The sequence below is a fragment of the Stenella coeruleoalba genome, assembly GCF_951394435.1.
Source record: "Stenella coeruleoalba genome assembly, chromosome: 9".
Taxonomy (NCBI): Eukaryota; Metazoa; Chordata; class Mammalia; order Artiodactyla; family Delphinidae; genus Stenella; species Stenella coeruleoalba.
The window spans coordinates 77,806,128-77,950,306 of NC_137155.1; the positions used below are offsets into that span (position 1 = coordinate 77,806,128).

At 37.9% G+C, this 144,179-nt stretch overlaps 1 protein-coding gene across 1 annotated transcript; it reads right to left on the reverse strand.

The window, feature by feature from the left end:
* Nucleotides 1-33,084: 33,084 nt before the first annotated feature.
* On the reverse strand, nt 33,085-109,190 carry SLC13A1 (solute carrier family 13 member 1; the record flags this gene model as incomplete). The annotated part of the gene is made up of 15 exons (XM_079932479.1): nt 33,085-33,512; nt 35,241-35,378; nt 36,877-37,038; nt 42,250-42,359; nt 44,433-44,539; nt 47,674-47,775; nt 48,187-48,285; nt 52,521-52,640; nt 63,371-63,522; nt 83,988-84,036; nt 84,115-84,172; nt 84,782-84,969; nt 87,331-87,467; nt 89,311-89,439; nt 109,092-109,190. The coding sequence occupies 15 exons, from the start codon at nt 109,188-109,190 to the stop codon at nt 33,375-33,377; spliced, it is 1,788 nt and encodes a 595-aa protein (XP_079788605.1). The 3' UTR covers nt 33,085-33,374.
* Between the last annotated feature and the right edge of the window lie 34,989 nt (nt 109,191-144,179).

A 144,179-nucleotide genomic window follows, 5' to 3' on the forward strand; every position in this document is an offset into this window, starting at 1 on the left:
CAGCTCCTAAGCCTTTCCCCAGCCCTGTTCTCTTCCCATTCCCAAAGGTCTCATGCACTTATCTGTGTGGACAGCAGGGCCTTAGCCTGTACGTCCAAGATCTTTCCACAAATCCTTCAAGACAGCTTCCACTTGGCCAGCCTCATGCTTATTGGTGGTATGATCTGCCTTTGAGGGAAGCAGACTGTGCAGGCCCCATAAGTAGGCTCAGAATTGTTGGGCAGAAAATTCTGGGATCCAAAATATCTACCACTAGATAGGCTTAAACTTGGAACATGGGCTCTGGGTGGGCAGATCCTTTGCCTGGCCACCTCCTCTCACCATAGAAAGGGATATGGCTGGATGGGAACCAGAAAAGACCCTTTGAAACATGGATCCTAAGCTAGAGGCAATTCTTCTTGGAGTCCGTGGGTGGTATTGCACCAGTGTATATGGAAATATTTTTATATGACAGAGTTTCAAACCAGGGGGGAAAGACAGGAACATTCAATATTGGATTGAATTAATTGGTTATCCATATAGAAAAAAATAAAATTATATCTTTTACTTAGAGCAGCACAAGATAAATTCAAGCTACATTGAATACCAAGATACTAAAAGCAAAGCTATGATCTCAGGGAGAGTATCACGTCAGACCATAGGGGAAAGCCAGACAGGTAAAACACAAAAACTATCAGCACAGGCTCATAATTGATATCCTGTTGAGAAATTTGAAGGAATATTGTTATTCTGTAAACATTCACTGGAGTGCAGTTTAGAACCTCAATTCAAAGTCTAAATTTGTTTTAATGAACAATATAATTGTGGTGACCACACCACTGAAGCAGGATTAATTCTTTCCTCACCCCTTTCCCTCCCAAATCTGGTTCACATGTCTGGCTGATAATCCACACAAGCACCAATGGGGTATGAAAAGTTGTATTACTCACACAGTGAAGCTTTCTGGGGAGAGTCAGACAGGCACCCAAGTAGATAAAAAAGTCTGTGGAGCCCCAGTCTAATCATGAGAAAAACATTAGACAAATCTCAGTAGAGTTACATTCTACCAAATACTTGACCAGTACTCCTCAAAACTGTCACAATCATTAAAACAAAGAAAATCTGAGAAACTGTCAACTAGAGGAGGCTAAGGAGAGATGACAACTTAATGTAATGTGTCCTCCCTATGGGATCCTGCAACACAAAAGGGACATTAAATAAAAACTAAGGAAATCTGACTAAAGAATGAACTTCAGTAAATAATGTATCAATATTCATTCATTAATTGTAACAAATGTATCATACTAATGAAGGTGTTAATAACAGAAGAATATATATATATATATATATATATATATATATATATATATATATATATATATATATATATAAAAAACGTGCAAACCATATGGGAACTCTATACTATTTTTGCGTTTTCTGAAATCTAAAACTATTCTAAAAATAAAGCTTACTTAAAACCTGTATTAAAGCTTTATTTTATTTATTTTTATGTTGGGGATAGGAGTTAATTAATTTATTTATTTTTGCTGTGTTGGGTCTTCATTTCTGTGCGAGGGCTTTCTCTAGTTATGGCAGGCGGCGGCCACTCTTCATCGTGGTGCACGGGCCTCACTATCGCGGCCTCTCTTGTTGCGGAGCACAGGCTCAGTAGTTGTGGCTCACAGGCCCAGTTGCTCTGCGGCATGTGGGATCCTCCCAGACCAGGGCTCGAACCCGTGTCCCCTGCATTAGCAGGCAAATTCTCAACCACTGCGCCACCAGGGAAGCCCCTAAAGCTTTATTTTAAACAACTAGGACCAAAGGATCAATGAAAGAGAATACAGTCCCCACACAGGGATTATTCTCATAATGGAATTTGGCATGTGAAAAAGGTAGTTTTACCAATCATTGGGGGAAATGTTAGACCTTTTAAGTAATATTCCTGGGGCAACAGGTTTACACATACTGAAATGTTAAAAATAGATTCCTAGTCTCAGTATTTACAATTACATTTCAAATGGATTAGAAACAAATGCGAAAAGCAAAACAAATATTTTAAAGGAAGTTGTAGGGAATAACTTTGTAATAGGGGAGTAGGAAAGGCTGTTCTTAAATTAGATACATGTGGAATAAAACAAAAGAAAAAGATTAATTTGATAAAAATTAACTGGAATTTAAAGCTAATTTAAATGAGGGGTTAAATCTAAAAACTTCAATATGATAAAAAACAAAATAAGCAAAGGGTAATGACAGTCATTCACCAGGACAAGATATATGCAACTCAAACAAATGTCAAAGAATTACAAGCAAGAATATACATATAGAAAGAAATTCTACAGATTAACAAGTAGAAGTCAAACAACTCAATAGAAAAATAAATCAGAAAAAGATATGACCAGGCAATTCATAGAAGAAGAAATTAAAAATATTCATTCTTATTAGTAATTATGGAATGCAGACTTAAATAATGAAATACTAATTATCCACCCATCAGATTGGCTAGGCTTATTGGAAAATTGCAATTATTAACTGTTGCAAAGAATGAGAGGGAAATTACCAATAATTTTGGTGGGAGTTGAAATTGATGTAACTACTTTCAAGGGTCACTTGGCAATATGCGGTGAAGATGAAGACAAGCACATAGCACTAAATGTCTACAGAACAGAAATTCTCACACAAGTGCGCAAGGCTTTTCATTGCAATATCATTTATAATAAGGAAACACGGCAAATGTTCTCAGTGTAGATCAGTGGAGGAGACACAAACACTTCATGGTATATTCTTACAAAGAAATTTTCTGCATTCATTGAAATGAATGAAATGTGTGTATTATTGTGTTATATTTTGAATACATATTAAGGGAAATACAGAAATTGAAGAAACATATGAACATGAACAAATGATAAGCCAGTTTCAAATCATGGTTATCTAGGCATTAAAACAGATTCCTAAAATTTTTAAGTGGCAAGTTTTTATTAATTTCATTTGAATAACAATAGAAAATGTAGAAAGAAGGTTTACTAAATAATTCTTGAGAACTTATAACAATTTTCCTTTTGCTAAATAAGATTAGGGAATTTTTCCTTTTTAATTTTTTTTAAACTTTATTTTATTTTTTTTTAAGTCTTTATTGAATTTGTTGCAATATTGCTTCTGTTTTTTGTTTTTGGTCTTTTGGCTGTGAGGCATGTAGGATCTTAGCTCCCCGACCAGGGATCGAACCCGCACCCCCTGTACTGGAAGGCAAAGTCTTAACTACTGGACCTCCAGGGAAGTCCCTACTTTTTTATTGACACCTGCAAAATACATAGTTTGGCAAAAGCTGAGAAAATGACAGAATTTTGAATTAAACTTTTATTCAATATCTACCTCATACTATGTTTATATTCCTTAAATTTATGAACATTATGTCTTTAGAAAAACTATCTTTGTCAACAACATTTTACTTGAAAAAAGGGACTGTTTTAATTTCTGTAATCTCTGTCCTCTGCACAGTTTCTAGAGCAAGGGAATCACTCCAAAATTGCTGAAGGAAAGAATGAGTAGTGCATCTTAGTTGCTATAATACAAATGCCTAACAGCTAGCTGTTATGCCCTGGTGGCTATAATGCAATGTTCTTAGTCATAAATTATTTAATATTTTTGTCAATATGAGCAGTTAAAAAATATTCTACTTGCTTTTAAATATAAAATTTCAACCATATTTTGTTATAATAGCTACCGTGTTTTCTGTAATTATTTATCTTCTGTAAATTAGGTTTATATTATCTATAATTGCAATTAAATATATACATAATTAATAATAATATATATCAGTGGTTCTTAACTGGGGGTAATTTTGCCCACCAAGGGGCATTTGACAAAGTCCAGAGATATTTTTGGTTTCCACAAATGGAGGGCATTTACCACTGGGGCCTAGAAGAAGGTAGAGGCCAGAAATGCTGCTAAACATTCCACAATGCAAAGGATAGTTCTTCACAAAAAAAACCTTAGCTGGACTAAAATGTCAATAGCGCTGTTTTTGAGAACCCTGATTTATATTGAAGGGAGAAGGAAATCTATTCAAAGATGAATTATTAAACTAATTCTTCAAAGTGAGCAAATGTGTAACAGAGAGCAGGATCTCCTAGAATAAGAAATTCTAATGCTTGTTAAGGCTGCATGTTTTGTTCGTTTGTTTTACTTCTTCTCTTCAGTAATGGTTAGTGGAGGGACCCCTGTCCTCTTCACTAAGTTTTACAGGACTGAAAGTGGGGCGGATCCTGACTGAGGGCAAACACTTACCTCTCTAGTGATTAGAAAAAAGGAGTTTTTGCCCAGAATAGAAACGATGAAGGGCAAGCCTCCCTGGATCCCTTGGTTTTATAACCTGTAGATACATCATGCAATTAAAAAAAGGAAAGGCAAGTACATAGTTACCAGCCTTAAGAAACAATCCTCTAGTGGAGATCTCAGCTTTTGGGAAAACAAAGTAAAGCCAGATTCCGTCTCCACAGAACGTATGAGGACTATACATGTACTTTGCCCTCATCTGTTTGAACATGAACAAAAACCATTAAATAAGCATGCAACGGCAGTGAATATAGCTTTAGTAAACAGCACCAAATGAATGGAGAAGGTAAATAATAAAAAAACAATTGTGAAGATCATTCATAATCTTCTGTAGTCAATGACGAGACTTTAAGTGTACTAAAGGCCAGATAATAAATTGTTTCACTGACTTTGCATATTTTTCCATAGCCTATGCAAATAATAACTGAAATTATATTAATCTAATATGTTGAGGTAATCTTAACTTAATCTTAACTGTAAGGGCAAGAGGAAAATGATGAAAACTTGTTTATCACTAACCCTGCTGACATTGAATCTGAACTAAATTAATTTTTCCACCTTTAACAAATTGGGAAGACAAACATCAGATATATCTCACTGTAGGAAGAAAATGAAAAGTGTTACTATGATTACTGTGAAATAAAATATACACATCCCAAATACGAGATTAAGTACGTGTACATCCCCTAGAGCCATACCTGCTTCACGATTATCACTCAATAAGCGTGAGCTACTGTTTTTATTAATGCTAAATCCCAGTACGGCTTTGAATCTAATAAGTATCTTGTGACTAACCAAATAAAGGAAACATAAGTGCAGTGTTCTCAGTCCAGAAGTGCTCATGTTGCTGATTCTAAACAGGGGAAAATATCTGAGGGAAAACCTATCTACTTATAAGAAGAATATATTTTTCTGAGATACCAGCACCAGTAAGAGAAATGCACAATGGTCATTCTTTGTGTCCAGCAAATGTTCTTTAAGCAACCCCTTTCCAGAGTCAGAGAAAGAATAGGCAATCTGAATGTGAACAGAAATCTGAGTAAGAAAAATCAATAATACATGCCATCTGCCAGCAAGAACAGATGGAATGACAGTTTTTAGCCATGTTGAGATGAGTGAAGGGAGGCATATACTGATTATGGTGAATTGGTGGAACATTGTATGGAATTCCACAGAAAGAGTAGCTCAGCTGAAAAGTGATTGTTCTGATGATAACATCAATAACATAAAACCAGCATGGGACCTATAAGAATAAAACTGTAGAATCTTATTAAAGTGCATAAAACGAGATCTGAACAAATGTAGTACAAAAGAAAATGCATATTGAATATAATCACAAATCAGATGGTAGCAATAAATGCCGAGAGCATAAAGGTGTTTCTGGCAAGTAACATATTGAACATATACAACATATACAACAACATAATATATAATTCATGTTGTATTAAAATTTATTAGAAAAGTTTTTAAAATTTTGAAACAAGTGGTGTTATTTTGAACTACCTTTTTGCTATTAGCTACTAATTTTATTGCCTTGTGGTCAGAAAACATTGTCTAAAATTGATTTGTTGTAATTTATTGAGACTTGTTTTGTGAACTAGTTCATGATCAATCAGTTTGTAAAAACAATAAAGACAGATGGGGCAGAGGGAGAAATACAGTAGACAAAATAACGAGGATCATGTTAAAAACTTTACTCCAATAATTTTGAAAACTAAAGTGAAAGTCACTCATAACAAAATTTTTAAAACTTTGTACTGATTTATAACATTAAAGCAGAATCAACATTTAAAATCTACTTACTGGAAGTATAGTTGGATAGAGGGGTGGACAGACAGACAGATGTGTGGTAAAGCAAGCAGAGTAGAATGTTAATGATAGAATCTAGGTGGTAGGAGCAGGGATGTTCACTCAAATTATTTCAACTTTGCTGTTTATTTGAGAATTTTCATAATAAAATGTTGGGGGGGGGAATTCTAAGTATTTATGTAGTCAGTTTTTCTCAAGTCTTGGAAGAAGGACCATCCATACCTAAGATAAATGATTCCAGAGAATAGAAAAAGTGGAAAAGATACTCAACTCACATAATCAGGCTACTATAACCTTAGTAGTAAGATTGGACAAATACAAAAAAAAGAAAAAAATTATAAACTAATTTTATGTATGAGCATTGCTGCAAAACATAAGAGAATAGCTTTATGACATTGTGGGCAGGGACATGTTTCTTAAGTAAGTTGCATAGAGTATATCCATAGGGGCAAAAAAGGCAAAAAGCACAAATGCTAAAGGAAAAAACACATTTTACTATATTAAAATTAACAGTCGATTCAAAGATAATACGTCATGAAAAGATTAAAAATAAAACAATCTGCCAACCAGAAGAACGATTATTATCTAAAGAATTACTATAAATAAATACTAAAAAGAAATAGCAGAAAATTAGGGAAAATATATTTACAGACGAATGTGAAATTCCAAGGGCTAATAAATATATGAAAAGATGCTCAGCCTCACAACACATTAGGGAAATGTTAAAGTAATATCAAGATAAAATTTCTATGGGAATAGCAAGCCCTGAAATATCTAACAATAAATGTTGACAAGGATGTGGACAAATGGAAACTTTTATACATTGTTGTCAGGAGTATTAAATGACTGCAGCCACTACTGAAAGCAGCTAGGCGATATCTAGTAAAATTGGGCGTGTCCATATTCTAGAACTGAGCAATATCACTTACAATGATCTCCTCTAGAAAAACTTATCCATGTGCACAACAAGCCATGTACAAGGTTATTACTAGGCAAAAATATATTGTCCATCATTAGGAGAATTGATAATGTTGTCCTTTAAAATAAAACCTAATGCTTTAGATAAATTAAAATGAATAAACAAGATCTACATATATGAATACAGTTACTAAGAAAAATATATTGTAAAAATATACCCAAAGACTAATAATTTTATAAAACTTTTTTAAATTTATGCTTTCATTTTATTTTTTTATACAGCAGGTTCTTATTAGTCATCAGTTTTATACACGTCAGTGTATACATGTCAATCCCAATCGCCCAATTCATCACACCCCCACCCCCACCCCTGCTTCCCCCCTTGGTGTCCATACGTTTGTTCTCTACATCTGTGTCTCAATTTCTACCCTGCAAACAGGTTCGTCTGTACCATTTTTCTAGGTTCCACATATATGCGTTAATATACAATATTTGTTTTTCTCTTTCTGACTTACTTCACTCTGTATGAGTCTCTAGATCCATCCACGTCTCAATAAATGAACCAATTTCGTTCCTTTTTATGGCTGAGTAATATTCTATTCTATATATGTACCACGTCTTCCTTATCCATTCGTCTGTTGATGGGCATTTAGGTTGCTTCCATGTCCTGGCTATTGTAAATAGTGCTGCAGTGAACATTGGGGTGCATGTGTCTTTTTGAATTATGGTTTTCTCAGGGTATATACCCAGCAGTGGGATTGCTGCATCATTTGGTAATTCTATTTTTAGTTTCTTAAGAAACCTCCATACTGTTCTCCATAGTGGCTGTATCAATTTACATTCCCACCAGCAGTGCAAGAAGGTTCCCTTTTCTCCACACCCTCTCCAGCATTTGTTGTTTGTAGATTTTCTGATGATGCCCATTCTAAATGATGTGAGGGGATACCTCATTGTAGTTTTGTTTTGCATTTCTCTAATAATTAGTGATGTTGAGCAGCTTTTCATGCGCTTTTTGGCCATCTGTATGTCGTCTTTGGAGAAATGTCTATTTAGATCGTCTGCCCATTTTTGAATTGGATTGTTTGTTTTTTTAATATTGAGCTGCATGAGCTGGTTATATATTTTGGAGATTAATCCTTTGTCCGTTGATTCGTTTGCAAATATTTTCTCCCATTCTGAAGGTTTTCTTTTCGTCTTGTTTATGGTTTCCTTTGCTGTACAAAAGCATTGAAGTTTCATTAGGTCCTATTTATTTATTTTTGTTTTTATTTCCATTACTCTAGGTGGTGGATCAAAAAAGATCTTGCTGTGATTTATGTCAAAGAGTGTTCTTCCTATGTTTTCCTCTAAGAGTTTTATAGTGTCCAGTCTTACATTTAGGTCTCTAATCCATTTTGAGTTTATTTTTGTGTGTGGTGTTACGGAGTGTTCTAATTTCATTCTTTTACATGTAGCTGTCCAGTTTTCCCAGCACCACTTATTGAAGAGACTGTCTTTTCTCCATTGTATATCCTTGCCTCCTTTGTCATAGATTAGTTGACCATAGGTGCATGGGTTTATCTCTGGTCTTTCTATCTTGTTCCATTGATCTATGTTTCTGTTTTTGTGCCAGTACCATATTGTACCGTATTGTCTTGATTACTGTAGCTTTGTAGTATAGTCTGAAGTCAGAGAGTCTGATTCCTCCGTTTTTTTCCTTCAAGACTGCTTTGGCTATTCAGGTTCTTTGGCTATTCGGGTTCTTTTGTGTCTCCATACAAATTTTAAGATTTTTTGTTCTACTTCCATAAAAAATGCCATTGGTAATTTGATAAGGATTGCATTAAATTTGTAGATTGCTTTGGGTAGTATAGTCATTTTCACAATATTGATTCTTCCAATCCAAGAACATGGTATATCTCTCCATTTGTTGGTATCATCTTTAATTTCTTTCATCATTGTCTTATAGTTTTCTGCATACAGGTCTTTTGTCTCCCTAGGCAGGTTTATTCCTAGTTATTTTATTCTTTTTGTTGTTGTGGTAAATGGGAGTGTTTCCTTAATTTCTCTTTCAGATTTTTCATCATTAGTGTATAGGAATGCAAGAGATTTCTGTGCATTAATTTTGTATCCTGCAACTTTACCAGATTCATTGATTAGCTCTAGTAGTGTTCTGGTAGCATCTTTAGGATTCTCTATGTATAGCATCATGTCATCTGCAAACAGTGACAGTTTTACGTCCTCTTTTCCAGTTTGGATTCCTTTTATTTCTTTTTCTTCTCTGATTTCCGTGGCTAGGCCTTCCAAAACTATGTTGAATAATAGTGGTGAGAGTGGACAACCTTGTCTTGTTCCTGATCTTAGAGAAAATGCTTTCAGTTTTTCACCATTGAGAATGACGTTTGCTGTGGGTTTGTCATATATGGCCTTTATTATGTTGAGGTAGGTTCCCTCTACGCCCAGTTCCTGGAGAGTTTTTATCATAAATGGGTGTTGAATTTTTTCAAAAGCGTTTTCTGCATCTATTGAGATGATCATATGGTTTTTATTCTTCGATTTGTTAATATGGTGTATCACATTGATTGATTTGAGTATATTGAAGAATCCTTGCATCCCTGGGATAAATCCCACTTGATCATGGTGTATGATCCTTTTAATGTATTGTTGGATTCTGTTTGCTGGTATTTTGTTGAGGATTTTTGCATCTATGTTCATCAGTGATATTGGTCTGTAATTTTCTTTTTTTGTAGTATCTTTGTCTGGTTTTGGTATCAGGGTGATGGTGGCCTCATAGAATGAGTTTGGGAGTGTTCCTTCCTCTGCAATTTTTTGGAAGAGTTTGAGAAGGATAGGTGTTAGCTCTTCTTTAAATGTTTTATGGAATTCACCTGTGAAGCCATCTGGTCCTGGACTTCTGTTTGTTGTAAGATTTTTAATCACAGTTTCAGTTTCATTTCTTGTGATTCGTCTGTTCATATTTTCTATTTCTTCCTGGTTCAGTCTTGGGAGGTTATACCTTTTTAAGAATTTGTCCATTTCTTCCAGGTTGTCCATTTTATTGACGTAGAGTTGCTGGTAGTATAGTCTCTTAGGATGCTTTGTATTTCTGCGGTGTCTGCTGTAACTTCTCCTTTTTCATTTCTAATTCTATTGATTTGAGTCCTCTCCCTCATTTTCTTGATGAGTCTGGCTAATGGTTTATCAATTTTATCTTCTCAAAGAACCAGCTTTTTGTTTTATTGATCTTTGCTATTGTTTTCTTTGTTTCTATTTCATTTATTTCTGCTCTGGTCTTCATGATTTCTTTCCTTCTGCTAACTTTGGGTTTTGTTTGTTCTTCTTTCTCTAGTTCCTTTAGGTGTAAGGTTAGATTGTTTATTTGAGATTTTTCTTGTTTCTTGAGGTAGGCTTGTATTGCTATAAACTTCCCTCTTAGAACTGCTTTTGCTGCATCCCATTGGTTTTGGATCATCATGTTTTCATCGTAATTTGTCTCTAGGTATTTTTTGATTTCCTCTTTCATTTTTCCTGTGATCTCTTGGTTATTTAGTAACGTATTGTTTAGCCTCCATGTGTTTGTGTTTTTACGTTTTTTTCCTTGTAATTGATTTCTAATCTCATAGCATTGTGGTCAGAAAGGTTGATGATATGATTTCAGTTTTCTTAAATTTACTGAGGCTTGATTTGTGACCCAAGATGTGATCTGTCCTGGAGACTGTTCTGTGCACACTTGAGAAGAAAGTGTAATCTTCTGTTTTTGGATGGAATGTCCTATAAATATCAATTAAACCTATCTGGTCTATTGTCATTTAAAGCTTCTGTTTCCTTATTTATTTTCATTTTGGATGACCTGTCCATTGGTGTAAGTGAGGTGTTAAAGTCCCCTACTATTATTGTGTTACTGTCAATTTCCTCTTGTATAGGTGTTAGCAGTTGCCTTAAGTATTGAGGTGCTCCTATGTTGGGTGCATATATATTTTATATCTTCTTGGATTGATCCCTTGATCATTATGTAGTGTCCTTCCCTGTCTCTTCTAACATTCTTTATTTTAAAGTCTGTTTTATCTGATATGAGTATTGCTACTCCAGCTTTCTTTTGATTTCCATTTGCACAGAATATCTTTTTCCATCCCCTCACTTTCAGTCTGTATGTGTCCCTAGGTCTGAAGTGGGTCTTTTGTAGACAGCATATATATGGGTCTTGTTTTTGTATCCATTCAGCAAGCCTGTGTCTTTTGGTTGGAATATTTAATTCATTCACGTTTACAGTAATTATTGATATGTATGTTCCAATGACCATTTTCTTAATTGTTTTCGGTTTGTTTTTGTAGGTCCTTTTCTTCTCTTGTGTTTCCCACTTAGAGAAGTTCCTTTAGCATTTGTTGTAGAGCTGGTTTCGTGGTGCTGAATTCTCTTAGCTTTTGCTTGTTTGTAAAGCTTTTGATTTCTCCATCGAATCTGAATGAGATCCTTGCCTGGTAGAGTAATCTTGGTTGTAGCTTCTTCCCTTTCATCACTTTAAGTATATCATGCCACTCCCTTCTGGCTTGTAGAGTTTCTGCTGAGAAATCAGCTGTTAACCTTATGGGAGCTCCCTTGTATGTTATTTGTCGTTTTTCCCTTGGCTTCTTTCCATAATTTTCTTTGTCTTTAATTTTTGCAAATTTGGTACTATGTGTCTTGGCGTGTTTCTCCTTGTGTTTATCCTGTGTGGGACTCTCTGCACTTCCTGGACTTGGGTGGCTATTTCCTTTCCCATGTTAGGAAAGTTTTCGACTATAATCTCTTCAGATATTTTCTCTGGTCCTTTCTCTCTCTTTTCTCCTTCTGGGACTCCTATAATGCGAATGTTGTTGTGTTTAATATTGTCCCAGAAATCTCTTAGGCTGTCTTCATTTCCTTTCATTCTGTTTTCTTTATTCTGTTCTGCAGCTGTGAATTCCACCATTCTGTCTTCCAGGTCACTTATCCGTTTTTCTGCCTCAGTTATTCTGCTATTGATTCCTTCTAGTGTAGTTTTCATTTTAGTTATTGTATTGTTTATCTTTGTTTGTTTTTTTAATTATTGTAGGTCTTTGTTAAACATTTCTTGCATCTTCTCGATCTTTGTGTCCATTCTTTTTCTGAGGTCCTGGATCATCTTCACTATCATTATTCTGAATTCTTCTTCTGGAAGGTTGCCTATATCCACTTCATTTAGTTGTTTTTCTGGGGTTTTATCTTGTTCCTTCATCTGGTACATAGCCTCTTCATCTTTTGTATCTTTCTGTCAATGTGGTTTTTGTTCCACAGGGTGCAGGATTGTAGTTCTTCTTGCTTCTGCTGTCTTCCCTCTGATGGATGAGGCTATCTAAGAGGATTGTGCAAGTTTCCTGATGGGAGAGACTGGTGGTGGGTGGAGCTGACTGTTGCTTTGGTGGGCAGAGCTCAGGAAAACTTTAATCCGCTTGACTGCTGATGGGTGGGGCTGGGTTCCCTCCCTGTTGGTTGTTTGGCCTGAGGCAACCCAACACTGGAGCCCACCCAGACTCCCTGGTGGGGCCAGTGGCAGACTCCGGGAGTGCCCACACAAAGGAGCACCCCCAGAACCTCTGCTGCCAGTGTCCTTGTCCTCACGGTGAGCCACAGCCACCCCCTGCCTCTGCAGGAGACCCTCCAACACTAGTAGGTAGGTCTGGTGCAGTCTCCCCTGGGGTCACTGCTCCTTCCCCTGTGTCCTGATGTGCACGCTACTTTGTGTGTGCCCTCCAAGAGTGGAGTCTCTGTTTCCCCCAGTCCTGTTGAAGTCCTGCAGTCAAATCCTGCTAGCCTTCAATTCTGATTCTCTAGGAATTCCTCCTCCCGTTGCCGGACCAGGTTTGGAAGCCTGATGTGGGGCTCAGAACCTTCACTCCGGTGGGTGGACTTCTGTGGTGTAAGTGTTCTCCAGTCTGTGAGTCACCCACCCAGCAGTTATGGGATTTGATTTTACTGTGATTGTGCTCCTCCTACTGTCTCATTGTGGCTTCTCCTTTGTCTTTGGATTTGGGGTATCTTTTTTGGTGAGTTCAAGTGTCTTCCTGTTGATGACTGTCCAGCAGCTAGTTGTGATTCTGGTGTTCTCTCAAGAGGGAGTCTAAAACTTTTAAAACACTCTAAACACAGTATTATAAATTGCTTTTACGTACATACAAATGTAGAAAAAGTATGAAATCATGCATAGATGGGATGATACATACCAAATTGAGGGTTGTGATTACTTCTGGGGGCAGTAATGAGTTGGGAGGGTTTAGTTGTTTATTTCTTTTGGGAATATATATGGAACAGATACTTAAAACTATTAATTTAAAATTATTTCTTAATTTATTAAGTTTTAAAATTTGCACAATGGGTCCATGGGATGGTGAATACACTGGTGTTGTTAATATTATGTTCTGTACCTTTCTTTATGTTTGGAGTGTTTCGTAATTAAAAATTAAAAATAGATAAAAAGGATTGATATACATGGAATATATTCCTAAGACTATGATGTTCATTCTCTAGATAAAACATTCAGAGTTAAACCTGTCAGGTATCAGACACCTGAAACAGAATTGTGGCATTTCTCCCCCACTCTACCCTTACCACATGTCAACTCACCTCCCTTACCCCTCTCCTCCACCCCAGCTCATAACAAGACCTGCTTTCATAAATGATGTTTTGTCATTATTCTATGGGCTTTTATTATAGGACATTCTAAGAAACAGTTCAGGAGCTTAATTATTATAATAATATCATTAACGATGGGATCTTCTATATCACCAAGGTAGAAAGGCATATGACAATATGGAGAGTATCATAAATGTAGTGTAATATATTTAGCTTAGACTGATTTTCCCACATTTATTTTCTCTATGCTCTTTCTTCCTCTGTTTTCTTTTAAAATTTTTCTCTTTTATTTTAATAGCTATAATCCAATTGAAATCCTTCTTGGGAGGAAGTCCAGAGAAAAGTTTAGGAATAAACAGATTAATAGAAATTATCAAGAGGATTCAAAAAAGTATTTGAATCCCTAATCCTTCTCTTGAGTAAAAGCAGTTATTCATATAGACAGAAATTCATGAACAATACTAAAATTGTAAGGACTCTTTATTTAAAAGAGCTTCCTAAAAACTAAATATATGCATTATATCTTATAATCCTAATAGTTAAGTACTATTATTATGATCTTTTACAGTCAGGAAAACTTAAAGAGTTAAATAACTGGGCCAAAATAATGCAACTAGAAAATGGTAATATTCAAGCTCTGGTATTTCTTACTCCAAAACCAGGCTCTTAACTGGTTTTTCTTTATTACATTACCTTATTGAAAAAAAAGATTTAAATTGAGGTGACATTGGTTTATAACATTATATCATGACCTAAGTTTCATGTGTACAACGTTGTATTTTGACTTCTGTATACACTACGGTGTGCTCACCACCAAAAATTTAGTTTCCATCCATCACCATACAGTTGACTTCCTTTACTCCTTTTGCTCCTGCCTCTTCCCCTCTGGTAATCACTACTCTGTTCTCTGTACATTTGTGTTTTTTTGGCTTGGTTTTTGTTTTTCAATTCATTTTGTGTTGTTCGGTTTTTATATTCCAAATATGAGCAAGATCATACAGTATATTTGGTTTTCTCCATCTGACTTATTTCACTTCACATGATACCCTCAGTTTCCATCCATGTTGTCACAGATGGCAAGATTTCATTCTCTTTTAATGGCTGAGTAGAATTTCATCATACGTATGTAGATATGTGTATACATTCATTTGTCGATGGGTATTTATGTTGCTTCCATATTGTGATTATTGTAAATAATGCTGCAAAGAACATAGTGGTGCATGTATCTTTTTGAATTAGTTTAACTCTTATTCTTTACTTTTCTAATCTTAAATTAGACAAGTGTACTCTGGCATTTAACCTAAATACAAAGGCATTTTAATAATATTTTGATAAGATTGTACAAAAATCTTCCAACTGCACTCTTAATTAAGTCTCTCTTCACCTTACTTCCCCACCCTCAGCCTTCCACAACTCTACTCATACAATCAAAACATCAGCCTGGTATATCTTCCTTAAAATCAACTGATTAATGAATGAGCTTTTCATATCAGATCTTTATGATCTCATATTTATCCAAAAAGTGAAAATGTGGACTAAATGGTCTTTTCCAGAAGAGCATGGTTGATTTTAATATTTTTTCCTAAGAGGGATAGGAATATATATTACAGAGATGCAATTTCATGAAGAAATTCTAGAACCTCTCACAAGGTCTTGCTTTGGAATTAAGCTTTGTATTGATACAATGGGCTGAATCAGCCCACAGCTAATTCTAACCTCTGAATAAGGGGAAATAGATGGTTTTCCAACTCTTCCAAGAATTCTTGTACTTTTGTAGGAATTCAGAACAATACTTGAGAGACAGAGGGCACTATTAAATCATCATTTTTTTTTTTTTTTTTTTTTGCATTACACGGGCCTCTCACTGTTTTGGCCTCTCCCATCGCGGAGCACAGGCTCTGGACACGCAGGCTCAGTGGCCATGGCTCACGGGCCCAGCCACTCCGCGGCATGTGGGATCTTCCCGGACCGGGGCACGAACCCGTGTCCCCTGCATCGGCAGGTGGACTCTCAACCACTGCGCCACCAGGGAAGCCCCATTTGTTATATTTTTTAAAGAGAATTTTTTAAAGGGATTAGAAAATATCAACAATAAATTTTTGGAAAATCTCCTAATTCACAAGCTGACATTTCTTCATGGAGTTAGAAGATATACTGGAGATGATTGCTTTGATAATTCTGATATTGTTGCTTTGCCTCTGAGGGGGCACTTAATCAGACTCTAATAAAAGTGAACAATCTGAAAATTCCTTGAGAACATGCAATTATGGTGTGATGCATCTTTCAATTCACTCACTAACATTCTGAGTGCTTTAAAAAGGTACTCCAGGGCTTCCCTGGTGGCGCAGTGGTTGAGAGTCCGCCTGCCGACGCAGGGGACACAGGTTCGTGCCCCAGTCTGGGAGGATCCCACATGCTGTGGAGCGGCTGGGCCCGTGAGCCATGGCCGCTGAGCCTGTGTGTCCAGAGCCTGTGCTCCGCAATGGGAGAGGCCACAATGGTGAGAGGCTGGTGTACTGCAAAAAAAAAAAAAAAGGTACTCCATCAGCCATTCAGATAGTAGAAATGAAAAGCAGATGGATTGTGAAGGATAAAGATTGAAAGAGAAAAATGAGGCTCAACATCACTCCTGCATGTGCAGAGTATTGCTTCCATCTCTTCAGTTTACCAAAGCTCAGGTGTAGCTGGAAAGTGATATCTGTACCTCAGAGCCAATCTGTAAACAGCATCTGCCATCCCAACCTCCATCTCCACATTTGTTTTTACCATAATTTACTGTTTGTAGAGAGAGGATTTAGAACAGTGTAAGAAATAAATCTTTACAGCTGCTCCACAAAACGCTTAACACTTCACTAGTGCAAAACATCACCAATACTAAAGAGACTCTGAAGGCATGCCTGGGCAACTTGTGTCACTAGAGACACTTTAAGAATCCTACTGGAACTGAGATCTTAAAAGGACCCAACTCACTGAAAAGCAAAGATGGAAGGCTATAATTTGTAATTAGCAATTAATAAATAAGGTTGAACGTCCAGGAAAATTTCTGCAAACCTTCAAGCTTTCTACAGTCTTCTTTATGTTTTCTCCATTGATGTAGACAAAGTACAAGGGTACACAAAATATTTGCAGCCTGAGTTGAAGATATTTTAAAGACATTAGACATTAAAGACATTAGACATCCTATTGCCTCAGGAATAACTGGAAGTAACATTTTAAGTACTCTCAATAGGTATGAGTTTTTCCTGTCTTGACACTCAAAAATGTATATTTTTATTACTTTTTAAAAAGCATTCTCACCACACACAGACACACAGACACACACACATGTGTGCACATGCACAGGAGAAGTTAACTATGTGAGGTGATAAATGTGTTAATTATCTTGACCTTGGTAATCATTCCACAAAGTATATAAAAATCAAATCATCACATTGTATACTTTAAAAATGTATTTTTTAAGTTAAGCTTTTTTACTTTGACATAATTACAGATTCACATGCTTAATACAAAGAAGTCTCCTGTACTTTTTGCCCAGTTTTCCCCATCTTGTAAAACTGTAGAAAACATCACAACCAAGATATTGACATTGATACAGTCACGATACAGAACAGTTCCATCCCCATGAAGATTGCTCTTGTTGCCCTGTTATAACCACACCAACTTCCATGCTGTCCTTTTTCACTCATCATAATTCTCTGGAGGTTCATTTTAGTTTGTAATGTATCAAAAGTTTGTTTTTTTAATGCTGAGTAATATTCTGTGGTATGAATATATCACAGTTTCCTTAATGATTCACACTTTGAAGGACATGTGGGTTGTTTCCAATTTTTGACTTTACTAATGAGCTGCTATAAACTTTCGTATGTAGGTTTTTATATGAATAGCATTTTACATTTTCATTTCTCGGGATAAACGCCCAGGATTGCAGTTGGTGGGTCAGATGGTAGTTTCCTGTCCAGTTTTTTTGGTCAAGAAATTGCCAGTCTGTTTTCCAGACTAGTTTGTACCACTTATATTCCCACCAGCACTGTCTGAGTGATTGTTTCTTCACACCCTCACCAGCGTTTGGTGTTGTCATTCTTCTTTATTTGGGCCTTTCTGACAGTTGTGTAGTAATATCTCATTGTGGTTTTAATTTGTATTTACCTAATGGATAGTAAGGTTGAGCATCTTTTCATGTATTTATTTAACATCTGTATATGCTCCTCTGTGAAGTATTTCTTCATATCTTTTCCCCATTTTCTAATTGGATTGTTTATTTATTGTTTTAAGAGTTCTTTATGTATTATCAATATTAGTCTCTGTGGTTCGCAGAAATGTTCTCTCATTCTGTTGTTTGTATTTTCATTCACTTAATGGGGTCTTTTGCTGAGAAAAAGTTAAAAATTTTGATGTCCAATTTATTCGTTTTTGCTTTTGTGGACTATGCTTTTCATGTCAAGTCTGTTAACTCTTTGCCAAGGCTTAGATTCTGAAGATTTTCTTCTATATTTTTTTCTAAAAGTTTTATATTATGTTTTACATTAAAGTATTTATTTAAGTCCATGATCTATATTGAGTTAATTTTTGTATAAGGTATGAAACTTAAAGGTCAAAGTTTTGTTTTGTTTTGTTTTCTTGTTTTTATCTGTGGATGTCCACTTCTCTTGCATCATTCATTAAAAATCCAATTTTCCTCCATGAATTGCTTTTTTACCTTAGTCAAAGTTCAGTTAGGTATATTTATGTGGTACTACTTCTGGTTTCTCTATCCTGTGTCAATTATATGTGTCTGTTCCTTTGCCAATACCATACAGTCTTGATTACTGTATCTATGTTATAAGTCTCAAAGTTGGGTACACTAGTCTGGCTCTGTCTTGTCACTGAAAAAAAAAAATTTAAAGCCTACTTTAAACGTCTTTGAATGCTCTTATTATATCCACAGAACCACCTAAGTAGTGATTCAATATCCATAATATTTGGCGAATAGATTCAGAGGAGGTTGCACAAGATGCAATAGCACATTATAGCAACTAGTACTTCAGTGTTTAGTTATCATGTCTGCTTTCCATATAAGTTTTTCCAGGACAAATACCAAGGATTACTAGTTTAAAATACTCTTTCTTGAAAACTTGCTTTACATTTTGTAGAGTACTTGACTACTATCAGATTTTAAAAGGTAAGCTACTAGAAATGCTCAAAAGCGCTTTAGGAAATTGTACAGAGTTTTGTTTCTTTGCTTATTACATTATTTAGTCAAGTGAATATATGAAGATAAAGAAAACAGATGTAGGAGATGGAATGTAAATAGTGGCCAGTGAGACTTCCTTCCGCATGGGAAGACTGAGGTTCTTTATGACCTCACAGTTCTGGCTTTCAAAAAAAATAGGGAAGTAAATATAAGTGACACTAGCCTTCAGAAATATATTAACTATAAAGCTGGCTTTAACTCAAAGTATAAATTATCTAGCACATTAAATCTCACATATAGTCTCAACTACAGTTGCAATAATAGAGAATGTCAACTTCCAGTTCTGAGGATGGATTCTGGCCCTTTTCAAATTCTAAGGAGGACCTATGAGTAGGTTCTATATGGAGGAAGATCAGGGCATCCCAAAGTAACCTACCAGATTCCCTGAGGACAGGACTGTTCACACCCAGTAGACCCCCAACTCTGACTGGAAAACAGTCAGTAGACCTCCAATTCTTATCAGAAGTAATTACTTTCCCAGCTGAGATGGAGATTAAAAGTTTACAGAGAGGAAAGTCAAGGACTGTAGTAAAAATGACTTCCCAGATCCTGAGGAATAACCTGCCATTATTTATTATTCATTTAACATTTGTTAGATGAACCACAAAAAGCCCTGTGACTGTGAAAATAAAATATTCCTGTCAGACTGTAGCTTCTGTCAGAGACCTGCCTCCTCAGGTTGAACTGACTTTGAGGTTGAATTATTTTCTAAACAATTTTTGCAAGATTTAAACCTCTACATCCCCTAATTCTTTTTAGATAAAACAAGAAAGTTTGTTATATCTGTCCCAACATACTCTCAAATATGGCCATGAAATCTTGAGTTCTGAATTAAAATAATAATTTAAAATTATATATTTCATTCATCTGTCAATGGACATTTAGGTTGCTTGTATGTATTGACTATTGTAAATAGTGCTGTAATGAAAATTGGGATGTGTGTATCTTTTCAAATTATGGTTTTCTCTGAATGTATAAAGATGTGGTATATTTATACAATGGAATATTACTCAGCCATAAAAAAGAATGAAATAATGCCATTTGCAGCAGCATGGATGGACCTAGAGACAATCATACTAAGTGAAGTAAGCCAGGCAGAGAAAGACAAATATATGATATTGCTTATATGTGGAATCTAAAAAAAATGATACAAATGAACTTATATACAAAACAGAAATAGACTCAGAGACATAGAAAACAAACTTATGGTTACCAGAGGAGAGAGGTGGAGGAAGGATAAATTAGGAGTTTGGGATTAACATATACGCACTACTATATATAAAATAGATAAACAGCAAGGACCTACTGTATTGTAAGCACCCCCTTGGCCTTAGAACTAAGTTTTACTTTAAACTCTTACGTCTTTACACAAGACAAAATAATAATAGTTTAGTCATTAAGCAAAGTCAAGGACCTTTAGTTACTCCTCAAGGGCTATAGATAATATTCTGAGCCATATCCTGTGAGCTGTTTTGCAGATAACAAAGCTCCTACCAGGTGGAGGAATATGACCAAATTGTAACCATGACAGAAGCAACTCCATTTCATAGAATTCCGAGAACTGGCCTCAAAATGATGCTGATTAGACCACCACATTACTGATTTAGAGATGACTCTTAGAGCTGACTCTGCTGCTCTGCCCCCTCCCTCTGCCAATACACCCCTGAAAATCCCCTTGCCCCCTGAGTGTCAATTGGGAGTTGGTTCTTGGACATGAGTCTACCTTATCCCCTGGTTGCTGGCTTCCACAACAATGCAACCTTTCCTTTCCTACCAATACTCGTCTCTCGAGTATTGGCTTTTGAGCAGCGAGCAACTGGACCTGGGTTTGGTAATAGTGTTGCACAGGGAACTATACTCAATATTTTGTAATAACCTATAAGGGAAAAGAATCTGAAAAAAAAATATATATATATATAACTGAACCACTTTGCTGTACACCTGAAACTAACACCTTGTACAACTATACTTCAAATAAAATAAATATCAAATAATTTAGGATATGAATATGATGTAGCTATCATAGTGTTGAAGTTGAAGAAAAGACAGTTTCTTACACATTTTTTTGTATGTTCTGGACTCACTTCATCTTATAGAAATATTATATTTTAAGCTAAAAATGAAGATCTGACCACTGTCCTCAGCTTCACATTTGGATTATTTAAGTGAGTTTAGTCAGTTCTTCTTGACTCTCTCATAAGTGCTGAGTAAATCTCAAGGTCAACAAATTCAAAATTGCATTCACAAAAGAACCTTTTCTACTTCCCAATACCACCAGAAAGGCTCCTCATCCACTCTTTACTCTCTTATTTAAGATCTGCACTACACACTCAGTGATTAAAATTGGAGACTTCAGAACCATCCAGTTAACTCAGCTTGTCCTGATTCCAAGTTTACTAGGGGGAGAAGAAGATTATGATTAAATTTGACTCTTCTACTCTTGGCAAGATGAGACCTCCACTCTTGGCAAGATGCAGCATTAGGAAAAGGATTTACTCTTCTGTCTGAAACAATTTAAAAAAAAGGAAAAATCTTATGAAATAACAGTTTTCAGACATTGGATATCAGGCAAAACAGGACAGTGGTCTCTGAAAGGGAGGAAATAGTTGAGTTCTATGATTGCTCCAACTCATAGCATGGGGAGAGTTTCCAGGCAGCATCTCAGAAAAGGGGGAATCCAGGCAGAGTCTGGTGATAACCTAAGTTGAACAGATGGAGTTGGGAGTCTGGGGAAGACAGGTGGCTAGAGTTTGCAGGGCAGAGTACCAGAAAGGAGAGACATGCACAGATAGAAAGAGCTTCAGAAATTCTGTCCCTTATTCTCCTGAATACTGATCAACACATATCTGTCAGAAAACTACCTCAGGGTAAGGAAATAATCACTCAAAATTATTAGCTGAGATGATCACAAGGGCTCACACAGGGTTGAGACTAATGCACGTTCCAATCAGAGTGGAAAACCTCAAAATTAATGGAACATCAAGTACAATACTCAGAAAAATATTGCCTCAGCAGTGAGGCAAATGCAGTCCTAGATTAAAGGTTGTTTTAGTCTTACCCAATAAATCTTAAGAGCAAACTGTTTCAAATAACTGTGTCCCAGAATAACACTCAATAATATTATAGAAATAAAAATATAGATAGTATTAAACAAAGTAAAATGAGCAATACCTGGCCCTCAATTGAAAAAAATTACCAGGCAGAAAAAGAACAAAAATACGGCTCTTAAAAGAGAGGAGAATCAAACAATAGGAATGGAGGCAGAAATGAAAGAGATGTAGACAAGAACAGCAAAAGTTATGAAACCTATATTACATATGTTCAAGAAGGTAGAGGAAAAAATGAGTATGCTGAGTAGCAACAGGAAAAATATATAAGACCCAAATCAAATTTCTAGAGTAGAAAATTACAATGTTTGAGATGAAAAAAATATGCTAGATAGAATTAACAGAAGTTAATTCTGTTAATTAACAGAATTAAGTTAATATAGATACTGCAAAAGAGGGAATTAGTGAACTTAAACATGTAGCAATAGAAACTATCCAAAATGAAACACAGACAAAGAAATGGATAAAAATCCCCAGAGGTTCAGTGTACTCTGGGACAATTTCAAGTAACCAAATATGTGCGTAATTGTAGTCCCTGAAGAAAAGGAGGTGAGAGAGAGTATTTTAAGGAATAATGGATGAAGGTTTTCCAAATTTGCTTAAAAAATCTAAAAATACATGGAAACTTAATGAATGTCAAACACATAGACGCATAAAGAAAATGACTTCAAGTTACCTGACAATTAAATTGCATAAGATCATGTAAAGGAAATCTTAAAAGTGGCCAGAGGGGAAAAGATACACATTACATGCAGAACCACAAAGTTAAGGATAAAAGCACATTTTTTCAACAAAAAGAATATAAGCCAGAAGTCTTTCAACATCTTTAAATTCCTGAGTAAAATAACACTGTCAATCTAGAATTGTATTCCCAGTGGAAATATCTTTCAAAAATGAAGGCAAAATAGAGATTTTTTCAGACTTACAAAGCTAAAAGAATAAAAGTTATAACAGGTATTAAATTAATTGAAATAACAAGCCTATATGAAAGGAAAGAAGAATATGGGAAGATATAAGACACTTTTTGATCTTTTATATTTTTTAATCTTTTAAAAGATTATCTACTGTTTAAATAAAAAACAATAGCAATGCATTTTGAGGTTTATGACACATGTAGAAATAAAACACATGACGAAAGAACACAAAGATGTGAAGGGAGCTATAGGTATGAACTCTTGTGAGTCTTATAATACACATGAAGTCATATAATATTACTTAAAGTAACTGTGATAAGTTAAAATGTATACTATAAATTCTTAGACAACCACAAAAAATTATGGTAAATAAGTCAACAAACGAAATAAAATTAAATCACAAAAATGGTCAATTAATCCAAAAGAAGGTAGTACAAGAGGAAAACAAAAACAAGAACAGGGCTTCCCTGGTGGCGCAGTGGTTGAGAGTTCGCCTGCCGATGCAGGGGACATGGGTTCGTGCCCCGGTCTGGGAAGATCCCACATGCCGCGGAGTGGCTGGGCCTGTGAGCCATGGCTGCTGAGCCTGCACGTCCAGAGCCTGTGCTCCTCAACGGGAGAGGCCACAACAGTGAGAGGCCCGCGTACCGCAAAAAAAAAAAAAGAGAGAACAAATAAAACAAATAGAAAGATGGTAGAATTAAGTGCAGTCATACCAAAACCACATTAAATATAAATGGCTTAAACACATAAATCAAAAGACAGAATCTGTCATATTTGACTAAAACCTAAGAAAACAAAATTCATTTATATTGGACTTCCCTGGTGGTGCAGTGCTTAAGAATCCACGTGCCAGTGCAGGGGACACATGTTCAAGCCCTGGTCTGGGAAGATCCCACAGGCCGCGGAGCAACTAAGCCCATGAGCCACAACTACTGAGCCTGTGCTCTAGAGCCCACGAGCCACAACTACTGAACCCATGTGCCACAACTACTGAAGCCTGCGCGCCTAGAGCCCATGCTCCGCAACAAGAGAAGCCACTGCAATGAGAAACCCGCACACTGTTAACGAAGAGTAGCCCCCACTCGCTGCAACTGGAGAAAGCCCGCGCACAGCAATGAAGACCTAACGTAGCCAAAAATAAATAAATAAATAAAATTTTTAAAAAATCAATTATATTTTACCTACAAGAAACCCACTTTAAATATAATATAAAGATACAAGTAGTTTAAAAATAAAAGGATGGAAAAAGATATACACCATTATAAAATTTTAAAAAGTTGTAATAGTTACATTAATATCAGTGTATTTCAGAATGAAGGATATCAACATTGATGAAAAGAGCACTGTATTGTGATACAGGCATATACTCATAATGAATATATAGCAACCTTAAATGTTTACAAACTAATCAAATACCAGAGCTTCAAAAAACATAAAGCAAAACCAGATAAAAATGCAAGGAGAATTGACAAATCCACAACTACAGGCAAAGATTTCAACATTCCTCTCTCAGTAGTTGATAGAACAAGTAGAAAGCCAAAAAGGATATAGAATAATTGAAAATTCTATCAACCAACTTGATTGAGTGACACTCTAGAACACACCACGCAACAACAGCAGAATATATATTCTTTTCAAGGGCACATGTAATATATACCAAGATATTCTTTCATAAACAAATCTCAATAAATTTAAAAGGAATCAAATTCTACAGACTCTCCCAGATAATTGAAGAGACTGCTAACTTATTCTCTGAGGCCAGCATTACTCTAGTACCAAAACCTGACAACAAACAAACAAAAGACCTATAAGAAGGCTAAAGACCAGTGTCCCTCCTGATCACTGATGTGAAAATTTTAAATAAAATTTTAGTAAATAAAATTTAACAATATATAAAAAGTATAATATATCATGCTCAAAGTTAGTTTAATTCAATGTAATTTAGCAAGTTAACAGACTAAAAAAGAAAACCATAAGATCATCTTGAAAGACACAGCAAAAACATTTAACAAATTCCAACATCTATTGCTGATAAAAACTATCAGCAAACTAGCAATAGAAGAGTTTCCTCAATCTGAAAATTCTACAGCTAACAAACACTGATAACTAATGGTAAGAAAAAAGAGGGTTTACTGCTAACAGAAGGAAAAAGATAAGGATATCTTAAAGCAGAATAAGAAATAAAAGTATCCAGATTGAAAAGCAAGAAATGTAAGTGACTTTATTCACATAAGACATTATTGTTTATGTTAGAAAATCCTATGAAGTCCACAAAAAAGCAGCTAGAACTAATAAGTAAGCTTAGCAAGGGTACAGAATTTAAAAAATCAGTGTATTACTAAATCCTAGCAACTATCAATCAGAAATTGAAGCTGAAAAATAGAGACTTCCCTGGCAGTCCAGTGGTTAAGACTTCGCCTTCCAATGCAGGGGATGCGGGTTCGATCCCTGGTCGGGAGCTAAGAACCCGCATGCCTCGTGGCCAAAAAACCAAAAACATAACACAAAGCAATATTGTAATAAATTCAATAAAGACTTGAAAAATGGTCCACATCAAAAAAATCTTAAAAAAAAGAATCTGAAGCTAAAAAATACAATTTACAATAGCATCAAAAAATGAAATACAAAAAAACACAATAGCATAAAAAATATGAAATACTTATAAATCTGTTTAAAGATGAGGACTGTATACTGAAAACTATATAGCATTGCTCAGAGAAAGGAAGGAATACGTAAGTAGAGAGATACAGTGTTTATGAGTCAAGAGAATCAAAATTTTTAAGGTGTCAACTCTTCCCAAGTTGATTTATTGTTTATGACTAGAGTTTATTGAGTCCCTGTCGTAATCTCAAATGTTTTCACTTTTGGTATGCACTTTAAATTGTCTAAGGTGATAAAATCCATAAACTCCCTCAAGAAGTGTGAAGGAAGGAAGGATCCTGGAAGCTAGTCTGGAAATCCAACATCTAAAAAATATAATATTGTTTGAAGAAGGGGAGTCTTCACACTAGAAACGGATTTTGTGGCAGTCAGGTTTAGATGGATCAAACATGCTGTCTTTAGAACATCTCTTCTGCCCTAAGCTTTTCCACCAAAACTCTCTCCCACTCTTTCAGAATCACTTGGAGTTTGAAAACCATTGCATAATATAGAAGGCATGTCATTTTCAAGCTTTGTTTGAATATTTATTCCAAGGCCATAGAATATGAAGTAAATGGAGAAAGCTATCTGTCATTTCTTTATGTAGGAGCGCTATAAGAGGCCACTATTCTTAGAGGCTCTAACAAACACAGTCTCTGACTCTTCTGAAGAGTCCAAGCATATCTGCATCTCTTAAAAAAAGATACTGTGTCAAGAAAAAAAGTTGCACTAAATAAAAAAAGATAAGAATTAAGCATTAGAATAAATAAGGAAAATAATGGAAATGTCAGCCTTAACATGGATGCAAGAGCACACCACTCTTCTTTGAATGGAGAGGCTCTCTGACTTTTCTGGCATTTTGGTGATCTTCAGTACATACTTTTTACAGAATAATAACCACAAAGGCATAGAGTCTGATTCAGTGGCCCAGCCATAGACTTGCCACTGAAGAGAGGTCAAAGGGTAGGCTCAGCTCAGCAGGTGTGCAGAACTACATTTGTCCAGATTCATCCACAACCCTGCAAACAATGCTCCAGGGAGCCCTGACAATATGGGGTGGGAGGGGATTGAACTATCTAAAAATCCCTGAAGTGAAAACTAATAATGAGAGTAGTTTAATGGAGTTAGAGGCTCATTTGATACCAACATTCCACAGTATTCCAATAAGGTATTGAACTTGTTTTTTAGTATTGTATACAGTGTCTAAATTGTCCTATATTTTCTTTGTGTGCTGAATTCTGTAAAGTGAAAATGCATTTTTAAAAATGCACACTTTGTTCACTGTTTTACCTTCAGCGTGCTCTCTCAACCAAAGGGTAATTGGGTAAAAGTTAAATGATTCTTTGGGAATGTTTGTTTAGGTGTTATTACTAAGGGAAACCTTTTAAACTTAATAAAATTAGCTTACCTAAGGTTTCAATGAGATTCTGGCTAAGAGTCTTCTGAAGAAGGAGTTTGACCAAGCTTGGTGACTGTGTGTGAGCAATTACTTCTGGTGATGTGCTAAGGAATGATAAGAAAATAACAGTAATAAGAATAACCTAATATTGAGCTTTTATTATGGCCAGTCACTGCCCTAAGCGTTTTATGTGTATTAATTCATTTAATTCTCATAACCCTATGAAGATATTCTTGTGTCATCAGTGGTCCATTTTCAGATAAGAAACTGTAGCATGTAGAGGTCAAATTACATATCTGAGGAAGGTATGGTGAGTTGTGGAGCAAGCATTCAGTCCTGGAAGTCAGCCTCCAGATTCTATTCTCATAAGCAGTGCTCTAGACACAATGGTTTTGGTCTTCATTTGAGCTAGGCTGATTCGCTCTGTTCTGTGGCTCTAGGTTACATCAGTTATTTTTGCCATGAATTTATTAATATACTGACTCTTCTAGGTGAAGGATGTGAGCTTCAGGCTCCGTCTCTCTTGCACTTAACACGAAGCTCTGCAGTAGAGTTGGTTAATGGCAAGGAGTGTCTAATACAGGTGGGCCTGAGATACACTTTCCTCCCAGAGGATCCCAGAGAGGTGCAGAGGGCATCCCAGTTTCCCTACACCCTTGAAGTGGTGGGTCAGTGGGGCTTGTGGCTCCGTTCAAGAGATGTTGATTTTAGGCATGACATGAGAGGTACATGAGCCAGGGAGTATGAATAGATCTTGGAATCAGAAGTAAAAGATAAAACCGATAGGAATCATACATTTCAGAGGATTGTTCATCTCAGTGGAAGCCAACACGGACAATTGCTGATCACAAAGACCGGATGCATCTCACTCATCCAGTGCAAGTTTCATATGTAAGGTTCACAGAACTTAGATAAAAACCTCAAGAAGAAAGGAACAAGAGAGGGGATGTAAAAAACAAAAACCTAAGTTGACTAAGTTAAACTCTGAACTCAGAAAAAGCACTGAAATGACTAAATTGACTTCGATTTAAAGTGTGCCGCTGTTGTGAAAAGTGGAAGCTTGAGAGCTAAATTAGAATACTTTTCTTTGAACTTATTTTATGCTTTTTCAGTATTAATTCTAGTTTTTTTTTAACCCATATGTTTACCAATTTGGTTACTCACCATTTCTTGTCATGTCACACAACTTTTGTCTTGAATTGTTTTTCTCTTTCCTTTGTTACATATGTTAGACGTACCTTTATGAGCTTTGGTTATTGGTAAACTCTCTTAGTTTTTATTGGTTTGAAAACGCCTTAGTTTTCTTTCATTCTTGAAACATAGACTTTCTAGATGTACAATTTTAGGTTGATAGCTCTTTGTTTTAGCACTTGGAGATTCTTCACTGTTTCCAGTTGTTCTTGAGAAGGTAGCCTTAGTCTAATTATAGTTCCTTATATGTAATCTTTCTTCTCTCTCTCTCTTTATTACCTTTTCTTTCTTTTGAGTGTTCTACTATTTCACTCTCATGTAGGTGAGGGCAAATTTCCCTTTTAAAAATCCTGCTTTGGATTCATTATGCTTCCTGAAAATCTTGATTGGTTGTTTTCACTAATACTGGAAAATTGTTACCCATTGTACCTTCAATGATTGTGTCTCCCTCATTCATTTTACTATATACTCTTGGAATTCTGATTAAATATATGCTACATTTCTCATTCTAGCTTGCATTTTTCTTAACTTCTCCTTCAGAGTTCTATCTCTGTGTTGTATTCTAAATAATTTTTTAAATGTGTTTTCAAGTTCACACACTTTCTTCCAGTTTGTATAGTGCTATTTAAACTATTCATTAAGTTTTTAATTTAAATCATTATACTTTTTCTACTTAAAATTTCTATTTGACACCTTTTCATATCTTTTTTTAAACACCTTTATAAGAGTATAATTGCTTTACAATGATGTGTTAGTTTCTGCTTTATAACAAAGTGAATCAGCTATATATATATACATATATCCCCATATCTCCTCCTTCTTGCGTCTCCCTCCCACCCTCCCTATCCTTTTCATATCTTTCTGGTCACTTTTCAGGGTCTCTAGTTCCTCATTGTATTTGTTTTCTATTGTTGCCATAACAAACTACCACAATACTTATTATTATCTCAAAGCTCTGTAGATTAGCAGATTTGTCCAATACAAGTCTCACTGGACTAAAATCAAGGTGTCTGCAGGGTTGCATTCCTTACTGGAGGCTCTTGAGGACAATCTATTTCTAGGCTTATGTTGTTGGCTGAATTCAGTTCCATGCAGCTGTAGGACTGAGGCCTCTGTTTCCTTGCTGGGTTTCAACCAGGGTCATTCTCAGTTTCTAAAGGCTGCCTGCATTCTCTGGCTTGTGACCCTTTTCATCATCAAACCCAGCAACACTGGGGGGTCCAGTTCTCATGTTTCAAATCTCTCTGACTTCCCATTCTGTCTGATCTCACCCACCTGACTCTTCTGCCTTTCTCTTCTGCTTTTAAGAGCTCATATAATCACATAGGTTTATGAGTCTTCACTTTATATTCTTTATTTAATAATTAGAATATCTGTTGTCTTTGCACTTTGGATTTTATTTCTTCTGTTTATGTTGTCTCTTGCACAAAATGCTTTATGTCTTGGCAGAATTTATGGGTTTTGATTATAATCTTAGAAATTCTTTGAGCCCCAACTTGAGGAAAGTGTTCCTTTTTTTTGGCCAGGTAGTTGGGGATGTTATCAGCCTAGGACTGTTTTAAAATTACGTTTCAGATTGAGGTACCTACACACATTGCTATTGAGACTTTAGGCCCCTAACCTGGATGGTTATGAATTTTCAAAGGAGATTTTACCCCTCCACCAAGTGCATAGGCCAAAACATGAAAATTCCCTTGATGTTTCCCTCCACAAGGTGGGTTTTTTGTGTGTTTTTTTTCTCATTTTCACTGAGAGTATAGCCCTTGGAGATCCTAACTCTATGTAATTTTCCATTCAACCCCTAACTTGCTTGGGTCCTAGCTTGGTCTCCCATCCCTCGTACCCTGTGTACTTATTAAAAGAAAATTTCAATATCTCTAGGGACTAGCAGTTTCTATCTTCAGTCCTTGCTTAAGTCTCTGGACATTTGCTGGTCCTTCTATATATTTCTCTTCTTAAGGACTTCTATTTTTCTTTTTGCCTACATGGTAATGTATGTTATACAATATTTATTATTATTTGGCCTTAAGAAGATCTCCCCCACGTCTAGCCTCCAATGTCTATACCACCATACTGTCATTAAGAAAAGCCCTTTTATTTCTCTTTTCAAACCCCACATCTTTTTGTTCCTAAACAAATGAAGGTCCTCATGTTTGGAAAACCTTTTAATTTTTACTTTATTACTTTATTTATGTGCTGTTTTTACTATTTACTCCTGGACTAATCTGATCTTACTCTGCACTGGGGACATTTCCCAGTGCATTCCCAAAACTTACCTAGTAAATTGTTATTTTGACTAAAATACTTTGTTTGGGAATAACATGGCTGATGCTGCTCTGGGGTAATAATTTAAACTATTTTTATTTTTATATTACATTACAGTAATAAAACTGAATGTTTGGGTTTACTCTTTCATTGCTAGTACAATCCTCTCCCTCCTGAAAATAAAAGTATTTAATTGGGAAAAATCCACACACAAGTAAAGATAATAAGCATTCAATAACTAAACCAAGAAAACTGGAACAAAAGTGTCATCACAAAGATTCTTATCAAATATTTAGCCATGGCAAAGATATAATAAAGTATCTAATAATAAACTTTGACATATAATAATATGTAGTACACATGTCCAGACACGTGTCATGATATTGTTTTATCAAATTTTGCTAATAAATTTAGTTAGTAATACTGGCTAAAAGTGTACCTTCCTACCTCCCAAGCTGAAAAAGAACAAAGTCTTGGAGACCAGGTAGGGTGAAAACAGTGCACACATTTGAAAGGAAGGAAAGCTGAATTCTAGAGGTGCTGACATATACAGTGGCAATTGTGGTGAGTGAAGGATACACATATGCTGCGGAGCCCTCTAAGCACTTGCAAGGAACAGACAGTAAATAGGCACTTAGTGAAATTGCTCCTATTATCTGGACAAGATCCAACCGTAAGCAAGATACAGGGATTTAAAGTGACAAAGACTTCTAGTTAACTTCTAAGTAAGGCTCAATATAAGAACAAAAACACTGTCTACCCTAGAGTGGGAAGACAAAGATTTGTCTGATCATCTGTTTAGGCTGTCTTTTGGAAACTTTCAAAGACAGTATGCACCTCTCAAACTAAAAGAACTTGAGAACTTTGATGTAAATGGGACAAATATGAAATGGATGAGTTAAGTCATTTTTGATATATCAACTAAACATAAAGATGTTACAAGAGAACCATACGGCTCACTTAAACAAATTTTAACAAAGCATCATTTTCCTGCATTTTTCCAGCTGGCAGCTGTTGGAAGTAATTCTGTTAAAATGATTCAAGCTGAAATGTTTATATTATTTTCTTGAGAGCAAAACTTACTATAATTTGAAAAGTCATTTCATTTTTTCATAATGAAAATATATTCATCATATAATATAATTCAGCACTGATAAATTGAATGACTAGAAAAAAGCAGAAATGTAATAAATACTATGGATCATAAATAAATGTGTAACATATGATAGGGAAGGGAACAAGTGAACAGGGTGAACATAGATGATTTACACAAAGCCGCAATATTATATTGTCAGGCTTAAATAGACACATTTTTTTCTTGAAAAAGTGGTTAATTTTGCATTGAGTAATTAATAAACAGACAAATAATAAACATGGGCTATTATATATAATTTTTTAAAGAAATGTATGACTTTAAAAAACCCTCTTTACCATATTTAGTTTTCAAGAATAACTTTATAAATAATGTCATTTGCACAAAAAAACCAGGTCTGATGAGCTCTATGAAAATTAAAGCTATTAAAGGTGTTTTTTAACCTTGTCTTCCATTTTATTTTTAGCATGAGAATTGCTCTAACTTCTCCATATTTTCCTAACTGTACACATTTTTTGTCTTTTTCAGTTTTTTGCCTTTAGTCTAATTTTGGAATGCCAGTAGACCTTACAGTTTAACATCCTGAATGCTAGGAGACTATTTTCTTCCTACTCTTGTTCGAATGTTCAGTTCTTTTTTCTTTTTGGTTTGCACATAAATAATTTATTTTTTTCTTTTGCAAATATATCAACAGTTTCAATTTTTTATTCTTTATTTTCCCTCTGGTATTCCATTTCAATGTTGATGCAATGGAGTTACATGACTTTTTTCTGTATCTGCATACACAGTGATAATTCATTTAAATTTCGGAATTTCTTGTTTTTATGTATGACATTATGTAGTTCTGAAATAAAATAAACATTTAAGCAAAACTGTTATAAAAATCCACAAATGTGTTAATAATTTTATACTGTTTAGCTTTCTTTCCTAACTATACCGTGCTAATAGTGCGTCATAGCAAGCCTTATCCATAGCTCTACAAAGTACATTTCTCAGTGCACCGAGATCATAAAAGTATGAATTATCAATACTTTAACCATAGGGTCAAATAGAAATTAATCCTTATCTATTTTCTGTTGTTTAGTGGATTCAGCTATAATTTTGCAACTACTACTTTCAATTTTTTTTTTTTTTTTTTTTTGCGGTCCGCGGGCCTCTCACTGTTGTGGCCTCTCCCGTTGTGGAGCACAGGCTCCAGACGCGCAGGCTCAGCGGCCATGGCTCACGGGCCCAGTCACTCTGTGGCATGTGGGATCTTCCCGGACCGGGGCATGAACTCGTGTCCCCTGCATCGGCAGGCGGACTCTCAACCACTGCACCACCAGGGAAGCCCTTAACTTTCAATTTTTATACTATGTGGATATTTCAAGAGTAATCTGATTGGAATATTTTTTAAATGAGGGAATGTATATTTTACTTAGATTAAACTTTTCTTTTGCACTACCAGATGACCACAGCTTTGATTTTTCAGAAAATTCCCTTGGACACTACAGAAATGATTTATACAAGTAGCTAATAAACTTGTATATTTTATTTTCTATTTCTACCTTCATGGAAAGTTTCTGAAATAACAAATTGACATTTGAAATGTTACACTGAACCCAAAGTGTAAGATGAAGCAAATGACCTAATCTCTTGAAGGTCAAGTTATAAATTATTCTTATGATGAAGTAGGATGCATATGGTCCATAAGCAAAATCTCAACTGAGGGCTTCTTCATGAAGGCACATAGATGGTCTTGGTTGCATCTCAAAGCAGGTTTGGGGTGTTTTACAGCAGCTACACCAGGACTAATTTAAGTGTCATCAGTTTTCTAGAGCCAAATTTTGTAGTGAATTCTTAGTGGTTCCCAAAACCCACCACAGGATAGTCAGAGCATTCATGCTTGTCATGGCATGGTCTCATTACTAACTGCAGGAGCCCAGGAAGGGTAAGTGTGGAGGTCAAACATGGGTACAATCCAGGTAAACATGCCAAGCATCACGACAGCAACACCCACAATATTAACGCCAAGTCCAGCTTTAACCTTGAATACGAAAGAACATGAATGTCAGTCTCAAAAACAAACAAACAAACAAAAAAACCCCAAAACAACCTATGGGAGAATTGGAATACTGTTGAAGAAGGCATATGTCAGATTTACATGCATCCTAAATGATTAATATCAATGATTGGTTTCATAAGACAAGGAGTCCTTCCACTCATGTCAAAAAAGAATCTGTTCCCAACTAAATGCCATTTAGGTTGAGAGTCTCAGAGAGGTTCCTCTTAGGAATATACTGAAGTCATTCTGATTAGAGAAAAATCCCTTTAAAAATCTGCCGTTTCATGTCAAATCAGGATTTGAGTTTTGCGGTTTTGTATTTCAGTGAAAATAAGGTTCAGGTCACTATATGAAAACTGAATCCTTCATATTCACTCCATATTATTTTTAGTTTAGCCTTCAGTATTCTCTTATTGAGATTTAATACCTCTTCCATTCATCTTTCTTAGAGTTCCCATTTTTCTAGGTCTGACGTCATTATTCTGGTGGCACTAAACAATCTCAAATTGTTTTCTAGCTATTAAGACAGAGGTTGGCAAACTACTGCCCATAAACTGTTTTTGTAAAGAAAGTTTCGCGGGACCACAATTCTGCCCATTTGTTTACATGTTGTTGTTGGCTGCTTTCATGATTCAGTAGTTGTGACAGAGACCATATAACCCACAGAGTCTCAAATATTTACTCTCTGGCTCTCTACAGAGAAAGCTTGCTTATCTCTGCATTCTCTGTATTAAAACATGGAGCCCCAAGGCAAAATAAACGTTATAGAGGCCTCCTGTTCTGTCCATGCAAGCCTCTCGTTTATTTTAGAATCCTGGTTTTTTTTAACATTCATATACCTAGCACAGTTTATATTGTATATTATGCTCATTTTCTTTACCCAAAGGAGATTATACGACTTCTGCATAGAGGCATTTCCAGAATTTTTACGTTACAGGGGTTTAGGGACAGCAATCTGTCTGGAAGAAAAGAACCTGGGGCTTAACTTGGAACTGCATTTGCACAGCAAACTCACTGAATTGCCTTTAGTTATAGTCTTGCTTGGTTTGTTCCGAAAGCTGGTGATCAAGATTGAGAGAAGAGCAGGATATTCTCAAGCTAGTCCTTCTCTACCACAACTTTTGTAATTGGCAAAATGTGCACGTTTTGTCACTTAAAGTTTCTATTATTACTTGCTTGTGCTAATTTCATTTCATTTCACTTCATTTCATTTCGTTTTATTTCAGGTGCCACTATTAGAATCAGAAAAAGAAAGATGACTTTTCATCAGTCAAGCACTGAGCCCAACATCTTATTCAGAGCAAATGTCAGTTCTGTAAATATTCATGATAGTAAACCACAGTGCTTGATTGCTGAATTTCATTAACCCTTTTGCTTAGGTCAAGTTGGGTCCTGATCTTGACATGTAAGTTTAAGCCATATTGTTTGCTCTCTTCCTCTGCCAGCGTATTACTGATGCATTCAATATCTCTGTATTTGTGACTGTAAATATTAATGGCATGTTTGCTTCTGGTTATCACTCTTAAAAACAATTCTATGGCCAGTATCACTCTTAAAAACAATTCTATGGCCAGTCATGAACTCACCTTCAGAAGTAGTACTCAGGCTATGCATTTCCTAGCAGTTGACTAGCGTATAAAAGGATAGACAACCCAAGATATCACAAAATAATGTCTGTTGGTCTTGATAGCATTCTTTCAGCTCACTCACCATGTCAGTAACTTTTAGATGGCCATACGAAAAAACAATAGCATTGGGTGGATTTGCTACTGGTAGGAGGAATGCAAATGAATTACACAGAGTAGAAGGTAACAAAATATAAAGAGGGTTGACTTGAATGGCTTCAGCCTGTTGGAAAAGATAAAAAGGAGTCTAAGTAAAATTTTGAGATAGGCATCAAAATGAGCAAAATTATTATAATAAACTTTCCCAGAAGCAGATTGATATATAAAGACATAAAAGTATATATACATAAATGCAGTTATAACTGGAAGAATAATTTTTAGAAAACGTATCTTCCTCTTATCATTGTTTATATGGTGATTGGCGTCCATTTAAGCATTATAGCTCAGTTCATTTAGAAAATAAAGTATCATTTATTCCAGAAACAAAATTAAAACAGCAGCTGTTTATAACTGATCTAGCGCTAAGTGCTGTGCTAAGTGTGTATATATATATATATATATGTTATATATATAATATATATAAGATATATGTAAAATTTAACATATATATAATGTATAACATAATAACATTGTATATTTATATATATATAATTTAAATTTCACTACGACCTTAAAAGATCATAACTGTAGTCCCAAATAGCAGATGAAGAAACTGAGGTCCATAAACGTTAAAGTAACTGATCCAAACACATAGCTGGCAAGCAGTAGAGCTTACAGAGTTCTCAGGTCCCTCTGGCTCCAAAGCTTCTCATCATTCCATTAACTTTACTACCTCTGTGACATATGTAATTTAATATTTTCTTAGGAATCATCACAGAAGAGTTACTACTATTCTTAATTTATCACATGATTTTTTAACTGCTCCATGTTGAGAAATAAAAACCAGAAAAAACCCAAAATTGTATTTTACCAACATAACCTGCCTACATTTCTTTTCTAATTTGAAGCAGCTCAAGAATGCCAACATCTGCCCCTTGAGCTGGTAGCAGAACACTTCCAGAAGGGCAATTCTTCTTCATCCAAAGTGCTTTCCTTTCACCAAACTCATCTGTCCCAATAAGAAAAACATTTTACTTGAAGCTGTTTCTTGTAATTGCCAGCTAGTGATGGAGAGGAAGAGAGACAGTCTTCCCTGTCTCTCCTTGCAAATCTGCTTCTTATCTTTTTAAATTCTTCCCTGGGCCGTAGAGAACTGCATCTAAGACATTTAAGCTTGAAGCCTGAAGTGTAAACATAGCTTTTTATTCCCTTGCAAATCACTTATATGAAGCACTTCTCAAAAATTCAAGACATCTTCTGGAGGGAGAAGTATCAGTGTTAGAGATCTAAATACTAAAGTTGCCAGGAAGCACTGAATCCCAAAGTCTTCTAGAGCTGGAAAGGATCTGGGCTGACCCTCCTGTTTATCTGCAAATGAAGAATATGGGTAGAAAGAAGGTAGAGGGTTCACTTAAGATCATGCTGCTTGAACATGGAAGAAAAGAGTTCTCCTGAGTTGAGGTCTCCTAAGAAAGTATGAATGCAAATAAGGACGACTCTGTAAGTTACCTACAGGGGGACCATTCAGGACCCAAATGATTCCACACTGCAATATGAGAACACACAAAGTAGAACACTATTCTTTCAATGAATAGTGTAAATAGGATAAATGAGATACTCACCAATGGAGACAGTATTGGAAGAAGGAGGGTAATGGTAGCTGGATTGCTGGCTACCTCTGTTAAAGATGTGACGAGCAAAGAAGATATCAGAATTATTAGCCAGACTGGTAATGAACCTAGAGGAGATAATTTATTTCCTATCCATTTAGATAGTCCTGACTCCTAAAAAAACAAATTTGCGATATTTAGCATTCATTAATAAGTCATTTAATCAGACATTTAAATATATTAAAAAGCATTATTTGATCTAAGAACTCAGTTTCTAAAGTATAATTTTAATCTTTCATGTTTTTCTGTGGTTTGTTAGATCTAGGTCGGTTTGGCATGGAAAAGTTCGCAATTATTCTCATTTTAATATACCAAACTTTAGGAAGTTTGAATTGTCTTCCCACATCTTTTCAATTAAATTTTAATTATATCTAATTAATATATGTGGGTATAACAAGCCATGTAGTACTATAGGGCTTTAAGAAAAGAGCAGCCTTTCTGGTCTACCTCTGTCCACATCTGTGTTCCCCAGAGGCAACAACTTTCATCCATATTAGCTATTTATAACCATGTTTATGTGTTGATAGCTATTTTACAAAATTCTACTTTTTCATATTTCTAAATTTTCAAATGTAGACATTATTTACTGATTTCCTAATACGTGCATAAGAATTCAGCTTTCTAACACCTTCCACCATACATAGAATTCAGCTTTCTAACACCTTCCACCATACATATATTTCCTGTCCCCACCCTCCATTCCCTTACACTCACTCATATGTCAACATTTTTGGTTAAATCAATATTTAAAGTTTGCCATTATGATTATATGGATATCGTTCACAACTGAGCCACTTAGTGTACTGTGATTGCTTTCACTTTTTTGTTTTACTTTTTGTTTGTTTGTTTTTCCAGGAAATAATTTCCCTATGCTTTTTTTTTTTTTTTTCTGTACGTGGGCCTCTCACTGTTGTGGCCTCTCCCGTTGCGGAGCACAGGCTCCGGATGCGCAGGCTCAGCGGCCATGGCTCACGGGCCCAGCCGCTCCGCGGCGTGTGGGATCTTCCCGGACCGGGGCACGAACCTGTGTCCCCTGCATTGGCAGGTGGACTCTCAACCACTGCGCCACCAGGGAAGCCCTCCCTACTCTTTTGTTTGCTTAGTTTTCTAAGTATCTATCACTAATTCTCCAGTACACTCTCCAGTAAAAATGGAAAACGCCTCACAAGTAGATAAAAATTTCAGGTAATTGTCCTTTTTCATTTTCCCTAATGGAGGTATCAATTTTGTAGTGTTCCCTTTTTCTGCTCCATTGGGACTAGTTGCTCTTTAGATCTACTTTACTGTTATAAAGAGACTTCTCTTCACTAGCATACTGTGGATTCCCTTCATCTCTCTCTGATGTGGGAATCCTTTCTTGCTAACTTCTTTGTGTTGGTGGGCCACAGGACCACATCTTCTGTAGCTTCCTGTTAATTGGTGCATGGGAAGTAAATTTTTTTAGTCTTTGCATGTCTGAAAACCTCTTTCTTTTCTTTTCACATTGCTTTGATATTTAGCTTTTGTAGAATTCTAGACTTGAAAAAATTACCACTCCAAATAATTATTGCTCCACTTCCTGTGGCTTCCAGTTGGGTTCTTTAGAAGCCGGATAATATTCTGATCTTGGATTCATTGTACATAATACAGAAAAATCTGCCACAGTCAAATTAATAGTCAAATGGAAGGGAAAATCCTCCATTTGTGAGATTTCAGTGAGCTGCTGCATGTGTGAATCTGTATGCTCATGACAAAGTAGGATGGACATCAGAAATGCTCTAATTACAAGCAGTATACCCTCAGATCAGAAGTTGACAAAAACATCGCCAGATGTGATAGCCAGATATTATGTATATTATTTGCAGTTCTGACTTACTTTTTTGTTTGTTTTGGGTTTTTATTTTTTATTATTTTATTTTTATTTATTTATTTTTTTGGCCATACCGCGAGGCATTTGGGATCTTAGTTCCCTGACCAGGGATGGAACCTGTGCCCCCTGCAGTGGAAGCGCAGAGTCCCAACCACTGGACCACCAGGGAATTCCCTGGGTTTTGTTTTTTAGATGGAAAAAGACTATTTACCATTTAAATCACATTGGCACAAATTCATCTTTAAATATATTTTAAGAATGGATTTTATCTACACCTGATTAGATACAGCTGGAAAAGATTACACCACATATTGTCCCTTGTCTCTGGAAGCCACTGGGATCATATCAAAATCCTACATGAGGTGGTTTGGTACTGGGTTCTCAGTAGCTCTCTCTGTCCAGAATCTCTTAAGTCCTCGGTTCCATGAAATTTCTTGTCATATTTTTTGGAAGTGGCCTTCTATTTCTATTTTCTTTCTTCTTTTTTTCCCCTTCTCTTTCTGATGCTATTATTGATCAGCTGTTGGATTGATACTCTAATTTTCTTATTGTTTTTTAATAATATTATTTTCTCTTCATCTTTTTGTTCTATTTTCTGGGATAAGTTCAAACTTCAATTTCTAACCCTGCTACTGAATTTAAAAATTCCTGTTGTTCTATTTCTTATTTTCAGTGGCTCTTTCTTATTTTCTATCTAGTTCATTAAAAAAAATTTACATTCTCGTGGGGGGGTGGTGGTGGTAGGATGAATTGGGAGATTGGGATTGACATATATACACCAATATGCATAGAATAGATAACTAATAAGAACCCTCTGTATAAAAAAATTAAATTATATTAAATTAAAAAAAAAAGTTTCCAGTGCATCCCCTGTGGAAATAAAATAGGCTATGTTCACAGAATTTTTCCAAAAAAAAAAAAAATTACATTCTGTTTTACTTTCATGACTTTAATGTTTCTGATATCTCTTTGAAGCATCAATGAAAAATTTTGGAAGTTTTCTTTTACTTTACACATTTTCCTTGTCTTTTTGGTATTCTTTCTCTTTTTGCTTATTTTTTGTTACTGGTTGTTGTATCAGAGGCTTTCCCCACTGTCTGGTAATCCTGGACTACCTATTTATGTTTTAAAGGGAGGCGATAAAATCACAATTGGAAGCTCTTTGTGTCTAAGTGAAGATTGTTGAGAGGAAGACATTACTATAGGTGACTGAACTGTAAGCCAGTGTCTCAATGATTCGATTTTTTACAGAGTAAATCTAAATTTTCTACCAGGGAGGAGAGAGGGCAGTTGTCTCTCTGTTCAGGGCTGGAGGGAGTGTCTGGAGGCTCACACCTCCTTACAGACTTTTTAAACAATCTTCCATTTTTAGTGCTGGTTTTTTCTCTAGCTTTCAGTTAATCTGCTGCTTCCAATTCCTAAACTTTTCCAGAATCTTGTGGATGCATGTTTGTTTCTTTTTGGCTTTTTTTTTGCAGGCTGTAGATTGAATCTTTTTCTACTTCTTTACAAAGTCATTGACCCCTCATATATCTTCTTCCATCTTCTAAATTTTATCAGTATCTCTTGTATGTTATTGTTCCTGCCATTTATTCTTTGTCTTTAGAGATTGATACTTTTTTGTTGTGCTATTTCCATTTTAGTGGAGACCTGAGTCAAAGTGTTAAGTCCTCCGTATTTAACTTAATAGAAAAATTTTGAGGAATGTGTGAAAATGGGAGAGGAGGAGTTGTTCACTGATAAGATTTTGAAGGTGACTGTCAGTTCGTGAGAGTTCAATCATGTTGAACCAAAATCAAGGAGCATTTAAGAGAGAGGAAATAGCAATGAGGTGAAAGCTTTAGGAGCTGCAATCTCACAGTTCCCGACTAGAAAGGTTATCTAGTTCTAGGCATTTGCCAAACTAATTACAGTTTGGAACAAAATTTTTAAAAAGTAACTGTCTCCAAATCTTTGTAAAACCAGTTTCTAGTGGAATAGTTGTCCACAGCTATAGAAATAGGGTGATTTGGGGTATCCCACAGAAACCTGATTCTTTGTACTAGGATTTTCACAGCAGAGTCCCTCCATGGTTTCCCTCATTCTTCCAGTGAGAGAGCCTAGTGCATCAGACTAAGTCCACACCTTTTCATTTCCTTCAATTTTGCTATTCTAGGGTCTGGCCAGTGCTTTTAAAACCACTTTGAGTGACAGATATTCTAGGAAGGAGAGATGAACAAATTCACGTCAATGCTAGAATTGCTGATTCTGATTTCCTCACAATTCAAATTAGCAGACATAGGAATAGAAGTTATTTATTCTGAGAAACCTGATCTCATTACTACTGAGCTAGTAGAAAAGTGTATTTGTCTTCTATTTCTGTCATTTATATTTGAACAGTCTATGAGGCAAGCCAAATCTAGACCTAAAACGACATTGTAAGGGGCACTCAGAACTGAGACAATTTCTAAGACTTTCACCTATTACTAAATTGCTGAAAACTCAGTATCCAAATATCATACAGAAGAATTGACAATAAAGTCAGAAGTAAAAACCAGTCTTCCCTTAGACTGTCAAGAATAGAACAGAACAGATAGTTATTTGTCTTGAAAAGTATAAAAATACAACTTTTCAGAAACTGAAGGACTTGACATGATCTCTCTCTCACCATCATTTTTACTTTGATGACTGAATAAGGAAATGGAATGTCCATGAGTTTTGAGTGTTTCACAGAAGGCTACTAAGTCCCGAATAATTAGTTAAAGAGGAGAGGATTTTCATGGAATTTCTGGAGAAGATACTTTTCTTCTAGCAACCCTATAATAACCAGGGCAATTTCAAGGGACAAAGGCTTCCCCAGACTTCTACTTTATATCAACTGCATAGATGACAGGCCAAAGAAATAGCCAACTTTATTTCTCATGACGGTTTTGTTTCTTCCTACAATTAGACATAATACAATATTAAACATGGCTATGTGAAATTCTTTCTGGACTTCATTCAATAAGCATGTTTTAAGTACCTTTAATATATTTAATATGATATGTAATAAATAATGTAATAAAGTACTGTTGTTTCTCATGCTTCTTTGGCAACATTAGGACCATGATATACTGCAGAGACATCTGAGAGCAACTTAAATTCATCATCAAATAAGGTGAAGGTATAAACAAAAAAAAATATGTACATATAATTTTTATATAACATATTTTTCTTATTAAGCTGGTCTTCTAATATTATTTCATGGATTAAGAATTCTAATTTTCTTTTTTTCTTTTGATATGCTGGGACATCATAAACAATGATGTTTTATGCTTATAAAGATTCTTGAACTCTGAACTTACCTCATCTGTGTGGTACAGTTACTGCATGGCTACTGAAATCTGCATCATTACAATGAAAGGATGAAGTTGAGCATTCCAAAAGCTTGACTGTCTTTGCGTTCTTCTTTCGAACAGTCTAGTTAATTGCTAACTATCTTAGACACAGAGTATTACCTCACAGCCATCTGCCAAGGCAAACCCTCCACCAACAAGAATGGCTATATCCCAGGGCATGAATGACTGGAATTCTTTCCAAGTAATCAGTGGAGAGTAATCAAAAGCAACTGAAAAACAAAAGTCCTACAGTTACACATTGCTTAAAATATGACAATATGACATTGCTTATTATCCTAAGTAGCCATCTCACAAGAAGTTTTTAATATTCTTGTATTGTTCTTAGATAGGAAACTTGATCTGGACTTTGAGTAATTTCCACCTGGCCTAGGCAGAACATTATATTATAAAAAAAGAAAAAAATCCATAACTTGTAAAAATCCTTTCTATTTTATTATAGAATAAATTTAGATAAATAACACTGTCATATATAATACTGTTCATTCATTCATTTATTCATTCATTCCACTAACATCTTTGCCTACTATGAGTCACAAGTGCATTGGGCTATACTGTCCTTTGCTATGTGAAATGTCTGTAATACGCCATTGGTTCAACAGCATCAGTAGAACATTATAATTATTATTCACTTATATCTATTTGAATATTTTATTGTTTTTTCAAATCATGAGGAGGGTCATGATAGATTCACCAGAATTTCTGTTTAAAATAATTTGAAGTTCAGATTTTAAAATTTATGTATTATTCATGAGACCCTTAAAATGCTCATAAAGCAATAATCATAAGGATTTCTCTTGATATTTGGGTCCTGATAGCTCCATTGATTTGCTTAGAAATAACATAATCCATGAACACATTATGCCCATTTAACATTTGTGTATAACAGGCAAGCTTCTACATGGTGAGGTTTTAAGGTTACTAATAAGTCCCCTTCCTGTCTCCTTATCCCAAACCTAAACCAAACCTACCCTCACTGTTGATGGAAATTTTGCTATTTCCTGCTCGAATTAAAGCCATATATCCTGTCAAAATGCAATCATCTCTGAATGTACCTCTCATCTAAAACTGAATATTTTATGTCTTATTTGGCATTTTAAAACCTAGTGTGAATGAGTTTATCAGGGAGAAGAGGAGCTGCAGAATGAGAAGGGAGAGGATGGTGGGTAGGGCAAGGCTCTTTCTGAGAAGGGGACTCAGATGTGGGAGCCAGAGGAGTTAAGCCAAGCATAGCACTTGCCACTGCAAGGCCTTAGGGCTTTGACTGCAATGGTCAGAGTCCTCAGGGTCTCACAGGAATCATTGCTCTATATTACAACACCTCCTTATAACACATTTGAGATATTCTAGTCTCAAGTGAAGAACAAAAGGCATGTATTTCTACACTATACTGTTTACATATATCATGTCCTGGAAATGTGACCCATTAGTCATTTATCTATTCTGACTCAAGGAGGCAGGTGGGCCAACCCAACTGCATGACTCCCAGTTCCGTCCCAGCAGATAAATAAAAAATAAATAAATAGATAGATAAATAGATAAAGGATGAATGAAAAACCTACAACTCTGCTAGGCCATTTCCAAACAATTTTAAACCATTTTCCCATATTGACAACATGAATCTGACTACCCAAAATACTCTGTGCTAGTATAAAGCACAGGCATGGATGGATCCTATGTTTAAGAAGTGTGTGTGTGTTGGGGACAGGATGGGTATACGCACATAAACACACACACTTTCTTGTCTGTGTGTTATAAAGGCAATGAACGCTCCCACTGAATGTGGTTTCTTTCAACTGTGACACTAGGTTATGGCTAAGTGTGGGGTTGATTTGCATTTTCTCCAAGGCTACTTATGAGGCTGTAAATACTCTTCCCGTTGAAACTCGTCACCTTTTTAGATCCTCAGTATTAATTACCAAGGGCTCATCTTGAAGTATGACTTCCAAGCTCCTTTTCCTACGTTTGCCAATAGTAAGATTAATTCCGATTATGACCAGGGAAGTGGGTACATGGCAGACCAAATAGTATCACCCATAGCAGAATCCTACATAACCATGGTGCATAAGGAAATCTACGTCTACCTTCTGCAAAGTAAGATAATCCTGCGTATAAGGAGAGGATGTGTGCTGTCTGAATAGGGGTTGCAGTGTATAAACAGGAGATGTAAGCCAGGGGTTGTGTCCATGTCCATTCCTTCTGTTCTACGTGTTAACTGAAACCAAGGGAATTTTGTATTTTTGCTCTTCTGTCAAATTCATTCAGAATTATAAATAATACTCAACCAGTTTCTCCTGTAGGTATAGTTTTGGTCAATCTCTTAGCTGGGATAAGAAAGAACAGGAGTCCTACAAGTAAGGCAACAGTTGAATCTGTAGCAAAACCAGGGTACCTGAAAAAAAGACATGTGTGTGCATTAAAAAATGCCATCAAGAATTTGTATGAACTAAGCACCAACTGATTATGCTGATAGCATACAAGTAGAAGTGGTGGTATTGGTAATTTATTCTGGCTAATCTGCTCTAAAGTCTGTAATTCCCAACTAAATATGTAACTTAGTGGGACTGAAAAATCTCAGATTATATCCCCATTGTTTTCATATATATCTCCTTATTTTCAAAACCATGTATACATATGTTGATATACTAGGCCAAGAGTTCACTTCTAGGTAAAGCTGACAGATCTGGTAAATAACTTCTTTGAATTATTTCTTTAATTTTATTGGCAAAGCATTGAGGTTGAAACAATAGGCCAAATCCTGTATAACTGATTTATAAAAGGCTACTATTGAATTGTGGCACGGCATGGATGTTTTGAGCGTCCTTTAAAACTCTCTGTAAATTGTGAAAAGGAATTGATCTGTTTTTCTAAGATATAACGTCTGCTTCTGTGTTTATAGGCCTTGCCATATCATACAAATGAAATCACCCATTTAATGCTTTGCACCCTGTGAAACTCAATCAAGGATATTAATTATTAGAATGGCTTTGAGGTACTCATAAATGATCACTGAACAAATTAAGAGTTATTCAGAAACAGATGGGGTCTTAGAATCACCAGGCCATTCCAGCAAGTAGAACAGGTTCCCAGAAGCCCCAACAGTTAAGAAGTACCTGGAGACCAGATATGAGTGAAACAGGCATAAATAATTAGAAGTCAGTTTAGAAGTTAGCGTATTAACTAGTGAATCTTCGTAGTCTGAAAAGAAGTATGTACACCCTAAAAATTATTTTGCTACCTTGTAACTCAGCAATGCATACATAGTATAGAGGCTCTTTATTCCTGTAATTTATTTGAACAATTTACGTAATCAAGGAAATGCATTATTTTATTCAATCTGACAATTTTATAAAGAAGTCTGTTTTCCCCAAATATAGATTTTCTTTATTTCATTGTGGAGTAAAAAGCTGCCTTGGTGTAATTTATTCAACAAACTTAACCTATATTTATTATTTTACTGTTCCTTATTTCTCTTATTTCAGTTATAATTTTGGTTGAATTTTTGCCAAATTAGGTCAGGCATCATGTAATCTGATTTTGCTTTATATGAAAAGACATATTGAATTCCTTCCAGGTTCAAACAGATGGAATGAAAACATGAGGTGGTAGCTATAAATCTAGATTTATCATTCTAGCTTTGGAAACTCTAAATCCCTAAAACCTCTACATTACAAATGTATTCTACAGAATATATACTTTAAATAAAATCAAGCCATAAATACAGAAATAACTGCTTTTTAAAAGACTTTTAAAACTACTATCATTTTATTTATTATTAGTTTATTTTATTTTGGTTTATTATGAACTAATGTTGTCTCAGTATTACAAAATATTAAGCTTATGCAAATTTTATTTGCCTTGGCAATTTATACATCTAATTGCCAATTAGATGTATATCTTCAAATCCCTTCCTCTTTCAAAGCTTTGTTTCTTTTCTTATTGTTTTCTCTCAGAATTCTAGATATCATGAGCACCTCCCCAAAGCAAGTACGCCTTGTTTTCCTGCTACAAAAAAAAAATCTCCTGAATTACATTTTCCTCCCATAAGGAGTAGAAATTAGAAGCTGATTATATTGAATTTCCTCTTGGGATTTCTGCCTGGTTTTTATTACCCATTGCCTGATTTCATTTGGTTTTTACATACTGGTGTTTAGAGAAGACCCTCCCTCTCTAGAATGATAGGAGTGGGATTTTTAAAAGGAGGAAGAATTATTTTTTCTGTTGGTCTAGGTCCTATTCCAAAACTATGAAGTTCGAATCAAACTATTAAATAATAGTTTGCTTTGAATAGCTTGCTTTGAATGATTGGATACTGCCTTTTGTTTTGACTTCTTGAGATGAAACGTTTTTGTCCTAATGGAAATAAAAAGTTTATAAAGCTGCAGCTGATCCTTTGAAACATGTACCACACTGCATTGCTGCACTTGTGTGCTCACTAGGAATTGGGACGCCGACTTGGCAGCTTTAAAAAAATGTTGGCAATGCCTACATAAGCAGAAGGCTCCTATGCAAGAATTTCTTCATTCCATGTGGGCAGAATAGATCTGACTCAAATGTTTTTGGTTTCTACCCCACTACATGGATTTTTGCTGGGGGATGTGAGACAGGAAGTTCAAATCAGAGATCTGCTGAATTTAGGATCCAGAGGACTTCAGTGAAAGCCAGATTTGGGAATGCGAATCTCAAAACCAAAGTATTTATATTGACATGTAGGATGGTCCTTAATTTAGAAAATTATGCTACAATCTTCCCCCTCACTTCACATGACTCAGCAATGTCTGCTGGGATATTAGACACTGAGAGATAAAATTAACTCTGACCCAGCTTCTAACATTAGTTTGTAAACTCAGTCTTATTGCTTACTCAGGATTTCCTTATTTATAAAATAGGGGCAGGATGGATTTATAGCGACTAATACAAAAATGGACATCAATAGAGGAAAAGACAAAATATGAACCAAATAAATAACCCTCCATAGAAATAAAAAAAAAATAAGCCAGCAAAAATCACAGAATATGAATTCATATCAGGTTACTAAGAAGCATTGAGTGGCATTGAGTTCACATAATAAACAATTATACTGCACTTCCTGTGGGAAGAAGCGCAGCACTATTCTAATTAGCGCCATTTTACAGATGGAGAAACTGAGAGGTAAGTGACTTGCCCAAAAAGTAAGTGGAAGAGCCAGGAATGGAACCCAAGCAGTGTGGCTCCAAGGTCTATACTCCTGACCATTTTAAAACATGGCTTTCCTGCAATCATATTTCTAATTTTGTAAAGATGAAAATAGCCTTGTCTGAAGGAGACTTATCTTTAGTTACAGGGTAGTTTGGTTACCTTGTTTGCTGCCTTACCCTAGATTTCATTCCTTATCTTTTTTTTTTCCTGAAAAGATAAGAATTAAATCTTTTCGATGGAAAAGAAGAAAAAAAATCTTATACAGTTTTTCAGAGTTATAGGAACCACTTAGGAGAAAAGCTGAGTATAAAACAGGAAGTGTTGACAAACATAACATGTAATGCTTACTCTGAAAAAAGCACGGACCAACCAGACACAAACCCAGGATCTCGGGTGAACCATAGCAGGGCCATTACAATGAAGAGGACTAAGGTCACAATTTCTTGATACCTGTGGGAAAATTCCAATCCTTTCATTTATTTTTCTCAGTCAGGACATTTGTAGAAACTCCCTGAACTATTGTCAGAAGTAGTCTTAGCAGAACACTAAGCACTGTCAAAACTTGATGTATCAAGTATTTAAGAGAATCTGCAGTTTGAAAGGCGCTTTAGTCCTCTGTGGGCCTTTCAGTTTCTTGTCCTTCCACCTGGTAAGTTTTAGTTAGACAAGGTATGTATTTTATCATGTTGAGTTATATTCACAAAGGTTAGAACATTCAGGGCCCTTATCAGGTGTAATAAATACACTAAGACAATTGTGCACATATTTGCCTTTAAACAGATACTTGCAGTATAAGCAGCATCTCTGTGTTTGCTTGCTTGTGTGTGTGTGTGTGTGTGTGTGTGTGTGTGTGTAACTTACTTTATTGGTCCAAGTTTTTGGTATTCTTGTTTAATAACCTCAGCACAAGCTTTTTGTTTGGCTGTTGCGGTTTTGCCACACTGTGCCATCTCCTTAAAGCTGAAAAGAATAATTAAGCCTGTTAAGCAAAGAATTCTCCCTTTATAGAAGATACTTGTGTCAAAGCGTCAGAAAATACAAATCTCCCTGCTAATAATAAAAAGCTGTGCTTTTTGCCTATACCCCTATCTCCTTCTTTGAATTTCTTCTCCCCTTTTTTCTGTTTTTCCCTGGTTTGCTTAATTTTCATTCCATATCTCCCATGACATCATCCACTGATCTCTTCCAAGTCCTTTTGCACCACTGGAATTTTGCCATGTACCACTCATCTCTAATTTAATACTTCATTATATACCTGATTGTTATATATTTTAATATATTTCTTAAGTATCTTTATTGTTAATTTTCGCACATGTATAAGTTTTATCTCACTAGTGAGGAAACAGATTATTAGAGGGCAGGGGCAGTATCATGGATTTTTTTTTTGGCCCAGTTATCTCTAAACACTGACATACACGGTAAATACTTGATTCATTCACTCAGTACCTCTGTCAAATTTATGAGATAGTTGGTTGCTAGATCCATCAATTTTCACAAAATATGCTAAACTCCAGTTATACACTAGGGCATAGAAGTCACATACACTGAAGATGAACAGAGTTCAAACTAGGTCTGTTCTCAGAACTAAAACCGATTCTATTAGTTGTTTGTTTTTTTTGAGTTTGTTTACTCCTTATATCCTAATAGCATCAACCAGATAATTTTCCAATTTACTTCTAATAGTAACTGTCAGTCTCTATTTCTTTTAGCTGCTTGTTTTAGTGACCCCTTTCTCCTGTGACTAATTTACCTATCCTGAAGTCCAGGGTCTTCCAAACCTTGAACATTTTTTTGTGAAGTGCTGCTCTAAACCTTGATTTAAAAAAAAAAAAAAAAATCCCTCCAGAGGAAGAAACAAATGGGAAAATGGCCAGATTCTTATGGATTATCTCTTGGAATGTCTATGAGAAGCTCAGATAGATTATATGTTGGTATAGAAAGGACTTCTGGGTATATATCTAAAGACATTGACATGTAGATCTTGAAGAGATATCTGCATTCAAATATATCCATTGCAGCATTATTCACAACAGCCAAAATATGGAAACAACTCAAATGTCCATGGATGGACAAACGGATAAAGAAAAAGTGGTGGTATATACATACAATGGAATATTATTTACTTATAAAAAGGAATAAAGCACTGATACATGCTACAATATGGATGGACCTGGAAGACATGATGCTGAATGAAATAAGTCAGACACAGAAAAACAAATACTGCATGAGCTCACTTATATGTGGAATCTAAAACAGTTAAACACATAGAAGTAGAGAGTAAAATGGTGATTGCCAGGGGCTAGGGTAAGGGGAAAATGGGGAGGTGTTGGCCAAAGTTTCAGTTATGCAAAATAAGTAAGTTCTGGAGATCTCTGTACAAAATAAAGCCTATGAAGAACAATACTGTATTATATACTTAAAAATTTGCTAAGAGGGTAGATCTTATACGAAGGGCGTTTACTACAAAAGGAAAAATGAAAAAAAACCCAAAAAGCAAAGGAGGTGGGAGGAAACTTTTGGAAGTGATGGATGAGTTTATGTCATTGATATTGATGATGGTTTCATGGGTGTATGTTTATCTCCAAACACAGTAAGTTTTGTGTACATTTAATAGCTACAGCTCTTTGTATGTCAGTCATACCTCAATAAAGCAGTTTTTTAAAAAAAGAAATCAGGGACATTTTCTTCTGTAAAATTGCTGGGGTAAACATTGATATTTTGGGGAGGGCAGCTATCACACAAAGACACATTTCATTTATTTATTTTTCTGTAACTCTGCTACTCAGATTTGTTTGGACTATTACTCCCTGTGAAGGATCAGAGTTTCCTCAATTCGTAAGTCATCCATCCTACATATTCATAATGACCCTCATGCACACACAACCCCCAGGGAACATGATTGGTTGTTGTGTTTAAGATCAATGAGGTAATACTTAATTTTTATAGCCTCAATTCAATTATGACTAGTGCCAGTCTTGAAGTTTTTCCCTTTGTCACAATATAAATCCTACCATTAAAAAAGAAACTGATCCATGGACTGCCTTGAGAACCATCTGTAGAATTAAAAAGTAGAGTTAAAGGAAAAGATGAGTCTCCTTAGAAACTGTTTTCTACCGAGTAGACTGCACATGTATTTTGTCACTTTGCTTGGGGATAATCAATAGTTAAGTCAAAAGCCATACTGGCTTTGCTACAAATGAAGGTTAATGCCTTCACCAAGGAGCTGATGAAGCATATGACAATGCATCAACCTCTCCTTTTAAATAACTTCCGTGGCACTGATAGATGAGCTTCACTTCCCGAGTGGGTTGGGGTCATTTATGATGGGTGAGTTAACTGTGTTAACAGCCAACACGCTAATCAGAATGTATGGTGGCCTGCCAGGGGAGGGGCTAATAATTTCTGTTTGTCAATCTAAAACCTCTGGAGGTGAACACCCTGGCAGACTGAAAAGGACACTGAAGAATTAGCTGGAGCATGAAACTGTGCCATGTCTAACCAACAGTGGACCACAAGGGGACAGTTTCAACATGCTACTGATCATGATTTATGGACTTGGCCTAATATATGCACTTCACAGGATGTTTTTCCTCATAGAGAAACACATTTCAGTACATCTGCCCTTTATCTTCTTGATTTCTCCTTTTTAAGCGGTTGGCGACTTCAGAATAATGACAAGGGTTGCATACTTATTTTATAAAGTCATTATATGCAGCAAAAAAAAGAACAAAACAGCTGTGGGTCTGAGACTGGATGCTTTCTCTGTTGGTTTGGGATTCCTATCCCCTGCATTCTGCTTTGCTACCTGTACGATTGAATCGACCCGCAAAGGCTTGGATTTCCAGGAAAGGGCATTTAGTATGCAGCTAGCCTCTCCCCACTAATGCCCACCTGCTGAAGGCGGTGACATTCCACTCATTTGCTTCAGCAGGAGGACAACCTCACACTGCTCCCACAATCTGGACAAATAGATTTTTCAGAAACTCATCAGTACCATCTCCCCACTACTAACAAAATTGTGGCAGTTCTGGAGAAAAACCAGGAAGAGGAATGGAGAGAGAAGAATATCAGTCCTTACATGACTAAGCTTGGAAAATCTGGGCACAGGCATGGGGGGGAATACGACCTGATTGCAGTATTTTGCTGTTCAAAGGAAGTACAAAAAGCTGACTTCAGTCTCCCCTGCTTGGTGGATAACACGTTTTTTCATTCATAGGTCCTTGAAATTATTTAAATAAAACCCTATGAAAATGAAGTTGAATTTTTTGGGGTTTTTTTTTAGGGAAAAGAATACTCAAGGTTTGATATACAGCCCTTTCCCCTTTCTTTTGGAGTATTGTTATATATGGTGAATCTATGATGCAGCATTTTAGATTTTGCTGTGGAGCCCTGTATAATTTTAAGTGTTGGCTGTCATTTAAGTCATGTAACTCATTGGTACTTATGAACCACCAACTTCAGTCCCAGCCAAAGAAACACTTGCAAATTCTCCTTGAATGTATTTATTTGACATTTTCCAGCTCTTGATTGATCCGTGTTTCCTACCTTGACTTCTCTGTATTCAACTGGGGCCCATCCGTGTTAGAATTACAGCATTGAAAGTGATCTTGCTGATCTTCCGGTTAAATTCTATGGTATTTAGTTGAAGATACTGAGACTGAGAATGGATCAGGACTTGCAAAGATTACTCATCTGGCTTGTGGGCAGCCACAACTTTGTCCCTGGCCTCCCAATTCCCAATCCAATATTCTTTCGTTTTTCAAGGGCAAATCAATGTTGGTACTAGGATGAAGCAGGAAGCCCTGCATATTACAGTTTAAAGTAACTCGATAACCTGAGGAAATCCCCACATTAAACCAAGAGGAGGGACAAAACTTCTTAAAGTAACACTTTAAGAGTGTTACTTTAATGAGCTTCGTATGCCCTTCTGGTCTATTAATGTCTTAATGGGTTGGGATCAAAGGAGACCAAGATGGAATTTCTGTCTACAAACTCTCTTCCACAGTCAACACTGGTTAGGTGATATTCTAGAGGGTCCTTAATGTATGTATGTGTTCATACGTGTCAGTTTTGTGGATAAGAGAAATGCAGAAATGCAGCACTCGTGAAATAGGTGTAAAAGCCCTGAATGAGGGGCTGAGAACATGGAACCCAGACACCTTTATTTATCTGATTAACGTGGAATATGTACTCACTTGAATCCTAAGAAAAGCCACTGAAGCCAAATCCATGACAAGAGGAGAATAATAATAGCAGCCGGGAAGGACATCAGAAACCATGATCCAAAGTTGATGCAGTGACAATCAGGGTAGCGCCTGTGTGAAAATATGGAAACGTGTTCACAGAAGGAGTACAAGAGGAATCCTTTCTGATGGTCAGTGGGAAGCAGCACTTCCCGTCTTTCCTGTGCCACCAGCCAAGAAGGAAGATGTGGGAGGTATTCACCATTAAATACAGAAGTTAGTTTTACTCCTCACCTCTTGAGTCTGTAACTGCATAATTATTGCTGCTTCCCACAAAAACAAGAGTGGGCATGTTATAACTTTTGCTCCCTTTATTCAATCTATAAGGAAGTGTTTGTGAAGGAACCTACCACGGTACCTGCTACTCATGGAAATGCACAAGAAATAGGTATGCATGGGTGTGTGCGTTTTGTTGTTCATACTCAAATCATCAGTATATGAGTGAGGAAAGACAAATAAGCAGACTTGGGAACAGATGAGAATTAACTTAACAAAACTGAATGTGTCCATTACCATTTCGTCTTGGGAGCTGACATCCCAGACTCGGAAGGGACTCAGACCCCACCCGCGTTGTCTCTCAAAGCTGTTTCCCTCTCTGTTTCTTCTGCCCCAGAGCAACTGCAACCATCTTACCAGACATATTCTAGCCCTTTCTTCCTAGAATTAGACAGTGCTTTGGGGCTCAGTCAAACAGAATAAATCAGATAAAAATAATTAAAAGTCCTGTGGAAAACATCAACTTTTCCCTTTCTCTTTCCTAGTTATTTTCAGCTTTTTAGCTCACATAATAAGAAGAAGACAATAGCAACAAAAAAAGTTCAGGTACAAGCACAGTTTCTTTGGTAACCTCACATTCATTGTTTCAAAATGTCTAAATTTCATATAGTTACCTATTTTATGACTGTGTGGGGAAAAAAAGAAAATTTGAGAAACAGTTGTCTTTAAATTTTCTTCATGAAGCAGTAACAGAGTCAGAAATTGGAAAAGTACAGAATATAATACAGAAGTAATAAAAACACTGTTAACATTTTTTTAAATTATTTTTGAAATCACAAAATATAGAGAACTTTATAGAAATGACAGATTTTCAATATATATTTTTTCTATTTAAATCGTACCACTTAAAATTTAAGTGTATTTTGCCACTTAAAAAAGATCATGTAAATAAATGAGAAGATTCATGCTACATGCCTCAACATAAGCCAAATTTATTTATTTTAGAGCACTCCTTCTATTTTAGAATGGTTCCTAACAAATGCAAAGGCTGTTTTTAAAAAAACAAAATTAAGCTTTCAAACCTGCAGATTTCTAATGTTGTCTGCAATTTCTTTGAGCTGATCTCCCTGGGTCCTAGAGTTATTGGCAACTTGAGGATGATTCCATCTACTTTGAAGAGATCCTAGGATTAGCTTATATATTTATGCCATTAGAAAGTGACAAATGATAAGTAAAAATTGCTATAGAATACAGAGAATTGATGAATGGAAAAAAATGCTTTACCATGTCCATGAGGTTTTACTGAGAATTGCCTGCTTAAAAATAAATGTTGTTTTCAGTTGGAAAATAAAATAAGTGGGAAAAGGCTTAAGCTTTTCTCCCATCTGTTAGACTTGGATTACAGGTCAGTGGTCTATGTTATTTTGTTCAGCCTGAAGACATTGAGAAATGCTGCTTGGATTAGGTTCAAAACAATGCCCCAAACCCAATTTCATTTTTCACCATCTGTAGCTCATACCTAGAAATCAGGCTGCATTGTTCTCCCCACCCACTGCAGAGAGTCCTGTGAGATTTGACCTAAGAGGAGCTTTTCAAAATTTTTGTCTGGAGGGATAGGTCATTTAGAAAAAGGAAAGCTTAAAAAAGCTGAACTCGGGGTGGGGGGGGGGGTTGTTTTGTTTGTTTTGTCTTTGTTTTTTAACTCAGTAGTAAGAAAGTAAACACCATGCAGGTGTAAATATTTTGAATGAAAGTGGAATGAGTGGCATACTCGGGGTTAGTTTCACTGTGGTAGTTCTTTTCCTACTTCCTCATATCCTGTAAGTGAAGGGACTGCAAGTATCTGCCTAAAGCAGATACAGATTTCTTCTATCATAAGTCTCCTAGTTTTGGGGATGTCGTAGCGAATTAGATGGACATAGTCCAGGCTCTCACAGTTTATATTAAATGAAGAACACAGGCAATAAACAAACAGGTAAGCATATAATGAATCAGAAAATAAAACAGAATAATATGATAAAAAGATATTAGGTGGAGGGAGAAATTTTACATAGTGTGACCAACAAAAGAGATAGTTGAGATGAGATCTAAATGGCAAGAAGGAGCCAGTCATGTAGATAACTGGGAAATAGCATTCCAGACAGAGGAAGTAGCAAGTACAAAGGCCCTGGGGTAGGAATGAGTTTGGAAGACCAGTGTGGCTGTGGGTAGTGAGCTAAGTTTACAGTCACATGAAATAAAGTCCAAGGAGTAGCCAATAGGGGTCAGATCATATATAACCTTGTAGGCCATCAGAAGGAATTTGGATTTTAATACTAATGCAATTAGGAGTAATTGGAACATAGTAAGTAAGCTAGTGACATGATCTAATTTAAAATCTATGTAAATTTATGAATTTCATAAAACATGTTAGCTAGGTGGATTGTCAAGATTGACCGTAACAAGAGTGGAAGTCAAGTGTGGTAGGCAGAGTTCCAAGATGAACCCCAAGAATCCTGCCCCTGGTATATATGCTTAGTATATTCCTTTCTCCTTCTGTGTGGACAGAACTTGTAAACAGGGCAAGATTTTATTCCTGGGATTAGGTTCTTTTATGGCTAAAGTGAAAGGATTTTGCAGAGGTTCCCACAAATGGACTCCGAGTTAATCAAAAGGGAGATTATCTTGGGTGGGCCTGACTTACTCAAGGGAGCCCTTAAAAACGAGATTTTCCTGCTGGCCTAAAGAAGTGAGCTTCCATGTTGCCGAAGGAAGGGGCCACACGGCAAGAATCTAGGGGTAGCCTCTAGTTGCTGAGAGTGACCTTACGCCAATAGTCAGCTATAAAATGGGCACCTCAGTAATTCAAACACAGCGAATTGAATTCTCTCAACAGCCTGAATGAAGACCCTGAGCTTCTGTGGAGATTGCAGGCCCAGCTGACACCTTGATTTCAGCTCAGCAAAGGACCTGGCTAAGCTGTGCCTAGATGCCTGACCCACAGAAATTACGAGGTAATAAATTCATGCTGTTTTTCTTTTCTTATTTATTTATTTAAAAATTTTTATTTTTCAGCTTTTAAAAACATTTTAAAAACAGTGGAGTTGAGTAGATTTTAGCTTAATTTACATGAGTAGCAGTAAAGATGAAGAGAAGGCAATAAATTTTACAAATGTTTGGCATAAAATGTACGAAATTGGGAAAAGGTGCTATTCATTGAAATGAAGTCTGAGGGAAGAACAGGTTGGCAGAAGGAATGATGGATTAGGAAGCTGCTGTGGGCATGTTAATGTGAGATGTCCCTTAGTTTCCCAAGTGGCCATGGTGGATAGGCAGTTAGACAAATGAGTCTGGAATTGAGAGGGCAGGTTAGAGATGTAAAATTGGTGGTTACCCACATACAGGTGGATTTATAAACCATGGAAATGCGTGTGATAATTTCGGAAGTAAATGGAGGTGAGCGGAAGAGGAAATGCACCTGGGGCTCCCTATGTCTTAGAGGAATGAGCTAAGCGCATTTAATTCTAACAAAAATCCTGTGGGCAAAGCATTGTATTTTCATTTTACACCGAAAACACTGAGTCTCAGAAGGTTAAGTGGATCGCTCAAGGTCACAGAATGCAGTCAAGCTGGATATTTACACTCAGGACGAATGTTGAAAACACAACCTCTCTTCATTAAAGCCTAGTGTCCTCAACACCAGCTCCCAGGTGAAAAGAGAAAATTCCATATATATTGCAAAACATCCATAAGCTAGAATACAAACTTGATGTTTTAAGGACATTTTCGAACACCATATAGGAGTGATGGCGCCATAGGAGAGACATGCTTTGACCTAAAGCATGTATGTGCGTCAGTGTTGATATTTAGGAAGATGGTGTTGTCGATGCAGTTCTTATGCCCACGTACAAGATCACAAATCATACTAACGAAATACACAGTACTGGTCTTAAAAGAATGGGTGCGGTTGTGGACGTTTACAGCCTTGAAACAGATTTTGGCCATTAAGAGTGCAATCAGCTGGTATCCACGCTGATTATAGTCCTTTTGATTAATGACTGTTTTGATGATTTCTGAGTCAAAGTCACTTTTCAGTTTTGTATTTATGTACTTCCAGAGGTTTCTTTTGAAATATTAATTACTCGTTACTCATGAGCCAGGCTTAGATTTCTAATAGCAATGGCAAAAGTAGAAGCGGCAGCAACAGAAAATGGTTAGGGTTATTGACAATTTCCTACCTGCCAGGCCCTCTGCTAAGGGCCACGGATGCACTATGCCATTTCATCCTCATAATAATGTTATAAGTTCTAGTTTTGCCTCCATTTTACAGATGGAGAAACTGATGTTTGCAGCTAATACATGGCAAGACTGAAATCTGAACCAATGTCTAAGTCCAAACTCTGCAGTATCCAAATTTCTTCTCTATTATTTGCCAGAGAAATTCTTTCTTAGAAACACACATTGCTCTTTTCTGCAGGGGGGAATCATAGTAAGTTTTGAAAGTGGCTGTTGCTAGGTAACTGGTTAGCCTTCTTCCTCTGTGATTAATCAAGAACGGGGGTTCGGGAAGCGGGCTTTGAATTTAGTGTGCCTATAAACACATTTCTTTTACCATTTCTACGTTTGTGAAGCTATAATAGTTATTATTTAACGTAGAATTAGTGACTGTGCTAATCATTGATAATTCAGCTTCCTTCCAAGCTGTTTTGTATACCCACATCTTTCACTGCTGACACCTACAAGCTGAATAATATACTTTGATAATCAGCAAACTACAAAATTTTACTTGTGATATCTTCCATTCTTAATCTGATAGATTTGCCTTTTATGTTATTAATAGCTGTTGCATTTGTTAAGTGATATTGATGCATCAAAACTACTCTGTTATGAAAGCAGTAATTGTCCCTAATCATATTTCCCTTAATAACTTTATTTTAATATCAAAAGATTATTCAGTTACTTAGATGATTCCCAGGAACAGTCAGCACTTCATTTATGTCTTGGTACAGTTCAATGCAACCAACGTTTATTGATCACCTACCTGTGCCCCTTGTGGGCTAAAAGATGAAGAAGACAATAATTCATGAAGCCTTTAGAAGTTTGCAATCAGGGGTGGTAGTTGTGCATAAGACAACTTTTGTGGATAAGACAAATTTATAGAAATGTGAGTATAGTTTATGATAAGAGGAGATGGGAATGGAAGTTCTGGAGTAACCGAACAGAGTTTCAAATGATACAGCATCCACACAAGGAGAGAAAGAAATTGGCAGAATTGGCAGGTCTTTCAAGAACCAGAGTAGAAAGAAATGGGTTACTTACAGGGTGAGATTTATTAACAATAGTGTTAGGAAAGGAGGAGATTGGGTGATGACTAGAAGAGTCTATCAGTGGAGCAGAAGGGTCAGGTAGAGAGCATTGAGCAAGCAGGATTTCCCTAATGAGAAGACGAAACAAAGAATATTTCCAGAATGCCCTATTCCAAGGATTAGTCATAACTAATGGTGAATTAATCACAAGGCAGTCAGAATTCAGGTGTCACAGGTACTAGATTCAAAGATTAAGAACACAAGAAATTTCCTGCCTTCTGGCTGAGTTAGAGAATTGGCTTAGTCTTCTCAGTGTTGTTCTGAAAATCACTTTCTAAGCTATACATCAGCTTATGACAATGAGGGAGTGGTTCAGTCAAACTAGCCACATTCCCAGCTTTGCAACTCTTTCAAATAATACTTGTTATGTGTGCAGGTTTATATTTTATAAAAAGAAAATGCAACGCATGAATGCAAATACTCATGTAGTCTTTACTTGTCACTGTCAGCAAACTTGCTTTTTCAAGACTTTTGCCAACATGGCCCCCTCACAGATGGTCAGAGAGGCAATGAGGCTGCAGAGTGAAAAGGGCAATGGGACTCCGGCCAAGTGCCTCCACTGACTAGTGATCATGATTTAAACTCTTGGAGCCTCGGTTTCCTCATCCGTGAAATGAGGGCATGCATACACGTGATTTGAGAGATCTCTGTCTTCACTTGTCCCTTTTCATTATCACTCAGCAGGACACATCCTTCTTTCCCAAGACTGACATTTCTACTCTTGTTTCTATTCCATTCCACTTCCACCTGACTCTTAGCCAATCAATATATTCTCTCTCTCGCTCTTTTTTTCCCCAAACTTCACATAGCTCTGTTTTTACTGTCTCCTTCCCCTGAGTGTAAAACCAGACTGGCACTACCCTTGTTCTAAAGGAACACTCTACCTCTGGTTATACCATGCTTGCTCTTTTTTCCTTTTCTTTGTCAAACTTGAAACAATCATTTAAACTAGCTGCCTTGCCCTCCCACGATGTGCTCACTCCTTAACTCTCTTCAGTCCGAATTCTGCCCCATACCCCACTGTTCCACTGCACCTGCCCTCTTGGAGGACACTGATGAGAACCAAAAGCCTCTTCTCAGCCATCATCCTACTTGGCCCTTACACAACATTGCATGCTCCTGACTCATCCTCCCTTTGGAAAATGGTCTCCTCTGTCTTTCAAAATCCCACATGGGGCTTCCCTGGTGGCACAGTGGTTGAGAGTCCGCCTGCCGATGCAGGGGACGTGGGTTCGTGCCCCGGTCCGGGAAGATCCCACATGCCGCGGAGCGGCTGGGCCTGTGAGCCATGGCTGCTGAGCCTGCGTGTCCGGAGCCTGTGCTCCGCAACGGGAGAGGCCACAACAGTGAGAGGCCCTCGGACCGCAAAAAAAAAAAAAATCCCATGTGCTCCCGGTTCTCCACCTACCTTGATTAACTTTTCTCATCTTCTTTCTTGTTAATATTTCCTATGAATCTATCCAGGTCTCAATTCTTTTAACTTTTTTTCTCCCTATATGACCATTTCTAGAGTCAAGATTTTAATATCTATGTTGATATATATATATAGAGTCCCAAATTTACAACTAATTTCAACAATGTATTTGCAAATGCCTGCTGAAAATCCCCTTGTGGATAGATTCTGAGCAGGCCACTTCAATATACTCAAAATAAAATTTATTTATTTCTCTAATGAACCTGCCATGACTTCTCTAGAAGTTCATGTCATCACTATCTATACAGCCATATTGTCAAAATTTCCCAGAGTTGCCTTAACCCCTCCTGACCCTTACATCCTCACACTCACTACCTTCTGACTGTACAGTGCCCTAAGACTAAATCCCCCCATCACTTCACAGCTAATCTAGTTCTGCCTCTCATCATTTGTCAGTACATTGGTAATAAACTCCTAACTGGTCTCCCGTCCCCAGACTCTTATAACGCCAGTGTGCACACTGCTATTCTCAACTGTGCAAAGACATGCACAGACTATCCACTGCCTCCCTGCAAAACTGATGACACGATTTTTGTGCTTTGATTTTATGGATTATTTGCATTCATTTTCTCCATAAACATGGTGTTTACCTCTTTTAAGATTGGGCCAGGTTACACAGACAGATTTTCTCTACTGATCAAGGGGTGCTGCACACAGCTAGAGTCCTCTTTAAGGATGCATGTTCAACTGTTACTAGGACGGTAATATTTTAGGGAGACAGACTTTGGGGTTTGACTGATCTTGGTTTGGCCTTCAAACTGCTAAGCTGAATGCCAACTTTCTCAACTCTACTAATAATAGCCAACATTAATGGAGCACATGCTTTGTGTTAGGCACTGTTCTAAGTGCCATTTATTTTATGTAAAACTCAAAACAACTCTCTGAGAGAGAGAGAGATCTTATTATTATCTTCATTTATTTTCTGGCAAAATAACAGGCTTAAAGACATTAAGTAATTTGTCCAAGAGCTGGTATTTGAACACAGACATTTTAATCTCAGAGCTATACCTTTAATTACCACTGTATACCACTTCCACAGCAAGGATATATAGGATTCGTGTGCACTATAATATATGTAATTCATCTGGCAAGGGCTCAATACATGTCACTTTACCTTCTTCCTTATATGTCAAAGAACAAATGTTATTATGTTTTAAATGTTTTCATGGTTTCCATATATGTATGTTTTGTCTAGACAATGAGATGGAATCTTCTTTCTGGTAATTTTTATTTTTTGCCTTTTCCGAAAGAATTCAAAACCATGCCTTGCACATTGTCAGTCCTCAACAAATGTTTGTTGATTGACTGAGTGAATAAGTGAAGATCTGTTTTTTATTTGCACAGAATAAAATTTAGGTTTCTCAGAATTCACTGTTCTTATTTCCTTTGTGTAAAAAAGAGAACAAAAGACATCACATGTATAATATATAAATATATTTTATGTATAAGTAAATAGATAGATAGACAGATAGATAGATAAGGCTTTTAAATGTGTTATACAGTCTCTTCCTCCCATAGTTTATTTGTAAGATAGCACCTTTTTCTAAATGTCAAAGGCAGGAAATCATTGACTCTCATGCTTATGTACCCTTTGGAAGTTGGCAAGACCCAAAATGAATTTGTACAAAATGATCGTTGGTATTGCTCAAAAAGATGGCAAGCAGTGTCAAGAGAAAAGGTGAGATTATTGTAGTGGATTTGGAAATAAAGGGCGATTTCTCTCTGGCTCCAAACATCTGAACATAGAAAATAAATCTTTTTTATTTTCTGCAGTTTTAAGTTTCTGAAACTTTTTCCAGTGAAACTGAAGGCATTTCATTCCATTGTTGCTTTGGGTTGCTGTTGTATTTTTTAGGGTCGATATTTAAGAAAACATTTATTAAACAGCTAGTTTGTTTAATAGTATCAATTATATTTTGTTACATAAGGTTGTTTTCCCCCTTCTATTTTAATATTTTCTATCAAGAAGGGATACTTTGAGTTTTTTTCCAGTTTTCATATAACTCTTAATGTTAAAGAAAACTTGAAGAAAAAAACCCACTAATTTTAAAGTACATTTTAAGTATTTTCTAAATTTAAAGAACATTTTGGCCAAATTCCCATGATTAGAAGAACTAGAAGATTAGACAATTGGGGAAAATAGTTACTAAAACATTTTGCCCAAAGTGCTACAGTGCTCTCAATCTGTCATTGCAAATGGATGAATGCATTCAGAGTCAAAGGAACAGTTAAATAAAAGAAAGAAAATTTTGTCGATACATTGGGCAAGAACACAAAGACCAAGGGCAAACTCAATGTGGTCATTTTGACAATACCAAGTAATTTCATGGGAATGGTGGAAACCAGCAGTTCTCTAACACCAACAAAGATAAAAAATAAAAAATTGGTCTAAATTTTAGAAAAAGAGATTTGCAGAGAGGACTGAAATGTGGAATCTCTTTCTTTGGGGGATTCGTGGGAAAGGACAGAAGTCTAGCTTTCAGAAAGGGATCAAGTACATTTCCTATCTTGAACTAGGAGATAAATGGGATAAATCCTCTCTGCACTAGGAATTTTAGAAGTCTCCCACTTATAAACCAAATGTCTTTCTAAGGTTCCTTTCTAAGTAGGCCGTTGGAGTACACATGATGGTTGTGTACTAATAGAAACAATAAGCGCACATGGAGGTCTGTGTTACAAATTCCCTAAACTGTTCTGTTAGTGTTCTCTTTTGTACATAAGTTCTCATTCTTTCCACAACGGAGGGTGACATTTTTTGAATCTTGGATTTCTTGGAACATCTTGCAAATAATTTCAGAAAGTTCACAGAGTTTCTGAATCTGTTTCCTAGAGTGTGGTTTTCCTAAATTTTCTGTGAAAAGGACCTAAATCCTGTTCCAGGCCATCCTCAGCACTGCCCACCTTCCAGGCACTCTGACAATTATCTGTCCTATTAGTCCTTGAAAATATACCTTGGGTGCAGGATCAGATTGAGCTCTCACAAAAAAGCATGGACTTTCAGACTATTGCTTCAATAGTCCTTACATGGTACCAAGTATTTTTACGTAGTCTACTTCATTTAATTCTCACAATAATCATATGAACTGTGACTATTTTAGGTATGAAAAAATTAAGTCTTGGAAGAGTTATTTACTTTTTATTGTTCAAATTCACAAAGTAAGTGACTGAAAGATGTGGAATTTTTAACTCAAGTGCTCTGACTGTATCCAGGATTCCCCATTTTCTGCACTGGAGTAACATCACAGCATTAACTTATATTCAGATTCATACATCTGTCCTTAGAATACTTTGTTACTGCTATTTTTGGTAATTGCACAATCCTTCAAATCTTTTTCAACCTCAACACCAAATTTTCTGTAATGAGCAATTCTGTTTCCTGCTCATCATTTAAGTTCAGTTGCAAAACCCTACATAAATTGTCCCATGTGAACAATCCCCTTTCTTTGTAGGTAACTACCATTTGCAATATTATTTATAATGAAAAGTGTCTTCTGTGTTTGGTGAGCATGGTCATCCAGGAGTTATTTCTTTCAAGGTGACCTTGCAATCTGCAAACACCTGTTAATTCACTATGCCCTACATATTTAACTCCATGGGAACGAGTAGAAGGGCATGTTTCTAGAAATATAGAAGTCCTGATGGGGAACAAAGGAGACTTAACTCAATATAGCATCTCTGTCTTTGGATTCTCTGAAACAAGTAAGAATAATTCTTATAATTTGTGTGTTGTCCATTTATTAAATCACCAGTCCAACAATTTTACTTACATATTGAAATGCTCAGCGAAGATCAAGTTGGTGGAGGTACCAGTGATCGTTGTCAATCCACCAATGGTAGAAGAGTAAGCAACGCACAGGCACATAAGTTTACACATCATGTGGTCCTTCTTTGTTCGATATTTGTTTCCTGTGCCTGAATTCTGTTCAACAATAAAACGTACATGAGAACAGCTCTGTTTGTGGTCATAACAAGCAGTAATAGCATTTGTTATGGGCTGAATGTTTGTGTCCACCCCACCGCAAAATTCATATGTTGAAAGCCCTAACCCCCAATCAGATGGTATTTGGAGGTGGAGACTCTGGGAGGTAATAGGGTTAGATGAGGTCATGATGGTCGGGGCCTTGCATGATGGGATTAGTGCTATTGTAAGAGAAGGCACCAGAGAGCTTGATCTTTCTCTCTCTGCCATGTGAGATCACAGAGAGAAAGCAGCCATCTGCAACCTAAGGAGAGAGCTCTCATCAGACACTAATCCTGCTGGTACCTTGATCTTGGATTTTCAGGTTCTAGAACTGGGAGAAATAAGTTCCTGCTTTTTAAGTCACCCGGTCTATGGTATTTTGTTATGGCAGCCCAATAACGCAACATTTATCTTTCCATCAGTAGAAATGTTAACAATAAAAATACATAACCACTGAAATACTTTACACAGTTTCATTCATTCATCCTTCTTTCTTATTCCTGAGCCAACTCTTAACTTCTTTCTTCCCTTCTCACCAAACACTCCCAAATCTTCCCAGGGTTTTCCCTCTGAACTGGTGGTACATGGTCAGTGAATTCCTAAACCTCTTGTTGGAGTGTTTCTTTATTTGGCACTTTCACTGATCCTCCCCAGAGGATACCACTACTTGTGAAATTGAACGTTTTCACCCTCTGTACTTCACTGTTGAGAGAGAGAGTCCGTGTCCTCCTTGTTCCCAACCCTCTTCTAGAACATTAATCCTCTACTGACATGAAAACTAATCGATTTCTCTTTAAGGCTCATATAATTTGGCTCTTTCTCTGCCTATTCTTTTGAACAGGATGTTCTGATCTCCCAGTCACCCACTGCCATCACTTAAGATGACATGCCCATCTGGCACACAACATTCCTCATCCTGCAAATCCTGTCAGCATCTGGATAACTATACCGTCTTCATGAGTAACGCCTTAAATATCCCGGCTTTACACATTTCTTAAATCTCATTTCCAGAGACCTTCGACTCTGCTCTTCCTGTCACCCTCTCCTCTAGTTCCTGGACAATAGCACATCCTCAGATGGCTCCATCTGAAAAAAATCACTATTTCTAATGTTTCTGTTTAAGAATAGAGCTCCCTAAGGTGCAATACAAAAGCAACTTCATTCCTTCTCTCACCTGTGATCCATGTAACACACTCTGAGGTTGGTCTGATTCTTGCTATCCCTGGGGTGAAATCTGGAGTAGAATCTATAACATTTTTGGTCACTTCATTTAATAGAGTCTTTCAGTCATGTTTAGTTTTAATAAAAAAAAAGCAACCTCATTTCAGTAGCTGAAATAAAGAGTCCTCTACCAGCAAAAGTCCAAACTTTAGTAAAGTTAAACTTTTGCTTGTCCCCTAGATCAGGCTTGCTGAAAAGCCCATAGTTGGAAGTAGGTTTGTGGGTTTGTATTGTTCTCTCTCTTCTAGCTCCAGTTTCTCCCACCATTTGCTAGTTCAAGTTTCTAAATCCTCCATATTTGGAGTGGCAAGGGGTGGACAGTATCGGGAGAAGAGCAGTAAGGATTAGGAGAGGTCTTAGTTGACTGGTTTAAATAAGATACGATGTTAGTACTCTTTATGGGTTTTTTTTTTAACATCTTTATTGGAGTATAATTGCTTTACAATGGTGTGTTAGTTTCTGCTTTATAACAAAGTGAATCAGTTATACATATACATATGTTCCCATATCTCTTCCCGCTTGCGTCTCCCTCCCTCCCACCCTCCCTATCCCACCCCTCTAGGTGTTCACAAAGCACCGAGCTGATCTCCCTGTGCTATGTGGCTGCTTCCCACTAGCTATCTATTTTACATTTGGTAGTGTATATATGTCCATTTGCATAGCAAAGGAAGCCATAAACAAGACGAAAAGACAGTGCTCAGAATGGGAGAAAATATTTGCAAATGAAGCAACTGACAAAGGATTAACCTCCAAAATATACAAGCAGCTCATGCAGCTCAATACCAAAAAAAAAAACCCAATCCAAAAATGGGCAGAAGACCTAAATAGACATTTCTCCAAAGAAGACATACAGATTTCTCTTTATGTTTGATGGATGTTCCAGATGGCCTCATCTGGTGGGTGGTATTATGGATTTTATGCGTCATGGTGCTTTTAGAGATTCCTGTCACCCAAATAAGAACATCAGGTTGCTGCTCCTTCTGTGGAGTAATGCACCTCTTCCACTATGACACCCTGTGGTTTCTGCATGTGATGGTCACCCGATCTCTTGATGCAGAGGTCGCCTTGCCCTGTCAAGAAGCTGTCTTGGGGAAAGTTGCTTTTAAAATGACCCCAAATACCACTCCTGTCATACATCTGGCTCATGGGAAACAGGCACCTCTGCTCCGTTCGCAGTGAAAGAGCAGCTGACTCTCCATTAGATAAGGAGACTCAGCAGTGACTTTCACTTTTAAATGTTTCAAGAGTATGTCAAATACCAGTCCACTGATCTCTAGGAAACAGAGTTTCAAGTTTTCCAAGTGGTGATTCCTCAATATCTATTGCACTGTCTCGAGGTAAATGGAAGGCTCCCCTGCCAAAAATTGATCATACAAGTTGGAGTTTAGGAAAATATTCTGAATTTCTCCAAAGGTAGACTGTCTCTCAACCTTCTCATTTTCAACACTAAATTTAAGAGTCTAAAACTGTTTTTTGGTCACTTGCTTTGCAAATCCTGTGTAAGTAAAACACAGGAATACTTATGGGATGTGCTTGATATGATAGTTCTTCAGGGATAGGAAGAGCCTTGTTTTACCACTCCATTAACCAAGAATTCTGCAGTTTACCACAGCTTCTTTTCCAACTTAGCTGTTGAATTACTTCTGTCCCTGTTGTCCTTTGACTCTATTGACAAGTCTTGGTCACTAAAGCATCTAGTTATTATTCCCAATAGTTTGGTCCTCTCCTTTCTTCACTTCCTTTCTTATCCAGTTTAGATTTCTTGGTAAACCAATTCAGTAACTTTCTTTTTTAAGGCATTTTTTTTTTAACATCTTTATTGGGGTATAATTGCTTGACAATGGTGTGTTAGTTTCTGCTTTATAACAAGGTGAATCAGTTATACATATACATATATCCCCATATCTCCTCCCTCTTGCGTCTCCCTCCCTCCCACCCTCCCTATCCCACCCCTCTAGGTGGTCAAAAGCATTTATTTTTATATTTTTATTTTTATTTTTTTGCGGTACGCGGGCCTCTCACTGTTGTGGCCTCTCCCATTGCGGAGCACAGGCTCCGGAAGCGCAGGCTCAGCGGGCATGGCTCACGGGCTCAGCCGCTCCGCGGCATGTGGGATCTTTCCGGACCGGCGCACGAACCCATGTCCCCTGCATTGGAAGGCGGACTCTCAACCACTGCGCCACCAGGGAAGCCCCAAATGCATTTATTTTTAAAACCACTTGATTGAGGTATGATTGATATGTAAAATGTTGTACGTATTTAATATATACAACTTGATGAGTTTGAGAATAATTATATACCCATGAAGCCATCACCACCATCAGTAACCTTCTCAGCAAAACCCTAAACTCTCTTGTCTCTCTTTAGAATGATAGTTCTTTAGCAAAATCTTAACTTTGGATTAACCCAACAATTTACTTTCTCTGCGTCACGTCTGCCCCTGAGCAGCCAAGTTCTGTTGATGAAAATTACAGAGTAGGGCTTCCCTGGTGGCGCAGTGGTTAAGAATCCACCTGCCAATGCAGCGGACACGGGTTCGAGCCCTGGTCCGGGAAGATCCCACAGGCCGCAGAGCAACTAAGCCTGTGCACCACAACTACTGAGTCTGCGCTCTAGATCCCATGCTCTGCAACAAGAGAAGCCACCGCATGAGGAGCCCGCGCACCACAACAAAGAGTAGCCCCCGCTCGCCGAAACTAGAGAAAGCCCATGTACAGCAACGAAGACCCAATGCAGCCAAAAATAAATAAATAAATTTATAAAAAAAAAAAAGAAAAAATTACACACAGTAGAGGAGATTAGGCTCCCAACATTCATGGTCACAACTTTCAGCTGCTTTGTTACTGCTGTACCTCTACCCTGCTGTGTTTCTCTCACCAAATGATTCTACCTGTCTCCACAAGAAAACTTGAAACCTTCCCACTTCTCTTTTCACCTCCCTCCTCTCACTCTTCACGGGTAGCTCTGCCTCCTATTCCACACAGAAAATAGAAGCTGGTAGAAGTCTCCCTGTCAAAGGTAGAAACATACTTGCATCTGCCCTTCCTTCCATATTCTACATACAAAGAGAGTAAATCTCTCTCCTCCAACTAGTTTCTGAACCCCAATCTCTCAGGCCTCCTCAGAAACCTTATACAATAGACTTCACTAGAATTTTCCCACCAAAGTTTAATCATTTTCAAGTCATCTTTCCAAAAGAAAAACAGAAGGCCTTCTTAACCCCCCTCTCAATGAAACTACTGCCCACAGCACATCCATTTTCACAGCCAAACTACTCAAAAGAGTTGTCTGCATTCACTGACTCCATTGCTTTAACCTCTCCAATCTGGCTTCTGTTTCTTCAATCCACCAATACGTACTTGCTATGATTATTGATAACCTTCATATTACTAAACCCAATAGATATTGTTCAGTGTCAGGTTTGTAGACCTCTCAGCAGCACCTAAGATAGTTGATCACGCCTTCCTGCTGCAGAACTCTTCTTTGGGCTCTGTGATATCTCAGTCCTCTGGGTTTTCTTCTACATTTCTACCTTTCCTCTGTCACCCTTGCCAGTTCATTTTCCTTGATCCTTCCTTAAAACTGGAATTTCTTGAAACTCTGTCATAAGTACTTGTCTCTTCTCATAGTAATATTTCTCCTTAGGAAATCTCATATGCTTTCATTGTTTTAATGAAAGATAAAACCAGACCACCAAACTTGTTTTCAGCCAGACTTCTCCTTTTAGACCTATCAATCCAATTGTCTGTTCGACATAATTTGAATGTCTTAAATAAAACTCCAGTCCCCAAATGTTCAAGACCGAACTCATTATTTCCTTCCTCAAGCCCTGTTCTTCTTCAGGATCATCTATATAAGCTAATAGCATTACCATCACCACGATTACAAACACTTAGAGTGTGCCTAGTATGCAAAAGCACTGCTTCAGGTTAAAATCAAATAAATGATTTAATTCACATTTTTCTTACAACACAATGAGGGCAGTACTGCTAGTATCCCACTTTACACATGAAGACATGAAGCCCAGAGAGGTTAAATGGCTTCCCAAGGTTATAGAGCCTGGAAATGGTAGACTTGAATTTTGAGACCGTGGAGGGCTCATACCCTCAGCCACTACACAGTATTTCTCATCCTCCTTGAAATCATTCTTTTCCTCATCCCACCAAATCCTGTCAATTGTATCTCCTTAAATACATCTGGAGTCTGTTGGGTTTTTTCCATCTCCACTATCACGTTTGGTCTAAGTCATTGTTATCTCTGATTTGAGTTACTGTAATCACCTCTTTATAGGTCTCCAATTCTTGCCTATTTCAGACCTGTCTTGCACACTGAGCCTTTAAAAAAAAAAGAACTGGATGTATTTAAGAAATATGCAGACAGAAGAATTGCCCCGTTTCATACAGATAAGCATGCTGTGTGTGACACTGGCACTGAAAGAGCCTTTTGAGAAATCATGATAGGAAAAAATGTCTGCTCACTAAAAGCCATCATGGATGTGGGAACGGCATTTAGCATGGCAGGGTCAGGACATTGGATTGTAATTTGCCTTTTACTTTCTAATTAACTTAAAGGTTAGCCCCCAAAGGTATCTACCCTTCACCCCAAATAAATTAATTTACAAATGTCTCCCTTTGCCTTATATTTCCTACATGGGAATGATTTGTATTTTCTACATAATAAAACTTTCCATTGAAAATTTGAAAAATAAAGGATATGTAAATAAAAGAGTAAAATAAGTTTAAAAGTTCTTATCAGTGATACAAAATGACAAATGAAACTTAGGGCTTAACTATTAGCTATTTTACTAAAGGAGAGACTTCAAACACAAATCAGAAAATGATATATAATTTGGATATTATTAAATTGATAATAAGAAATGGAAACTTAAAGATGTAATATGCATGTAATTTCTCATCACATTAAAACTTTCAAAAATACAAAGAAAAACTTGGATTTCATAAAAAATTGGACTTCATATATGTATATATGCAGTCATATATATAAAATGATAAAACTGCACTGACAGGTATAAAATTAAAAAATCAAAATAGAAAAATATTGACATATTTGCATGCTTTAGACCTTATGGACTTCTCATACTTTTTTCCTATATAAAGACTTTAAAACATACATGAATGCTACAGCACAAAAGGCGATGTTTCTGCAAATATCGTGGACAATTTAGAAAAGCATTACAAATTCAAGTTAAATTCAAGTCCTGCAGTAAATGGTAATGGTAATATATCATAAAACACATCAAGAGTTAAGCGGAGGTCTTTGGGAGGTGGCATGGGGCGCACCACTTGCGTTATCTAGCCAGTAAACATGAATCCCATGCAGTCAGCTCTACTGTTATTTTTACTTAGGGCCTGTGATTGCTGGACTGAACTACTGTGAAGAGATGATACTGCAGTAAGGGGTAAAAGTTGAGGACCAGAGGGATAGTAGTAGAGGGCAATGGGCAGGAAAATACAGCTCTTAAGGAAGTCTGAGATGAGCCACTAATTAAGCCAATGATTGGTACAGAAACTATAAAAGGGAGTGGGGGGTGTCCTTAGCAAATTAATCTTCTGCTCAAGGCAGTAGTTTCAACTTGAGACCAAGTGTTTGACCCTAATCTAAGAGGGTGTTGGAATAAGTCACTCAGGGTAGAAAGTAAGATTCAGACCCTGAGAGCACATATTTGCAGATTATCAGACTAATCACTACATTTTTCCATGAGTGGAGGAGGAATTGGGGGGGGGGGCGGTATTTTCTCCTATGAGTTCGGGAGAGAAAAAAAAATCCAAAGTGAAGAAGGGAGAAGCAAAGTGTCTAGAGGGGTGAGGCTGGAGACAGGGATGAAGTGGCCAGAGAAAACCTCTTGTGCTGGTGACCAAAGGACATTGCCATGGCTATACTGTGAATGGGAAAGTACTTGTTTTATGTTTCATGATGAGAGACTTCTGTGAAATTAAATGTATAGAACGATGTAATTTTTAAAAAAATAAAAAATATATCTACATATGTGCCTAGAAATAAGACTGAAATGAAATGTGTCAAGATATGAGAGTACCTGCTACCTTCTTGATACTTTTTGTATCTTCCACAATCATAAAAAAGTTTTTTTAATATATAAAAGAATCATAGACTATTAGAACAGATAGTATTTAGAGATAATCTGGTACACAGACCTAAATTTTCAGAAGAGCAAAAATAAATCTCAGTGTGACATAATGGTCACAGCAGAATTGAAGCAGATTTCTGTGTATCTAAGTTCCCTCTCAGTAATTTCCCTTGTGTCATCTTGCCTTCCAGAACACTTTTTATTTATGTGAGTTTTTTAGCCTACATCTAAAACTTTACATTTAATTACATTTCATATTGCTTAGTGTGTTTTTATTCAATCCCAGTTGTCATCGTACATTCGTATTTCCCACAAATATATGACATCTAAGACCTTGTGAGTATGTCTCACAACTTCTTTCAAGTGACTGAGAACATTTTGTCCAGGACATGACCAAATTCAGAATCCTAAGATAACTGGGTGGTGCTCAAGGGTCATTTCTGAACAGAAATCCTGCAGGTCCAGATATAACTCACTATTGCCACCTGGTGGTAGTGATTGCAGACTCCAGTGATTAGCACCGACCCCGGGTGCTAATAATGCACACAAGAATCACCATGAACTAAACCAGTGGTCTCCAAGGCAGTGTACAAAAGAATTCATTTGGGTGAGTGTGGTATAAAAACATTAGGGGTTCTATTTATATTTCTATATTTATTCAAGGCAAATTGCACAAAATATTAGTTCCTGCTAACCATTTTCTGCTTGCCAAAGACAGCCAGTTTAAAATCTTCCAGCTCTTTTTGGACATTTATTTGCACTTACTTTAGGAGTATTCATATGATACCATCTCTTGATTTCTCAGTTGAAGGCATTACAGTTAAAACTCCACTATGTTAGATGATGAGAATCTAGCTATCTTTCACAGCATCCTCCACTAAACACACTTATACTTTTCATGTCTCCATCGTTCTCCCATTATGGCTATATCATAAGTTTGCTTAGAGCAGAGTTCAGTGTTCAGAATGTTGTCTAGATATCTGTTAACAGCTGAGCAATGGGATTTATATTACTTTTCCTGTTTTGTGTCCCCCGCTTACTTGCTTAGCTTTCTAAGTGGATACCACTAAATCAGCCCCAAGTGTTCCCTGGTTGTTTAAATCTTCCCTTCAAACAATCAAGTGACAGGACACCTAATCTACATCAAATATTCTACCAATTCCATTGTCTTAGAGACATCTCTTCCAGGGCTTTTCTGCTTGTCCTACGACTAGTCATTTTCTTCCTTGAAGCCATTTCCCCCTTATTGCCTGGGAGTTCCCAGTGTTTGGTATAAAGAAGTCTTCTGCCATTCTTTTCATCTTAAGGAATCTGTTTTTCCCCCTTTCTGGAAACTTTTAGGGTCTGTCTTCATTCACCATGTTCTGAACTCTCAGTGCCCTTCCCTGTGTGCATCTGTTTCGTCAATTTTGCTGGCACGCAGCGGGACTTTATGTCATAAAAATTATATTCTTCTTTTATGGAAGTTTTCTTGAGTTTTGATGTAATCTCAGTTTTCTCTATTCTTTTTCTGAAACTCCTATTATTTTCTTATCTTGTTTCTTGTATACTAAAATTTCCACTTATGTTTTATATCTTTACATTATATTGATATTTTGTATTTTATGTATTTTCTATTTTATTTATATATTTATTTTTTGCTTCTCGTGCCTCTTTTATAGAATGTCATTCATATTTCATGAATGCAATTTCTTTGTTCACCTCTCTGAATATATTAATGATAGTTTCTTGTCTTGTGTTTTCAACTTCTTGCACAGTCTCTGTTTCCTGCAAGTTTTTGTCTCCTTTTTGTTTGTTTGGGTCTCTGTCTTTCATGCCTGAGGCTGTCTTCAGATCTCCAGGAACTTTGGTGGTTTGCTCATATTTAAGGCAGTGAAAAGCTGGTTGGAAGTCCTGTACATGTGCTTTGGGATTTGTTGACTGTGGGCACATATATAGTATCATCTGACTGGAGCTTTTTTTGAGAAAACCCAATGCTATATATTTTCATCTTTTCTCTTGTGCTCATTGTATTCCCCAAAGAAAAACCTCCTGGTTCCTTGCCTACTGTCACCTGGAGGGAATAGGCCTGGCTGTTGGGGACAGTGGGGTGGAAGGTGGGGCTCTCACCATTCAACATATTAACTGTCACTCAGTGTCCCTGTTTTCATTGTGAAATCTGTTCCTGACCCTGAACTCCTTCCTGTCTGCTTTACTGTGTCAAAAGACTACACTTCCCGGCTTCCCTGGTGGCGCAGTGGTTGAGAGTCCGCCTGCTGATGCAGGGGACGCGGGTTTGTGCCCCGGCCCGGGAAGATCCCACATGCCGTGGAGCGGCTGGGCCTGTGAGCCATGGCCGCTGAGCCTGTGCGTCCGGAGCCTGTGCTCCGCAATGGGAGAGGCCACAATGGTGAGAGGCCCGCGTACCGCAAAAAAATAAATAAATAAAGACTACACTTCCGTTTGGTGGAGGAGGAGCAGCTGCATCCATGTAGAGGTTGGGAAGAAATTTGTGGATTTAACTGTTGCATAAAATTTTTTAACTTACCCTCACTTTTCAATATTTTGAAAAACTTTGAGGGCTGCTGCTAGGTAAATTAGATTGTTTTTTTTTTTTAAACATCTTTATTGGAGTATAATTGCTTTACAGTGGTCTGTTAATTTCTGCTTTATAACAAAGTGAATCAGTTATACATATACGTGTGTCCCCATATCCCCTCCCTCTTGCACCTCCCTCCCTCCCACCCTCCCTATCCCACCCCTCTAGGTGGACACAAAGCACCGAGCTGATCTCCCTGTGCTACGCAGCTGCTTCCCACTAGCTATCTATTTTACATTTGGTAGTGTATATATGTCCATGCCACTCTCTCACTTTGTCCCAGCTTACCCTTCCCCCAGCCCGATAAAGAAGATGTGGTACATATATACAATGGAATATTACTCAGCCATAAAAATAAACGAAATTGAGTTATTTGTAGTGAGGTGGATGGACCTAGAGTCTGTCATACAGAGTGAAGTAAGTCAGAAAGAAAAAGACAAATACTGTATGCTAACACATATATATGGAATCTAAAAAAAAAAAAAAAGGTCATGAAGAAGCTAGGGGCAGAACAGGAATAAAGACGCAGACCTACTAGAGAATGGACTTGAGATTGCTTACTTTTGTAACTTACTGTTGACTTAGAATTCCACTTTCATGGGATAACTGAGGCATTTTCCAGCCATTCTTTAACTTTCCAGCTTCCAAAATGATTTTGCTGTCATCTCCTCTCTTGATATTTTTATAATTGTGACGTATGACTTAAAAATCTATTCTTGTTTTAATGGAGATTTGGGATAGAGTGAAGGTAAATGGACCTATTCAATCTGCCATCTTATTGGAAGACGCGATATTTCTCTTTTTACATTAAAAAATCCCCAAGAAATAAATGGTTCTTGACTAATAATTATTGCACAGATTGACCTTAGTGCCTTCATGGCCCATACATTGGTGGATGATGGAGGTAAAGGGAGAGGAGAGGAAAGCTCCAAGTGCACAGAGAGACTGACAATAGGGCCCTGCCCACTTCGTTCACTCTTGGCATATTGAGTTTATATGGGCTTGGTAAGTGGATAACAAATTATCCTTTCTAGTTTTAATTAAACTAGCCCTCCCATAATGTGCTTATGGCTGTACATGATTTCTACAGGAAATGACTTATGTAAAAAAAAAAAAACACACCTAGAATGAAGATAATATAAGAAAATATAAGAGGATATCCTTCTCCTACCTGTGGTATGAATTCTTCATGAAGATCTAGAGAAGATCTAATTAGCAATAACCTGAACAACTCAGGAGAGCTGGTAACAAATTTGAAGTTATCAATAACTCCTTGAAATAGGATTTATATCCACTGTAGTTAATAAAGAATTATGATGCATATTGTGAATTGGGATGTTTGTTTATATAGTAATAGTATAACAAATAGATATTCAAAATTTAGCACTCGAGACAGGACTTTTCATAAAAATTCTGTTTCTAGCAATGTCAAAAATCAATTAAATCCAGGATTTATTTTACAAAATGTTATATCCTAAATGTTAAGTATGTAGAAGCTTCCTTTGTAATTTCTTAGTGAAGAGCAAAAAATCAAAACATACATGCTATTAGAAAAAATCCTGTTCTTTTTATAGTGGTAAAAATGACTGAAATGATATATAAATAATATAGCAGCATAGGACGTCAGTATAAGTGTGTGTGTGTGTGTGTGTGTGTGTGTGTGTATGTAGGATGATATAAATAATAAAGAACAAAAAGAAAATAAAAAAGAATGCAGGAAAGAGAGATGGAAAGAATAAATATTTAGAAAAAATAGAAATCTGGCACTAAAAATTATTCTAAATTTATAAAGTCACAGAGAGTTCAAGGGGATCAGACTTGTCAGGCAAAAATTTCTAACCTGGATAAAAATGCAAAAGCCAACAATATGCTTTTTATAAGAGAAACATCTAAAGTATAAGGACATAGAACTGTTGAAAGTGAAAGGATAGAAGTAATGTCAGGTAAACACTAACCTAAAGAAAGCTGGCATTGCTATTACATTATCATCAGACAAACTCAAAGACCCCAAAACATTACCATAGATTGAGAGGGACACTGCAAAATGGTAAAAGTGTTAATTAACCAGAACATATAAACATTCTAAACATTATTACGTGATAGGGACATAATATAATCTGAAAATATATAGAAACCAAAATTGACAGAACTATCAGGAGAAATAGATATAGCCACATCATGGAGGGAGATTTTAACAAAACAGTTGCATTAATTGCTGGGTTAAGCAGACAAAAAATTGTTAGGTCACAGACAATTTGAAATTCACAACTGGCAAACTTGATCTAATAGACTTGGAAAATACTGCACCCAGTAAGTTGAAAATATGCAATCCTTTTTTAGCACAAGGAAGTATTTATCACAATTGGCCACATGCTAGTCCACAAATCTGCCTCAACAAGTTTAAAAGAACTGATGTCATACAGACCAGTTTCTGACCACAGTAAATTTATGTTAGAAATAAAAAAACAAAACAAAAAGTAGCTACAAAAGACTCATTTATTTCAAAATTTAAAACACATGTCTAAGCAGCTCATGGATCAAAGACTCTAGCGTAATGGAAAGCAAAAAACACAAAGAACTAAAAAATACGGAATACAGCTAAAGTGGAAGAAATGGAAGAAAATTTGTCGCCTCAAATTCTTACTTTGGAAGAGAAGAAAAGCTCGAAAAAAGTAATGCAAATGTATACTTTTAAGAGTAAATGAACAGAAACTAAATGCAAAGATTAAATAGACAGAACGAAGTAATAAAGAGAAGAAACTAATAAAGTAGAACATGAAATAGGATCAAAAGAGCCAAAAGCTTGTTCTTTGATAAGACTTATAAGACATAAAATCAACATACTTTTGGAAGAATTATTCCAAAAATGTTTAAAAGCATAAGTAAAAGTATTAGTAACTAAAAGATACATAACTAAAAATACTATAGAAATTAAAGAGGTAATAAGTGAATATTATAAACAACATGCTACTAAATTTGAAATGGAATGCATAAATTCCTAGAAAAATATAACTAAAACTCAAGGAGAAATAGAAAATATGAATAATTCTGAATCCAGGAAAGTAATAGAATAATTACTAAGTATATGTATATGCCTTCTACTTTCTCCTTTCTGTTTCCTGCTAGCTGGAACAGAGAATGGATAGAGGGAGATGAGGCAGCCATCTTGAACCATGAGGTAGCCATTAAGTGCTGAGGATGGCAGAGCAAGAATAGAAAGAGTCAAGGTCATCATGATTGTGGAGCCACCATACCAGCCTATTTCTATCTTATTAAAACTATTGCTATTTTTGGTCTTTGTTGAGATGAAGAAGTAACTAATATAAGTGGTAATACTGAAAAGAAAATAAGAAAATGATTAACATGAAATTCTGGACTGTGGCTATGTTGACAAGGGGATGGATATGATGGTCTGAAGAAAGGAGATGGAATCAGAGAAGAGCTCATGGAGATTTCTAGAAATTGTTATGTTCTATTTCTTAAGCTGGGGTGTTGGTAAATACCATTTTATTCGTTTTATTCTTTTAAATTTGTGTTACATTCTTTAAATATGTATATATTAAAATATTTCATAATCAAGATATATGAAAAACAGTTTGGGGACAAAATAAATCTATTCCTTTTTTAGGAAATATCATTGGAACATGAAAAGAAAAATATTGTTGAAGATTTTAGGAAACAAAGTACAGTATTAGAATAAATTTTATGGTATGGGAGGTTTATTGTACAGTTAGAGGAAAGTACAGATGCTTCCAACACAGCTAAGCTCATGTTATTTGCTAGATAATATTTTAACAATATGAAATGTGAAGAACCACATTTTTGTGATTCAAAAATGAAAGATATATGGAAGAAGAGGTAACATCAATAGTCAGTTATTTCTTTAATAACAAAATGTTTTGTGGAACCCTAGCTAAGTAAACCAGTGGAGCCCAGCTAGGGCTTTGACTACAATAAATATTAAAATCTGAGTGAGGTTGTGTTCACAGGTTGCTGCTATGATTCCTCTCTTTTTTTAATGAATATTAAAATAAATTATTTACTCAGAAGTGAATTTACCTCACCAACGGTTGCCACCCACTTCTCTCTTCTTTCGGAAGATGCACCTGGCAGAATTTCACGTGGATCGGGTGTGACCTGTTTGCTGACACCCAGGCATTTACCTTCACTTTAGTGAAGCCTCTTTGTGGGGCATATTGGATCCCCAGTGTATGGCAGAAATATCATCCTTTGTTCTGATTTAATACCATTGATAATGAGGCTTCCAAATTCTCAGCTGAATGGAATGAGTTCTCATAAATTGGATTAGTGAGTAGAATAGTTACAATTTCTTTTGAAAGTTCAACTTTATCTTGTATTCCCAGAGGCACAGAAAACTGCCAGGTTAAAAAAGGACCAAGTAAAGGGTACAAACTTTCAGCTATAAGATGAGTAAGGACTTAAGAGCCATCGCAAAACATGGTGACTGGAGTTGACAACACTGCACTCGACAATTGAAATTTGCCAAGAGAGTAGAACTCAAATGTTCTCACCAAAAAACAAAAAAGAAAAGAAGAAAGGATAAATATGTGAGGTGATCAATGTGCCAATCAACCAGATGGGGGAAACCATTTCACCATGAATACTTCATCAAATCACCATGATGTACACTTTAAATATCCCATGATCCTTTTCAACTTTATTGAGGTATAATTAAAAAATAAAATTGTAAGATATTTAAAGTGTACATCATTGTGATCTGATCCACATATACATTATGAAAAGATTACCCCCATCCAGCCCATCAACACATCCATCACCTCATGTTTCTCTTTCTTTCTTTCTTTTTCTTTCTTTCCTTTTTCTTTTTTTTTCTTTTTTTTTGGTGAGACATTCAAGTATCAGTCCCCTAGCCAATCTCAACCATACAACAGTATTATCAACTCTAGTCCCCATGTTTTACATTAGGTCCTCTGACTTTATCTTATAACCAAATGCTTATACTCTATTACCAACCTCTCCCTATTTACCTACCCACCACCCTGCCCCAGCCCCTGGCAACCATTTTTCTACTCTTTGTTTCTATGAGTTTTACTTAAAAAAAAAAAAAAAGATTTCCATATATAAATGAAGCCATGCAGTATTTGTCTTTCTCTGTCTAGCTTATTTTACTTAGCATAGTGCACTCAGGTTTCATCCATGTCATTGCAAATGGCAGAATTTCCTTTTTTGCCATGGCTAAATAATATTCCATGGTCTATACATACCACATCTTCTTGATCCATTCATTCACTTACGTTTTTTCCATATCTTGGCTACTGCAATGAACATGGGAGTGCAGATAACTCTTCAATATCCTGTTTTCATTTCCTTTGAATATATACCCTGTAGTGGGATTGCTGGGTCCTATGGTGGTTCTATTTTTAATATTTTGAGGAACCTTCATACTGCTTTCCATAGTGGTTGCACCACTTTACATTGCCACCGACAATGAACAGGGGGCTCCCTTTTCTCGACACCTTCAACAACACTTGTTATCTCTTGTCTTTTTGATGCTGCTGTGATTCCTAAAGGGTGTGTAATAGGCTCTCTCTCTCAATCATTCTCCCTCTCTCTCTCTTTCTGCTCACCTCTCTATAAACCGCAGGGCTTGGCAGGTTGAGTAAAGGAGACCCGTGAGTTGTCTCAAGTGAGGCCTGAGAGGCATTAACAATTGGCTTTGCTGCCGAATTTCACGCGGTCTAAGAGAAGGCAGGAGTGATCAAGAAGAACTTTTGTTTGTAGCACCTACTTGATCTAATCTAAAATTCCTTTTCTCCATTTGATCTAGGGGCCAGATATTCTAGAACTGATATCTCCTTACTCGGCAGCACTAATGCCCCTAGTCCCTGACATTATGACCCATGCTAATTACTGTTATATGGTTCTTAGAATTTTTGGAGAATATTAAAGAGTGCCCTCTTACGGAATTTGATTTTGAATAATAAGAATTTCACCCCCAAACTAAACAACACGTAATTAAAAGCAAAATTCAATTTGTTCAAGGAAATTTTCCTTTGAATTTTTCCCTTTGGGGAACAAGAAATTATATAAGATGAATGGAAAACAATTATTTTAGGCCTTTCATTAAAAGTGTACTGATTTTTCAGTTCCTTTCATTCAAAGATGTCTGGAGGTTTAGAAATTGAGCTAGTATAAAAATCTGAGGTATCTCTTTGATTAATACTAGTGCTTGAAAGAAGGAAAATATATAGCAACTTGATTCTTCTCTTGGTATGTAAAAACTGATTCTTGGAAACCTGGAACTCATTTCTTATGGAAATAATATGAGTGATGACTGGTCTCCCAATTGCTCCGTTGGAACCTGACAAATCTATTCCCTCATGTATGTCAGTGTCATTTTGGGGTCTTCCTTTTTTCTTGTTCCTTTTCTTCTCTAAAAATATTTTAGCTACTTTTGGAGTAATATAGAATTTATGGTCAGTTCGGTCTAAGTACCTACCCACCATTTTTATTCTGGGCATGAGTAGGGAGTTCTGCTAATGGGTGGGCCATTGCCTATAGTGAAAAGGGAACTTGGTGAGTCATGGAAGACATCTCTCTTTTAAGTATGCAGCTTAGGAATATGACTCTTAGATAGGAGTGCTTCTTAATCAGTTCCTGGAATCTGAGGAACTGCTGAATATCCATCAGCTTCAAAACCAGCATATAATCATCACCATCAGCTGCTGCAGCAGCAGCAGTGGGAAAATTATCATCAAATTATCATCGTTATCATCTTTACCAAAACTTTACAGTTCTATTAATAATAATTTTAGGACTGATAAAGTATATAAAGAACTCATACAACTCACTAGCAAAAACATCCAACCAACCAAACAAACAAAAATCCCCAGACAAGCCAATTGAAAAATGGGCAGAGGAACTGAATAGACATTTTCACAAAGAAGACATCCAAATGGTCAACAGGTACATGAAAAGGTGCTCAACACCACTAATCATCAGGGAAATGCAGATCGAAAGTATAATGAGTTATCATCTCACACCTGTTAGCATTTCACATAGCATTATGCTAAGTGAAATAAATCAGACAGAGAAAGACAAATACTGCATGGTATCATTTATATGTGGAATGCATAAAAGCCAAACTCATAAAACAGAGAGTAGAGTGGTGGTTACCAGGGGCTGGGAGTGGGCAAATGGGGAGATGATGGTCAAAGGGTGCAAGCTGCTAGTTTTAGGATGAATAAGTTCTGGGGATCTAATGTACAGCATGATTATTATAATTAGTAATACTATATACATAGCTGGAAGTTGCTAAGAGAGTAGATCTTAAATGTTAACACTGCAATAAAGGAATGGTAATTATGTAATGTGATGGAGGTGTTAAATAAAGCTATGGTGGAGATCATTTTGCAATATGTGAGTATATCAAATCAACACGTTGGTGATTCAGATGTGTAAAAACATGGCAAAATGGTGCAAATTACCAAAAAAATCTATGACTTTCCTTTTTTTTCTCTTCTTTGAAATTTATTTTAAACCATCCCCTCTCAAAAGGAGTAATATTTGGATCTTTTTTGACTTGTAGTTCACATTCAAAGCCAAACCACACAGGATTTATTTTAATTCAATAAAATGTCCCACCAACTTCATGAAAAAAGCAGAAGACTAAAACATTATGAATATAAATATCCCTTCCATTTTATAGCTAGATTAAGTAGATATAGATTCTTCCACATAATGTTAATCTTAAATTATCTAGTTTAAATCTAGCAAAGAACAGGTGCAATTTATTATAATTATAACACAAACTATACAATATGTTTATATCTGAGAAGAGATGTGTAACTGCTAAAAATCAAAACATATCTTAAATGTACAGTATGTAAAAAATACTTTCATGTGATCTCTTATAAATAGCACTATTACAGAGCAAAAAGTGATCCCTTAATTTTTCTTTTACACCAAGCTAAATTTGTATATATAAAGTTCTAGAAAGACCATAGAATCATTGTTCAAAGGTCTTCTCTTCCAAACTCAGATCTTAATCTTTACTGCCTAAAATATACCCAAATTACCTTACTTCTCGCCGTTGAAAACTTATTTCCCCTCAGTGTTTCCCATCTCAGTCTGTGGCATCACCATCTGCCTTTACCTAGCTTACTGTAGCAGAGGCATCTTCTATACTTTTCCCTCTCTCATCTACAAAGTCAGATTAATCAAAAATTCAATTAGGTCCATACCCTCTGCCTTTCACATTGTTGCCACAGTAAGCTTCTTAAAGGGCAGAATTTAACATGCTGCCTCCTGGCTTCAAAGCTCTCTATTTCCCTTAAGATGAACTAAACTCTTTTGCATGGCATGAACAGCAATTTTTAACCTGGTCCAACCTATCCAAACATTTCACTTTCCACAGCTCATTCCTGGCACCTGCACTGGAGATGTTTCCCAAAAAAAGCCCTGCTCTCGACATTTTGGGGTCTTTGAATTCATCTTATTCTCTGATTATGTTACCTCTTCCTTTTTCTCTCCTTCGTTAATTAGTCAAGATAAATATCTATTGAATACCTACTCTCTGTCAAACAATGGAATGTGCTAGGGGATTATATGCTGAACCAAGTGGACACAGTTCCTGCGCTCATGGAGTTTGCACTTCCCTGATTGCACAGGGCATCTTGCTCCAGACTCAAATTCCTTTACCTCACATTCCCTCTGGCAATATTCCTAGATTGAGCTAGTTGCTCCAGCTTCTGGGAGATCTGGCCTCTGTGTGCACCTTTGCTGTGGTATTTATGTCACGCTTTTTTTTTTTTTTGCTGTATGCGGGCCTCTCACTGTTGTGGCCTCTCCCGTTGTGGAGCACAGGCTCCGGACGCGCAGGCTCAGCAGCCATGGCTCACGGGCCCAGCCGCTCCGCGGCATGTGGGAGCTTCCCAGACCGGGGCACGAACCTGTCCCCTGCATCAGCAGGCGGACTCTCAACCCCTGCGCCACCAGGGAAGCCCTATGTCACGCATTTTTTTTAAGTCCATCTTCCCCATTAGACTCTGAGCTGCTTATGGTAAGGAGTAGGTCTTTTCATCAACAGACCTTCCTACAATGCCTAGGACAGTGTTGGATGTCAAATCATTGGAAGCCAAATTTAGGCATCACACCAGAAAACTGGGTTTGTAAAGATGACCACGAGAAAGTTACTGAGTGCAAGTATATCCAGCAGTTTTTAAAGCCTATTTATAATGTATTCTTCTGTAATACAGCGGGCATACTGTTGATTTTCTGTGTTTTAAAAGAATTACTTCTCTCCCTAAAGATGATAATGTTTTCATAAATATGTATTCAATTCTCATCTTAAAAACCCTTAATACACCCTGTAGCTAGTGGCTTAAAACTTATCTTTGTATTAGTTTTCTCTTTACATAAAATTCGCTCTTTTCTTGAAGATTTCTGTAAATAACAAGAAAGTTTTCTTTTTCCTATTGAGTTGCATGCTAATGCATTATAGCCTGAGGAAGGAACATATGCCCCACTCTCATATTTCTAATGCCATGGTTACCGTTGGACTATTTCTATGCAGGATTATTTTTCAATGGTCTCAAGATATATTGCTCCCAATACAACCTAGTATAGTATTTTTACATTGATTTATTCTGGGGAAATGAATTCTATGGGATAGTTTACAAAAGTCTCTTTCCTTCCTTTAATAGGCAGAATAGCTACAACACCTCCTCCATCTGTGTTTGACAGTAGCACCTCATGAATTCTGCATTGAATTTAGTGGTAAGGAAGACACTAAAGATAACTGGATTGTAATTACATGAATAGGAGTTGCTCTAAGTTCATACCCTGGAAGAAATAGGATGAGCCTAATAAAAAGGCAGCAAGATTTTAATAAGAAAATGAAACAATATTCTGAGACTAGCATTATATTTCTTTAAACTATATATGCTAACTGCCATCACCATGAACCTGGTAAAAGGAGAAAATGAGGCTGATTTTCAGAGCCTAAAATGTTTCCTATCAGGATGTTGATTTCAGTCCATCCATGAAGGCTTATCAAACCATTACAACATGCTTTGATGTAAGCAAGTAAAGTAATGTAGGGCGCGGTCAGCTAACTGCTACGCGGCAGGAAGCTGAAATAAGCTGAGTCATCCTTCCTGTGGCCACTGCGCTTGCGCTAAGTATACTAATGAGGTTTTAAAGTAGCGACCTATCCGATGCTGGCTCACAAATCGCACCATCGGCGAAAGCCAATCACAGAGCGACACATGTTCTTAATCCCTATATAAGCAGACTGCTATAGGATTGCGGGGTCTTCCTTCCATCTTTCTTCAACCAAGCTGTGCTCCAATAAAGTGTGATACGAGAAGAATCTTGCGTGTGGCGGCTCGTTATTCTGCCGGTCAGAAACGGCTCGCCGCAAAGTAATTTATAGACAAGGAAGCAAGTAACAGGTTTTAAAATGCACACGTATCTAACTGCAAATCTAATATAATTTTATGTATAATTATTCAGAGAGAATTAAATTTCATGTACCTTTTCCAGCTCCATCTTGCTTGAAATTTTCCCTGCATCATTACTGTATCTGAAAAACAAATTGACCCAGTTTATAATTTTATTAAAATGTAATTCAGAAAATCCTAATCAAAATAATATTCTTTACCCTGGAACTGGTTTTGTTTTCTCTTTTCTCTCACTTGTTTCATGTTCATTAACATTTTCTGCAAAACATTAAATAGAAAAAAATAATAATTTAAATGAAGGGTTATCAATGTGTGTATGTGTGAAGATGGAAGCATTATTAGAAACTGAAAATAAACAAATTCACCTTGTACTGACATAACAGTCATCATAATAAAGTATTTTACGAACACCAATATCCTCCCAACATTTTTTTTCACTGCATCAGAGCAGTTTATCAGACCAGAAATAACCAAGGTAAAATGTGATGCTGTTTCCAAATAGAATATAAGAATTAAACGTTCCCAATATTATGCAGGAAAGTCATTTCAGTATAAAAGAGTAACCTGGAGGTCTACTGATAAAGGCATGAAAGACAGAGAAAGTTCTAATAGACTGGCTGGAGGATAGAAAAGTCATACTTATTCTTTCCCTTTTGCCAGAGAATGTAAATTCAGCCATTAACTGAAAGTAAAATATTTGGGTAAATGTAATTCCCTTGTATAAATACTGGAAAATAGAGAAAGAAGAAGGTTAAATTCCCATCATGCATGTATGGACAATTAGTTCAAAATATAACCCAGAATTCTTGAGCTTTTTCTATTACCCAAATGACTAGACCCCACTGTGGCCAAATCAACATGTGATACCATCTGTTTCCAGTCCATAGTTGGTTGATCCACTGATATAAGTCATCTGAGTAGCCTCAACCTCTGCTTCAGCACTGATGATCTGCTGGGCCACAGCCTCCATGATGGGCATCACCATGGCAGTAGTAGAGGTGTTGCTAAGCCACATAGATAAGAAGGCGGTACTGCTCATGAACCCCAAGGTCAGCCTGAAATGAGAGGGCCTTTATTATGAAGTGTGCTCTCTAGCTTCACCAGCTCCGTATCACTTAACTGTAAAGGATGTTGTTCATGAGTTGTGAATTAATTTTTTCAAAACATAGAAGGTTAAGATTCCTCCCAGATGAGGAACTCTGAGGAGAGCTATAGCCAGGTAGAAATCAAAATGGCACATGTAAGGGCAGATTTCTTACGAGGTTTGTCTCCCTGAAAACCATAAGAATCTTCTCTCTGAAACCAGAAAAATGATAAAACTTATAATCAAACTGCAAGTTGGTAGATGGTGTAACAGCTTATAATATTACACCAATATTTGAATGCCCTTTACAGATGACACATCTTCAAATACTAGTAAGATAAGGTGCAGTCAGCATTTGCATTTAAGATCCCTTATCCTTTCTTTTATGTTTGGGTCGTATCTCTGATTATTAGTATATGTGCCAAGGAGGCACAAGGGCAAGGAGGGAGGTTAATATTTATAAATCTGCTTTTTACTTGTTAACTACTCTGGTTCAATATATGGTGGGTGGAGGAAATGGGTAAAATCACTAGCTAAAATGAGGTTTCAAAATTTTCTGTAGATTCAATTATTCATGCTGTCCTGAATCTGACATCCCTGCCTGTTGTCAAGACTGTCTCCTCTTACAAATAGAGTAATTCTTCTCCCTTAAAAAATAACATACCTAATAGGATTTTAAACCATGTCTATAAGCTTTCAAAATCACAATTGGGAAAAAACATGATCTCTTGAGTAGGAGGTCCAAGAAAATCATTCAGAAGCACATCTTTCCATATAGAGCCATTTATGAAATTCTCTGAGTCTCTTTTGAAATAGATCTATAAGAAAATTCCACACTATAAATTCCAACTACAGATAAGGTGGATATTTTCTATGTGTAAAAGAAAACTTTTAAGAAAACTGTTTAAACAAGAAGTGATTCTTAATAAAAAAAAAAAGAAACAATTTTAACTTCAGGCACTGGCAAAACCAGAAATCTTTCAATACACAAAGGGTGGGAACTGATAAAACTTCTGCGTGGTAAAAATGCCTTAAATTGAAAAACCGCTTAGTGGTATAATGGACAGGACCCTTGCCTCACTGTGCAGTGCATGACCTCACCCCCTGGGGCCAGTGAGCAGGTGGCCAAGGAAAAGAGACACATTTCTACAGCACTTTAAGAGGCATGGAACACCATTTCATTGTAAGAGTGAAATACCCTTAATACATGTCGTAAAATTTTTAAGTAACAGATATTTTAAAAAATGTGTCTGATCTGAGTTATTGAATTTTTTTTCTATTTAACAAAATAGTTTGCTCCATAAATGATAAACACAGATGTGGTTATACCCTGGAACGAATTATGCAACATAATTCAATACAATTTTCCTGTTTTAAAGAAAGATGAGAAGGGAAGAACCACCTAAGGCTTTAAAGCATAATGCCATTAGGTAAATGATTATGACACTGGAATTTTTTTGTTTTAGCTCCCATCTATGTTCTTAACAAGAGCTAGAATTAAAACCAAAACAGCCAGTTAATTTAATGGAAAAAAGCATTTATTTTAGTGGGGAAAATCAGTCTAATGAGTGATTTCACATTCTATAAATGAACCTTCTTAATTGCTTCACTTTGGAACAGTTCATTTAAAAAGAGAAATGTTCACCTTAGAATTTTTCTGCACATATTTGTATTTTGTCAGCAATGTCTTTGGTTCTTAACATCCTCCCTGATGATCAAGGATACTCTTGAAAGAGACTTGAATGTGTAATCAGCCAAATAAACAAGCTAGCACTGAAATCTACTCTGATGTCTGTCAGTCTTGTCTGTTGAGGTTCAAGGCTTCTCTCAGCTTTGACTCCTACAGTGCATAAAAGGTGAACGAGTTGTGTGCACTTATTCCAACCTCCCTGTAGTTAGACCTGCAGTGGGAAAGTTTTCTTTCTTTTCCTCCTCCAACTCAAGTACCTTTTTTTTTTTTTTCTTTTTGCGTTATGCGGGCCTCTCACTGTTGTGGCCTCTCCCGTTGCGGAGTACAGGCTCCAGACCCGCAGGCTCAGTGGCCATGGCTCACGGGGCCCAGCCGCTCCGCGGCATGTGGGATCCTCCCAGACCGGGGCACGAACCCGTGTCCCCTGCATCGGCAGGCGGACTCTCAACCACTGCGCCACCAGGGAAGCCCCTCAAGTACCTTTTATATCACTTTCATATTTGCAGAGAAAAATAAAGTCATGACTTACACTGCCATACAAATGATTGTCTGGATATGCATTACTTATCTGTTTATTTGCTCTGCACAAAAATGGTCTGTTTGGAATGTAAACCTGGAACGGTAAACACAGTACTTACTTACCATGCTGGGTTCACACCCACCATCATCACCATTCTCAGAGCAATCCTTTTGTGCAGATTCCATTTTTCTATTGATGTTGCTAAACAGATGACTCCAGTTAGCAGTAGGTGAAAATCTTTGAAATAAGCAGATGCCACCTGAAATTACAGTTAAACCCATTATTTACATTGGTGGGGGGAAAACATTGCACCAGAAAGACATTGTTTCACTGCACTTAACTTTGACCTTCAACTACATGATCTTTCTATTTTGTTGAAAGAAATGTAGATGTGTTTGAATACAAATTTAAATAAGTTCCACATCCTTACCCAGAAACAGTAGTGCTATGAAAAAAGTATATAGAAAAGAAAAAGGGTACCCATATACTAAGTTTTTAAAGAGCTGAGCAACATCAGGCAGGTGCCTTCTATGCCTTAATTTCTCCATCTGTAAACTGGGGTTAATTAGTTTGTACTCCTATGGCAGAACGGCCATGACTATGATCTGGGAAAATCTCAAGTCAAGTTTTGGCGTGCCAATATCTTTATCACCACCATTATACCAAAACGGCAGTCACTCTTGTATCTTGAGTGGAGACTAGTAGAGTATACAGATACTTGGGCAACCACTTGCAGCAGGACTTACCAAAGAATGCTCTGAAAGGTACATAATATTTTTCTTTAAAAAAAAAGTTTCTGGGCTTCCCTGGTGGCGCAGTGGTTGGGAGTCCGCCTGCCGATGCAGGGGACATGGGTTCGTGCCCCGGTCTGGGAAGATCCCACATGCCGCAGAGCGGCTGGGCCCGAGAGCCATGGCCGCTGAGCCTGCGCGTCCGGAGCCTGTGCTCCGCAATGGGAGAGGCCACAACAGTGAGAGGCCCGCATACCAAAAAAAAAAAAAAGTTTCTGTGGTAAAATAAGTTTAAAAAACAGAGTTTTCTATGATTCTAGAATTTTCTTTCTTGTAGGCCTTCTCAAAACCTTTAAACACTAGTGTATACTATCACTCTCAAAGTGTGGGATACCCTATACTACATATTTTTCAAACTTATCTAATCATAGAAACCTTATTTAAAAATACCTCATGGTACTGATATTCAAGAGACCTGACTTTACAAAATGCTTGGCTTAAATTGAATCACAAGGCTGTGGTAAAATCTTCTCCCGCGGAAAGGGGAAGAGAACTGTATCATGGGTATTATGGGTTAGTTAAAAAACAGAAGTCTCCACCCACGTTACAGGACAGATGAGCCTCATGAAAGCAGTACTGGGCCCAGGCAGAAGATAGAAATCCAAAGGTGATAAATTGCATGGCCTGGCATCTTGAACATGACATCTTGCCTGAGAATGTTTCAGCTGTGGTTTAGGCAGTTGTGTGCTGGGTGGCTGAAAGCTGCATGGAGATAGATATTCTGGTTTCAATGCATTTCATGCTTTTAATGGGAAACTGAATCCATTTTCTTCAGATGGGTACCCTTAGATTGTATAAAGGTAAGAAACGCCTCTCAGCATGAATAAACTCTCAGCAAGAACAAAATGGAAATACATGTGAAAGTTAATTTGGCCTTATCTTCTGAAATGGCAGGTTTCTGGAAAAGAAAACAGGGAAGCTTTTTCTTCATTAGAAACAAAAATTGCTTTTCCAACACTGTGTGAGACCGAATTCTGTTGACTAGAAAAAGCTGATGCAGGACGTGAAAGAATTGGCCCTTTTCTTGGGAGGTAGGCACCGGGCATGGATGTCAGCCTGGGAAGATTGGAAACACATTTCTCCTGCTGGCACACATGACTCAAGAAGCCACAGTCTGTGTTTTGTTTTTGTCCACCTGAAGGTGGACACACATGCAGAATTCTAGAGGCAAGAAACAGCTGGAAGTTTGGAGGACTTATGTGGAAGCCTTATCAACAGGATTATTGATCCTTTTAAATACAGCTTTCTCATTGGAAGTAGCAGCATGAAGTAGGGAATCTAATTATGTCAAACATTCGCAGGAGAACTTACCTTCTTGGAAGGCATGATCCCAAACATAGGGAGCATTAAGGCAGGCAGCAAAGCTGTTACCGACAGAGGCAAAGCTTCTGTCAGCCAAAACGTGGCAACGACAAACAGGATGTAGGCACATTCTGCTTCCTGGACAGAACAAAGGCAAAATGCCAGGTGAAATAATGAGGCTGGGAAATTATCATTCAAACCACAATCACATTTGCTGGATAGAGTCGAGTCACAGAGAAAGTTATGAAGAAACTCTGAAGGTCCCTGCCCCTTTGAGTTGGGCAGCGAAATGGTTATTTCTGAGGGGTTCCAAGAGTCAAAATTTAATACACATGAAAAACCAATGACATAAAAACATCCTTATTTGTTATGTTTCCTTCGCATTTTCTTCAAAACAGACAACAGCATGCAGTCAGTTTTCTGTGTTCATGTCAGCGTATACAGTTGTTTGCCCTCACCTTCATTTGGCCTGTGAACGGTACTCCCTGCCTTTTCACTGCATTTCTTGGTTGGGTGGGAACCATGCACACTGACCTTCCTCTCCCTCTACTAAAAAGGGAAAATCAACCTAGAAGAAAAGTATTGGTGTACTTTTTTACAGGGAAAGAAGGACAGTGCCCTGTTACATGCATGGATAAGACTGAATTTGCTCCTAAGTGACACAGACCTGGAGGTGAAGAGCCTCTGCTTTGCTTTTTAGAAAGACAGCTGAGCTCCTGGGAAGACACAGGGGGACTCAACAGGATGGAGACTCTTAATAGAATGTTTTGCTTTGCTAGGTATAAAACTGTGGGTTTCTATTTTAGGGCATTGTTAAGGAATGGTTGGAATTTGTCATTGTGTTTGGCTTATATAAATAATTTTGATATGAAATCACCCAGGATGTACTAAGTGATCAGTAAAGGTTAGCATCTCTTATAGGCTTTGTTTTGCTCTCACACTGCTTAATCTCTGCAAATTCTGGGCTGTGTTTGAAAAATTTACAAATTTACAAAAACTGCTGTCTGAGTTTACCGAGGTCTTTTATTTAAGGCTTTCCCAGGACAATAACATTTCTAGCTCTGCTGCCCTCTGATTCACCTACCTCAGGGTGAGTCCTCTGGGCCTGGTATTTACTCATCCAGAAATCCTGTACTTTCAGTGGGTTTCTAAGAAATTCTTAATAAGCCATGATTGTGTCATGTCTTTGTTGTGCTTTTTCAAGGAGAAAGACTAAAGGTGTTTTGATGTTGACAATATTACACAAAGTCTGCCTCTATAATCTTGACAAACAATAAAAAACAGTGAAACAAAGCTGAGCTTTGACTAAATCTTCCTGACTTGCTCTGGAGAGAATCTGTGAATATGAGCTTAATTTAAAATGCCAGTGTAGGGCTTCCCTGGTGGTGCAGTGGTTAAGAATCTGCCTGCTAATGCAGGGGACATGGGTTCGAGCCCTGGTCCGGGAAGATCCCACATGCCACGGAGCAACTAAGCCTATGTGCCACAACTACTGAGCCTGCATGCTACAACTACTGAAGCCCATGCACCTAGAGCCCGTGCTCCGCAACAAAGAGTAGCCCCCACTCCCGGCAACTAGAGAGAGCCCGTGTGCAGCAACAAAGACCTAAGGCAGCCAAAAATATTAATTAATTAAAAAATAAAATAAAAATGCCAGTGTAGAGAATGACCAGGCCTGCTTTTTCTCTTAGTTAGAACACGTGGATAACCCCAAAGCTCTTCATTATGACCCTATGTTTTCTATCATACTTACAAGAACCTAGATTTCAAAGATAAAAATGGACCTTTTTATTATCTTGCTTTTTAATCACAACCAACCAGTCTCTTGGTTCTATCCATCCCCCTGTCATTTTACCTCTAAAACCTGACCTTCTGCTTCCATTCTACTTCCTCCACTGCAGGCAAGGCTGTTCCAGAATGAGGTGATCTTTTAAAAATCTGCTTCGTTTTCGTCATTCCCTTTCATGAGGCTGGATTAAGGGACTAGCTACCCTGACAAGTGTCTGGCGCACCAATCTATAAGGGACTGCAAAAACATCAGAAAAATAAATAGAATATGGTACCAGTGAATTCTGTTCACCACACATAACCCCTGCCATAGTGTTGAAATTTCATTTCCACATGGGTCTACTTCAGCTAGACACTCATAGTCTGCTCAGATGGGGCAACTTTGGGGACAAAATAAAAAGCAAAATTTCAAGTATTATTTGCTTGTGTAGATGGCTTTCATGTTTTAACTCGCCCAGCCCTGATTTAAAATGATCAAGTCAGTGATTTTTCAGTTGTTTATTGAAAAGAATCCAAAATCCTCATCTTGCATTCAAGGCCACCTTCACTCTAACTATAAGACTCACTCCAGGGCTTCCCTGGTGGCGCAGTGGTTAGGAATCCACCTACCAATGCAGGGGACACGGGTTCGAGCCCTGGTCCGGGAAGATCCCACATGCCGCAGAGCAACTAAGCCCATGCACCACAGCTACTGAGCCTGCGCTCTAGAGCCCGTGCTCCTCAACAAGAGAAGCCAGCGCAATGAGAAGCCTGTGCACTGCAACGAAGAGTAGGCCCTGCTCACCACAACTAGAGAAAGCCCGCGTGCAGCAACGAAGACCCAACGCAGCCAAAAACAAAAAACAAAAAAAAACCTCACCCCAGTACTTCCTGAAATATTTCTAAAGAGTCTTATCTATATTCCTTCTTCATATTTGGGTTCTGATCCCTGCTCCTCATCATACACCCTTCTAAACTCTAATCCATAACATTCAATCAGGCAGTCATACTAGTGAGCCCCCAGATACTCTTTTTTTTTTTTTTGCGGTACGCGGGCCTCTCACTGTTGTGGCCTCTCCCGTTGTGGAGCACAGGCTCCGGACACACAGGCTCAGCAGCCATAGCTCACGGGCCCAGCCGCTCCGCAGCATGTGGGATCTTCCCGGACCAGGGCACGAACCCCTGTCCCCTGCATCGGCAGGCAGACTCTCAACCACTGTGCCACTAGGGAAGCCCCCAGATACTCTTATGTGACGGCTTCTACCTGCGTGTGACCATACCTTGGCCTCTTGGACCCTCTGACCTAGTTTAACTATGTAGACAAAGCAGTTGCGAACTGATGGCCAAATCTAGCAAAAAATACAGTTTACTTGACTTACAATGGTATGTGTGTGAGTGTGTGTGCATTTAATTTGAGTCAAGATTTACAAACAAGCAGATTTCATATTAGATTTAAAATCCAGATTTCTGGCTTCTCTTGAAAAACGAAGGAATTTGGTAACATTGGAATCATATTCTTCCAGGTCAATAATTCTCCAGACTTGAGGACTCCGAAATTCCCCTTTAGAGACTGACTTGTGCTTTTCAGTTCTGCACAGTACCTCTGCACCATCTCACGCACTCTCTTACCTGCTTGGCCTTAAACAGCATTTGAGTAAAATCTCTGGTAATAAAAATGCTGCCTACCTGCTCTTCCTTGCAAATCACCAAGTGAGAATCAACACTTGGATCGCTCACTTGGATTTCTCTGCCTACCAGCTGTGTGGTCCATGGACCAACAGCATCAACATGATCTGGGAGCTTGTGAGCAATGCAAGCATCTCAAGCTCTTCCCCAGGCGTTCTGAATCAGGATCACCATTTTAAGGTTCCCCAGGTGGTTCTTACATAAGTTACAGTTTGAGAAGCCCTGGGTTACTACCTCGTTCGAGGAAGTAACCTTTCGGACCTTCCCTTTTATCATTATCCCTGGGTCCAACTTGCAAACCAGAAATGTGCTTCCAGTAAGTGTCTATTTGCTCAAGCTGAATCCCTAGACTCATAATCTATTGTGAAAACTTGGCCATTCTTCAATGTGAGGTTCATATTTACATCTTGTCTATGGAGCTTCCCACAAACACTTACCTACATTTCATATTTCTGCCTATGTGTCCCAGGAGATTACAGCTGCATCTGGCTAAGGCACTATATCTGTTGTCCCTGATAGCTGCATTCCCACAATGTGTAGGAAATGCCTCTTTTTCCCATATCTTAAGGAAGCTCAAAGTCTAGAAAAGGAGGAAAACAGATGTATCCCCCTTTGAATGGGTAGGATGGCCATCTGTGTCAGTTTTCATGGCATAGTGCTGGTTTACACCTGTTGGGCAGGTATCCCTTTTGATTAGCAATCACTTTCATTCTCCAAAGTGTCCCTCTTTGGCTGACAAATTATGCAGTCATCCTATTGATGGATCTATCCTAGGACTACCTCCTTCCTCAAATTCCTGTTTTCTATTATGTGATCTTTCTTGGTCAGGCTTGGAGTCCTGGACAGGAAAGTGTTCTTTCCTATTAGCACTTTAGGCCTTCAACAACACAAGGTTAATCCAGGCACAAAGTCAAGTATTTTAAGAATCTTATATTAAATATACATAGGATTTTTTTAAAAAAATCAAAGATCTGTGGATGTTTTTGTTAAGAAAAAGAAAGAAACAAAAGATAGAGAAAAACATTTCATTTGTTATTTACATTATATTCAACAAAACTAAAATGAGGGTGAATGATTTTGGGTGAACACGTTCTTCTGATGAAGAAGAAAGTTCAGGAGTTATCTTAGTGCTCACAACTCAAAAGTCATTCTGAGGGCTTCCCTGGTGGCGCAGTGGTTGAGAGTCCACCTGCCGATGCAGGGGACACGGGTTCGTGCCCCGGTCTGGGAAGATCCCACATGCCGCAGAGCGGCTAGGCCCGTGAGCCATGGCCACTGGGCCTGCGCGTCCAGAGCCTGTGCTCCGCAACGGGAGAGGCCACAACAGTGAGAGGCCCGTGTACCGCAAAAAAAAAAAAAAAAAAAAAAGTCATTCTGAATGTTTGAACCATTCTGAATGTTTGTAGAACCATCTCTGAGATAGAGGAAAAAATTGCTTCATTATATCACTGGAAATTCTTAGAGTGACCCATTATCTCTAGCTCTACCATCTTTGTCTCTTTAATTTTTTTCTCTTCCCTCTCTTTCTCCACCTTCTTATCAAGCCCCCTACTCCTAAAACAGAAGGACACCACTGTAACCACCATTATACACCACAATCACCAGTACTACCACCACCAGCAAACACTGATACAACAGTAAAAGACCAATTGTCAAGTAAGTTAGACTGTGGGTGAATCATTTCCCTCTCAGTCCCTCTCAAGTCTAGTGAAAATCGTGAGTACATCTGTTGTCTTTATTAAAATTAACCTTGCAACCATAACAAGTAAAAACTTGAATCAAATTCTGTTCCACAGATAGCAAAACATTTTAGTATTATAAATTCTTGAACTGAGTGAGAGCAACACAAGTAACGTCTACTTTCATTTTGTTTATTGTGAAGGAAAATATAGGAAGGAAAAAAGATTCAAAATTATGAGTAAGACTGATCTTACAGAAATATTTTTTAAGTCATGATCTCTTCTCAAAATACTATATGAAACAAAGGGGGAAAAGTCCAGAGGACTTCCCCAAAAATAAAAACACCGATTTTCTGTTAAAAAAAACCTATATACCCTCTACCACTTCCAAAAGTTACACCGAGAAGTTCAGCAGACCACATCCACCAGGCAGAGGCAGCTATGCAGAATACAGATATTGTAAATTCCATTCGATAGTGTGAGGTGTAATGTCACTTGACTGTGTTTTCCTGGTCTGTGTGTGTACGCTGTGCCTTTCTGGCTCATTTAGGGCCATCTCCACCTTTCCTGTTAAAAGAAGATTCTCTCAAACTACCAGAGAGATTACGTGCAGATGATTACCAACCAATATGGGCAAGAAATTCCTGTTCCTGATTGACATATACACATTACTATATATAAAATAGATAACTAATAAGGACCTCCTACTGTATAGCACAGGGAACTCTGATCAGTACTCTCTAACGACCTATATGGGAAAAGAATCTAAAAAAGAGTGGATATATGTGTGTGTATAACTGATTCACTTTGCTGTACAGCAGAAACTAACACAACATTGTAATCAATTATACTCTAATAAAAATTTAAAAAAAGAGATTCCTGATCCTTGATATTTTTGAAAAAATGAAGCATAAGAAGCCTTCTAGCAGTATATGTTTTAAAAGCATTTTTTAAATTATGAAATATTAAGAACATATGGAAAATTATATAATAAACACATTCGTACACATATTTTTAAATGCTAATATTTTGCCACATTTGCTTGAATTTTTAAAAAATAAATAAAACATTCAAGATTTATATACACCACTCCACTTCCTTCTCTGAAATCCTGAAAGTCAACCACTATCTAGAATGTGTGTCCTCTCTATCCATGCTTTTGTGATTTTACTACATTTTACTACATTAATGCATTAATAAACATCATGTGGTTTTGAGATTAAATAAGATTTTCTGTATATGTGATTTTTCAACTTGCTTTTTCACTCAATGTTTTATCTATTTCAAGTGCATTCATGTTGATACATGAAGGCCTATTGTTAATTTGTTTTAAATGGATAGAGCATTTCTTTTTATAAATACATTAGAATTCATATGTCCGTTTTTCTACTGATGGCTGTTTACGGGCTACGAACATCTTTGTACTTAGTTCCAAAGTGAATATAGGAAAGAGATTTTCTAAGCTAGTGTATAAAAGTAGTTATCGAAGTTTCTGAGTGGAAAGTATGCAAGATGGTTGTATCAGTTTATACAGTATTAGCACCAACAATGTGAGAATGTTCCGTTTCACCAACCATTGGCATACTGGACTAATTTATTTATTGGACAATCTGATAGTATGGAAAGTTCTTCTTAATTTGCATCTGCTTGAATACCACTGAAGTATTTTTTTCATGGTTATTGAACATAATTGTTTCTCTCCTGAAAATTACCTTATTTATAGTCTCTTTCCATCTTTCTGTTCAGTTATTTCTTTTTATCATGAATTTGTGGAGTTATTTTTAGATTCTTAATAATATTTCTTTATAAGTATATATTTGCAAATATTTGTCTTACTCTCTGACTCATCTATGAAATTGGTTTTATTCTATTTCTGGTTGATAAGAGGATTTTAATTTTAATGCAGTTATTTTAAAATCCTTTCTGTTATATTCTGTGCTTTTACTACCTTGTATGAGAAATTCTTTCTATATTCTATTATATTCCCATATTTTTTTCTAAAACTTAAAAAGGCTGTTTTCAAGTGTAGGGCCTAAATTTACTTGTAGAAGAATCTGATGCCTTTTTTCTAAATGTATAACCTAAATGCCCTGGCTTTTTTTATTAGATGGTCCATCTTTGGTCCATCTAATTTGTGTTGCTATATTATTTCCTGTGCCAAATCGCTACAAATGCAGGCACATGTGTTTATGGACTCCTTGTTTTGTCCCTCAATCACCTACTCCCCCCACCGCCTTTCAAACATCAACTCTTGCAGAATTACTAAACTCTTTTAACTACTATAGCTTTTCAATAAGTTTTACAATCTGTACCTCAAGTCCCTTATCTTACATTTTTCTCAAACTTGCCTTGATAGTTTTAGGCTTTTACATTTTGAATTTTAGATTTTTATTGAAATTACACAGAATTTATAAAACAAGAAATGGCCTTAAAATATTCCCATCTATGAACACTTTCATTCATTTAGGTATTCATTAAATTCCTTCTATAATATTTTGAAGTTTTCCCCATAAGGGTCATGTAAATCTGTACTAGACATCTTCATTATTGTTGAAAAAAATGAGAAATTAATCTAATTATCATCCTTTTGTATAATTTTTGTTCTCTTTACTGTTTGGTAGCTTTAAAATTTTCTCCTTATCTTCGGTGGTTTGAAGTTTCATTTATGATGTGTCTAAACATGGACTAATATTTAATTAAATTATTTTGTACTTAGAAATGCATATTCTATCTGAGGATTCATATCTTTTTTAATTCTGAAAATTTTAACCATTATTACTTTGAATATAATCTCTCTTCTAGTCCCTCTTTTTTCAGGAGGAATACGTTTTACATGTATGTTGGAAATTCCGAACTCATCCTTCAAATTATTCTTTCATGTAAAGCATATTTATTTATTTATTATTCTGTCTGATTTTTAGGTGAATTCCTAGTATTCTTTCTTATCAGTTCACTGATTATGTCCTCAAGTGTACTCAGTTTAAAGTTTACAGTTTATTATATCTTGAGTTTTTAAAATTTGATTTTTAAAAGAATTTCAGAGACTTTATTTTTCATTTCCAAGATTTCTAACTAGTCTTTTTTTTTATATTCACCTGCTCTTGGTTTATATTTCTTTTTTTAAAAATGAGGATTAATAGATACACAAAAAACTGCACATATATATTGTATACAGTTTGCTGAGTTTTGGATATATGCATATACCTGTGTAACTATCACCACGATCAGGGTAACAAACATATCCATCATGTCCAAAAGTTTCCTGAGGCCCCATTCTGGGTTTTGTTTGTTTTTGTTTTGTGTGTGTGTGTATGTGTGTGTGTGTGTGTGTGTGTGTGTGTTAAAAATACTTAACATGAGATCTACCCTCTTAAAAATTTTAAGTGCGCAATACAATATTGTTGTTAACTATGGTTACTGTGCTGTGCAGCAGATTTCTAGAACTTGCATAACTGAAACTTTTACCTGTTGAACAACTCCCCATTTCTCCCTCCACCCAACTTTTGGCAACCACCATTCTACTCTCTACTTTTATGAATGTGACTATTTTAGATACTTCATAAAAGTGGAATCATGCAGTATTTTTCCTTCTATCACTGGCTTATTTCTCAGCATAATGTCCTCCATGTTGTCGCAGATGACATGATTTCATCCATGTTGTCTCAGATGACATGATTTCCTTCTTTTACTTTAAGGCCGAATAATATTCTGCTGTCTATAGATAACACATTTTTCTTTATTGATTCATTCATTGATGGACATTTAGGTTGTTTCCATATTATGGCTATTGTGAATAATGCTGCAATGGACATGGGAGTACAAAGACTAATTCAAGATCCTGATTTCAATTCTTTTGGCTATATACCTATAAGTGAGACTGCTGCATCATACATATGGTAGTTCCATTTTTAATTTTTTGAGAAACCTCCATACTGTTTTCCATAGTGACTGCATCATTTCATATTCCCACCAACAGTATACCATGGTACCAATTTCTCCACATCGTCACCAACACATCTTTTTTTAAAAAAATTAAAACCATTCTAATAGGTGTGAAGTGATAACTCACTGTGGCTTTGATTTGCATTTCCCTGATGATTGGTGATACTGAGTACCTTTTCATATGTCTGTTGGTCATTTGTATATCATCTTTGGAGAAATGTCCATTCAAGTCCTTTGCCTATTGTGTATTTTTGGTACCCTGGTCAAAGATCAGTTGACTACATATGCATGGTTTTACTTCTGATTTCTCTATTCTGTTTCATTGGTCTATATGTCTGTCTTTATGCCAGTAAGATACTGTTTAATTACTGTAGTTTTGTAATGTGTTTTGAAGTCAGGAAGTGTGATGCCTCAAGCTTCATTCTCTTTGCTCAGATACCTTTGGTTATTCAAGGTCTTTGTGGTTCCATATGAATTTTAAGATTGTTTTATCTATTTCTGTAAAAAATGTCATAGGAATTTTGATGGGGATAGCACTGAATTTGTAGATTGCTTTGGGTAGATGGACATTTTAGCAATATTAAGTCTTCCAATCCATGAACATGAGATGTCTTTCTATTTATGTGGGTTTCCTTTAATTTCTTTCATCAATGTTTTAAAGTTTTATAGTTTTCAGAAGGTGAAACTCCTGGTTAAGTTTATTCCTAAGTATTTTATTCTTTTAGATGCTATTGTAAATAGGATTTAAAAAAAATTTTTCTTTTCTCATAGTTGTTAGTGTGTAGAAAACAACTGATTTTTTGCATTGATTTTGTCTCCTTCAACTTTACTGAATTTATTAGTTATAACAGTTTTTTGTACAGTATTTACAGTTTTCTACACATAAGATCATTTTACTTCTCCCTTTCCAATTTAATGCCTTTTATTTCTTTTTCTTGCCTAATTGCTCTGGTTAGGACTTCTAATACTGTATTAAATAGAAGTGGTGAGAGTGGGCATCCTTGTCTTATTTCTAATCCTAGAGGAAAAGCTTTCAGTTTTTCACCATTGAGTATGATGTTATATACTCAGGGCTTGTCATATACATCCTTTATTATGTTGAGGTTCATTCCTTCTATACTTAATTTGTTGAGAGTTTTTCATCATAAAAGGATGTTGAATTTTGTCAATGATTTGTCTGCATCTATTGAGATGATTATGTGATTTTTAAAAATCCTTCATTCTGTTAATGTGATACATCACATTAACTGTTTTGTGTATATTGAATCATCCTTGTATCCCAGGGATAAATCCCACTTGCTCATGTTGTATGATCCTTTTAATGTGCTAATGAGTTTGGTTGGCTAGTACTTTGTAGAGGAGCCTGTGATTTCCTTTCATTGTATTGTCTCTTTGCCTGACTTCGGTATGAGGATAATGTTGGCCTCATAAAATCAGTTTGGAAGTGTTCACTCCTCTTCAATTTTCTGGAACAGTTTTAAAAGGATTGGCGTTAATTCTTTTAAAATATATTTGGTAGAATTTACCAGTGAAGCCCTGGTCCTGGCCTGTCTTTGTTGGGAAGTTTTTGATTACTGATTCAAGCACCTCACACTCATTATTGGTCTGTTCAGGTTTTCTGTTTCCTTATGATTCAGTCTTCATAGGTTGTATGTTTCTAGGAACTTATCCACTTTTAGGTTATTTAATATGTTGGTGTGTAATTGCATATTGTAATACAATATTGTATATTTCTATTTTAAAAATAATTTGACATCTATTGTGGATTTTCCCCCTTTCTTCATCTATTGATTTCCCTGTTATTTTCATTTTATTTGGAGTGTTTTCATCTCTGTGTTGATTTCATTGTCAGACTTTCTTGGTTGTCTTATTTCATTTTGAAATTTTATTTCCAGATTTACCCTGTATGGTAGTTGTTTTGTTTTTGTGTTTTTTCTTTCTGTACTCATTATTTACCATCTAGAAGTTTTACAGTTGCCTCCAGCCAGTCCTTAGCTCATAGTACAGAGTGTGCCTTATCTTGTCAGCCTGAGGTCCTGTCCTCCCAGGACAATGCAAATCCTGTCATCTAGGTGGATCAGGAAGCTTGGATCAGCTCTGCCTGGGAGGCTGGGCAGAATCTGCCTCCTCTGAATGCCACCACAGAGAGTGGTCAGTCTAGCTTTTTTTTGGGCCTGTCATAGTTGCCAAGAAAACCATTCTCCAGCCCTTGTTTGTGGCACTAAAATTAACTCTGACCCTAGAATGATGTGGGAGCACTTCAGACCACAGGTTCTCACATCTGCTCTGCTTGCGTGCTTTTCTGACCCATTCTGGTCTACAGAGTTGTTCATTAGCTTTGTGTTTATGGTGGAGAAAGGGATGAGGGGGGTCTTAATTGTACAAACTTCATCTAGACTGGTAATCACAGGCTTTAAAGATAGGAAATCTTATTTAAAAGGTGAAGATATTTGCCAAATAAATAGGCAAATCTGTTTTTCTGACTTATGACTAAGTAAGAGGAGGGGAAAATAACATTTATGAATGCCTGCAACATGCCAGATATAATATTTGTTTTATGTAGACCTTACCAAAATTCTGTAAAGTAGGTACGGTAATTCCATGTTGAACTTAGGATCAATAATCACATTGCTAGTATGTAGTAGAGTTCAATCCAAGTATATCCATGAGAGCACATCTCATTTCATTTACTGCCTTAGTCCCAGCACTTAAACCAATGCCTGGCATACAGTAAGTGCCCAGTAATATTTATTAAATAAATGAAGCTTTTTTCCCTCGGTGTCTTTCCTACAGCTGTTTTTATTCATATATCTTGATCCCTATATAAAACAATCCCTCTACTAGGCATAAATTCTTTAGCCTAGAAATCTCTTTTCTTTGCCTTGTTCTCTTTTCTGTTTTCGCTCCTACTTGCCCGGCACTGGATGTTTTGGCGCTCATCCCGGTGGGTGAATTGTCTCTATAGTTCTCCTGAGGTTCTCACCTCTCTTGCTAATAAGCTGAAATTGGAACTAAAACTTTTACTTGCATAGGTCACTTCCCAGTAGCTGCCACTCTCCCACTTTCCCATTTCACAATATTAGTCATATGGTGTCTTAACCACCCCAAGTAAGCACAGCCAGGAACTTGCTACCGAGGCAGAAAAGGCAAATGACCCTATGACTAGGCAATGTGGATAATGACTCCCCCCTACTGAAGTTCTGAGTGTCAAATTATCTTGGGAAATGTGGCTGATTATATTTAAAAATCACCTTGGTTCTCTTTCAAATTATTGTTCCGGGTGGAATTGAAATATAAATTAGGCTTTAAAATATAGTTTTTTCACCTCTTCTCCCCCTTTTTAATGACACACTGACTGATATTATGGAATAATTTCACTGAAGAATTAGTACATATGTAGGTACCATCTCTCAGCACAGCTTGAGAAGAGCAGGACCAATCACAGGCCTCACTCACTGCAATTGATTTTCAAAAAAGAATGCAAAGCAATTAAGACAGGAGAAAAATAATGCATTCTAAATCTGTGTGCTACAAGAAAAACACTATTATTATTTGACAGAACCCATAAAGGGCTTTGCATGGTTCATGACACACCTACCCCTACTGCTGCAGGAAATTCTCAAGACTCAATCCATATTAACTGCAAAGGTTAAAGTGACTCCATCTTGGAAGATGGAGAGTAAGAAGCTCAACTACAAAGTCAAGGAAAAATAATTAGCATTTCTAGTTAGTTTTCAGCCCAAAATGGGTAGCAGGGAAAGGCAGTTGGTGGCTCCACTATGTCAGTTACAAGGGAATTTTTAACTCCTTTTCATCTAACTTCTAAAAGCAATTAGCAAAGGAGACATGCTGTATTCACACCCCATGCACACAGTGGAACTGGACATAGCCATAGAGATCATCTTGTTCTCCAGTGCACCAGGGTGTGATAACAAGTCAGGCCATGGATTAACTGCTTCCGAATCATGATGAGTCTGTTAAATGTGCAGCATCCCGGACTTCACATCCGTAAGTACCTCAGGTGACTCTGGGGCAGCCAGTCCGCAAATAACATTGAAAACTCTTTTAAGTCTTTTCCATTTTACAGATGAGGACATGGGCCAGAGGGTAGCATGACAGAATCACTTGGCGAGTTTTTCAGAATATGCTAGATAAGTTGGGACAGCCTAGGTTATGCTGTGGCAAAACCCCCTAAATCTCAGCAGCTTGAAACAACCAAAGTTTATTTCTTGCTCACATTATTTGGTCATCAGGGGTCGTGGTTGCTCTGTAATCCAGGCAGTGGGAGACCTCATCTCAACATGTGTTTTGTAATTACAAATGCAGGAACAATGGTGCACGAGGTTGTAAAAATCTGATATAAATGCCATTAAGGAAGCAATAGCATCAATGGGCTTGGGAGCCAGACAGCTTGTCTTTAAATCCTCCCATTCCCCTTAGAGGCTGTGTGACTTTGGGCAAATTGCTTAATCTCTCTGAGTGTCTGTTTGCTCATCTGTAAAATGGGGATAATATTGACTATACTAATGGTTGTTAGGAGGCTGACAGTAGACATTCACATATACTGTTGTTACCAACCAAGGCATAAATATGTATCATGAAAGGAAAAGAAGAGCTTCATGGAAGAGACACACTCCTGTTACACCTACATTCTTGTTCTGTCCCTTAGTCGCTCTCTATACTCTATTTGAAGTTCTTTCCTTTCATCGTCTCCTTTCTCCTGTATCTTATCCCTCCTACAAGATCTAGCTATGTACCATATCCTTCTGCTGCGAGAGGTCCTTAATCCATCCGTTCAGCACAGTTATCAACTATCTAACTGTGTGACAGGCACTGTGCTTGGGCCGGAGGAAACAAGTTAAACAACATGTTCTGTGTTCTTGAGGTATCTGCAGTTTAGAGGGGGAGGCAAAGATAAAGGCAAAATGGAATACATGCTACGATGGAGGCCGATGTCTCCACGACTGTGCAATGAGAGCATGGAGGATGATTCTGTTTGTATCACAGCCCAAGCCGCCTTTCCCAAGAAGGACAGGGTGAAAGGAGTGGGCATTCCAGGAGGAGGATGCAGCATGTGCAGAGAAAGAGAGGGAAGAACAATCATGGGTCTCCTAGGGCGGCAGATAGTGAAATATCGCCGCCATGGGAAATGTGAATGCAATGCGGGAGATAGGTACTGGGGGCTTTGGGGAGGGCTATTAGGAGGAATAAATGGCAAAATCCCAAAGATCCATCAGTATATACATGTTTGGTTTAGATATTTTCCCCCTGTCGGCAAAAGGGAGCCATGGAAGATGTCTGACCAGTGGTACAATAGGACGAGGTTGACATTTTAAAAATAGTCCTCTGGCAGGAGACTCTGGGGGAAGAGTGTGAAAATGGTCTATGAAAGAGAGAGGAAAAGACAGGATTGAGGAGAGCAGTGCCAGCAGGAACGGAGATGAAGACACAGATGGGAAGCGGGTGGATTCAGGAGGTAAAGCAACATAGACTGAGTGATGAGGGCTTAGGAATATCTGAGGGATCTGACATGACACACAGATTTCAGACCTGGAAACGGGGTATTAGATTCTCCGAGACAGGGAAAATAGAAGGAGCAGCAGGTTGTGGGCAAGTGGGATGTGTGTGGCTGGGGGAATGGAGGGGCTGAAGAACAATGAATCCCTAGAGATATATTCACCTTTTAATTACATGTCTATAACACAAATCATTTGTTTCCATCATTCGGCATGGATTTATATACAACCTTACTTTGTGATGAATGTTGGCCATGGTATATATTGACTTTTCAGCAATTGTGCAAGCTACTTGAAAGCAGAAACATTAAACCGCGTAATATGCCACTGTTCACTGAGCACAATACTTTGGGCCTAGCAAGTTCTCATCAGATATTCATGAAATAAATATATATCACATTTGGATTTTCTGGTTTTGTTCATCTCCTACCACATTAATTAGCATGATTCCATGCCTTCTTTTTCTTGCCCTCCATCATTCTGACGCTCTTTTGTATCTAAAATGTTCACTTTCTTGGAGTTTGTAGCATCTCCCCCCTTTATCTTAAATCTCTACAACAGTTTAGACCAACATTAAAAACAATATCAACTGTTTCATTACTTGATTTGCCCCTTTAAAAGTTCTGTATGTTTTCTCAGAATTCTGCCCTCCCTCTTCTCTCACCTGTGGTCTTTTTAAATTTTCTCCCATTCATTTTCCTTTCGTTTGTCAGACTTCTCAACCTACCACTTTCCCCCTTCCATCAGAGCCTTTATCACTTTAAGGTTTACATTTCTTTACAAGAGCTACCTTTTTCCCACCTGTTTAGTTTTTCTAGATGGAGCACCATAAGACTCTCATTATGTATCATTTCTTTTACTTATTATAATTTCTATTATAACTTCGAAATTTACGGTGCATCAGATGCATAGACTCTGAAGGAAACAGAAGCAGGTGGCCCTCCCAGCTGTGTTTCCTCCATCCCTAACCTGGGCTGGTCCAGGGCCCTAAGGCTCTCTGCTCGGCTGACTCTTCCCCTCTCCTCTCTTCAAGTTTCTCCTGGTGTAAAATATCTTCCAGAGAAATCCTGAAGTATCTGACAGAAACCTGAAATCTGGTCTCAGATTTACAACCAGTCAACTAGGGAATGCTGCTCAGTATCTGTGTGGCTGTTTTCCTGTCTCCTTAACTGAAAAAAAAAAAAGGGGGTCCATAATGAATGGGTAAATTAGATGGAGTGACACACCTGGAAGGATGCTGTCTACAAACAGAAAATATTATTGTTCAGTTTTCTCCTATTAAAACTCCTCAAACAAACTTGGCCTTCTTTTTATCATTTTGTTCCATCAAAAGAAATACAAAGAAAAGCCAAGAAACTAGAAAAATAAGTAAAGAAATAGTACGGAGTTCTGAGAAGTAAAATTAACAAGCTGCTAGAAATACTCATAAAAGAACAAAGTTGCACTGTGAATATCACTGGGACTACGGCACGTAGCCTAGGCCAATTTTAACAAGTTTTTATCTGGGAATATTTAAGATATTCCCTCTCCAAAAAGAAAAATTCAGTGAAATTATTAATTTTACTCAAATATTTACATAAATATCAATTACACTACAGGCTTGTTTTACTGACCACGAACTACTAATTGGGAAAGGACTAGGACCACCCTTATACTTATGTGATGATTAAAAAGACAGTATTTTTGATGTTTCAGTGTAAAGCAATAAGGAAATACAATTCCTTTAGTAAAGTGACATTTACACCAATGTGTTAGGAGTATACTTATTACCCTCGGAAGCTATAAAGACACAGATACTCAGTTGTGGTTGAGATCACTGGCTCTAAAGTCAGACAGATGTTGATTGGAAACATCTGTATAGCCACATTTTGGTAAGCTATTTGCATGTTTCTATCTCCATTTCTAATCTGCAAAATTTGACCAGTTACAATACCTAATTCATAAGGATTCAATTTGAGCTTCTGTTTGACTTATGCTCATAGGCTTCTGGGGTGATATCAGTACATATTTTCTTTCGTTGTAAAATATTATTTCCATGAAAACACTGAAATACACAGTTCCAAGGTCTCTTCCAACTAGAAGATTTTAAGATGCCTACTAAATGCCATGACTCATGGTAAACATTTGGGCACAGGTGTGAAGGGAAGGGGCACCATATCCTGACAAGCTGATAATACAAGCTTGTATAGCTGGGACTCTGGGACATTCAGCAAATGACACACATGAGACCGCTACTCCAGTTCTCACAGGTCCGCCCCAGTGGTTAGAATCACTGCAATTCTCTACCTTTTAAAGACATTGAGTTGCATGAGGTCAATTGAGGAAATGGCAAAGATGCACCTCTTCTCTGGTCTGACCTGTCTAAAGCATTATTGTAAAGAGTTATGCCTGAGTTGTTCAGAAATGATTATCAAGCCATACTTTATGTGACTCTTCAAAATAGAGGATAAATCTTCAAAAGTACAAAATATAGAAAAGAGTAAAACAAAACCACTGTTAAATCATGAATTCTGAGTTCTGACAGAACTTGAGTTCAAATCCAGTTTCAGTAGCATCTATTTGGCTTTTGTTGGGTCACATGTCTGCAAAGCGAAGCCCTTCCCCTCCCTTTTGAACATTACATTGCAAAGCCACTTAGGGGCTCTCATAATTGACGCTACATTTTTGAATTAAGGTAAAATTAAGGTAAGCGTTAAGGCTGGTCTATAGAAACAACTCAATAATCAGAAGGAAAATGAAAAAAAATCAGCCAATAACTTATTGTTTGTTGGTTCTACATCATGTAGACTCACTGTGCTTTTATAAAGCAAAATCGACTTTGTTTTGCTTGACTATTATTGTGGGTTTGGAAGCAAGCATAGGGTTCTCCGGTTTGGTAACATGAACGTTACAATAAATTGATTTGCTTACAATAAATTGATTTGCATTCATGTCAAAGTAAGCCTCTACCTAACTTTTAAACACTCCAAAGGCCCACATCCTCTGAAACAAAGTTTTGCTCTCCTTGTATGCAGCAGTTAAAATAATATTCTTTGGGTTTGATTAGCGGTTGATTGAATGGTTAAGTATGCATTTAGAGTAAACAAAAAATGAAATCATGTTACTGTACTAGAAAAAAATCCTCCCATTAACATTAATTGAGTTTTAACAAATGAGTTGATTAGAGGGAAAGGAAAGAGGAACACAGTTTGTCAAATGCAACTTGTTGCCAGGTTTCCCCACAGACCTAATGTGCACTTTCTGATTAATGACTCATGCATGGAGAATGTTGCTTTCTATTAATTTAATTGTTCTTCCTTTTCAAGGAGCTTATATTCACTTCCTCTGAAAATTATGGAAGATACTCAAAGTGTCATATGTGTATATGTCAAAGGAGCAGCACAGATGATATGCACTCATGGCCAAAGTTTGTCTTGACTAGTTTAACTTATTTTCTCTGCCATAAGTAAGGACTTATACTGAGAGTAACCCAGAAATATTAAAATAGAGCAGGTGTCCAGGTATGAATCAGGATGTACTCATGGTAGGAGTCAGCCAGGTCTGGGGGACGGGTAGGACCAGGGGAGTTGGAAAAAGAAGGCCGTCATGCGCACTAGATGGAGTGACGAGTCTTCGAAGCGGGGGGGGGGGTGGGCATTCAGATGAAATCCCTATGTCTGTGATTCACATTTGTCATCTAGTGGCTGCCAGAGACTCACAGAAGAGTCCTCAGAACTAGCTGGGGTGGGAGGGGCAGGGGGAACAGGGGAGGATTAGTCACAAAGAATTTGCAAAACAAAGCCAACCAAACCAAAGACCATGGAGTGTGCCCGCTGTTTTCACTAGACATTCTCTAAAACTTTGGGGGTTCAGAACAATATTTGACGAAAAGTGGGAGAGAGTTCTTCCCCCGCTCCTCGGGGCACTGTGAGACCTCCGTTGCACCTCCTCCTGAAGGAAACACCCCGCAGCTGTGGGTGGCAGAGGCCAGATCCCTTGCCGGCTTTGCAGGTAGAGGAGGCCTTGACAGAGTCAAAAGAGACTTTTCAGTAGCTGATGCGACTTTCCTTCAGACAGTGGCAGACTTCTGAGGGAGGGTGGAGTATTATAATTACTGCAATTCTATTTTTACCCAGACTAGTATAACCTTGGTTAATGCTTATGAGAGAAGAACATCAGAAAGGTTCTCTTCTACTCAGAGAAAAGGCATCATGGGGTGGCGGGAACTGCACAGCTGTGGGATCAACAGATTTGGGGAGATTCTCACTAGCCCACTTACTGTGTGCCAGCCACAGCTCCAAGTAAGTGCTTGATGAGTGCTTATTTATTTAATCCTCATAACAAGCCTGTTACTCTCTCACTCTTACATATGAGACAATGGAAGCACAGAGAGGTTAATTAATTTGTCCAGGTCACACAGCCTCTAAGTGGAAACCTGGGACCTAACTCTGACTCTGGTGACTGTCCTCTTACCACCAAGAGACACTCATCGTGCCTGGCGTTGAGAAGGTGCTCACTAAGTGTTTGCTGATAAAGTCATTTCCCCAAGGTATTAAAAATGCATTGTGTTTATTATTCTGGACTTAGACTGACCACACTTAAAAGGAAACAGAAAAATCCCTACAAGCACACCAAAATGATAAAAAATCTCAAATGCTCAGAACATGTACAGTTATTTATTAGACTTTTCTGATTAACCAAGGAAAATTACTTCATGCTTTCAATGAAGCATAAGGAAACTAGATTTCCAGAAGATTCCATGGCCCACACCAAGCCACGGAGCTGTCAAGTAAATTAGTTTGCGCTAGACCCTCCCTAGGACTCCCAAGTTTTCTTCTATCTCTTTCCCCCAGTGTCGCATTGCTGCCTCGTCTCAGGGGAAAGGATTGTGTTAACCCAGGATGCTCTCTGGAGATTGATAACTAGAATGACAGGATCTCAAGGGCTGTGATTCTTTTGCCCTTCCTCTCATCTGGTTGCCAGGCAGAGAACAATTCTGACTGAATATACTATTTAATTATTGCAGTTAATCATACCAAGGATCAACAACATTAATCATTAAAAAGGAGAAAAAATGGACAAAACACAATGTATAACCATCTGATTTCAAGCCCAAGGTGTCATCACCCATTCAGCTCTGAGCCAGACAATTACATAGCAACAATAAAGGACAATTAGATAAATCAGAAAACCCACCAGCCCATTCTCCGGGTTCACTTACCTTGTTGCGGAGGATGAGTGGCAGTGGCAATAAAATCAACAGAGTGAAAAGTACAAGGAGAAACCGGCGATAAACTAAAATATAACTGAAGAATTTCATTGTCCCGAACTGGTGCCTTCAATAGTGTTCTCCTCCAAAAAAAGGCAGACGTTAAATAGCCAACCTGGATTAATATTTCTCTAGCCCATCGTCTTCATTTACTGCCCCAGACTCACCAATGAGTTAAAATTAAATCTCGATTTTTATTGTTTTACTGTCACAATTCACATGGAGAGATAAGCTCAAGAGTGTTTGCAAGAACTCAAAGACCATTTTCTGTTATGTTTTTGAAGGGCAAAACTGTCCTGATTTAGTCTGTGCACATTAACTGGAATGTGAACTGGCCAAGTCTAGGAGAAGGCAAACCATGAGGCTGGCTGAGTCTGCCCACGATGAGGCCCCTCCTTACCTTTTGATGTTCCCTGAATTGGAGGCTCCACACTTGCGTGGTGCCTTGAGCAGGTCTTTACTGGGTGCCTCCAGTACCCTTTCTAGTGAAGCTCATTTTCAGTTTGTGAATCGAAATAGCAACCCCAGTAGTAGGAATTCCAGTGTGAAAAGGCAAGTTTTTGCTACAGATGGGTTCTTCTGGGACTTCTCAGATAAGGTATTGAGGCAGCCGAATGCACTGCCTTTGTGGAGTTTGGCTCAGAGGAGAGCTCCTGACCACTCTCATTTAGGACTTCTCTGTTCTCATTCAAAAGATAAATACCACTGCTTCTGAGAGTGAATAGTATTTTTCTCCCCAGTACCACACTCAGTTGCACAATAATTTCTTCACTGTTCGAAAGCAAAGTTCCGTGTTTCTTGGACTCTATGACCTCTTTGGATAGGAAACCAAAAGTTACCATAAAGTCTTCCATAAGCCCTCACCTGTAAGACTTTTTCAGAACTGAGTTGATACTATTGTGCTGATACTGACTATATTGACTGTATAATTATCAGGGAATTTGTACAGAGATAATCTGTACAGAGATATGGCCATTCAAGAGGAGTGTGTGTGTGTAAACGGGAACTGTTCTGACAGTGACATGGAGGATCTGTTTTGAAACACCTCAGGGCTAGGGACTCACTGGTTAGTTTCTCATTGTGTCATAAATTAATCATACAACAAACCTCAACTAAACAACTACTATGCACCTGGCTCTAGGTATAAACAAAACACATTTCCTTCTATAATCTATAGTCAATTTCTCTTGCCACAAATAACCTTAGTTTTAAATAATCTGTGGTTAGCATTTAGACCTTATTTCTGTGCCCCATGAATATAACTCTGCCTTCTTTTCCCTTCAAGAAAGATAATTCTTTCACCAACACTCACCTCACTGTATTGTTAATGCGGATGAGAAAACATTTTTTCGCCTCTAAAAGTCTAAATTTCTAAAGATATATCATATATAGTGATTCAGGAAAATCAGTAAGCAGAAAAAAAGTCTCCAAACCAGAAAGGCACATTACATCTTGAATTTCTCAGGTGAAAAAAAGGAGGGTAATTATAAATAATAGTAGTAAATAGTGAGCAGTAATAAAAGCGTTAAAAAACACATTAAAGGAGGAGAGTTAAAGCAGTTTTGATACTTTTTTTCTATATAACACTCAGTACAGTTCATTGCATGCTATTTTTATATATATTTTTTGAAGAAACCATGTCTGTTCTCAGATTTCCTTCAGCCACCTGGTGAGACCATTTGAGCCTCATTTTCTCATCTTAGAAGATCTTACTCTGTGAGATGATACCAAAAATGAAAAGGTATTTGTATGATATTTAATGGAAATGAAGGCCTATGCATGCAGGGAACAGTGGCACTCAAGCCAGACAAAGGCTAAAGGTAAAACAATTGACATTTTGTCAGGGCCTCCTCTCAGTGCGCTGTTTTCTCTATTCTGGCTCCCATTTCTCACCAGACCGAGTCTTGCAGGTCCCTCCTCTTATGGCCTGAGGTTCTAGCCAGCTCCATCTTCTGTGGCTGCCCTTTATCACAAAATGGTTCTACCTTTGCTTTACGTCCAGCCAATTTCCTTTTCCTCAGGGGTTTTCTCTCCATTGTCGTTGAGATAAAAGATCTGAGAAAACAATTCACACTAAACACAAAAGACTAATATGAGCGGCACACCTCTGCAAGAGCCAGCAGGGAATGAAACTCTAATGGGAGACTTTGGGCCACTTGGAAACACATCTTAAGGTATCTTTCAAATCACATCACGGTGCTATCCAGTTCCACACTTGTCAACTTTCATCTCTTATTTGTATAGAAAAACATATATCTCTCTTACTGCATCAGAATTGTGCTGTTTTATCTATCTGACCTAAAATGAATCACACCATTGTGTAACTATGGATTAGTCCATTTAAAACATCTCTATGAATATAAAAATATTACAAATACTGCTCATCCATTTACAATCAATCAACTGCTTTGTGTCAGGAAGGTTACTACCTCATTTAGTCTTCAAAACCCAATACAGTTCATTCCTATACACTAACAATGAAAAATCAGAAAGAGAAATTAAGGAAACACTCCCATTTACCATTGGAAAAAATGAATAAAATACCTAGGAATAAACCTACCTAAGGAGACAAAAGACCTGTATGCAGAAAACTAGAAGACACTGATGAAAGAAATCAAAGATAATACAAACAGATGGAGAGATATATCATGTTCTTGGATTGGAAGAATCAACATTGTGAATATGACTGTACTCCCCAAAGCAATCTACAGATTTAATGCAATCCTTATCAGATTACCAATGGCATTTTTCACAGAACTAGAACAAAAAGTTTTACACTCTGTATGGAAACACAAAACCCTGAATAGCCAAAGCAATCTTGAGAAAGAAAAAAAACTGAGCTGGAGGAATCAGGCTCACTGACTTCAGACTATACTACAAATCTACAGTAATCAAGACTGTATGGTACTGGCACAAAAACAGAAATATGGATAAATGGAACAGTATAGAAAGCCCAGACATATGGTCACCTTATCTTTCACAAAGGAGGCAAGAATATAAAATGGAGAAAAGCCAGCCTCTTCAATAAGTGGTGCTGGGAAAACTGGACAGCTACATGTAAAAGAATGAAATTAGAACACTCCCTAACACCATACACAAAAATAAACTCAAAATGGATTAAAGACCTAAATGTAAGGCCAGACACTATAAAACTCTTAGGGGAAAATATAGGCAGAACACTCTATGACAAATCACAGCAAGATCCTTTTTGACTCACCTCCTAGAGAAATTGAAATAAATCCAAAAATAAACAAATGGGACCTAATGAAACTTAAAAGCTTTTACACAGCAAAGGAAAATATAAACAAGATGAAATGACAACCCTCAGAAGGGAGAAAATATTTGCAAATGAAACAACTGACAAAAGATTAATCTCCAAAATTTACAAGCAACTCATGCAGCTCAATAACAAAAAAACAAACAACCCAATCCAAAAATGGGCAGAAGACCTAAATAGACATTTCTCCAAAGAAGATATGCAGATTGCCAACAAACACACGAAAGGATGCTCAACATCACTAATCATCAGAGAAATGCAAAACAAAACTGCAATGAGGTATCATCTCACACCAGTCAGAATGGCCATCATCAAAAAATCTACAAACAAAAAAATACAAACACATGGAGGCTAAACAATACACTACTTAAAAACGAAGTGATCACTGAAGAAATCAAAAAATACCTAGAAACAAATGACAATGGAGACACGACGACCCAAAATCTATGGGATACAGCAAAGGCAATTCTAAGAGGGAAATTTATAGCAATACAATCCTACCTTAAGAAACAGGAAACATCTCGAATAAACAACCTAACCTTGCACCTAAAGCAATTAGAGAAAGAAGAACAAAAAACCCTCAAAGTTAGCAGAAGGAAAGAAATAAATAAAAATCAGATCAGAAATAAATGAAAAAGAAATGAAGGAAACGATAGCAAAGATCAATAAAACTAAAAGCTGGTTCTTTGAGAAGATAAACAAAATTGATAAACCATTAGCCAGACTCATCAAGAAAAAAAGGGAGAAGACTCAAATCAATAGAATTAGAAATGAAAAGGGAGAAATAACAACTGACACTGCAGAAATACAAAAGATCATGAGAGATTACTACAAGCAACTCTATGCCAATAAAATGGACAACCTGGAAGAAATGGACAAATTCTTAGAAAGGCACAACCTGCAAAGACTGAATCAGAAAGAAATAGGAAATATGAACAGACCAATCACAAGCACTGAAATTGAAACTGTGATTAAAAACCTTGCAACAAACAAAAGCCCAGGACCAGATGGCTTCACAGGCGAATTCTATCAAACATTTAGAGAAGAGCTAACACCTATCCTTCTCAAACTCTTCCAAAATATAGCAGAGGGAGGAACACTCCCAAACTCATTCTACGAGGCCACCATCACCCTGATACCAAAACCAGACAAGGATGTCACAAAGAAAGAAAACTACAGGCCAATATCACTGATGAACATAGATGCAAAAATCCTCAACAAAATACTAGCAAACAGAATCCAACAGCACATTAAACGGATCATACACCATGATCAAGTGGGGTTTATTCCAGAAATGAAAGGATTCTTCAATATACGCAAATCAATCAACGTGATACACCATATTAACAAATTGAAGGAGAAAAACCATATGATCATCTCAATAGATGCAGGGAAAGCTTTCGACAAAATTCAACACCCATTTATGATAAAAACCCTGCAGAAAGTAGGCATAGAGGGAACTTTCCTCAACATAATAAAGGCCATATACGACAAACCCACAGCCAACGTCGTCCTCAATGGTGAAAAACTGAAAGCATTTCCACTAAGATCAGGAACAAGACAAGGTTGCCCCCTCTTACCACTCTTATTCAACATAGTTTTGGAAGTTTTAGCCACAGCAATCAGAGAAGAAAAGGAAATAAAAGGACTCCAAATCGGAAAAGAAGAAGTAAAGCTGTCACTGTTTGCAGATGACATGATACTATACATAGAGAATCCTAAAGATGTTACCAGAAAACTACTAGAGCTAATCAATGAATTTGGTAAAGTAGCAGGATACAAAATTAATGCACAGAAATCTCTGGCATTCCTATACACTAATGATGAAAAATCTGAAAGTGAAATCAAGAAAACACTCCCATTTACCATTGCAACAAAAAGAATAAAATACCTAGGAATAAACCTACCTAAGGAGACAAAAGATCTGTATGCAGAAAATTATAAGACACTGATGAAAGAAATTAAAGATGATACAAATAGATGGAGAGATATACCATGTTCTTGGATTGGAAGAATCAACATTGTGAAAATGACTCTACTACCCAAAGCAATCTACAGATTCAATGCAATCCCTATCAAACTACCATTGGCATTTTTCACAGGGCTAGAACAAAAAATTTCACAATTTGTATGGAAACGTAAGACCCCGAATAGCCAAAGCAATCTTGAGAACGAAAAACGGAGGTGGAGGAATCAGGCTCCCTGACTTCAGGGACTCCTGACTATACTACAAAGCTACAGTAATCAAGACAGTATGGTACTGGCACAAAAACAGAAAGACAGATCAATGGAACAGGATAGAAAGCCCAGAGATAAATCCATGCACATATGGTCACCTTATCTTTGATAAAGGAGGCAGGAATGTACAGTGGAGAAAGGACAGCCTCTTCAATAAGCGGTGCTGGGAAAACTGGACAGGTACATTTAAAAGTATGAGATTAGATCACTCCCTAACACCATACACAAAAATAAGCTCAAAATGGATTAAAGACCTAAATGTAAGGCCAGAAAGTATCAAACTCTTAGAGGAAAACATAGGCAGGACACTCTGTGACATAAATCACAGCAAGATCCTTTTTGACCCACCTCCTAGAGAAATGGAAATAAAAACAAAAATAAACAAATGGGACCTAATGCAACGTCAAAGCTTTTGCACAGCAGAGGAAACCATAAACAAGACGAAAAGACAACCCTCAGAATGGGAGAAAATATTTGCAAATGAAGCAACTGACAAAGGATTAATCTCCAAAATTTATAAGCAGCTCATGCAGCTTAATAACAAAAAAGCAAACAACCCAATCCAAAAATGGGCAGAAGACCTAAATAGACATTTCTCCAAAGAAGATACACAGACTGCCAACAAACACATGAAAGAATGCTCAACATCACTAATCATTAGAGAAATGCAAATCAAAACTGCAATGAGATATCATCTCACACCAGTCAGAATGGCCATCATCAAAAAATCTACAAACAATAAATGCTGGAGAGGGTGTGGAGAAAAGGGAACCCTCCTGCACTGTTGGTAAGAATGTAAATTGGTACAGCCACTATGGAGAACAGTATGGCGATATCTTAAAAAACTAAAAATAGAACTACCATATGATCCAGCAATCCCACTACTGGGTATATACCCTGAGAAAACCATAATTCAAAAACATACATGTACCACAATATTCATTGCAGCACTATTTACAATAGCAGGACATGGAAACAACCTAAATGTCCATTGATAGACGAATGGATAAAGAAGATGTGGCACATATATACAATGGAATATTACTCAGCCATAAAAAGGAACAAAATTGACTTATTTGTAGTGAGGTGGATGGACCTAGAGTCTGTCACACAGAGTGAGGTAAGTCAGAAAAGCAAATGCCATATGCTAACTCATATATATGGAATCTAGAAAAATGGTACTGATGAACCTAGTGATAGGGCAGGAATAAAGATGCAGACGTTGAGAACAGACTTGAGGTCATGGGGGTGAAGGGGAGGCTGGGACATTGTGAGAGAGTAGCACTGACATATATACACTACCAAATGTAAAATAGCTAGTGGGAAGCTGCTGCATAGCACAGGGAGGTCAGCTCGGTGCTTTGTGATGACCTAGAAGGGTAGGATAGGGAGGGTGGATGGGAGGGAGGCTCAAGAAGGAGGGGATATGGAGATATATGTTTGCATATAGCTGATTCATTTTGTTGTACATCATAAAATAGCACAACACTGTAAAGCAATTATACTCCAATAAAGATGTGTTAAAAAAAAAAAACCCAATACAAGGGATTGGTACGGTGTGTATTTTTATAATTGTTTCTCTTTACAGATTCGGAAACTAAAATTCAAAGAGGCCAAGTAAAATTCCCAGGTACTAAGTGGTATAATGATTTAAATCCAGTTATTTCTGGGACCTAAGGCAATGTGGGGTGTTTTTGGTACTATGTCACGTGTCTACCATAATGACTATTAGTTTGACACCACACACTAAAACCTGAAACCTAGCATTTGTATGTATGTACATGGTTTGGTTGGCTTAGGGACTGTAGCTCTAGGGCTTGCTTTCTTAATGTCCATTGAGACTTATGATTGGACATACCTTATGTGAAAAGCAGGTTCAGCCACAAATAGAAAGATTCCTTCTTTATATAGTCTGCTTATTTTCATAAAGACTTTAGTTGTGTAGACAATCAACATGGGGGAAAAGGAAACCAGACTTTATGTGCCATCCCTTAGGCTTCTCTCAGGCTTGTTTTATGGTTTTCTCTTTCTTATGCCATATTTACTCTCAAATTTGTGCTCTGCTTCAGGCCTTTCCCTCTTCCAAGGAAATGCTTCCCTTCTCTGTCTTTAAATCCCACCCATCCTTGAAGTTTGACCCAGTAGACTCATCTCAAATCTGCTGCTTTCTACAAATCCATCCTGACAATTCCTGACTTTCCATGGACCCACCTGGGAAGCTCCGTTGGCCAACTGTATTCAAATAACCTGGAGTGCTTGACAAAAGTGCAGAGTCCCTGCCCTATTAGGTCAAAATGTGGCTTCATGTTTAGTTGGCTCCCTACATAGTTTTTATGCACACTAAAATTTGAGAATCATTGACATAGTATCTGTAAGATGCATCTCCCTGTGAGTAGACACACTGACATTAATTACTATTTTAAAAATGCATGTAAGTCTTAAATCCTCAATAAACCCTAGCAAAGCAACAAGTGACTACTCAGTGAAAAATTTCTCTAAATTTGCCTATAAATATAGATAAATGGGAAAAAATTAACCCCATTGCTTATATAGTATGGGTTACAGGAGCAGTTCTTTTTTGTTTTGTTTTGTTTTTTTGCGGTACGCGGGCCTCTCACTTCCGTGGCCTCCCCCATCGCGGAGCACAGGCTCCGAACGCGCAGGCCCAGCGGCCACGGCCCACGGGCCCAGCCGCTCCGCGGCATGCGGGATCCTCCCGGACCGGGGCACGAACCTGCGTCCCCTGCACCGGCAGGCGGACCCTCAAGCACTGCGCCACCAGGAAAGCCCACAGGAGCAGTTCTTCAATTAAGTATTTAGGTTTTCAAAGACGTATGGCTTGTTCAGTGGGGGAGTATTTGCTCCATTCCAAATATACCCATAAATACTTAGATGAGAAAGTGTATATGCTGAGTGTATGCTTTGACCAAGGAAAGAAAAGTCAAAATGCTTTTCCTGTTGGTGAAAGCAGCCAGGCACATTTGTACATAAAAAGACCACATTGGCTTCATTCTTAGAATTTGTGGATGCCAAAGTGCATGCCATTTTGACTTGATTGCTATTGCTGAGACTATAGAGGCAGGAATGTAAGACAGATATTCTCTTCACAGTCATTTGTTTCTAGGCCTTCACTAGTCCCTAATTCTGAAACTCACTCATCGTGTATCCCCATTTATATATTCCAGTTATCATCATAAATTCTATCATTTCCAGACACTGTACTGTAAAGTGTTTACTCCCTGAGTTCCGTATGTGAGCTGTGCCCTAAAACCTTTTCAGATACTATGAAAACTAAGATCATTTTTTTCCCCTCGTAATCAGCATCCAGTAGTCATTTACTTTGGCACTTTTTAATATTTTCGATTTCTTCATGCTCACTGTTCTATTCTTTAAGGTGATGAATTCTCTTGATGAAAGTGAAATGTACAGATAATGTGTATGTAGTGCAATTTCCAGGCCCATGTCAATGAACTGTATCAGTTTTTATTTTCATTTCCTAAAATAAAGGATAAAGGCATTACCTAGGGTAGGATAATCTACCCTAGAGACTCCAGATTCATGCGCAACTCCCTAGACACCTAAATTGGTATATTGTTCATTATTAACCACAACTTCAATAATCATTCCTCTAATTCCGTGAAGTAAATGACTGACTGAACAGAGAAAGACTGAACTGTGTCCTATGAGGTGGTGACCTGAACTCCCATGAACCGAGAAGCAAAGCAAATTCCACAAGAGGCAGATCTATTTTTGGCAAGAACAGCAGCTTCCTGGACACCTTAGCACTCCTGCCCAGACACAACTGGTCACACCCTCCACCAGGGTGCACGGGATGGTTTTCTCTTGACTAAGCCTGACCATGTCTTTATCTTGGGCTCTCTGGGGGATGAGACGGGAAGATTCAGGGATGGAGGAAGGAAGAGGGGGATGTTGGGGAGAATGGAAGAGAAAGGACATTCTGGAACACTTAGCACATTGTTAAAAAAGGAAACTGAATAAAGCTACTCAAAAATGTCTAGAACTCTGTTTATTCCCGCTCCCTGCTTGTCCCTCACCTGCCTGCCCAGTTGCCTTATGAAATAGTCCTGTTCCAGCAGCTTTCACACAGGAGGCAGTTTGGGACTCCTCATGAGAACTTTCAGGGTATGCAGAGGTGAACCAGGACTCCCAAATGTAGCATTTATTGTCAGCACCTGGGTGGGAAAGCAGACCAGAGTGTAAGGTGCTCTGAGAGGACTGCTACGACTCCAGGACTCCAAAAAATGGAAGCTGAGGATCCCCAGCAATAGATCACATAGAACAGCCCTGTGATCCCAGCTGATCCAAGTGCTCACTTCTTTTCTAGAGTCAAAAGGATTTCACAGGGTTCAGTTAGGCAATCAGAAACTGGTTTGGGTATAGCTCGAGACCAGTTTAAAGAAACTAGAAAGGTACAAGTTCTCCCCTGGTAATGTTAGTGCTGCTATGAATTCACTGTTTTGTTGCTCATAGCCAAATGGGTCCATTTTTCTCCCTCAGAAAAAAATTGGTATTTCTCCCACCATTTTGCTACCAAAAATATTGTCCATTTGAGCTCGGTACATCTCTTGTCCTTGATGACAATGAAAAGAAAAAGTTTCTAAAGGTGATTTCATTTTAAGCGTAGCAAGTGGCATTGACACAATCCAGCCTACTGTGAAGCTGACCCATCTTCCTTGGAAATTCATTTCTACCTAAGTGTGGACTATCTCACAACATGTCGTTAACATGAATACAAGGAGTCAGCGGGGGCCGCGTGGAGTAACTTTCTTCTGGCATAGCTACCGCATTCACTACTCTTCACCACTTGACTTTGCTACTATTTGGGTTTGGTGGCTTTCGGTTCAAAATGGTTGCTTATAGAGGCAACTCATCGTTTAAGGGAAGGAAATGTGTGCCTCGTGACTACTTACAACCTTATGAAGAAAAATACCAACATTTGTTCTGACAAGTTATTTATGCTTTCATTTTTGTCCATTTTCTTTACCATAGACTCACAGAGATACATTTTCAGAACAATATTTTCTTCTTCATTTGTAGGACTGTATAGTTAAACCACATTAATGGACAGACCATGAGGGGTCAGCTTAATTTATACTTCTGGCCTGGACAAACATGATATAAAATGATAGGGGGGGCTTCCCTGGTGGCGCAGTGGTTGAGAGTCCGCCTGCCGATGCAGGGGATGCGGGTTCGTGCCCCGGTCCGGGAAGATCCCACATGCCGCGGAGCAACTGAGCCCGTAAGCCATGGCCGCTGGGCCTGTGCGTCCGGAGCCTGTGCTCCGCAACGGGAGAGGCCACAACAGTGAGAGGCCCGCGTACCGCAAAAAAAAAAAAAAAAAAAAAATGATAGGGGTGAGGAATAGTTTGAATTCTGGGAGGTTTTTAAAAGAAACAGGGCTAATAAAATAGACTCTTGTAGTGATTGCATTGATGTGAATAAGATACTGTCCCTTCACAAGGGACCTTGCCATCGAATGGGGAAGACAGCATGTATACAGCCAAGAACTCCTGGTGGCTTTGTAGAGCTTAAGACAAGCGCTATGGGAGGGCAATTAATTCTGAGCACTCTGGTATCTTTCATAATAATCTCCATTTTCACAGTCCCTAAAATAACTAATTATAAAATTTCACGGCAAGAGTCTTGATCTAATGTGGTTTTCTCTACTTTTAGAGAATCATAGCATCTCTGGTTTGGAAAATTGTTCTAGCCCCCCCAGGAAATATCGGTGCCCAAAAGCCCATTCTTTCCCAGCCCATTCTTGAATGACTCATCCCTCATTCCATATTTAAATATCCCCTCTCTTCTCTCTTAGATTTTTTTTCCCCTGGAAGTTGAGCCAAAATTTGTCTTCCTGTAGCTTCCATCTACTGTTTTAATTCTGCTTTTTGGGATCATTGGGAGGGAAATCAAGCTGCTCTTCCACATGACAGCCTTTATATATTTGAAGTCTTCCCTTACCCATTTACTTCAACCATTTCTCACGTCTCAGATTTTAAGTTTCTTCACAATCTTGGGAGCTCATCTTAAATTAAGAACATGGACTAGTCTTTTTCTATATCCCTGGCTGGTGCCTGAGTTCAATGTTCTATTGCAGATGCTGTTTGGCAGACAGGAACAGAACCGGACTATCACCTCCCTGGTTCTGGATGTGGTTCCTATAGCAACACCGGCTGCATTTGCCCCATGACATTGCTGAAATATTTTGAGCTTGCTATCCCATAAACTTTGAAACTATTTTTCTATGTGCTATAGCTAAGGAATCTCTGTCTTGTCATCTTAGTAAATACGGCAAATTTTCCCTACTAATTTTCATCATGTTAGATTTTTTTACACATGCTTTAAATTGCCATGACTTCTGTAATTCATCACACGCATGCTATACACATATTTAATGAGTGTCCACCCCATTTTTATTCAAAATCATTGATAATGTATTCAGCAAGCTCCCTTCTCCAAGTACCTCCCTTCAAGTTGACACTCTCGCATTAGAAAGTAGCTTTTGGATACTATCATTAACTCAGGCCTACTGAATCATCTCCCTTTCTAGGCAGACACCTCACTCTCTGATATACATAGAGTTAATAGCAATGACTTTTGCCCTGTTGACCATCAGGATGGGATTTTCCTGTCTTTGAGCACAAATTCACATTTCCTATAAAATTTTTGAAATCTACCTTCCCAGAAACTTAGATTACACATATGATTATGTCCACCTTTCCCCTCCTTGGCTGGCAAAAATGCCAACAAGGACATAAACAGTTTTTTCTAAGGCATAAGTTACTTTCAACTTCACAAACCAATCCTTCTTCTATGCTTCAAAATATGCATTTGTCTGGATAAGAAATGTTAGTTATTATACTTATTGTGGCATTGATTTCTCCAAACAAAGAAGGATTATCCATCAATCATTATTTAAAAATTAGAAATGTTCATTCTTTCTAGAAAGGAAATGTTGTCAGTATTAAATATGTATGAATGCCTATGTGTGACTCTATAAACAGTCAACCAGGAAATCACCTGTGGAGTTAGTGTGAACCTAATAGTCCTGGAAACCACTAGCATGTTTCCTCCAGGCCATTCTTTCCTTTCTTTTCTCCTGTAGGGATGTTACCTCCCAGGCAGGTTCAGCGCCAGCCACTCAGCATCTTGGCAGAGTCTGCTGGGGAAACAGAAAATCTGAACCGGGAAGCAGCAAGGCTGAAAGAGTGGAAGGACCTCAAACGCTCCCCTCAGGGGAAGGAGGCATCCCCTGAAATTATAAAGACCCAAGGAAAGAAAAATCAAATTACTGATGGTTAGTATTTTGTCATACCCTTGATTTCCAATGGCAATCTCATTTTTACGGATGAGGCTTCAGGAGGTGAAGTAACTTGCTTAAGGTCACTCAGACCAAGTCCAGATCCAGATTTGTTTGATTCCAAAGCTTGTGCTCTTTTCACCCAACTCACCACTAGTTCCGACTTCATATGGGACAGCATACTTGGATGCCAACTAGCGAGGAAGGCACAGAGCACAGGGCTCCTAAAGTGAGCCTATCTAAAGACACAGGAGCTAGAGTCATTTCTGAGTAGCCTGTCTTGTTTGCTATTGGGAATATGGGAAACGGAGTGCAGCCACTGAAAGGAGGGGTCTACAGAGCACCCTGGTCAATTGCTCTTATGTCCTGCCCAGATGGGTGATTTTTTCTTGGATCAGGAACTGAAAGTGGGATGCAAATACATTAATTTATAAAACTTGGCAGAGATTGGGGAGGTGGCAGCTTAGTGGCCATGAAGGTGCCTGGTGTGGTGACCTCAGGAGCCAACATATCAGGCTCGTGAATAGGGCGAAAAATTGTACCAGTTTTCCCAGGACTGAGAGTTTTCTGGGACGTGAGACTTTCGGTACTAAAATTAGGAGAGTCCCAGGTGAACTAGAATGTGGAGTCACTCTGTCATGGCATCAAGAAGGCTCCCCACCCCCATCCACCAGCGATCTGAACATTATGTTGACTCTGTCTTCTCATCCCCACCTCCCCACTGCATCCATCATCGAGGTCTCTTCACTTTACCACTGCAATGCTCTCAAATTTCTCGTCTCCCTTATCTCCAAGACCACTGCTCTTTGTTCAGGCTCTCGCCATCCCCTACGATTACTGGCCTCCTAACTGGTCTATGTCTCCATTCCTAAAAACTTACCCAATGATACATCCTCCACAGTGCCACCAGAAAGCTCTTCCCAAATGAATCTGACCACATTACTTTCCTGTTTGGACATATCAATGCCTCTCCACTATGGGGAAAAAAAAGCCTAGTATCCATACATAATTTGAAAGGCCCTACAGAGTATAATGACAGTCTGTGTTTTCATCTTCATCCTTCTGCACTGCCCTGTTTCACCTTTGATATTTTTCTGTAAAGCAGTTTCCCAGCAAATTATCTAGCAGCCAGTGCTTGGTCTGGGAATGTGCACTTTGAACTTGGGTGAAAGAAGCAACTGGTCAAGACTAACTTAGAAGCAAGAAAAAATCAGGCACAAGTAAAACTACTCTCTAAAAATAGAACTACCATATGACCCAGCAACTCCACTCCTGGGTATATATATGAAAAAACAAAAACACTAATTCAAAAAGACACATGCACCCCAGTGCTCATAGCAGCATTATTTACAATTGTCAAGATATGAAAACAGCCTAAGTGTCCATCGACAGAGGATGGGTAAAGAAGATGTGGCATATATAAACAATGCAATACTACTCAGCCATAAAGAAGAACAACATTTTGCCATTTGCAGCAACATGGATGGACTTGGAGGGCATTATGCTTAGTAAAATAAGTCAGACAGAGAAAGACAAATACTGTATGATATCACTTATATGTGGAATCTATAATATATGACAAACTGGTGAATATAACAAACAAGAAGCCAACTCGCAGATACAGAGAACAAACTAGTGATTGCCAGTGGTGCCGGGGGGTACAACATAGGAATGGGGGAGTAGGAGGTACAAACTTTTGGGTGTAAGATGGGTTACAAGGATGTATTGTACAACACAGGGAATATATTTTGTAGTAACTGTAAATGGAGTGTAACCTTTAAAAATTATATTTAAAAAAGTAAAAAAAAAAGAAAAAGTAAAACTACTATGATGAGGTACCAAGACACTCCAATGGGGAAAGAAGAGTCTTTTCAATAAATAGTGCTGGGACAACTGAATATCTACATGCAAAAAATGAAATAGTGCCTCAAACTGTATACAAAAATTAACTCAAAATGGATCAAAGAACTAAGTGTAAGAATCAAAACTGTAAAATTCTTAGAAGAAACATAGGTTTAAGTATCTGTTACCTTGGATTTGCCATTGGTTATTTGTTTGTTTTTGTTGTTGGCTTTAATCTAGTTTTTTATATATAATTGACTTATTTAGTTTCATGTGTATAACTTAATCATTTGATATTTGTACATGTTGAAAAATGATCACCATGATAAGTCTAGTTAACATCCATCACCACGGATGGTTGCAAATGTGTGTGTGTGTGGTGAGAACTTTGAAGATTTACTCTCTTAGAAACTTTCAGTACGCAATTAACTATAGTTACTATGCTGTACATTACATCCCCATGACTTATTTATTTTTTCCTGGCAGTTTGTACCTTTTGACCACCTTTCCCCATTTCACCCAGCCCCCCACACCCCTGGCATTGGTTATTTTAGATATGATACCAAAAACACAAGTAACCAAAGTAAAACTGGAAAAATTGAACTTCATCAAAATTAAAGACTCTTGTGCTCCAAGAAAGTGAAAAGACAACCCACAGAATGGGAGAAAATATTTGCAAATCATATACCTGATAAGAGTCTAGTAACCAGAATATATAAAAATGATTACAACTCAACAATAAAAAGATATAATAACACAAATAACATAAATAACAATTTTTAAAAACTGAGCAAAGGATTTGAATAGGCACTTCTGTACAGAAGGTACACACATGGCAAATGTGCACATGAAAAGATACTCAAGATCACTGGTCACCAAAGAAATGCAAATCAAAATCACAGTGGAAGACTGCTTTATACCCATTAGGATGGCTAGAATTAAAAAGGACTGATGACAATAACAAGTGTTGACAAGGATGTAGAGAAATTGAACCCTATACAAGGTTGGTGGGAACGCTGAATTGTACAGTCACTTTGAAAAACATTCTGGAAGTTCCTCAAAAAAGTTAAACACCAAAAAACATCAAAAAAAAAAAAATCAGACAATTTGGGACCTGTCATGTCTCATGCCATCTGGTCTCATTTGGGACCTGTCATGTCTCATGCCATCATGCTACTATATGACTCAGCAATTCCACATTTAGGTATATACCCAAGAAAAAATGAAAACATGTCTGCACACAAAAACTTATACATGAATGTTTACAGAAGCATTTTTCATAATATCTTTGAAAAATGGAAACAACCCAACTGTCCTTTAATGATGAATGGATAAACAAAATGTGGTATATCCATACAACGGAATATTATTCAGCCATAAAAAGGAGTGAAATTCTGATACATGCTACAACATGGATGAACCTTGAAAACATTATACCAGATAAAAGAAGCCAAACACAAAAGTACACATATGGCATAATAACATATGTATAAAATGCTCAGGATAGGTAAATCCATAGAAACAGAAGGTAGATTAGTAGTTGCCAGGGGTTGGGGAAAGGGGCACAATGGGGATTAACTGCTAATGGCTATGGGGTTTCTTTTTGGTTATGAAAATATTCTGGAATTAGACAGTGGTGATGTTTGCACAACTTTGTGAATATACTAAAAACCACTGAATGGTATATAATATAATGTTCATTAAGAGTGAACATTATAGCATGCGAATTATATCTCAATTTAAGAAAAGGTAAAACTCCACTGTGTACTTGTGAAAGAATGAGAGAATTAGGCAAATAATGTCTTTGTCATATTATTAAAGTAGTTTGACCTGGCAGACCTTCTGAAAGGGTCCTAGAGACCCACAGGGGTCCCTGAACCACATTTTGGGAAGTGCTAAACTAAACAAATAAGAGATAATCTATTGTTATTCAAAAGAAGTTTGTCTTATGAGGGAGGTAGTCAGAGGTGTCCATTAAATTTGATGTTGATAAAAAGAAATCTCTTACTCAAAGAAGTCTGCTATTCAATAAGAAAATTGTAATTGCTAAACTCTAGAACATGGACACTTCTGTATTACGGCAATTGCAAACACAGATATCATTGAGGTAGCCAAGGGTAGGACTCAAACCTGGAGAGTTTTGAGAATAAAAAAAATGCTGTTAATAATTCCTCTGGGACTATCACAGACAAATTGCATCATGTGGTCCCCTTAGCCAGGGCAGAAACTGAGAATAAAACTGGGTCTAAAAGGAAAGATTTTGAATATTTAGAGGGCCTGGGGAGAGTGTCCTGCTTAGAGGGAATGACACGGCAAAAGGAATGCAGGCTGACATGAGCAGACTGGCTCATGGTATAGAGGACTTTTATAAATCCTGACAGCTTACAGATAATTTTACTAAAAATTTTAAACATTGAAAGAAATCTATTTTCTGAGTGTCAAAAATTAGTTGAGTTACAAGAATGTCTGTTAGAGACAGATCTTCTCTATGGTCCTGATAGACTTGCTAATTCACAGGCCACAGGGCTTAATCCCATTAAGAGAATAAAATGCCTTTTTGGTGAAAGTAACGGGGAAATTCATGCCTCCTCCATCAGAGAGGACCACTGGAGGGAAGTAATTTAATTAAGGCCACTGTCCTTCCATGGATAACAACTAAAGCAGAGATTGCAAACCCAACGCTTTCAGACACCAGACTGTCAGATATGAAAGGGAAAAGCAGGCTGGGGACCTCGGTAAAAGTGAAAGTAGATGGCCCATTGAAAGAGGCAGCCATCCTCAGAGCCAGATGGCATGAGACATGACAGGTCCCAAATTGTCTGATTTTTTTTTTTTTTTTGATGTTTCAAAAACAAGTCAGAAACATTCTTTTATGTGAAATGTCCTGATATTTAAATGTTTGCAACTGATTCAGTATGACTCTAATAGAATTAAAGCCACGAGTGTGATCCTGTCTGTCATTCTTCCAACCAAAATTCTGTCCTGTAACCCATGGCATAGGATCAATCTAAACCTAGCCAGCTACACATCACAGGAAGCATGGATGCCTCACAGAACAAATCCGCACCATTAATTAAGAAAAAAAACCATCAAAGCCATGTCTAATTGAGGGTCAAAGCATCCTCGTATCCCAAAAGGAGCACTGTTTATTGTACACTGTAGCTAAGCAATCTCTGGAATATAAAATGAATCTCCCATGAGTTATGCTTGGGGATGCACTTACAGATGCATTTATCATTGCAACATTAAGGTGAGTTAACTATATGCTATAGAAGCAAAACTGAAGTTGGACGTTTGAATCTTATATTTCGAATCCTTATATCAGGGATGAGCAACTGAACTTTCATGGATGAAAGCTGACTTAAGCCATGGTCACCCTAAGACAATGCTTGTCTCACCTCTGCATTCCACCGTAATTTAACATCCCATTATAACATAACACACAAACAGTCTGATAGTATATCCTATGCCCACTCCTTACTTATAAATTACGTACATTAAAATTATATTAAACAAAATAATCTACTTTTTGTAGGGAAAAAGATTGCAATGATGACTTTGTCCAAGGCTTGCCATTCTGACCATTTCTTCTTGATGATCCAAGACCTGAAATACAGTGTTCCTTTCCAGAAGGTCAGTATTTATCCCAGCCTCAGTAGGATTCTGCCACTTCAAGGAGTTAGACTCAGACAGCCAGTGAATGTGATTATAGATGAGGGTCAGTGCTTTGAAACTAGTCCCTACCAGAGAATCTGAGTGAGGTGATCTATGAAATCCCCATGCCACCAGCAGCTTTAGAGAGAGGAAACAGCATTGCCCAAGTCACTCAACTTAAAAGAAAGAAGAAAGGGAACAGGGAGAGAAAGTGAGAAAACAGACTAAAATCCCAGCTGTAGAATCAGTCAACTCAAATAATTTCAGACTGAAATCTTTGCAGATGCCCAAATGAACTCTTTGGGAGATTTCTTTAGAATTCTGCAAAAATACCAGGGTAGAAATTGAAAACCCAACAAGCCCTGCATTGGGTGGTTTGCTGCAAGGCCCTCTGATCTGCATGCCAATGTGCAACCAGGCTGAGGGCACCTGGCAGTGAGCCCTGGCACATGTTAGTGAGGCTTCTGCTAGAAGGACCAGTGGCAGACAACTCAGCATCCCAAGGAAATGGGTGCTATGGGTGCCAACTACTTTGGCATATGATGGGTGGTGCCTCCCATGGAAAGACAGAGGCATGAAAGACCAGTAAATGATCAGCAGATTTAATACTTTTTAAAAAGTGCTAAAAAAGAAAAACCCTATATCTGCATGCACCCCAATGTTCATTGCAGCACCGTTTACAATAGCCAAGACATGGAAGCTACCAATGGATAAATGGATGAATGGATAAAGAAGATGTGGTATAATATACAATGCAATATTACTCAGACATAAAAAATAATGAAATAATGCCATTTGAAGCAACATGGATGGACCTAGAGATTATCATATAAAGTGAAGTAAGTCAGACAGAAAAAGACAAATAGCATATGATATCACTTATATGTGGAATCTAAAAACGTGATAAAATTGAACTTATTTACACAGCACAAATAGACTCATAGACATACAAACTTATTGTTACCAGAGGGGATGGGGTAGGACATAAATTAGGAATATGGGATTAACCTATACACACTACTACGCATAAGATAGATAAATAACAAAGACCTATTATATAGCCCAGGGAACTATATTCAATGTCTTATAATAACTTATAATGGAAAAGGATCTGAAAAAGGATATATATATATATATATATATGGATAACTGAATCACTTTGCTGTACACATGAAGCTAACACAACATTGTAAATTAACTATACTTCAATTTTTTAAAAGTGGCTTTTCCTTACTTCCAGTCACCTTCCCCCTCGTCCCCCATGTTCCTCATGCCTCAGACGACCCTGCTTCTTTAGCCCATAAATACCCCTAGCCCCTTACCTTCCAGAATATGAATTTGAGATTTGTTCTTCTTTCTTTTCGTCTCCTGCCCTGTCTTGGCTGCTTTGTGAATAAGCCCTTTTTTGCTGCAAACCTCTGCCTCTCGGTGTTTTGGCTTGCTGCGCAGTGGGCAAAACAAGTCCAGTCCGATGCCAGTGCTGGGGAAGAGTCTTGATGAACACCCTAGCTGTGGATCGACCCTTCTTTTATATGTTGAAGGAAGAGTGTGTTGAAGGTCAGTGACTTCATTCTTGTAGAACCAGATGTGTTTATAAGGAGTCAAGCAACAGCAAGAGAAAACTGTGGGCCAAGTGCTCCCCTGCCTTCTTAAACATATTCGTTCAGGACAGAAGCTGTATGGCTGGCAGGATCTTGGTGCTCCAGCCAGGGGTCAGGCCTGAGCCTCCAAGGTGGGAGAGCTGAGTTCAGGATATTGGTCCACCAGAAACCTCCCAGCCCCACGTAATATCAAACGGCCAAAGCTTTGTCAGAGATCTCCATCTCAATGCTGAGACTCAATTCCACTCAACGACCAGCAAGCTCCAGTGCTGGACACCCCATGCCGAACAACTAGCAAGACAGGAACACAACCCCATTCATTAGCAGAGAGGCTGCCTAAAATCATAATAAGTTCACAGACACCCCAAAACGCACCACTGGACGTGGTCCTGCCCACCAGAAAGACAAGATCCAGCCTCATCCACCAGAACACAAGCACCAGGCCCCTCCACCAGGAAGCCTACACAACCCACTGAACCAACCTTAGCCACTGCGGGCAGACACCAAAAACAACAGGAACTATGGACCTGCAGCCTGCGAAAAGGAGACTCATGGTCTCCTTTTCTCTGCAGCAGATGAAGGAGCAGGGTAAAAACCCACCAGACCAAAAAAATGAAGAGGAAAGAGGCAGTCTACCTGAAAAATAATTCAGAATAATGATAGTAAAGATATCCAAAATCTTGGAAATAGAATGGAGAAAATACAAGAAACGTTTAACAAGGACCTAGAAGAACTAAAGAGCAAACAAACAATCATGAACAACACAATGAATGAAATTTAAAATTCTCTAGAAGGAATCAATAGCAGAATAACTGAGGCAGATGGACAGATAAATGACCTGGAAGATAAAAGAGTGGAAATACTTACTGTAGAGCAAAATAAAGAAAAAAGAATGAAAAGAATTGAGGACAGAAAGATTACTCTGGGGTCATTAGAGGCAAGAAGAATCAGCTGACTTTACTGACAGTACTGGATGATGCGTGGAACCCCTGGGAGAGCTGAAAAAACTAGGCTCAAAGGTACTTTGAAGAATGACACCCTACATCGCACTCAGGACTGGCTCCCCATGAGATGGCCACCTGAGACGCTGCTGTCACAGGATGCTGCAGACTTCCGGCCACAACATTTGCCAGTGAAATGGAATTCACACGGAGCCTCTTCCTCCACTTACCTACTTTGGAATCCAAATGTGTGGCATGGGTGAGCCTAATTCCCAGAGCCCGGGGCTCACGCCTGTGCCTTGGCTACCAGGCAGCCAGAAAGGTTGATTTCTGACTTCTGCCTTAGGAAGTGGATTCCATAATGTTGGAAATTCACCAAGTACAGTAAGCCTGGCCCCAAGGTGCTGGGTTGTCATGACAGATGGCATCTCATCTGGCAAGAGAGTTAATGATGAGTTGGAAGCAGGCAACCCTGAGAAGTGTTCAAAACATTCTGCAATAATTCAGGTGATGTGTCATAAACTGATGCCAACAGTGGGAAGGGAAGAGAGGAATCAAAACTAAACATGTGAACTTTTAGAAGGTGGAATCTAGTCAACCAGAAGGCAGATTGGATAAGGGATCTGAGAAATAAAGGGCCATGGGGAGCCAGCCTTGAGGGACAGGGAAAATATACTAAAGGGTGGTAAATGTGAAAATAGGGGAATATACATTTTGACATTAAAAGTTTTTGCTTTTAGTGATATAGAAATTCACTTTTTGATATTCTGTTTTTTAATAATACTGACCAAATGAGATAATCATGAATTTATAAAACCCTCAATTATGTTCAAGGAATTGAGATGCTCGCCCAAATTCAAAAAGTTTGGCTTCTATTCTCTGAAATATGTATGTACTATATTATTGTAAATTCAGGATACAGAGGAAGAAAAATATGAAAGAACTGACATTGTCAGCAGGTCGTCAGATGCTACTTTTCCTGGCATTTAGTTCTATCTAGTTAGTGGTTTACTTATTTAAAGACACAGTATGTGTCCCAATTTCATATCTATAGGGAATGTTTCTCTCTGAAACATTTTGTGGTGATAGCCGCTACAATCTATCCAGTCTGGACTACTAGGAAAAGTGACAAGAAGGATAAATTGCTATTTGGCTCATGTCTACCACGAATCTTTTCTACTCAGGCAGGTACTCTGTAGATTCCTTGGGGGTGTCACTGAGGGGAAGTGGCGGCTCTGATCTGGGCCCACCAGCAAAATGCAGGCCAGTGAACATGCTCCTGGGTGAGCCACGTGGAGGCAACTCTGGCAGGTACAGCTTTCCTCTTGGCTGGGCACACGGAGAGTGAGGCCTTAGAGCAGGGCACAGACCTTCCCTTATGTTGGCTGCTTTCTCAGAGCTCCCACGCGTTCCTTGGAACCTTTGTTTGACAAACCAAAGCTCTTTTCTTTACTTCAGTGGAATTTGGGTAGTGAGAAGCCTCTCTTTTCTTTATATTTAGTCCTAGGGAGTGTAGGTATTCATTTCCTCTTAGAAGCAGTTACTGAGTAAAATAAGGTCCCTCCGGCTCTAAACAAAGATCTATCATCATAGCTTCCTTTCATCTAGTCAGTTCTCCCTAGCTACCACTATATGGCCTGAAAATTCTGCCTTTCCATCTTTTGATTCTATTATTATTACAAAAACAAACAACAAACCACAAAGTGCTCCTGACATCTTTGTACTGTCATAAAACTTTGACAAGTGATTCTAGATTTATCAGAACTTTACTTAGCTGCATACAATATATCATCTGATAAAATATTTTCTGTGATGTGATGGAAAGGGGCTCAGATTTCGACTCACTAGCCTTGAGTTCTAACCTTGGTTCTTAGGATTAATTTTAAACTATGCAAACTTGGGCAAGTCAGTTAGCATCTCTGGACATTAACGAAGAGACAGGACTGTCTTGAGGACATTGGCAAACGTGTTGATAATCTCCAAGACATGCACAAACCGATGTGTTGCTGATGCAGTACAGGAACAGAAGGGATGTGATGCACTCGGGACCCAGTGTGGTCCACAAGGTCCTGGGTTGTCTGGCCACACTGAGGGAACGTTCTGCTTCTTCACCCCCCATCACTCTCCCCTAACTCACTGTGCTTTGACCACCCACTGACCACACATCCACATCAGGGCTTTTCACAGCTCTTCTGCCAGCAGTTCTCTGCATTGCATTCTTGCTTCTGCTGACTACTTCTTCAAATTTCAGCCTAAATAACAATTCTTCAGGTGAGCCCTCCTAGCTTCCCCAAAGTGAGAGGGATCTATTCCAACTACCCTCATAGTTCCTGTGCTTCTGCTCTGTGGTATTTCTCAGAACAGCAATTTAACAATCATTTCTACAGTTAATGGTATGCTGTCAATACTTAACTATCCTACTATAATTTTTATAAGAGCAGGAGTGATTTGTCTAGTTACTGTGACCTAGCTCTTGGCTCTAAGCAAGGCACTCAGTAAGTATTTGGTGAGCAAAGGAATAAATAAACCCATCATGTGCCCTCCCACTTTCATGTTTTTGCAGATACTGATGCATCTGGTTGGGAGAGCCTTCTCCCTGCTTCAATTAGATATTCCTTCTTCACTGAGTGAATCAACTCAGACATTCATTCTAGGTCCTAGGTAACTCCTAAATGTTTCCACAATACCTTAGATTTTCCTCATCTAGATGCTACTAGGTTTACCTGGGTGTTGTTAAAAAATACTGATGTTCAGGCATTATCTCAGAACGATTAAACCAGTACCTCTTGGTCAGAGACAAGCATCACCATTTCCTGAAAGGTCTCTCTGATGATCCTATTATGAAGTCAGGGCTGAGGACCACTGATTATTACAACGTATCTTTATCATCTATTGATATGTCTATCTCTGCCAAGAGGCTCAGGCCTTTGAAATAAGACTTTGAACTAAGACTTTGTCTTACTCATTGTACTATTCTCTGGATCTAGCATAGAACTGAGTATTTCACTGAGTCCTCAAAAGAAGATCTTTGAATGAATGGGTTAGATGAATGTAGACCACAGGGATAGAAGTAAGCACATGTCAACACCAGACCACTTTTATGTCAGATATGGGTGTTGAGGGAATGCTTTAATAAAGACAATGACTTTTAAGTATTACACCAAGGGATCCTCCGCTGAGTGAGAAAAATCTATAGGAACCTTTTGTTGACAAAACTCAAGATGCTTTCTTCCCTCTTGGATTTATAACAGTATCTCAGTCATATGGAGAGCGTTCCAAAAGTATTTGGTTGCAAGAGAGAAACTGGATTGAACTACTGTGAATTGATGCCGTCACATGTAAAAATTTCAGACAAAAAAGGCAAACATATGCCAGTAGAACAACCAGTGTGTTTTCTTTTTAGCAGTAAGTGTAGAGCAGCTGAACAGGATAGTATTTGGAAAAAATAAAAAAGAATAACGTTCAGTTTTTCTAAAACTTGATTGCCAAGAACAATAGTGATTTACTTAGTGAAGGCTTCTGGTCAAAGGACAAACAAATAGGTTAATGGGTGGGGTGTTCTACCTGCTTGCAAAACTTGGAGCTTTCCATAATTTAGAGTAGGGACCCATGAACCTCTTGAATTCACATCTAGAGCACATGTTTGAGTTTCTCTAGGAAGATAGAATATAACTTTCATCAGATTCTCGAAGGAGTCCGTCATCCAAAACACCTCACTACTAGAGGGAGTTTGGGGCCCCTACTGACCACTGTGGCAAGAGCCCGAGTGGGCCAGGAAACCTGATCAGGTCTTCTGATCCAACCTGAGCAGAGCTGAGATCCTACAGCCTTGTCCAGTCTTCTGTGCAGCCGAACAGTGACCGTGAGGATTAGCCTGCTTCCCTGTGTCTTATTTAACACTTTTACCTTTAGTTTCCATTCAGTTTAAATCTACCTTATTCACCTTAAAGGTCTCAGAACTGCCATCATTCCAACACTACCCTCTCTTCATCTTCATCTCTTCATCCGCATTTATTTCCTGACCATTTCAGTCTCTTCTTCAAGCTTGTTTCTTTTAGATTATGTTCATAATATATGCAGAATGTTTCAGATTGCATCATACAACAGGACTCCAGGGAACACTGGCTTTTGTCAGACAGTCAGATGGGATAAGAACATGTGAAAGAGACGGTGATAGATACATCAGAGATTGGAGAAGAAGCATAGAGAGAGAATGGGGTCAAGGAAAGAGTGAGCTACAAAAGGATTAGTTCTTGAATGTGTCCTTGGATGGAGATCATGATGGATCTCATGTGAGAGCACTTTCCTGGGGATGTGGGCATGGAAATCAGACTGAGGTAGGTTGAAGGGTAAGTGGAAGATGAGCCAATGGAGCCAATGAGATGGTTATCTCTGAAAAGTAGGAAAGAAGGGGAGTACAGGGTTTTAGATGACTTATTTATTTGTATAGAAGGCCTTTACAGGAAGGAAAGGATGCAAAGGAGGAGAATATTTAGAGGCAAGAAGGGATATTTGATGGAACAATATCTCAACATGAGAAGAAAGTCCATTTTTGGTGTTTCGTTTGTATTTCATTGTATAATCTCTTTGCAGATGAGTTGTTTATTCTTAGCAGAGTGATATGTAGTGAGCCACTGTATCCATAAAGCACAGTTTCAGGAAATCAATATTAGAGTTATATCGAGAAGATAAAGATTCCTGATCCTTCACTTCAAAAATGTCTATCTCCATGTCCACGCGCTTCCCCTTTAATGTTAGTGGGAGACACATCCGTTCTCCTTTCTAGAGCAAACACCTTCACCACTGGTCTTGGTCTCGGGGGTTAATCCCCCCTTTTCCAGCATTTTCAATCTCTAGTTACATACGTGTTTAATTCACCCCCCTGTCTCCCAAATGTTAAGCTAACCTTTAAAATCAACATTCCATTGCTCCCAACCCTTTTATCTCTAAAGTTCTCAAGAGAGTAATTTTTGCCGTCTCTTTTTTCTGCATTTCTATTTATTTATTCCCCCCTCACCCCCAATCTGGTCTTTGTTCTCACTACTTACTCGCCTTCACATGGCTCCTCACTTGCCATGAGGAGAAAGAGGCCTCCTCTACCTCACTGCCTGCTGCTTCCCAGACTCTGGAGCCAAGTCTCACTGCCTTTGCCCCATGGAATTCCTTCCCTGTTTTCCAATATCATTGTTTCCAAGTTTGGCTCTTGCACACAGTAGGTATTCACAGCTGTATAACCCATGGTGCAGAGGTAAAGGGTGCCACGGGGGCACAGAGTTACTATGGTGTGTTGTAGTGGTGAGCAAAAAGTCCTATGATGTTGTGATTTATGATAAGAAATATATACTTGGTCTCCCTCCTGGTTTCTGGCACTGAGCTCCTAAAACCCTTGGGATTTCCTAAGTGAGGACAGTGACAAATGTCTTTTGTTATGCTAATGAGGCGACTTCTGGAAAGCCTCTGAGGAGGGGGGCTAGTTGCCAGGAGAACCTCAATCTCAATTCATTTCCTCAGGGAGGCGTCCCCTGACTTTACACTTGTCTGGGAGGTCATCTTATTAAAGTCTATCTTTTATCCACATCTAAATTTAACGAGGACTCTCTATTTTCCCCAACACCTAGCATGAGGTATGTGCTCAAAAAATAGTTACTAAATCAATAAATGAATAAATTATTCCTCTGACTGAGTCTTCAGTCCAATGAGAATGTGTCAGTCTTCCTTCAAAGATCTGCTCCCACTCCATTTTCTCCTGATTCTTATATACTTTAACAACTCCAGCTCAAGACACCCCTGTCTAGACTGCAAACTGCTTAAGGGGAGAAAGCCTGTCGTATCATCTCCTTAATTTCCACAGTGCCTCGTGTCATGTTTTGAATGCAGTGGATGCTCAGGTACAACCCTGTGAATGGATGAAAGGAAAGTATGAATGAATGCGTGACCTACCCGATCTATTCTTGTTTTGTTATTCTGATTCTTGTGGACCTGAGCCCCTTGGTCATCTAACTTGACGTAAAGCTTTTGCTATCTAATATTATTCTAATTTCTTGGATAATACCACCTGTCTCCTGTCTGACCCACTTCAAGTTCCACACCTTGGTCTGTGTAGATTCCCAGCACAATGCTGTGCAAAGCAGAGCCACTCAGCTTTTACAATCCTTTATGCCACTAACTTTCTACTCTGGACATGCTCTTTTCCACTGTTCCTTACAGACCTCATGCTCCTTCTTGTCTCTAGGTGTGTGTGTATGCTATTCCTCCTATTGAAATGCCCTCCCTTATTCTCTTCTGACTTTTGGAATCGTCATATATTTTTTAAGACTGACCTCATGGACTTCATCCTGCTACAAAGAATGGCAATGTGCATATACTAGTTTGGGGTGAGACAAATTTGCATTCTCGTATGAATTCTGGTGTTGCTAACTCTGTGACTATGGTTGAATTTATATAATCATCTTAAGATTCAGTATCCGCATGTATAGAATGTGAATAATAAGAGTATGTTGTTTTTTCTTTTAAGTGGCAATAATAAAAAGGGTTGTTGTGAGGATTAAATCAGACAAGGCACACAGAGTACTTTGCATAGTACCTGACATATGGTGAGCACTTAAAGACCAATAAATGCTGACCATTGTTGCTATAATGATAGTCATTGATAATAATAATTTGAAAACCTTTGGCTATTTAGCCCACACTGATCTCTCCTTTCTCTGAGTTTCTATTGCACTGAGAGTGAGCTGCACCCAGTTTGGCCTTTGTTGTTCCCTTATTATTTCATATGTGTAGGTTTTGCCTCCTCAATTCAATTGTAGGCTCTTAGCACCTAACACAAAGCCGACTGCATAGTAGGGATGCTCTATAAACTTGCTGCTTGGTTGATGGTTTTCGCCTCCATGCTGAACTAAAACCCAATAATGTCACCAAGGGAAACAATTCAGATCAGGAGTGAGCTCTTTCTGAATCCTCCGAAATCTAATTAAGGGAACAAGGATTGTACTGTTGCACCAGACACAATGCAAGAGGAGAACAATTAATGCTCTTGTTGAAATCAAAATGGAAAACGTTTCTCATCTCAAATGTCCTAAACCTGGGCTGCAGAACATGACATGCACTGTTCTCCCTATAAATTTGAGAGTAATATCCTTGAAATATCTATTCTGCTTTTGTAAACATTCATTTGTCTTCAGACGGGAACTTCCGTTTCTGAAGCCACAGATTTGTTTGCCGTCAACACCTGTGATATGAAACTCTTTCATCATTCTGACGATGAAAATTAAGAACGTTCACCACATCCTCTGGCAGAGTAGAGAATGATCCCAAAACATTCACAAAACAATGAGGAATATAAATGCACAGAAATACCTTCATTTACTTATTCTTTGAACTTATTATAAATGCTCCCACTGTTTACCTTTTAGTATATATAATTCAACAGGCATAAAACTTGGCTTTAAAAGGATGAATGTATTACCTAAAGCAGTTCTGGAAAAGTGAATTGCAGCAATAGTAGAAAAGAAGGAAGCAAACTTCCCAAGGATTTTGTGAGTGCTTTGGAGGACTTTACTCTCCTTTTCAAGCAACCTTTAAATTCTCCTTTCCCAATCACTACTACCACCACCATCTACATCTCGTGCTTGTTCTGCTAGACTCACTTTTCTTTTCTAGATGTCTTCAGCTACTCATTTATGTTTTTCTTCTTTACCTTTCCAAATGTATTTTCGCATCCCCAAATTCCATGATGATTTAACACCCTAATATCAATATGAGTCACATTCCTCAGTAGCATTTGTTGCACAGCCACTCAGTAAACATTTACTATGTGCTGATACCGTTTTGAACACTTACATACATAACCTCACTTAATCCTCACTATATTTATGAAGTAATCATTCTTACTTCTTCTATGCAGATGAAGTTCTTCATCTCCATGCCACATCAGCCGTTTGACACCCCAGCTACACACTGCATCTAAGTCAGCTTGGCCCGATGTAACAAAATACCATAGACTGGGTGACTTAAAAAAGTCATTTATTTCTCAGAGTTCTGAAGCTTGGGAAGTCTGAGATTGGGGTGCCAGTGTGGTGAGTTCTGGTGAGAGCTCCTTTCCTAGCAGGCAGATGGCCACCTTCTTGTTGCATTCTCACATGGTGGAGAGAGGGATCAGCTCTGTCATGTCTCTTCTTATAAGGGTACTAATTCCATTCATGAGGGCTCCACCCTCATGACTTAATTACCTCCCAAATGCCCCACCTCCAAATACCATCACATTATAATCTGTAATCTGTGAATTTTGAAAAATGCCTTTCTCTCCCCACATCTCCATTCTGTCCCAACTCCAACCTTACCATCATCAAAACAACAAAAAAAGAGAGCCGGTGAGTGGCAGCCTTTGTCTCAATCCCCAATTCTTGTCCTTACTTTTACTGCTAACATATGGCGGAAAATGAAGTTTTCCTCCCCATAACCAGTGCTGCCCTAGGGCCTATTAAAGCTTTCCTTGGGCCAAGAGAGGGAGTTGCAGGCTCATTACAGGGAAATCAGAGATGGATGACTTGTGCTTTCTTACTAGCTTCTTGCGTTAATAGATGTAGCTTCTGCTACCAGTATTTAGGACTGTCATCAAAAATTAAAATGTAGGTTTTCAGATTTTTTTAAATTAATAACAAAATATTTTTTCCCTGTCTGTTGATCAAACTACTAATCCAACTGACGGAAAGCCTTACTCCTGGAGTTGTTTTTACTTTGAGTTGAAATTACGGTCCTTCACCAACAGCCTCTCTTCAGGGTTCTCTCGTGGCCCAATGCAGATCAGCCGAGGATAATGGCTGATTTTGAGGCCACTCTGAACAAAGGCATCTTGCCGTCAGAGATACAGCTCATAACTCACTGTATCATGGTTGAACTTCAGCACTCGAATGCCTCAGTGCTGTAATAATTTGTAAAGAATAGAACATCCAGGCAGGTGAAACTGAGGACAACTGACAAATCCAGGAGGAACAAAAACAATACAGATAGTCACCTATATCCCCTAACTCTCTGTTTTGAGCACTGTAAAGTCCCTATCTTGCACATGATTTCTTGATGAGAGTGGAAACCCTTATTCTGCATCCTTGTACAATCAACTCTTCACATAGATTACGGTATACAGTAAGGTCTAGATGTCCTCACACCCCCAGGACATCCCCTAAACAAGATTCCATCCACATTCTCATCCGACTCCTGACCAATTCCAGTTCATCTTGCCTGCCTGAGATAAAATGTTGCCTCTTCTGGGAAGTCTTCCCTAAGCCCAACCAAAAGATTAGGCCCTCCATTATGTGCTTCAACATACTGCCTACTTCCCTTCTTTGTAATTACTTGTGGAACCAGGGCTATTATAACTCAGGCATCTAAGAAGTGTTCAGATCTCCAAATATTTACTGAACACCTACACACTGCCCTAGATGCTCTGGATACCGCAGTATGCAAGACAAGCATACCTTTGCCTAGTGGACTTGCATTTGGGGAAAGAGACATAATGAAAGCAAGTATATAAAATAATTACAAACTGTGGTGATGCTATGAAGGAAACAAACAGTGGTGAGAGAGAAAATAATGAAGAGAAGGCTACCTTAAGGTGGTCTGTTAGATCTTTCTGAAATCCCAAGGATGGGAAATGGCCAGCCATAAAAGAACAGAGAAAATAAAACACATACACAGGCTTGAGATGGGTAAATCCAAGCAAGTTTGAGAGTTCGGAGGAATGTCAGAGGGGCCAGAGCCACGCTGGGAAAAAAAATGGAATGAGAGAAGGGAGGGGGGCAGATCATACACGGCCTCTGGGTCTTGGTCAGGAGGTCAGATTTAGGGTCTCATTCTGATCTATTAATTTTACTGAATAACTTAATTCTGAAAGCACTTAAGAGCATTTGGCTTTGGAGTCATAAAAGGTTGGGTTCAAATATTGGCTCTGACACTAATTATATCTTGTTTCAAAATTTGAAAGATGTTTCGCCCAGAGGCTTGAGGTAAGAATTAAATGAGACATTGTGTGTCTATAGCACATTTAACCAGTAAATGTCCAATTAATAGTTGTTATTATTGTATTAGTCAGCTATTATTGCATAGCAAACAACCCAGGAACAAACAAACTTACAGGAGACATGTGTATACAAGTCAGCTGAAGGTTGCTGGCCTAAGGCTAGACTTCACTGTTGGTGAGCTCTTGTCTCCACACATGTCATTCTGGGGCCCAGGCTAAAGGGACAGCAGCTTCCTGGGGGTAGTATGGTAATGGCAGAAAGGTAAGAGATCAAGGCCAATAATGCAATCACATTTCAAGTCTGCTGATAACCCTTCGGACAAACCAAGGCATAATCTGAGCCCAAAATTAAAAAGCAGGGAATTACTGGGCTTTGAGTCCTAAGCCCAGTATGTAAATATTTTAAATAATAATCTAATCCACCACAGTTACTGCGGCGGATAATAACCTAATATGTTACCTTACTCAGGAATGCCACTGTTTTCATAAGACTATTATGAACACAGAGAAACGAATGAATGGAATCTACAGCAAATACTTGCTTCAGAGTAAGGAAAAGTTTCTTCTTATTCAATACCTGACCCACCACACCCCTAATCTATTTGTTTTGTATATTTGGAAATTAGTACTTTATTGCATTTCTATGAGAAATGTATTTTCTTCTAAAAATCGTTATTATAGAACCACTGAGGTTGAAAATCATTTCACTGATTGATCCTAATGTAGGGCTTGCTGTTTTCCAGAAGTGACTTATTATGCATAGGCCAATAGAAACAAAGTACTGGAGTAACAGAATCAATTTAATTGTCTTTAGAAACCAAGAAGAGAGCTGATTGATTAGGAAGGCTGTGCATAATCTTTCCTCTCTGTAACTTCAAGCCAGCCACTCAGACTCATTTTACAGAGGAGGAAGTGAAAAAATGGAGAGTGGTACACATAAGCAATAACCGTGAGGAACTGGGACATTTGCCTGCTCTCCATGGGGGGGTGAGTGAAGATACTAAAATACATTATAGCCCAATTCCTTGATGAAGTCAATCCAGCCAAACCTCCTTATATTGGTGCCATGATGGCTCAGGGAGAAAGGCATCCTGCACGCCAAAATCCAGTGTGAGAGCAGCTTTCTGTGGGTCTCTTCACAGACACACCAGAGCCTCAGAATCACAGAGGGAGCTGAAAGGTTGTTCAGAGACTAAACAATTACGCCTCCCATACTGCACTTGCTTTTATAAAAAAGCAAAGAGGACCTAAAGTGAACAAAATTGCCAGAGATCGTATTTGAGTTTTCATTCACAGGCCTTTGAGGGACTGTTTATCCCAGGGATGGAAATTAACTTGATTTTATAAGGTACTAAGCTGGAATCACTTTATATTTGATCTCAGTAAAGATGCTGTTAATTTTCACTTATTCCTGAACCATGAGAGTGCGGAGAAAAATCAGCATCATGCTGTTTAAATTCTAATTACGTGCAAGGAAATAACTTGCCTACTTAAAAATCTCCCTGGCTCTACAACCCTATCACACACCCTTTCCCCACCAGCCCTGTTCCAGAAATGTCTTCAAAATACAAAACAAAAGTTCTTTTATACTGAGAAGACAAAGGTACAAAACAAACAAAAGAAAGGACGTCCTTTTGATATCTGAGGGTTTAATAACTATTTTCTGAGTGGACTAACTGATACTTTCCGTTTCGGTCTATTGCCATATTTTGCTCTCTTTATCCTTCCGGATCAGAAAATACACACCTGAGTTGTTATGTTAACCTGGAAACTACACCTAATGAGGTTAAGGTAGTTTTATTAATGTAATTGATTAATGCGTGTGTGCGTGTGTGTGTGTGTGGTACAGGTGTGGGGTGCGTGTGTGTGTGTGTGGTATAGGTGTGGGGTGTGGAGTAGAGTGTGGACTAGAGGTGAGGAGTCCAATCAGAGATGGAGCCAGGAAGCTACAGAAATTACCTATCACCAACCAGATCAGGAAGAAGTTGGTGAGCTTTGCGCAGGAGTTAAAGTCTTCTCCCCAGGACACTGTGAAGCTGCTGTGTAATAAAGCTGGGAAATTCCTCCTGGCATAAAGTAAAGGATATGTAATAGGAAGGTACTATGAATTCAAATAAGATGTTTGTTCTGACCTTAAATAGATGTTGTACGGCATAAAAGGGCCGTCAGAGAACTCTTGGGGAGAGAGGCTTCTATACAGGAGGAGGTAGCTGGGAATAGTAACACCACGTTCAAAACCATGCCCCAGCCCTGCTGAGGCCGTTAGACCTCTCTACCCACGTTAAGGCCTCAGATCATCAATTCTCCCTCTGATGATGTGAGTTCAACAACTACTCATCTTTGTCCAGGGAGTTAAATGAGACAACGTACTAATGCACAGAACCACCTTTTGTAATTTGTGACAAGGTGATCCAGCAGTAAATCCTGTCAGCTCTACCTTCAAACCACATCCAGATTCTGATCATGTTTTATCACTTTCGTAGGCTTCACCTTCAGCTCTGGCTGGATTGTTGTGATTACTTCCTAATAAGGCTCCCTGCTTCACTCTCACCTCCACTGCCCACTCCCTTCAGTCGGCTCTCCACAGAGTAGCTGGAGGGACCTTCAATACATCGGTCAGATCACGCTAATCCCTCCACTCAAAAACCCTGCACTGGCTTCCCATCTTCACTCAGAATAAAAGTCAAAGTCTTTACATTGGTCTTACGACCCTATGTGTTTTGCCCACCTCCCACCCTCCCCACTTGTCTGACCTCATCTCCTTCACGGGTCTTCTTACTGCTCATAAAACAATCCTGACATGTTCCTGCCTGTGGGACTTTGACGTTGCTGTTCCCTCTTCCTGAATTCTCTTCCCACAGGTGCCTTCATTGCTGTCTCCCTCTGTCCTTTCTTCACTGGACACCTTACAGTGAGGCTTCATCAGATAGACTACTCTATATAAAATCCAGGATTTCTTTTACAGAATTATTCAATGCAATCCTTAAGTGTCCATTATAACCGCTAACTTAAAGTTGTTTTCCTTTCCTTCTGTCTCTTCAGATCTTCATATCTGGAAAAGCAACTCTGTGTTGGGAAGTGCTGGAGTCCACAGTTCACCTCTCTAAATTCCTTTCTAGCTCTGTTCTTTTGATACTACCCTTTAGTGTCTCTTCCATATTACATGAGTACACTGCTATATTCTCAGAATTTCCTCACGCAAAGGACAGTTGTTTCTGCTGTGTGTCCCACCTGACAGCCCTGGGCTATCCTAGACCCGTCCCAGCTGATTGCACTGAGATATCCCGTTATCTGCAGGCTGATCTGCTCCTCTTATGGAACTAGTAGAGGTCAGTCAGGCAGAAGAGCAGTCTTTGAATTAATTAATTAATTGGTTAATTAATTAAGAAGAGAAGAAGGAGAGGAAGAAATTCCATATACCTCATCCTGCCTTATTTTTCTCTATTCTACTCATCACAATCTGATACACTGTATATATATTTTTTTCTTTTTTTTTTTGCGGTACATGGGCCTCTCACTGTTGTGGCCTCTCCCGTTGCGGAGCACAGGCTCCGGACGCGCAGACTCAGCGGCCATGGCTCACGGGCCCAGCCGCTCCGCGGCATGTGGGATCTTCCCGGACCGGGGCACGAACCCGTGTCCCCTGCATCAGCAGGCGGACTCTCAACCACTGCGCCACCAGGGAAGCCCCTGATACACTGTATATTTACTAGTTTATTTACTCTACCTGCCTCCCCTAGGATGTAAGCCAGAAAGGAACTTTGTGTTTTGTTCACTGCTCTATCCCCTGTGCCTGGAACAGTAGACATAGTAGATACTCAATAAACATATGTGAAAATATTTTAAGTAAATGAATAAATATTATTTATGAATGAAAAATTTCAGGAAGCCAATATATTAGCAATTAGATTTTTATAAATCCTTATATGTAGACATCCTGCCCTTTAAAAGGGCCTGTTCCCCACTTTTGTTTCATCCTTTCTTTGAAATTGTGCTGGAGATCACCCTTGAAGGGAAGATTAAAGCACACATACACATTCACCCATAGAAACACTCCCAGAGATACAGAATAGGATTATCACCTTGATCTACCAGTCACAGGATGCTGAAAATACAGTAGGTACTGTGCTAAACGATTTACATGGATGCTC